General features: G+C 40.8%; 4 protein-coding genes and 1 pseudogene across 4 annotated transcripts; 1 reads left to right on the top strand and 4 right to left on the bottom strand.

Moving 5' to 3' along the window:
* Positions 1–37,342: 37,342 nt before the first annotated feature.
* On the bottom strand, positions 37,343–43,916 carry LOC131242619 (rust resistance kinase Lr10-like). The gene is made up of 3 exons (XM_058241375.1): positions 43,109–43,916; positions 39,067–39,135; positions 37,343–38,819 (listed from the first exon to the last, which is right to left on the bottom strand). The coding sequence occupies exons 1-3, from the start codon at positions 43,881–43,883 to the stop codon at positions 37,669–37,671; spliced, it is 1,995 nt and encodes a 664-aa protein (XP_058097358.1). The 5' UTR covers positions 43,884–43,916; the 3' UTR covers positions 37,343–37,668.
* Positions 43,917–47,989: 4,073 nt separating this feature from the next.
* Positions 47,990–74,251, bottom strand: LOC131244052 (rust resistance kinase Lr10-like). The gene is made up of 4 exons (XM_058243718.1): positions 74,076–74,251; positions 73,429–74,003; positions 48,632–48,695; positions 47,990–48,164 (listed from the first exon to the last, which is right to left on the bottom strand). The coding sequence occupies exons 1-4, from the start codon at positions 74,249–74,251 to the stop codon at positions 47,990–47,992; spliced, it is 990 nt and encodes a 329-aa protein (XP_058099701.1).
* Positions 73,149–77,487, bottom strand: LOC131244051 (uncharacterized). The gene is made up of 3 exons (XM_058243717.1): positions 77,295–77,487; positions 75,987–76,064; positions 73,149–74,564 (listed from the first exon to the last, which is right to left on the bottom strand). The coding sequence occupies exons 1-3, from the start codon at positions 77,485–77,487 to the stop codon at positions 74,335–74,337; spliced, it is 501 nt and encodes a 166-aa protein (XP_058099700.1). The 3' UTR covers positions 73,149–74,334.
* Positions 77,488–97,455: 19,968 nt separating this feature from the next.
* On the top strand, positions 97,456–112,149 carry LOC131244050 (scarecrow-like protein 1; annotated as a pseudogene).
* Positions 112,150–114,008: 1,859 nt separating this feature from the next.
* Positions 114,009–125,195, bottom strand: LOC131242618 (rust resistance kinase Lr10-like). The gene is made up of 3 exons (XM_058241374.1): positions 124,297–125,195; positions 115,432–115,500; positions 114,009–115,185 (listed from the first exon to the last, which is right to left on the bottom strand). The coding sequence occupies exons 1-3, from the start codon at positions 125,066–125,068 to the stop codon at positions 114,029–114,031; spliced, it is 1,998 nt and encodes a 665-aa protein (XP_058097357.1). The 5' UTR covers positions 125,069–125,195; the 3' UTR covers positions 114,009–114,028.
* Positions 125,196–144,179: the final 18,984 nt, after the last annotated feature.

Here is a 144,179-nt window from a genome sequence, read left to right as displayed (position 1 = left end):
AATACCAATGTAAATAACAATTGGCATCTTGAATCAAGCAGGATCAGTTATGGTTTGCAACACCGTCCTGTTCGGGATCCCTTAGAACAAAAAAATCAAAAAATCTCCAAAATCCAAAAACAATAGATATTCCAGAAATACCAAAAAAAATAGATATTTATCAAAATCCCAAAAAAACAAAAACTCTTCAAAAATAAAAAAATAGAAAATCTTTCAAAACTCACTGTGCTAAACACACCACTCACAACATTAGAATTCAAGGTTGACTCGTATGATTTCAATCCAGAGCTAGACTTTGAACTAATGGGTTTGGATGAAGCTCGAGATGAGGGAAATGATGACCAAACTCTTGAATTAGAGGATTCTCTCAAAAAGTTTGAAACAAAGGTCAATATCATTGCAGACGATTTCGAAATTGTAAACTTAGGATCATCGGAACTCTCTAGAGAAGTGCGCATCGGTAGGTCTTTGTCTCTAGAATACAAGTAGAGGATGATGAAATTCTTGAAGCCAAGATTATCCAACTTTGCTTTCTCCTACGAAGACATGCCCAGGCTCAACGAAGAACTGATAGTACATCACCTACCAACAAAGCCTGAAATGAAGTCGGTCAAACAAAAGCTCCGAAGAATGAAGCCAGAATGGGCCCTTAAAAGTCCGTGATGAAGTCATTAAGCAATACAATGCAGGACTCCTGGTAGTCTCCAACTACCCAGAATGGCTCGTAAACATCGTACCAGTTCCAAAGAAAGATGACAAAGTTAGGATGTGCATCAACTTCTGGGATCTAAACAAAGCCAGTCCCAAAGATGATTTTCCTCTGCCTCACATCGACATACTGGTAGATAATATAACAGGGCACAAAATCTTCTCATTCATGGACGGTTTTTCCGGCTATAATCAAATCAAGATGGCTATTAAAGACTATAAGAAGACATCTTTCATCACACTATGGGGAACTTTCTACTACCGGGTTATGCCATTTGGGTTGAAGAACGCAGGAGCTATGTATCAGCGAGCCATGACAGCCTTGGTACATGACATGATAATCAAGGATATGGAAGTCTATGTGGATGACATGATCGTCAAATCTCGCACAATCGAAGGACATTTTAAAGATCTTAAGAAGCTTTCGATAGGCGAGAAAATTCAAGCTTTGCCTCAATCCACAAAAATGCATCTTCGGTGCAACAGGAGGTAAACTGCTAGGCTTCATCGTTAGCGAAGATGGCATTAGGGTGGATGAAACCAAGACAAAAGCAATCATCAAAATGCCATCTCCAAAAATTGAGAAAGATTCGGGGCTTCCTCGGGTGAATACAGTACATCGGTCGATTCATTGCTTAGCTCACACCTAATTGTGAACCCATATTCAAGCTCTTAAGGAAAGACTCGCCAAAAGAGTGGAACAATGATTGCCAAGCGGCCTTCGACAAGATCAAGAGGTACTTGCTGAAACCCCCAGTGCTTATGCCACCTACACCAGGTAGGCCATTGCTACTATACATATCTGTCACAGTAGAAGCGATCGGATGCGTCCTCGGCCAACACGACGTCTCACGAAGAAAGGAACAATCGATCTACTAAAGCTGAAGGTTCATTAGCTACGAATCCAAATATTCTAGTTTAGAGAAAATATGCCTCGCCCTGGTTTGGGCAACACAACGACTCCAACAATACATGATTGCCTATCCAATCCTTCTGCTCGCTCGCATGGACCAGTTAAAATATCTGTTTGAAAAACTGACATTAACAAGAAGGATCGCAAAATGGTAAATGCTGCTCTCTGAGTTTAACATCACCTATGTCACTCGGAAAGCAATTAAGGGGCAAGCACTGACTGACCACCTATCAGCACACTCTCTACTAATTATCAACCATTGAAACCTTCTTTCCTGACAAGAATATCCTCCTCATTGAGGGAGAGGAAGAAGGGAAGGTAGGAGAGTGGACACTCTTTTTTGACGGAGCTGCTAACTTAAAGGGGAGTGGAGTAAGAGCAATACTCTATTCCCCTGACGATGTCCCGATCCCTATCTCCAGGCAATTAATATTTAATTGCACTAACAATGTGGCTGAATATGAAGCATGTATCGTCGGTCTGAGAAAAGCCATCATCCTCAATGTGAGAAGATTGTGTGTCTTTGAAGACTAACAACTCATCATCAACCAAACAAATGGTGAATGAAGAACCAAAGATGAAAAGCTGATCTCCTATCATGTCTAACTGGAAAATCTGACCAAAGAATTTGATAACGTCACATTCTCATACATGCTTCGAGCCAAAAATCAGTTTGCAGACACCCTCGCCACGCTCGCCTCAATACTAGAGATTCCTAAAGGAATCTCTGAATGGGAATTAATCGTAGAACTTCAAGAAGAGCCCACTTTCTGCCTGCAAATCAATGAAGTGGGCCAGCCATGGTATGAAGACACCAGAAAATACCTCGAGCACCAAAAATACCCTGAAGGAGCTACGTCAACTGATCATCGTACTATCCAACGACTAGCAGCTCAATTCACAATCACCAGGGGTACCCTCTACAAGCGATCCTTCAATCAAATCCTCTTCCGCTGCGTGGATGAAACAGAAGCAACCAAAATCATGTCAGAAATCCACGAAGGACTATGCGGCCCACACATGAACGGTCATATGATGGCAAAGACGATCCTATGGCTCGGCTACTATTGGCTAACAATGGAGACAGATTGATATAAACATATCAGGAAATACTTCAAATGCCAGGAGCATGCGAATGAAATCCATGCGCCTGCTTCCAAGCTATACAACATAACAACGCCATGACTTTTCTCTTTTTGGGGTCTTGACATCATAGGGAAGGTCAGTCCAAAAGCTTCAAACGGGCACGAATACATCTTGGTGGCAGTAGACTACTTCACAAAATGGATAGAAGCGGCATCTTACACCACCATCACAACATCTCACGTGATAAAGTTTATAAAAAACAACATCATTAGCCGATACAGGATTCCTCATGCTATCATTACAGACAACAGGTCACCGTTCGTCAATAAAAGGATGGGCGAGTTCATCGAAAAATTTAAAATCTAGTGCCTCTGATGAATAGTGAGGTCAAAGCCGCAAACAAAACAATCATTTGAATACTGCAGAAAATGGTCAAGACATATCGTGACTGGTTGAAAATGCTCCCATACGCACCATGGGCTTATTGGACATCTGTACGGTCTGCTACAACCGCAACTCCTTTCAAATTTACATACGGAATGGATGCAGTACTACCAGTTGAAATTAAAATCCCATCTCTCCAAATATTACTAGAAAGCGAAGTCAAGGAAGACGAGTGACAACAAGCAAGATAAGATCAACTACACCTGGTAGATGAAAAGCGCATGCATGTGCTTAGCAACTCACAATGCTATCAAAGAAGGATCGCACGGGCTTACAACAAAAGGGTTCGAAAGATGAGCTTCAAAGCCAGCGATATGGTTATGAAGTGCATTTTACCACCGCACTTGCCAAACCCCAGAGGGAAGTTCAAACCTTCGTGGGATGGACTGCTGATCATTTGAGAGGTACTCCCAGGAGGCGCCCTTTGGCTTACCAACTTGAGAGGCGAGGATCTTCCAGAGCTCATCAACGCCGACAACGTGAAAATCAATCACGAGTAACCGTACCTAACTTCTTCAATGATTACAATCACAAAGTTGATGTCAATGAAAGATAGACAAAAAAAAAGAACCCATCATTCCCTCCCCAGACAGCTCAAAAAAAAGAGGGAGAGAGAAATGAAATTCAAATAAAAAAAGAAGAAAGCAAAAATCCAACAAAGCCATCTTACTTTCCCTAAATAATCTGACCAAAATAAACAGCTTACGATTGTGATCAAAGACAGAGGTAGGAAGGTAGCCAATGGGCCGGCTATGAAGGAAATCTCCCCATCTCTCCTGGTACCCCTAAGCCAAAAAGAAAAAAAACGTGCCTAAAGCAAGAAGGGTGACCTGAAAACCCAAAAGGGCAGCTTGAGTAAAAATAGCAGGCATGTAGCGGATTTGGTGAAAACCTGAAAAGGCACCATAGGTAAAAAAGCACAGCTGCCAAGGGGCAGTAAGAGCAAAAATTTGAAATGTGGTGAAAATCCAAAAGGGTGCTATGGGCAAAAATGACGAAAGCCGGTCGAAGAGAAAACTTGAAAAGGCGCTACAGACAAAAAATGACAAAAAAATGAAAATAAAAGTGCAGGTACAGTGGAAGCTGAGGCAACGAGCAAAATGAAGAGACACAAGGAAAAGCTAAGTTCCAGATCAGAATTCTGTCAGACTCTACATAGATCCAAGGGACATGATCCTAGTACGCGCTATTCTCAAGGAACCAAGATCCCTAGTACACAACTCAGAATACCGAACTCAATGTGGGCTGAGCCCAATATTCTGATCCCATCATCTAAAGCATAAATCCAAACACAAACAAACACCGGCAAGCTATGACTCAAACAATTTTTTTTTCTTCCATTCTTTTCAAAGTTTTTTTTTATACACATTATCTTTCAATAAAATAAAACATACAAAAAAATAAAAATAATATAAAAATAATATAAATACACATAAAAAAGACGGCCGCCAACAGAATCAGAGACCAACAGGTAAGCCTCCATCCCCTCCCTCATACATCGATAAACGCTGCTTGAGTCTGTCCACCTCCATGTGACCATCCCTCTCCAGATTGCGAGATGCAATTATGCTCTCATCATATTGCCGCCCCACCTCCAGACAACAGGTCATGTCCTCACAAGTATGGGAAAGCACCGAAAGCTCGGATATGAGGTGGTCATGCGTAGATGACAGGAATGAAAGATCAATGAAGAGCCTCTCCTCGAATGCTTCCAAGGAGTCATCAACCCCTAAAGAAGATGAATCAGCATCCCCAAGGATGTCCTGATTAGCCTCATCATCAGCCAAGTGCCAGCTGAGAACCTAACAATAAAGCGACTGCTCTGCCACCCACTGCTGATACGACACTGTCGCCAAAGGAGGAGCCCAGGACTCGAACTCCAATACCGTCACATCCAGGCAGATCTGCCACAAAGACTAGACTCGCTGGCAAAGAGCCGACATGTGCAAAGGAATAAGAGCATGCCTGAATTCCTAGAAAGTAAAATCAGGGATGTCTTGCCAGAAGCTGAACTGTTGGAGGAACCGAACCAGATGTTAAGAGCATTACCCTCGAAAGCCCAATAATAGCAGAGGAGTACAAGCAACGCTACAGATCAACGGCATACGGCAGAGCCATGGGGCATCTCAGCTAACCTCCCATCCTTGGAGTTGAGAGAACATATGACGATAAAGGTACTTCGTAGCCTCGGCACCAAGGGGAAGTCCATCTAGAAGCAAAGACAAGACGTCAATAAAATGAGAGTCAGGCCAGGAAAGGAAGAGAGTCATATACAGGTGTTTCCACAGCCACACCTAAAAAGATGAAGGACCATGCATGAGAAATATACAAAACATGACGGAAGGAGAAGAGGAGATGAAATAGAAGATACCTGAAGGAAAGAGCAGCACCCCCCCAGGATACGAGTCTGCGTGAGCGAACACTCAGACAAACACAGGAAAAGCTCCGCCAGTACCATCGAGACAATGCTCTTGCAAGCAAGGACATGGCGAAAAGCGTCAAACAGAACCATCAGAGATGACCGTCGCCATCTTAAGAAGAGCTTCTTTGCCAGAATACAAAATATCAATGCATTCAAGCACTGAAGCTGGCGATCGGATCCATCATCTCCCCGAGCAGTAGAGCACTGATCATATATGAGCTCAAGGGAGAACTCATCGGCTCTATCATCAACCGTGGGGAGAGTTGCCTAAAACCTGAACCAGGGCTCCATATCTGAGGACCAAACCAAATGAATGGGGGAAGATACGACTCCTGGGAAAAAGGTGAAAAGGCCAAGCTATATGTCCTAGAGGGGGGGTGAATAGGACAATGCCAAATAAAAACTTATAACAGCGGAATAATAAAGAAAATGATAGCCAAATTAAATAATAATGCAGGAAAGAAAAACAACCTCAAAATTCAGATCTTGAGAGGTTGATACAAACGTTATTCTAAGGACAACCTTACACCAAAAACAGAGTTTATGGTAGGACAACCTTATTTCTAGAAAGGTCTTTGTATCAAGTCTCAAATCGAAGAGGAATACAAAAACAAATATGAACTGAATTGAAATAACTTGTAATTAAAGATGTATTGTTCTAGGGACAGCCATACACCATAAAAATGGCAGGGCAACCTTGCTGGAACAACTTTCAAAATGAAATTGAAAAACAAGCTTATAAAGGAATAGCAGAAAGTAAATTCTAAGCTATTACAACATTCTCACAAAGCTTGAAATAATTACAACATTCACCACCATACATACATCCCACAAAAAGAATAAAAACAATTAAAAGAATAAATCAATCAACCACAACTCAAAGGATTTATAGTGGTTCGCCTGTGTGTTCACCAACTGTTATCCAACAGCCACACAAAAAGCTACTCCACTCCTAATATCCTCACACAGGGGATATTAGCGTTCACTAAAGATAGGTTTTCCCAGGTTCACCCAAAACCCTTACAATTGTGTCTTTGTATGTGGGCTTACACAATTAAAAAACCCCCACTTCTGAGTTTTCCTGGCTCTCCTCAGATAACCAATATAACAAGATTTTTCTGGCAAATCTTGAAAGAAACCAAAATAATAGAAAGGAATTTACAATATGTAAAATACCTGAATATCTTCTTCGTTGTAGCAGCCCGGTAGAACCAAATCAAAGTAGATGATTGAATGTCCAAGTTCAATGTCCAATACTCGATTACAATGGTTCTAGATCTAATTGATTTTAAATTAAACCAAACAGGGCTTGCCTTAATTGATTTTGATTCCAAAGAAAGGGAATAACAATTCCACTTTTCAAATCGGATTGGATAAGCAGAAACAAAATCAATTAAAATAAAGCTAAGAGAAAGAAGATATTAAATAAGCACACTTAGCTTAAATGGAGCACAAAATTATCTCTCGAAGTTCGACGAAGATTGGCTTGAATACTATAATTAAATCGATGATTTCTTCGAGATTCGTGCACTATTTATAGGTGAGAAGATCAGTTCTTCGATTGGTCTAGAGTGCTCTACGACTAGTCGAAGCTCTAATAGGATATTTGAAAAATCCGCGGGATATGCTTTGACCGTTCTACGATCGTCGTAGCCCTCCTACGATCGTCGTAGGTCACCTACGATCGTCGTAGGTTTCCTTCGATCAGTCGTAGGTCCCGCAAAGACTGGACTTCGAGTCGAGATTCTACGATCGGTCGAAGATGCGTAAACACTGTTCCTACGATCGGTCGAGCAGTTCCAGGATTAGTCGAAGGCTAACAGATTTTATCCGTAATTTGTAACAAACTTACGATCGATCCAGGAAATGTTTAGATCGGTCAAGCAAGTCTAGGACTAGTCGAAGCAGACCTAAGACTGGTCGAAGAACAGACCAATCACATGTAAAATAACATTCGACTTATGTATCCGAAATGACCTACTTCTAAGGTCATCCTATGGTCAAACAAACCTCAATCATGAAGTATGGACATTGAAACAAGAGACCATGAAGAATGAGCCTTGAAGTCTTGATGTAGACTAAACCTTGAAGTAGCTCAATCATGAAAGTGGCTTGAGTTTCAGCTTGAGTCTTGAGTTCAGCTTGACTTTCAACTTGAGTCTTGAGTTCAGCTTGAGTCTTGTGAGCAGTTCTTGCATTCAAGAGTCTTGTCTTGTGATCAGTTCTTTCATTCAAGATCTTGAGTCTTGTACTTGAGAGCGTTGCTTGATGTGAGCTTAGCTTGTTCATGTATGTTGATCCTTGAGAGAGCTTCACTTAAGCAGGTTATATATAACATAACAGTGATTTTGGCACCACAAATTTGACAACAAACAGGGATATAAACTATAGCACTTACAATCTCCCCCTTTGTCAAATTAGTGACAAAACACATAACCAAACAAAAGTAAAACAACTGGTTAATACATGCAAATCAATAAGCAACATTAAACATTCAACCAGTTTCAACATTCAACAAGATCAAACATATATTCTTCTTGACACCCCACTCCCCCTGAGTAACATAACCAATGCTACTCCTCTCACAATCACATTAACAATAAACCATTCTCCCCCTTTTTGTCACAAGATGACAAAGGAGAACTAAATAAAGGAATGAGAGTAAACATGAGGAGGAAATAGAGTATAGCACAAGAGTCATAGAGATACTCAAGATAGCATCACAGATATCCAGCATAAATATTACATTAAGAACAAATATATATACAGCATAGAATCCAACTCAAACTCAATCAAACAAGAGCAAAGTAATAAAGTTATTACATACCAAAAGTCTCATAGAAACTAGTCAGAATTAGAACTTGAAGATGGAGCAGGAATAGAAGGATCAAGTTGGTGCATGCCTTTGTTCAAGCGCCTAAGATATTTGCGCATATACTTGAATTGCAAAGCATGAGCAACAGACATGTTCTCCAACTTAACATTAATATTCTCAACTTTATCTTCTAATGCACTCAGACGTGCATCAACATCAGATGGTACAAAATCTGGATCATTAGCAGAGTCAGAATCCAGTTCCTCAAAAATATCATCCATATTAATATCAACACCAGCTTCTTCAGGACCACCATCAACACCACCACCTTGTTCAGGAAGCAGATCCAACTTCATCTTATTAATATTTGTATTGTTGAAGATCAGATGATGGATTGGTGCTTCATCAACAGGCATATCGACTAACATATGAGTAGCCAATACAGTCATAAAGTATGCAAATGGAATGTCACTATGACCAGGATGGAGTCGAAACTGAAGAATGAAATGACAGATTAAGGAAGGCAAACAAATCTGAGTACCATTTGAGATAGCATGAATTATCTTGCAATTTAAACAAAAATTGAAATACAATCTAGCAAATATATACAATATTATACAAGAAGGCATAAATTATCAATTTAAAATGCACATGCCAAGATCAAATTTCATCTTTTTGAACCTGCTTTTATCAAGAGGTTTTGTGAAAATATCAGCACGTTGATTTTCAGTAGGAATATATTCTAGAGATATAACTTTTTCTTCTACTAATTCCCTTATATAATGAAATCTAATGTCAATGTGCTTAGTACGAGAATGCTGAATAGGATTTTTTGAAATATTTATCGCACTGGAATTATCACAATGTAATAACATAGAATCCTGTTTAATTCCATAATCACTTAGCATTCGTTGCATCCAAACAAGCTGTGTACATGCATTACCAGCTGCAATATACTCAGCTTCAGCTGTTGAAAGTGATATAGAATTTTGTTTCTTACTAAACCAGGAAACTAAACAATTTCCAATAAAAAAACAACCACCACTGGTTGATTTTCTATCATCTAGATTACCAGCCCAGTCAGCATCCGAGTACCCAGCTAATTGGACATTGGTTTCATGAGGATACCAGAGACCTAGATTTACAGTACTTGCGACATATCTAATAATGAGCAATCAAATGAGATTCTTTTGGATCAGATTGATATCTTGCGCAAATACCAACACTTAGAGAAATATCAGGTCTACTAGCAGTTAGATATAACAAACTACCAATCATACTCCGATAAAGTTTTGAGTCAACATTTTTACCATTAGAGTCTTTTGATAGTTTCAGGGTAGTACTCATAGGAGTATCGAAATTCTTACCATTCTCAAATCCAAATCTCTTGATTAGATTCAAGGCATACTTAGATTGAGAAATGAATATTCCTTCAGATTGTTGCTTTACTTGCAATCCAAGGAAATAAGTCAATTCCCCAACCATGCTCATTTCAAACTGTGATTTCATCAAATCTGCAAACTCAGTAGTCAAGTCAGTACAAGTTGATCCATAAATGATATCATCAACATAAATCTGTACTATTAAGATATGATCATTTTGTTTTTTAACAAACAGAGTTTTATCAAGATCCCATTTGAAAATTATGAGTTAAAAGAAATTTCGTTAGTTTCTCATACCATGCCCTAGGTGCTTGTTTTAATCCATAAAGTGCCTTTTAAGCCGATACACATAATCAGTATTTTTGGAATCTTCAAATCCCATTGGCTGTTCAACATAGACTTCTTCATGTAAATCGCCATTTAGAAAAGCACTTTTTACATCCATCTGATAGATCTTTATCTTTTTAAAACATGCAATGGATATAAATAGTCTGATAGATTCAAGACGTGCTACTGGTGCAAAGGTTTCATCGAAATCAATCCCTTCAATTTGAGTATAACCTTGTACCACCAGTCTAGCCTTGTTTCTAATTATATTTCCACATTCGTCAGACTTATTTTTGAAAATCCATTTTGTTCCAATGATGTGTTTATCTTTAGGTCTTGGTACGAGATACCAAACATCATTTCTTATGAATTGGTTGAGTTCATCTTGCATCGCAACAATCCAGTTCTCATCAGTAAGCGCTTCTTTTACGTTAGATGGTTCAATTTGGGATGTAAAACATACATAATTACATATATCCTCAAGTTGTCTACGGGTGCGAACACCAGTGAGAGGGTTTCCAAGAATTTGTGTGGTTGGATGATCTTTAACAGTCCTCAACTCAGAATCAGTTTGATTTGATGAAGTATCAGGTTTATCAATGATTAGTACTTCATCATTATCTGAATTAGAAGTTGGTGTGTTTAAATGATCATCAATGACAACATTAATGGATTCTTGAATCACACCAGTCCTTTTGTTCAGGACCCTATAAGCTCGACTGTTTAAAGAGTATCCTAGAAAAATACCTTCATCACTCTTCGTATCGAACTTTCCCAAATTTTCACGATCACGTAAAATATAGCACTTGCTGCCAAAAACTCGAAAGTATTTAACAGTAGGCTTTTTATTGAACCACAATTCGTAAGCCGTCTTATTATTATCTTTTTTTGTGTAGACTCGGTTAATAATATAGCAAGTGTGTTGACTCTTTGACCCAAAGATTTTTAGAGAGCTTCATGCTATTCAACATGACATTAGCCATTTCTTGAAGCACCCTATTCTTCCTTTCTACAATTCCATTTTGTTGTGGAGTTTTGGGAGCAGAGAATTCATGTAATATTCCTTGGTCGGTACAGAACTTCTCAAAATTGCTATTCTCAAATTCAGATCCATGATCACTACGAATTTTACTGATTTGAGAAGATTTTTCAGTTTGAATCCTTTTGAGAACTTTTCTTACTTCTTCAAGGGTTTCAGATTTATCCCTTAAGAAGACTACCCAAGTGAATCTGGTAAAGTCATCAACTATTATCAAGATATAGTTTTTACCACCACGACTTTCCGTTCTGGTAGGTCCTATCAAGTCCATGTGGAGAAGTTCGAGTGGTCTTGATGTGGTATTTGAATTCACCTTTTTGTGTGAGTTCTTTGTTTGTTTGCCTATCTGGCACTCACCACATATTTTATCTAATTTCTGAAGTTTGGGTAAACCTCTTACAAGTTCTCGTTTGCTCAATCGATATAAATTTCGATAATGTACATGTCCAAGACGTTTGTGCCATAAATCAGTCTCGTCTGTATGGACCATGTAACATGTTTGATTAGATGAGCTGGATTCACTAATAATATAGCAATTTTCAGACGTTCTACGTCCAGTTAATATTACAGAACCCTTATTGTTTAGTATTTCACTGCTTTGATTAGAAAACCGAACATTATGGTTATTATCACATATTTGTGATATACTAAGCAAGTTGTGCTTTAGGCCTTCAACATATAAAACATTTTTAAACACTGGAAGATTAAAAAGTTGAACCGTACCTTGGCCTAAAATCTTGCAGTTGCTTCTATCACCAAATGTGACTGAACCATCAGTCATATCTTTCAGATCGGTGAATAAGGCTTTGTCACCTGTCATATGCCTGGAGCATCCACTGTCTAGGTACCACTTTGAATGACTTGTTGCTTTGAAAGCAGTGTGAGCAACCAAGCAGGTGACTTTAGGAACCCATTTCATAATTGTTTTGGGTTTAGGAACATAGTAGGTCTTCTTTTGTGTATACTTGTAAGAATGACCTATAGAGTTAGATTTTAATAGCTCCTTGAGTAAATCAACTATCTTTTCAGCTAGTGGATTTCGATTCTGATTAAAGTTGACATGGCTGCTTCTAGGTTTTTGAAAGGTTTTTGAATTTCTAGAAAAATCTTGATAAGTACTTTTCCCTTTTGAGTTTGAGGACTCTCCTTTAACAAACATAGGAGGAGTATACTTTTGTTTAGGAGGTTGATTTTTATCATAGCCCAACCCGGATCGATCGCCACATTTTCTTGATCCGGATAACAATTTTTCTAACTTTGGATCACCTTGGGCATATTTCCATGTGTCCTTTAAACTCAGAAGAGAGGAAACTTCAGTTTTAAGTTTCTCAATTTCAGATTTTAAATCAACAATTTGAGAGTTTTTAAATTCCAAATCGCATTTTGATTTTTCAAAATTATCTGAAATTTGTGATTTTTCTAAGACAAGCGATTCAAAACATTTTTTGAGTTTAGAAAACTTTTCTTTTTGAAGTTTAAGTTTGACAGCAATTTTACAACTTTCCTTATATAGGGCATTGTAAGCATCTTGAAGATCATCTTCATTTTCACATTCACTATTCAGATTTTCTTCACTTGTAGAGTCATTATCTGAAAATGTGAATTTGGCTAGAGTCATAAGAGCTTTGACCTCATTGCCCGACTCGATTTCAGAATCTTCTGATTCAGAAGAACCTTCAGAATGAGATGATTCATCCCATGTAGCCAACATACCCTTCTTCTTGGGTTTGTCCCTTTTAGGACATCTATTTGCTAAGTGCCCATATTCTAGACAGTTGTAACATTGACTATCTTTCAAGGATTTTTGAGATTTGGGTCTAAACTTCTTTTGTCATTTGATTTTTGAAAATCAACTCTTTTCTTGCTTTTGAAAATTTTGTAAAATTTTTAGCTAAAAGAGCCATGTCATCTTCTGAATCAGTTCTTTTGAACTACATTTAGAAGATTTTAGAGCGATAGATTTACCTTTAGGAGCTTTAAAGTTTAACTCGTAGGTTTGTAGAGAACCAACTAGTTCTTCAACCCTCATATTATCCGTATCACGAAGTTCCTGGATTGCGGTTACTTTAGAATTGAACCGTTCAGGAAGTGAGCGTAATATTTTTGCACATACTTTACTTTCTGGGATTTTTTCGCCAAGACCCCACATTGAGTTTACAATGTCATTCAATCTAGTGTAAAAGTCCATAAACATCTCATTTTCCTCCATATGAATTTCTTCAAATCTGGTTGTGAGGAGTTGGACTTTAGATATTTTGACAATTGTAGTACCCTCGTGTGTCATTTCTAATATATCCCAAGCTTGCTTTGCAGTATCACAAGAGATGATTCTTTTGAACTCATCCGGTGATAGTGCGCAAGTAATTGCATTTAGTGCTTTAGCATTTGCACTACTCTCACTTTTCTAAAGGGTGGTCCATTGGTAATATGGTGTGGTTTTCATAGACTTTGAACCATCAACCCCAGTAACTTCCATGATAGGAGGATTCCATTCAGTCACTGTGGCTTGCCAGACTTTAGGAATCCATTTCATAATTGTTTTGGGTTTAAGAACATAGTTGGTCTTCTTTTGTGTATACTTGTAGGAATGACCTATAGAGTTAGATTTTAATAATCATCGAAGAATTAAATCCAAGAATTAAAAGGAGCTATAAGGCTCTGATACAACTTGAAAAGGCCAAGATATAAGTCCTAGAGAGGGGGAGAATAGAACAATTACAAAAAAAAACTTATAAAAGCGGAATAATAAAGAAAATGATAGACAAATTAAATAATAATGCAAGAAAGAAAAACAACCTCAAAATTCAGATCTTGAGAGGTTGATACAAACGTTATTCTAAGGACAACCTTACACCAAAACAGAGTTTATGGTAGGACAACCTTATTTCTAGAAGGTCTTTGTATCAAGTCTCAAATCGAAGAGGAATACAAAAACAAATATGAACTGAATTGAAATAACTTGTAATTAAAGATGTATTATTCTAGGGACAGCCATACACCATAAAAATGGCAGGGCAACCTTGCTGGAACAACTTTCAAAATGAAATTGAAAAACAAGCTTATAAAGGAATAGCAGAAAGTAAATTCTAAGCTATTACAACATTCTCACAAAGCTTGAAATAATTACAACATTCACCACCATACATACATCCCACAAAAAGAATAAAAACAATTAAAAGAATAAATCAATCAACCACAACTCAAAGGATTTATAGTGGTTCGCCTGTGTGTTCACCAACTGTTATCCAACAGCCACACAAAAAGCTACTCCACTCCTAATATCCTCACACAGGGGATATTAGCGTTCACTAAAGATAGGTTTTCCCAGGTTCACCCAAAACCCTTACAATTGTGTCTTTGTATGTGGGCTTACACAATTAAAAAAACCCCCACTTCTGAGTTTTCCTGGCTTTCCTCAGATAACCAATATAACAAGATTTTTCTGGCAAATCTTGAAAGAAACCAAAATAATAGAAAGGAATTTACAATATGTAAAATACCTGAATATCTTCTTCGTTGTAGCTGAGAGTTAGAACCAAATCAAAGTAGATGATTGAATGTCCAAGTTCAATGTCCAGTACTCGATTACAATGGTTCTAGATCTAATTGATTTTAAATTAAACCAAACAGGGCTTGCCTTAATTGATTTTGATTCCAAAGAAAGGGAATAACAATTCCTCTTTTCAAATCAGATTGGAATAGCAGAAACAAAATCAATTAAAATAAAGCTAAGGAAAGAAGATATTAAATAAGCACACTTAGCTTAAATGGAGCACAAAATTATCTCTCAGAAGTTCGACGAAGATTGGCTTGAATACTATAATTAAATCGATGATTTCTTCTGAGATTCGTGCACTATTTATAGGTGAGAAGATCAGGTCTTCGACTGGTCTAGAGTGCTCTACGACTAGTCGAAGCTCTAACAGATATTTGAAAAATCCGGCGGGATATGCTTTGACCGTTCTACGACTGGTCGTAGCCCTCCTACGACTGGTCGTAGGTCACCTACGACCAGACCTACGACTGGTCGTAGGTTTCCTTCGACTGGTCGTAGGTCCTGTAAACCTTCACTGGACTTCGAGTCGAAGGTTGTACGACTGGTCGAAGATCAGTCGACACTGTTCCTACGACTGGTCGACAGATGGACTAGTCGAAGGCTATGATTTTATCCGGAATTTGTAACAAACTTACGATCGATCCAGGAAATTCTTAGATTGGTTGAAGCAAGTCTAGGACTAGTCGAAGCAGACCTAGGACTAGTCGAAACAGACCAATCACATGTAAAATAACATTCGACTTATGTATCCGAAATGACCTACTTCTAAGGTCATCCTATGGTCAAACAAACCTCAATCATGAAGTATGGACATTGAAACAAGAGACCATGAAGAATGAGCCTTGAAGTCTTGATGTAGACTAAACCTTGAAGTAGCTCAATCATGAAAGTGGCTTGAGTTTCAGCTTGAGTCTTGAGTTCAGCTTGACTTTCAACTTGAGTCTTGAGTTCAGCTTGAGTCTTGTGAGCAGTTCTTGCATTCAAGAGTCTTGTCTTGTGATCAGTTCTTTCATTCAAGATCTTGAGTCTTGTACTTGAGAGCGTTGCTTGATGTGAGCTTAGCTTGTTCATGTATGTTGATCCTTGAGAGAGCTTCACTTAAGCAGGTTATATATAACATAACAGTGATTTTGGCACCACAAATTTGACAACAAACAGGGATATAAACTATAGCACTTACAAAAGGGAGTCCAAACAGACGGGAAAACTCCTCCAAAGGACTTAACTCTAGGTCATTGAAGGAGAATAGGTTCAGTGCCAGAACCTAGTCGTAGGACGTAGTGCTCAACAACCTCCAGTCCAGGCGAACCCGATAAAAGTGAAGGACCTCCCCGAAGCGCAAAGAATGCAACTCATAAATCTCGGAGGCAGTCAAACTCCTTATCTAGATGCGCAGTCTCTCTGAACAAGTACTGCACGACTATAAATGATAGGTACCGACTAGCACACCCTCGACAATTTGGAAGCTCAGATCAGGTGGCGAATCGTATAAAATGGGCATACCCTCGTCCAAGAAGTCAATCTCATGGTGACGAAAGAAGCCCGACTCTCCCATGGCTCGCGAAGTGTGTCCTGGAAAGTAGTAACAGATGAACCAGGGTTGCTGATAAGCCTCACATCAGGAGCTGTCCGAAAGGTACCTATCCCAAGTATCGCAATACCCGGGGCACTCCAGTAACCAACAGGGCCATCACCTCGATCCTCGACATCAGCTGCACCTCCCATCATGACCTCGTAATCTGTGCCAAAAATCAGGCCCAAACCATCAACATGGGGCCATCACCTGCCCCATCCAGACCACTCATCATGCTCAAACCATCAAGATGGGACACACCATCCATCATGGCCCCATCCAAACCATCGAACCCGATCAAATCGCCATCTCCACCATTAAAACCCATGCCATCAACCATGGTGAGATTTGGGCCATCCACCACCATCATAGCCCCATCCACACCATCCAATGGCATGCCCATACCCAGGTCTTCGAAAGTTAACCCATCAAACAATGACCCATCAAGTGTAGGCCCATCCAAACCATCTAACCCCCATCCATCCCCCAAACTCTCTCCAAACACACCATCACCACCCATTCCACTATTAATGGTGGTAGAAGCCACATCATAAATGACATTCACATCCTCAAGTGGCCCGACCTACCCTCCATTAACACCCATCAGTCCCTCATCAAAGTCACTCATAAATAGGCTCCCACCCACCATGCCAATATAAAAAGGGGAAGAAGGTGCATCATTTACCTCAAAGGGGCCCATCCTCCCATCATTGTTGGACCCATTAAGATTCTCTCCAACTCCAGCCATGGGATAAAGGACAACAAGAAAAAGATAGAGGGGACAAAAGGGAGAAAAGGGAGATAAAAGGGACAATCCAGAAATCAGAGCAGGGAAGGAATATCGAGGGACAGCAACCTCAGACGAATAGAAGAGAACAGACTTCGCTGAAAGAAAAGATGAGCAGGGGCGGTAATCCGAGTACCGCCCGCATGCTATCTCTGCACCTGTAGACTGACACAGCCAGAGGCGCTCGCAAATGTCAATGAGCAGTAGTCCGACTACCGCTCGGGCCTAGATCTCGCACAAATCATGCACAAGGCCCACCTAGGGAGTTAGAGGGGTCCAAATCGTTAACAGTTAACACAATCAGATCAACATAAGGGCTCAAAAAGTAATGAGAAAGGCAACATCAGATGAACAAACTCTGATATATATGGAAGAATGTACACATATAATATATGAACGAAAATGACAAAAGAACACTACTCATCAGGTACATAGTCATCCATTTCCTTCGAAAGGACTTCAGGTCCCAAAGGGCTTCCTCCACAAAACGCGCACCGCCATACAGAGCATAAACATTTCGAAGAATTGGGCCGATACCGTACTGCTCGCACCAGGAGCTGTACTCCCTCGATGGATCGATAAAAGCAATGGCCTCATAGCCCTTCAAAGCAGTAGCTAACTCTAGCTCGGGTACTGCCCTTCAGTCTACCGATCCGGATGGAGGACTGAATGGTACCAAGGGACTGCCGGTCAACTGCTAGAAGAGTCTTTCCCCTAGGTACCATTTCGTCATCCGAGAATCCTCCAAAATGCGATGTTGACGCAAGGCCTGGAAAGCTTCCTAAGCCTCATGAGTAAGAGCAACGGCCGACCAAAAGTAAGGCTTAGTGCGAAATTGACAAAAACAAAAGAGTCAGGGAAAATGGGCGAATAGGAAAGAGGAGATACTAAAAGGCAATTACTTACATCATTGGGAACGAGGGCATCAACATTAGATCTCCAAGCGAGATCAGAAAACTGACGGGTGCGGGTCTGGTTATCCTTATACCACAGCATCATACGTGGAAAAGGAGGGGTGTGGTCAATCAGAGTAGGCCCCAAGTGGAGAAAATGATAAAAAACAGACTTGCACTAGAGTCGACAATCAAGAGGCGCACCAGAATCGACCATACAAAGGTACGATACGAGATAAAGGGATTCGATACACACCTCGATGACTGGGTAAAAACCAGTCAAAGATCTGCTGCTACAACGGCTGGCCTTGTCCAGCCCTTTATGCAAATGGGCCAGAAGCGCAACATTTCAGTTGTATGGCATGGGAAAAGTAATATCTGCCAAGAGCGACAACAGACGGGAGCTCACCAGCTCATTCCCATGGCAGAAGATCATGGCTCTTAGGGTATACAAAATCAAGGCACGAGCCTTCATAACGGCCTCGGCCTCAGTCTGAGGAATGCGTCAAGAGAAGTTTGCTGATAGCCAAAGCAATTTAAACCACGGCCCTGAAAAGTCTGAGGAATAAGGCATCATCCCTAACAGACTCATCCAACCATCCTCAGTAGGGATAGAGAAGTCCTCCTCAAACGGAATGGATCCCCCCTCATACCGAAGGCCAAGTTGCATATAAATGTCATAAGAGGTGATCCCCCATTCTCCAAAAGGGAGGTGAAATGTATGGGTCTTGGTGCGTCACCTCTCGGTTAGCACGGATAGGAGCGCCATGTTCATCTTGCTCAGACGGACTCTAAACAAGCCAAATAGGGGAGTACGCTCCAACACCTGCAAGAATAGTGGTTGGGGATCCTTGAACTAATCTGGCTAATGAGTGAGGACCCCACGACCTCTCGAGACCACAGGAGCCTCTCCTTCCTGAGTCACATCGAAAAGATGTCGACCCTCTCGAGGACCATAACAAGGATCAACCGACTGACGAGAAGGTCCAGCCTCATTCCTACCATGACGAGGCATGCTGTATGGTCAAACATTCATAGGTAAGTATTCCTCTCACTCTCATAAAATAACTTAAACATTCCAGAAGAGGGATACACATCGTGAATGGGCTTCTAAAGGCCCACACCTTAAGGCCCACATTTCAAAGTTCATTGGTTAAAGCCAATCTCAAGGCCCACATCTCAAAGCCCATTCTAAAGTGCGTTGGTCAAAGCCCATCTTGAAACCCATTTCAAAGCCCACTTCAAGGCTCACATCTCAAGGCCCATTTCAAAACCCATTTCAAAAGCCCATTGATCAGAGCCCATCTCAAGGCCCATATCTCAAGGCCCACATTTCCAAGTCCCATTCTAAAGTCCAATGTTCAAGGTCCATACTTAAAGGCCTAATCCATTGTCCAAATCCTTCTCTCTAGGCCCATGATCCAAGTTCACCTGGAGAATCCAACCCGTACATGGAACCAAAAATCAAGCCAGGAAGTATTGTCCACTCCACAAATGATGACCCACCATCAAGATCTACACGGTTGGAAGATCCAAGTGGGCCACAAATCATCAATCTGGCCCATTAAGGAATCACCATTTCATGATGTGTTGAACTTGGGCCTTCCTCTCCTTCACAAAAAGAAAAAACCAAAAAATAAATAATAAAATCCATGCACAAAATAAGAGTAGGGCACATTTCTTATCACACCCCACTCAATCAAAAAATATACACCATTCCATGGTAAACAAAAATTTTCCAGCAAGCTCAAAGTGTTGGAATTCCAGGTAAAAGTTCCCAAGATCCAGATCCTTAGCTTCCCATGTCCAAAAAGAAAATCCAGGACCACAAATAAGATGTCTCAAAAGCTCCATGAGCATGGATGCTAAAATCCATCAAACAGAAAAATCATTCCACAAAGAGACAACCGCCTGGAAGAAGATCAAGGGGAAAAAGCAGAAAAGAGGTGGGAATGGCAAGGAACCAGCACCAAAGGAAGACAACAGCTTGGATTGAAACAACAATGACGTCCTTAGAAGGAAAAAATGAGAAGAAGAAATAAGGAGGAAAGGAACCTGGCCCGGACCAGCACCAACGTCCTACCAGTGGATAAATGGGTGTCAAGCGGTAATTCGACTATTGCCCGTGGTAGTTGGACTACCGCCCGCCGCCCGCCGCCCAACTTGCACGGATCAACACTTCCGTCCCTTGTGAAGTGATAAGACATCCGGAGAATGCTTCGGACCGATGGATAATGGACGGAAAGGTGAGAAATGGAAGATTCTCATGAGATAAACCCACTATCTCATGAGAAATTGCAAAATCTCATGAGAAACTGGGAATCTTAATAAAATAAAAAATAATTTTAGGAAAATATACAAAAAAAATAGAAAAGGAAAATACACGAAAATAATAGCAAAATAAAAGCCTAGATTAGCCCTATTAACTCACTAGTGGAGGCAATACGACTGTCTGAGACTTATTTAAATAATACAATAAAAATCGAACGACTACTACGTGAAAAAGCGAAAAATAAGACATTTTGAGACGGTTGTGGACCGTCTACAAAATCCTTTGGTTTAAAGACGACTCTTAACCGTCTTTAATACAAAGCAAAATCGTCTTATAAATGTTGAACGTCCACAAATCATTTAAGATGGTTAGAATCAGTCAGTAAGTTCTAAGAAAAGACAACTATCGACCATCTAGAATTAAAGACGGTCCTTAGCTGTCTTATATGCAATTATCTGAGATAGTTAAAGACCGTCTGCATTTGATACAGTCATTAGCGGTCTTATCAGTCATCTGAGATGGTCAGAACTGTCTGCATTAGAGATGGTCATTAGCCATCTTATAGTGATCATCTGAGACGGTCAAAGGCCGTCTACATTAGAGACAGTCATTAGCCATCTTGTAGTGGTGGGGCTCATCACTGCCTTAAATGTTAACCTTAAACAAATACTAACTTTTATTGGCCAATGGGAGTCAATGGTCCTACACTTCATAAATTTTAGGTGCGATGATAACTGCCACTACAAGTGGGAGGATTGGGAGTGGCTCGAGGATAAACGTCAATTTTGTGTGCTGATGCATGCTTTATATGATAAGCGGGGGCCTATTGATTGGTCATCCAGACTGTTGATCTGATGGGCCTACTAGGTGGATGACCAATAAATCAGCTAGATTAAAAGATCTTAACCATTTGCTGAGTAGAAATGGATTAGCTGCTCCCTCGACCATTAGCCAAAGGCTGGTGGTCGATGCTTTGTGGGCCCCACCTTGATGTATGTGCTTCATCCATGTCGTACATCTATTTTTCTAGATACTTTTATGGTAGAGCCAAAAAATGGTATATTCCAATCTCAAGTGGACCACATTACAAGAAACAATGTTGAATGAACGTCGACCATTAAAAACTTTTTGGGGCTATAAAAGTTTTGGATAAAGCTGATTTTTATTTTTTCCCTTCATCTAGGTTTGTATGACCTAATCAACAGATTGGATGTCAAATAAACAGTACAGTGGGCATTAGGAGGATTTTAATGGTGGATATCCAATCACTATTGATTTCATGTGGTGTGGTCCACCTTAGATTTATATTCGTCTCATTTTTGGTAATAAGCATTAAAATGATCTAGAAAATGGATGAACGGCATGGATAAAAGACATACTTCATAGTGTGGCCCACATGACTAGTGGCGGGGGAGTAGCCAATCTGTTTCCCCTCATGTGTGGTATAGCAGGGACGCGGATTAGCTACTGACAGATTGAGTTGTGAGACTCTCGCTGCTGAAGTGACGTAACCAAGTTATGTGGGCCCATCATGATGTATGTTTTGTATCCACACCGTCCATTAATTTGGAGAAATCATATTAGGGGGTGATCCAAAGAATGAGTCAGATCTAAAGCTCGAGAGGACCCCACTAAAGAAAACAGTGGGAGAGTAACGACCACCATTAAAAAGTTATAAGGGCCACAAAAGTTTTTGATCAATCTAATACTTTGTTTTCCCTTCTTTCATGTCTGCATCAACACATGAACAGGTTGGATCTCAAATAAACATCATGGTGGACCTTCGGAAGGTTTCAATGGTGGATGTCACTCCCCACTGTTTTCTATGGTGGGGTCCACTCCAGCCTTGGATCTGCCTTATTCTTTGGACCATGCTCTAAATGATATCTCCAAATGTATGGACAGTGTGGATACAACACATACATCATGGTAGGGCCCACGGAACTTGGCAATGTCACTTCAGAGTCTCGCTACTCAGCCGTCAGTAGAGCTGGGCAACGGTCCGGGTCAGATCGGATTTAGCCTAACCCGGTCAGATCCGAAATTCTAACAGGTGGACCCGAAATCGATCCGATCCGAGACCGAGTCCAGGTCACTGGACTCGGACAGATCCGATGCTTGATTTATTTGACCCGATCCGAGTCTGACTCGGTGAGGGAAACCGAGTCGGATCGGGTTGGACACTATTCGGATCATTTCATATGGTGTGGTCCACTTTAATCTTCAATGTATCATAATTTTTTGTTCAATGCCTAAATTGATATGTCAAAATGGATGAACGGCTTAGATAACATATATACATCAAGGTGGGCCCCACATGACTATAAAAAATTTGTATAAATGCATGCTGCATGTGTTGTCCCATCGGGCAGGCTACTGAAGTAACGTCACCAAGTTCTGTGGGCCCCACTACGCTGCATGTGTTTCATCCACACCGTCGATCAATTTTGAGATATCATTTTAGGGCATGAGCCAAATAATGATGTAGATAAAAATCTGTAGTAGACCACATCACAGAAAAAAGTGGGGAGAATGATTCCCACCGTTGAAACTATCCTAAGGCCCACCGTAATGTTTATTTGAAATCCAACCTATTCAAAAGTTGAAAAATAAAGAAATAAGGGAAAACACAAATACCAGGTTAATCTAAAACTTTTGTAGCCTTTAAAAGTTTTTAATGGTGGGCATCACTGTCCAGAAAACTTTCTATATTGGGGTCCACTGGAGCTTTGGATTTCATTCATTCTTTGGATATTGCCCTAAAATGATCTCTCCAAATGGATGGAAGGTTGGATACATAACATACATCATGGTGGGGCCCAAGTAACTTGGTTAAGCCACTTTAATACATACTCTCACAACCTACCGTATTGACGTGTAAAGCAAGTAAACAGCTGTTGCCCGCCTGTTGATTTGCCGTGCAAGTAACCCATTCACATATCTGAGTGAACTCTGTTGGGGCCCAACGTGAATGCATGTGGTGTATCCATGCCGTCCATTTGTTTTTTCAGATTATTTTAGCTGTTGAACCCAAAATTGATGAATATTCAAACATCAAGTGGACCACACCATAAGAAAAAGTAAAAATATTGTTTTTTACTCCGGATCTGGCCGGATCGGAACGGTCCGAATCTATTCGGATCGGGTTTTCGGATCGGAACGGTCCGGATTAACCACTATCCAATCTCGATCCGAAAACTAGTGGGATCTAAATGATCTTACCCGATCCTACCCGATCCAGGCCGTCGGTTCTGTTCGGAACGGGTCAGATCGGGTCTGATTGGGTCGGATCCACCGAATCGGTTCAAAAATGCCCACCTCTAACCATCAATATCCAATCTGCGTCCGTACGACAGCTAATCTGGAGACGTGGTTTGGCCAGTTACGCTGCCACCTGGTAGGTGGCTACTGGTCGGTGCTATGTGGACCTACCATGATGTATGTGTTTCATCCACGCCGTCCATCCATTTTGAAAGATAATTTTAAGGCTTAATCACAAAATGAGGTAGATTTAAATCTCAGGTGGACCATACCAAGGAGAAACTGTTTTGATTCAACGTCCACCATTAAAAACCTCCTAAGGCCCATTGTAATGGTTATTTGACATCTAACCTATTGTTTAGTTCATACACAGTTAGATAAAGGGATATATATATCGGCTTGATCCAAAACTTTTGTGGCCCCAATAAATTTTTTAATGGTGAGCGTTCAATCAACACTGTGAGGTCCAGTTGAGATTTGGATAAACCTCATTTTTGGGCTCATACAATAAAATCATATGAAAGAATGGGTGGGCAGCATGGATGAAACACACACATCATGGTCGGGCTCACACAGCAGTACCGACCACTAGCCATTCGCTAGAGGGTTAGCAAGCAATCTGTTTCCGAGATTTCCTGCCAAAGCCTTCCGCACGAAGTTCTTATGCTAGAATTTAGGTGGGGTCCACCGTGATGTTTGTGAGAAATCCACCCCATCCATCCATTTTTTGAGATCATGTCAGGACATGGGGCAAAAAATGAGCTGGATTCAACACTCGAGTACGCTTAAAACGTGAGGATTGAATGTCCACAGTTTAAATATTCGTGGGGCTTAAAATGTGAGGATTGAATGTCCACAGTTTAAATATTCGTGGGGCCAGAAGTTTTGAATCAAGATAATATTTGTGGTTTTAGTTCATCTCGGTAGGAATGATGTTATGAATGGTGCAGATGACATGTAAACATTATTGTTGACCCCAGGGAGGTTTCAATGGTAAGAATTTACCTACCCACCCTTTCCCTTAGTGTGGCCCACTTGAGTCTTGAATCCTTTTATTTTGGTCTCAAGTCCCAAAATTAGCTCACAAAATGGATGGAAGGGGAAGATTTCTCCCAAATGTAACGATGGCCCCACCTAGATTTCCGGCACACGAACTTCATGCAAAAGGCTTACATGGTAAATCCGCTTCGAGCTAATCCCCTCCCCTTTTTATGCGGCGGAATTCGAAAGGACTCGGATTATCCTACCAGCCGTATCCAGCTAGTAATGGCACCAATCTTTGAGTGGCCACTGTGAAGTATGGGTCTTATCCACATTTTCCATCCATTTTTGCCTATAATTTTAGGATACAAGACCAAAAATGAGGTAGATCCAAGGATCAAGTGGACCACACCACAAGAAGCAGTGGTGATAACGATTCTCACCGTTGAAATTAACTTTTGTAGGGCCCACCGTCATGTTTGTTTTCCATCCAACATATTCATAAAGTTATGTAGACCTGTACGAAGAGAAAACACAAATATCAGCTCCATCCAAAACTTGTGCGGGCCCCAAGAAGTTTTCAACGGTAAGAGTTTAATCCCAATTGTGTAGTCCACTTGAGTCTTAATCCCGATTGTGTAGTCCACTTGAGGCTTGGATCCACCTCATTTTTAGGCTTATACCCTAAAAGGATAGGAAAAAAATGGATTGACAGTGTAGATATGATCCATACATCTCGATGACCACTCAAAACTCATGTGCGTGCCTAGCCAGAGACCGGCGAGGTGCCAAAGTCTCCCGCCGCTCGAAAATCAAAACTCATGCCCGCTCCCTCCCTCAATTTCCCTTTTCCCTCTGCAGCTCCGATCAAAACCGGTTTGTGTGAGAGAGAGGTGGAGCCTTCACCACAGGATCCAAGCTATCAATAGGTAGATCAACTCAACCAAGCCATCTCCAGGTGAGTACCTTTCCATGTCTCTTTTGAAATTTAGTTTTATCCTTTAGACATGATCATGATGATGTAAAGGGAACCACTGATGGATGGCCCACTTGATGGATGATGTCCTTGATGATCTAACCATCCATCCATAGGGTAAATCCACCTTGATGCTTGTATTGTATATTCATGATGTCCATAGAGTTTGACTACTCCATTTGGTGATTTGGGACCCATTGGTGTAGCTTATCATGATGCACATGTTCTGTCCAAGCCACCATTTTGGTGGGGCCCACAAATAACTTTGATGATGGCCCCAAAGTAGACCTAACATCAGGTATACCAATATCAAAACAATCCAACATGGACAGACATAACCATGTTGGATTGTTTTGAGATTATTTTGGAGATTGAAATTTTAAGAAAAAACCAATTTTAGGTTGTACATTTTTACCTAATTTCTTTTGCAATGTGTGCAAGGATTAAACATGATCCCGTACCTAAAGTTGTGCTTAGTTGAAGGGAAAATATATATCATGAAATTTCATTATATTTCATGATTAATCAATCTAATTTGTGCAAAATACAATGAAATTTCATGATATTAGATGTAACCAAACGCACCCTAAACAACAACCAAAATCACAGGTCTACCAAATTGGGTAGTTTTCACTCTATTCCTTCAATTAGGTTTTTGATTAATGATTGGGTGAGATGTTCTAATAAAATAGTAGAGTGTGGGCTACCCCACTTTCACTTGGCAGGGTGTCATCAGGGCTGTTCATTTATGTGAACACGGCATGTGATATTACCTTAGATCTAAAGAGCCTTAGCAAATTATTTTGATAAGATCGGTGCAATGTGAAATCTAAATGTATTTTTCTTTGTCATACAAGTTGTGGCTATTAGAGATATAATATCACCTCCTCGTAGGAAAACATTTAATGATGTGTACATTTCTTATGAGCTCATGGACACTGATCTTCACCAAATTATTCGTTCCAATCAAGCTTTATCAGAGGAGCATTGTCAGGTTATATTTAAGATTTTCATAGTAAATAGATTAAGAGCCAATGATAATTGTAAGTAGACTTACAAAAATTATAAATAGAATTGAACAAGGCTTAGATGATGATGATAAATCTCTATAATCATGAGATGTTGGGGATTTGTTCTGCGGAATCACATAGATCTAGATCTAGGATAGAAATCCAATAACGTCAAGCAATCACAAGAGAATACAAATATTTAACGTGGAAAACCCTTGCGGGAAAAAACCACGGCACAAAGCGACAGAAATCCACTATAAAAATAAATTACAAGAGAGAGGACTTACCCGATTCGAACAATCTCGAATCTCACCCTTACTACATCCTTTGATAACCTTAAAACCCTTTAGGAACCCTTGGAAAACTTTTATAAAGCTTTAGAATACCTTAGAATAGCCTTAGAGACCCCTATTTATAATTTGGGAAACTCTACTTATGCACCTAATTTGAAAAAATTTGAAAATCGCCTCAAATTTACGCAGTTTGCGCAGGATCTATGTAGCCTCGACTAGTCGAAGGAGGGCCTCGACTGGTCGAGCAACCCGCTCGACCGGTCGAGCCATCCCCTCGACTGGTCAAGCAGCCCGGTCACTAAAACATAGGTCGCTGGACTTTGAGTCGAGCAGGTCTCGCCTGGTCGAGTGGACCCTCGACCGCTCGAGACATGCTCTCGACCGGTCGAGCAAACCCGAAAAAAAATTAGATTGAATACATCTGTTTTGACAACAATCTCCACCATATCTTTAATCTTCAACTGTGTAGCTTCTTGACCTCTTCTTTTATCTCTCTATCGCATCATAACTTCAACCGTGTACACACTCCGTCCTTCTTTTACGCCATCGCCAAGCCCAGAGAAGTTGCATAGAACTTGAACTTCTCTGTAGGAACGACCTTGGTGAGCATGTCTGCTGGATTCATGCTGGTGTGAATCTTTTCTAGTGTGACGCCTCCTTCCTCAAGCACCTGTAGGATAAAGTGGTGACGAACATCAATGTGTTTAGTACATGAGTGATAAACAGAATTTTAAGCCAAATTGATAGCGCTCTCGCTATCACAGTTAATCGGCACGGTCTCCTGCTGAAGTCTCAACTGCTTTATCATACCTCTGATCCAAACACCTTTAAACGCTTCCGTCACTGCCATATATTCTGCTTCGGTCATGGAAAGAGCCACCACAGATTGAAGCTTTGACATCCAACTAATTGCTCCACCCGCTAGTACGAACAAGTATCCTGAAGTAGACCTCCTGTAATCTATACTGCCTGCATAGTCAGAATCCAAATATCATACAAACTTTGTTCCTGTCTTTTCAAAAGTTAAGACGTAGTCTTTCGTACCTTGAATGTATCGAAGTAGTCATTTCACTACTTCCCAATGTTGCTTGCCGGGGTTTGACATGTATCTGCTCACAACACCGACTGCCTGTGAAATATCTGGTCTCGTACAGACCATGACATATATTAAATTGCCAACCAAATTCGAATAGGTCACATGAGACATAACCTACTTTTTCTCATTAGATTTAGGACATTGTTCTGAGGAAAGTTTGAAGTGAGCCGCATAGGGAACGCTCACCGACTTTGCCTGATCCATCCCATACTTGATCAATACCTTTTCAAGGTATTCTACCTGTGATAACCAAAGCCTGCTCCTCTTCTTGTCTCTATGAATATCTATGCCGAGAATCCTCTTTGCAGCCCCCAGATCTTTCATCTCTAATGTCCCTGATAACTGAGTCTTCAATACGTTGATTTCAGACATATCTTGACAGGTGATCAACATATCATCAATATACAGTACTAGGATGATGAATTTTCCATCACTCAGTGTCTTGTAATAGACACAGTGATCGTATTCACTCCGAGTAAATTTCTGACTCACCATGAAAGAATTAAATTTTTTATACCACTGCTTAGGCGACTGTTTCAAGCCGTACGATGACCTCATTAACCTGCAAACCTTTTTCTCTACCCTTTTAACTTTGTAGCCCTTTGGTTGCTTCATGTAGATATGCTCTTTCAATTCTCCATGCAGGAATGCAGTCTTAACATCCATCTGTTTCAGTTCGAGATCATACTGGGTAACAAGCACGAACACGAATCTGATAGATATCTGCTTTACCACCGGCGTGAATATCTCTGTGAAGTCGATTCCTTCTCTCTGAGCATAACCCTTTGCTACCAACCTTGCTTTGTATCTATCCTGTTTCCTTTTGAATAACCACTTGCATCCGATTGCTTTTCGGCCCACGAAAAGCTTCACCAGCTCCTATGTGTGATTTTTATGCAATAACTCCATCTCATTGTCCATAGCCGCCTTTCCCTTTTCTGCATCAGGCTCATCACGAGTCTCCTGAATAGTAGATGGGTCCCCCTCATCTATAATGAGGGCATATGCAATATTAGAGTCGTTCCTTTATCTTGCCGGTAACCTGCGATTGCGGTGAGTTTCTTCTCACAAGTGGTTGCTCCACCTGATCATGTACCTCTGTCTCTACCTGAGTATCATCTGTGTTAATTTGGACATCTATGATCACCCTTTCTGGTTCTTCTTGTTCCTCTTGATCATTCTTGTGAAATAGGGAGCTTTCATTGAATCTGACGTCAGTGATGAACTTGCATGTGACCTTGTTGAATAACCTGTAACCTTTCACACCATTACCATAACCAACAAAGATATACTTTTTGACTCTATAGTCTAGCTTTTCTCTCTCAACTGACAGTACATGAGAGTAAGCCTCACAACCAAATATGCGTAGATCTGAGTAGTTGATTTTCTGACCACTCCATACTTCCTTTGGAATTTTACATTCAATTGTTGTTGAAGGAGACCGGTTCACCAAATAACAAGCCATGTTAACGGCCTCAGTTCATAGGTCCTTGTCCAACGCAGCATTACTTAACATGCATCTGGCCTTCTCCAAGAGAGTCTGATTCATTCGCTCAGCCACACCATTTTGCTCGGGCATGTGGTGCACTGTGTTATGCCTAATGATCCTTTCATCCTTGTAATAATCATTAAACTCAGTGGAAGTAAATTCTCCACCATTGTCAGTCCTTACAACATTTATTTTTCGCCCTTACTGTTTTTCCACCATTGCCTTCCATTGCTTGAATATGGTGAAAACTTCGAATTTACGTTTCATGAAGTAAATCCAAACTTTCTTGGAGAAGTCATCAATAAATAAAACAAACCATGACGACCCCCTAATAAAAACTTCTGGCGATGGCCCCCATATGTCAAAGTGCACATAATCAAGCACTCTCTTACAAACATATTTTCCAGATTTAAAAGACAGTCTAGATTGTTTACCATATATACAATGCTCGCATATATTTAAATCAGAATTTTTAAAAACTGGAATCAAACATTTATCAGAAAGTACCTTCATGCCTCGCTCGCTCATGTGGCCCAGGCGTGCATGCCACATACGTAGAAATATGGAGTCTACAATAGCTGTTGCCGCTCCACCTGCCGAAGTGCTCCTAATCAACTTGTAAAGTTTTTCGTGTCTCTGCGCTCTCATAACCACGAGTGCCCCTTTTGAAACTTTAAGGACACCATCAATACCGGTGAACTTGTAACCTATAGCCTCGAGTGTACCGAGAGGAATCAGACTTTTCTTCATATCAGGAACGTGCTTGACGTCAGTTAAGGTACGCTCCATCCCATCAAATATCTTGATGCTCACCATACCAATAGTCACAACATTATAAGCATTGTCATTACCCATAAAAATCTGCCCACCATCGTATTCCTTGTAACTGGCAAACCAACTCCGATGAGGAGTTATGTGATATGACGCTCTTGTGTCTAGGATCAACTCATTTGCAAGATTGTCGTGAACATGTCCGATCATGGACACAAACAGAACTTCACCACCACTTGTCTCTTCATCAGATGTGACAACATTGGCTTCGTTAGAAGAATCCGCTCAATTTTCTTTCTGCGCTTTAGGATTTCTACAATCTTTCTTCATGTGTCAAGACAACCCACAATTCCAACACTTTAATTTTCTTTTGCCCTTGCCCTTGGATTTGGATCTAGGCCTTGAGGATCCTGTACCTCGCTCAGAATCTCTGGCCCTCGTAATCAGTGCCTCGGAAGATGCCCCCATGTCGCTATTTAGCTTTCTCATAGCCTTTCCTTGAAGGACTTAGATAACGGTGTCAACACTTAAGGTTTTATTTATGGTACACATCGTGTCCCTGAAAGACTCATATGATGCAGGAAGAAAATTCAACAATATATATGCCTGTTCCTCATCTTTGATCACTTTCTCCATATCCATCAATTTGCACATCAATTTATTAAAGTTGCTGATATTGGCTTCAAGATCTCCACCCTCTGCCATCTTGAAAGTATAATACTTAGCTTCAAGTGTAGGTGATGTTCAGAGGACTTCTTTGCATAGATGATCTCTAACTTTGCTCACAAACTAGCTGTAGTTTTCTCCCTCAAAACATTATAGAGAACCTCATCCGTAAGATATAAACGGATAGAGGCTAAAGCATTACTATTAAGGTTTTTCCATTCATCATCTTTCATGGTAGATTTTCGCTCCTCAAGAGCCTTAATCTCATATTTCTTGGTTAATAGGCTAATCATCTTAACCTTCTATAACTCAAAATTATTTTTGCTCGAGTACTTCTCAATATCAAACTTGTCGTTTCCCATTATTACTAATCCTGCAGATTCAGATCTGTGCCCCAACGATTGCTCTGATACCACTTGTTGGAGATTTGTGCTGCGGAATCACACAAATCTATATCCAGGATAGCAATCCAATAACATCAAGCAATCACAAGAGAACACAAAGATTTAACGTAGAAAACCCTTGCGGGAAAAACCATGGCACAAAGCGACAGAAATTCACTATGAAAAGAAATTACAAGAGAGAGGACTTACCCGATTCGAACAATCTCGAATCTCACCCTTGCTACACCCTTTGATAACCCTACAACCCTTGAAAAACTTTTAGAAAGCTTTAGAATACCTTATAATAGTCTTAGAGACCCCTATTTATAGTTTAGGAAACTCTATTTACGCACCTAGTCTGGAAAAGTCCGGAAACTGCCTCAAATTAATATGCAGTCTACATAGGATTTGCGTAGCGTTGACTAGTCGAAGGAGGGCCTCGACTGGTTGAGCAACCCGCTCGACTGGTCGAGCCATCCCCTCGACTGGTCGAGTAGCCTGGACACCAAAACATAGGTCGCTAGACTTTGAGTCGAGCGGGTCTCGACTGGTCGAGTGAACCCTCGACCGGTCGAGCCATGCTCTCGACCGGTCGAGCAAACCCCCCAAAAAAAAATCAGATTGAATACATCTATTCTGACAACATGAGAAAAGTTTTCGATTTTCAGATTTCGGTGGGGAAATATTGGAATTGCTCATATGACTTTCAGTTTGTGGTAAAAATCTAAACATGCATATCTGGCCTTGTTAATGCATCTTTATTGGCATTAAACAAAGGTGAGTTGACTTGCACCAAGTTGAGAAGCTTGTATATGCATTTTATTCTTGCACCAAATGCAGCATTATAAATAGGAGATTATTTTGTGGAATGTTGTTAAGCAGCCAGCTTTGTTGGGGAACCTTGGTTGTATAACACATCTTGTACATGTACATTAAGTGTATTTACATTTGACTGTTGCTTTCCTTGCATGACCTGGTACAAGGCTACCTTGTTAAGATAGCTCTACTTTTGTGTGATGCATGAGTTGGGCACATGCATTTCATTTGATTAGTTGTTTATTATAATTTTTCTTTACTTTTTAGCTAAGGTGTATTTTCTGAATTACCTTTCTAGCTCTTTCGTTGAAATTGATGAACTTACCTAGATTGGATCAGCAGGCTATGGATGAATCAATGGTGTGTAAATCTACTTATCATTATTTACATTCAAGTGTTAGGTGAACATGAAGCATTCATTTTGGTGTCTTCACTGAATTTCTTTCTTCTGGCTTAGTTTTTGGCCGAGGCAAAAGAAAGTATGTTGTGCACATTGATAATAGTGCTAATTTTGATAAATGGTTTGCTCTCATTTTCTTATTTATTTATTTATTATTTTAAAGCAAATGAAGTTTCTTTTTAAGCTTAGCCATTATACTTATTATGATTTATATCTATGTTCTGTTAGTTGAATAATTTTTTTGCTATTAATGAAGAAACACAAAAAGAAAATTTATGTTGTTTTTTATAATGTAAGAAAATTTCCAACGATGATGATAAATCTCTATAATCATGAAAAAGGTTTTTGATTTTCAGGTTTTGGTGGGGAAATATTGGATTTGCTCCTATGACTTTCATGGTGAAAATCTGAACATGCATATTTGGCCTTGTTAATGCATCTTTATTGGCATTAAACAAAGGTGAGTTGACTTGCACCAGGTTGAGAAGCTTGTATATGCATTTTATTCTTACACTAAATGCATCATTATAAATAGGAGATTATTTAGTGGAAGGTTGTTAAGAAGCTAGCTTTGTTGGAGAACCTTACTCATACCAAAGGCGTTGTGTGATAGTCTTGATACATGAGGTTGGAAATACGACAGATGTGGCTAGTGATTTAGAGGTCTATAATGGATTATGGAAGCTGCTATGGATTTGACTTTTGGCTATGGAAATGCTAAAAGTTGATTTGGCTATGGAAATGCTAAAAGTTGATTTGGCTAAACACTTGCTAGTAAAAATAGTTTGCCAATATCGTGAAAATAAATTTCCAAAACTTTATAAATGCTTCATGGTTGCAAATTCACGTGGACCATAAAACACATGAATTTAATAGCCTTTTGTTTTATGATAGTAGATTTTATAATGTCATTATATTAGAAGTTTGTAGACCATGAAGGCCATCTCATTAAATGAATACTGTTGTTTCTATTTTTTTCAAACCCTCTTTTAATTCATTGATTAGTTTTCGTAATATTGTACATATTCTGTTGCAAAGGGAAAGAAAATGCTTGATTAGTTTTTGAGCTCTTTTAAGCTTCTTTATCATTCATATATGGCAGTGCAAACCTTTGCTAAACTGTAGCTCTAATCCAAAGTTTGTGTGCAATATGATCAAGTACATTAATGGTTCAATTTGATTAAGTGCATTAACATCTAATCTTACAGTTAACATCTAATACTATCTTATTTCTTTGCAGGATAAGATTGTCATATTTATGGACCCTTATGCTTCAATTCTTGTTCTCATCATCATTGGACTCTTATACATGAGAATCAATGAGGTATCCCTTTAACACATGCCTCTTTTTAGAAAGCTTTAATTTTTGTTATTGTTTCTAGTAACTTGAATTGGAATACTTTTCTTTATTATTTCCTTGTCCACGTAAATGAAGCTTCTATTTAAGTTTAACAATTCTTCTTAATTCTAAATTATAACCATGTTTTGTTGGTTGAATTTTTTTTTATTAGATTAAAGAAACACAGAATTGCTTCTGATTTTTTTTTTTTTTAATGCAAGAAAATTTCTGATGGCTTTAGGCTGTTCATATTTTTCTAAAATATTGAAATCCCAGACAGTCCATAACCATCCTTTTAATGTTCATCTTAATGACGGCCCATGATCGTCCTTCCTTACAGACAGTCTATAACCGTCCTTTTTTAAAGACGTTAAATGCATGTTAACGATGGCCAGAGACCGTCAGTGTTTTAGAGATGGTCCATAATAGTCTTTTTATTATCTATCTTTACAGACGGTCCATGACCATCCTTTTAATGTCCTTCTTGAATGACGGTTTATGATCGTCCTTTAACAAATACGACACAGCAAAATAGGACGGCCCATGCGACGGTTCAAAACTGTCATTTATTGAGATTTGAGACAGTTTTCAGCTGTCCTTTCTTCACTGTTTTGGTATAGTGGACGACGCCCTCCCACGAGATCGAACGGATCTTTTAAAAAATCTCAAAAATATTTACAATAAAATTCCCAAGGAGTATAGCTCCGAAGAGGATAATTTTTAGCAAACAAAAATTTTCAAAAAAAAATTGCATTTGGCACGAAGTATACTGAGGAATCTCCCATATTCCCTAGTTGCGTCTAGTGCAAACAACAAAATAAGATTCGATCTTTTTCGGTTTTCCTGGACGATGATCAAATCCGTATATGATACAAGTATGATTGACCCGATCTTAATATCTGGACAGTCGTACGACTCGAATGTAAGTGACGATTTGATCTATCTCTAGTAAGAATAACCAAATTCAAAGTGGAGAAGATTCGTTATAGCTAAAGTATCAAAATAAAAAAACTGTATGGAAAAAATTACCCGCACATACCTAGTCCAGGATATTTGGAAAGTCTGATCGAGTCCAAGTTTACGTAGTGAGTTCCCCGTAAGACCGTAGAATGCACATGGCAGCTAACCACTTTGACAATCAAACGGAATAAGTACTCTTATGGTGATTACGTAGCAAAGGAAACACATAATCTAAATAGTACGGGAATCCCCATAAAGCCACAGAACACGCAGGGGCCCTACTTTTTAGACTTACCCTCCAATGCTACCAACAATCTGACGTGAAATGGTTGTGATCCGTGGCTCGTAATGTCGCAGAACGCGCAAGGACAATCACTATGTTTTCCTCAAACCCACATGATATGTGCGAGTTATCTCGTTTCCAAACAGTAAACTGACTACAATACGATGATAGGCAATAGATTTGAACCACAATATTTTCTGACTAGAAGGGTGGGGTGTCCACTTGCTTTGGCATTCGGTTGCTCGCAACCTCAGCCAAAGAGGGACATCTGTAGACACCCCACCTAGGCTAGCAACTTAATAAGGCAAGGATGACCCTTAGGAAGAGAGTCAGAAACCACAACCATTCCCTAAACCCTAATCTTAACCAAAACCCTAACTCAAACCATTATCTGAACCAAAGCCTACCCAAAAATCGATCCAATTCTCAAAAACATACCCAGCCATTTTGATCCAAAACATCCGAAAACAGGTTTTAGGCCGACTAGAGGCCCCAAAACAGGCCCACCAGCCAAATCCCAGGAAAACCCAGCTTGGGTGATAGTCTGACTATCGCTCGTTATCCAACAGGTCTCTCCTCTGAGTACACAGCTATCCCCCTTCCAAAGTCAACTTTCATATAGAATTACCTCCGAAGTTTACCCTATTAATTTATCATTTTACCAAACCCAAAGAGCTTATAAGAACATCCTACATGACACTTCTCTCCCTTCAACCAATCATAAGCAGCCATGTCAACATTTATCCTTCATAAACCCTAGAATTACCAAAGTGTCACCCCAAAAGGATATAAATAGCCTTCACCTCTCTTCGTTTCATACGGCACTTCTACCCAAGAGATAAAATTCTCAAATTTTCTAAGGGAGAGTGAGAGAGAGAGAGAGAGAGAGAGAGAGAGCAAGTGAGTGAGAGTGAAGGGGAGCTCTTGAGTCTTCAAGCCCCACCTTTTAGCCTTCCCTAACCTCCTTCAAGCCGTCCTCAACTTTTACAATCCCATCCAGGTTGGTCATGGTGCACTCCATGTCCTAGCTATTTTAAGTGCAAGCTAAAGATCATACTATTTTTCCTAAAACATTCATCATATCATTATTTCCTTTCTCAACCACCCTGCTCCTTTAGATCACCATTGAATGTATGCTCGGTGACTTGTTGAATATAGGATTCTGTCACATCAAAAACTCATGGTAGTCTAGTCATCTTTAAAAAAAAAAAAAAATTTATATTAGTATCATCGCATCTGCTTTTCTAGACATTCATTAGACGTATACTCTATAGTTTGCCGGAATCCCGGATTTTGCTACATCAGAAATCTGAGTTTGCCTAGTCCCACTTCGATCATATCATCTTATCCCTTAAGATTACTTTATCACATGGAGTAGAAACCGTACACTTGTATGGGCAAAGAGGGTACCTAACACCTTCCCTCTTTATAACCGAGGTCCCTTACTCAGAATCCCGGATTGCAGATCAGGAGTCAATTTAAAGCAAGAGAGTTTTTGGATTCTCTAGCTTTGCATATTCTGCAGGTTCTAGCCAACTACGAGATTTTAGATTAAGTGGTTAGTGGCGACTCCAAGACAATATATTCAATCAACTCCTTTGTCAAACAAACAAAAGCTCAACAAAAATCTCCGAAACCAGCATGGGCGCCAATTTCCCAGCGTTCACATATACTGTGTGGGCCTAACTGAGTTTACTCAGTATAGTAAGAGCCTACTGTACTCCATGTGCTGGCAATCCAATTTCCAAACGAAACTGTCTAATGTTTTTGTTAAGACTTTTCCTGAAATGTAATTTTTTTAATATATTTAAAAAACTGATGATGTGGCACTTATAGTGACGTGGACCAATAATAAAATTGAAATAAGCTGCTAATTGTTTCCACGAAACAGAGGATCCGCACTCATTTTCCTAATGCCGTGTGAGAATGACGATGTCAAAATATATATAAGAATCCACGGAAGATATTCACTGCATTTCTCTGTATGGATCAGACAACGGTTTTGACGCTTTCCACTCCTATCATAACCCAGCCCCAGTGGCGCCTACCTCAATTCTCTAGATTTGAGATGACCTGACAATGGTTTCAGCACCCATGCTATAACCCAACTTCAACATCACCTGCTTCATTCTCTCAGCCTTCTCATCCTCACAACCTTCATCTCCTCCACCATTCATGAACCCCGACGATGGCATTCTTTACCAAGATGTTTGATTAATACAACATTGTTCATCAGTGAGTCATTCATCTGTATGCAGAAGTCCTCCAAAAGGCCAGCACTTAAAGCTTCTAGCTCTCTCATATTGGCAGGATCATCTCTAAGTGAGCATGGAATTTTCAATTAAAAACAGGGTCATCACTATGTTAGTTTGTTGCCATCCTCCATAATTGCATATATTCACTGCATGCTACTTCTTCCCAAGAAAAATTTACTCGCGAAGAGATTTTCCCACTTTGCAATACATTCTATGCTACATCTTCGTATTACTACAGCATATACATCCAGATCATGCATACCATTTCTCTACATGTAATGTATAGTAACTTTATTGTTATTTGGGAAATACCCTAATTCTGAATATCTCAATTACCTACATCTCATGTAAGTAGTCTCTCTCTCTCTCTCTCTCTCTCTCTCTCTCTCTCTCTCTCTCTCTCTCTCTCTCTCTCTCTATATATATATATATATATATATATATAAGGATTTGCAATCATTGCGATTTTCAATTACATTTCTTGAGATTCTACCAATCCAAATAGGCCCTCAGCATCATTCCGTGGAAATGGATGAGGAGGCATCTCGATGCCATCAACGTCTCCTTCTAGCATTTGGATCACTCTTCCCATAGTGGGCCTATTCGAATGGACATGCTGGATGCACCACAGCCCCACCTTACATAACTTCTCTACCACTTGCATGTCCTCCTTATCGTCTCCTACCTTTTTTCTCACTTCCCTCAGTAAAGGAACTTCCCCTCTTTCGATTCTGTTAAACGCCCACTCGGGGAAATACTCCCGGCTGGATGCACTCGCTGCTTGATCATAGTTCCTCCGCCCACCCACCATCTCCAAAACAAGCATCCCATAGCTGTAAACATCTGACTTCTCCGTTACTGGCCCATAGAGTTGCGACCACATCTCTGGAGCTGCATACCCCGGTGTTCCCTGACCTCCTGTCAGTGAAACATGGCTGTGGTCCTTGTCGATCATCTTTGCAAGCCCAAAATCCGCCACTTTCGCCGAGAAATTTGAGTCTAGAAGAATGTTGTGGGGCTTGATATCACAATGCAGAATCCTACTCCTACAACCTTGGTGCAAATACCATATTCCTCTAGCGGTTTCCAAGGTGATGTTGTACATCTGCTTAGTACTTAGCTGTTTGAAATCGCTGTGTTCTTCTTCATTGTTGGTGCATTCTTCATCGTTGTTGGTGCGGCGAATGTATTTATCAAGCGATCCCATTTCCATGTACTCATAAACCAATGCTCGTCTCGTTCTGTCAACGCAGTAACCGAGCATCCGGACCAGGTTGTTGTGGTGGACCCTCCCGACTGTTGCGACTTCGGTCATGAACTGTTTTTCACTTTGTTTCGACACCTTCAAGAGCTTGATTGCTACATCAACACCACCGGGCCCATGATCAATGGTCCCTTTGTAGACACTTCCAAACGCTCCTTCCCCAAGCTTCGTTGAGAAGTTTTTGGTGAACTTCTTGAGTTGGGAATAGGAATACCTGGTTGGGGATATTCCAGCGACAGCTTCGGAGCTTATGCCAGTTTCATCTTTGGATTCCTGCTTCATCTTTCTTCTTCGGATGACTAAGAGAGTCGCTAGCAGTGCAAGAACAAGTATGAATATGGCAGACGAAGCGGATACAGCTGCATCAAATGAATAAGAGAAGAAAGCTGAGTTGAGGTTTCTTCTCAAACAATGGCCGAGATGGAATGGTTGCCACCGGATCAATGGCCCGGTGCTGATCAGATGGTGGGGCCCACCCCATCCCTGGTGGTAGTGCCCAGTGCCTCAATCAGTGGGTGGGGCCCACTGCCTGATCATCATTGTATCAATTTTATGTGATAAATATATTTTCTTGCAGAAATGAGGCAGCGTGAAATATAAAATTACCTGCAATGAGTACTTTGGATGGTCCAGATCCTCCGCCAGTGACCCATGTTTGAAGGTCCTCAGTCGTTCCTAATTGAACGAGATCATGGTGTCAGTGAGAAGAAATGATGGATTGAATTTTCTCTATTACAGGTTACTAAAAGCCGTCTGATATCCTATCAAACATTATACGTGGACCGCTACCTGCACCCGCTCACCAATATACCAAGGGATTTTTACCGCAAAATTCCTCTAGTAATTAGATCTTACTAAATAATACCTCCAGTAACCGATATTTCCAGGCAATCCTTTTTAAAAGGAAAAAAGCACATTATTGTTCTCTTTTCCTTCTTCTCCACCCACGTGGCATGTGAGACCTTTATTATTAGGCAGAAAAGAATGGCAGATCTCCGAAGGAAGAGTCAAGGATGAGAAAAAGAAGGAAACATAATGCAAACTATTTGCAAAGGATTCATCAGTTTCAAATACAGGCTTATATAGTGGACAGAACCGTGCCGGTAGTGAAATGAAAATCATGACTTCTCGTATAACACAAATAAAACCCTCCATAAAACATTAAAATCACCATTTGGTTTTAGTCTCAACCGAGGGGCATCAATAAGGGACTGACATGTGGAAAAGTAGTTGATCGCATTAATTACATTGGGCAACAGACTAGCCTTACTTTTACCTTTTACCCAAAGGTGAAGAGACATCTGGGCAATGTTGTATCCTCCCCATTCGTGAATTAATCAATTAGGGAATGACACATGTTGTTTTCTCAGAGAACAATATAGCATGTAAAAGATCTGTGGAAATATTTGGAAAACTTTTTACAGAAGTACAACTACTGCTAAGTTGGTAGTACACATTATCTAATGACAGGTCGGGATTGAGAAGTCCAAAAGGCAGAAATAAAGAGAGTCAGAAGGATTTGAAAAACCAACGTGACAACGATTGAACTACCATAACGGTTGAAATAAAGAGGATAAATAGATACAAAGTATCTATGATCCATGTAGCAGAGAAGTCTATAAATAATAGAGAAAATTTGCATAACAAATTATTTAAAACCAATCCAACAAATCAAGTCAAATTTATCTTATCTTATCTTAGCATAATCTTTTCCTCCTTAGCTCTATTTTAGGTATGACGGTAATTTCTTAGATATAATCCAAGTCTACGCCCATATGTTGGACATTATCCATTCTCAATACAAGCATTTCTTCATTTAGAAATGTTTATTGCTGCTCCGCCTCGATTGATTGTGAGTATTTCCTTATAATTTAACAACCAAGTATAAAAAATACTTTTGTAAGGAAGTCAAGCCGAACCCATCTTCAGAGGAAGAACTCCACCCCTCTCATGATCATTCTCCAAACAATTTACAAGGTTAAATAGGTGTTGGATATGCTCAAATCACGGTCATGTACGATCATACTGATCGTATTTGCCTATATTAATACATAGGGTCAAGTTGTTTAGATTGGGAGTCATTCATTGCTTCAACTGATCCCTCAACCTTTCTTTCAGACATATTCTCCGTGAGGGTAATTCTGTGGCAGACGCGCTCGCCCGGATGGCAAGTGAAGGTTGCGGCAATTTGGTTTATTGTTCTCGGTCGGACTTGTCGAGGAAGGTCAGGGGCCTATTGGTTCTTGATAGGGCGGGCTTGGGTTACTTGAGAACCTGAGTCCATCGGCTTTTGCCCCTTCTTTCTCGTTGGGCCCCTTCTTTTTCTTGTTTGTTTTGCTGTCTCGGTTTTGTTAGGGTGGTATATGATAGGCCTGGCTCCTTTTCTTTTTGTTGGGGTCAGCTCGATAAGCTGTACATTTGTTTCTCTATTTTCAATAAATTCGGTGGCGTGAGCCCATCTTTAAAAAAAAAAAAAAGAAAAAAAAAAAAGAATATTTCAGTAAATTTTTTTTTTAAAAAAAGTTGTTTAGTTGGAATTGAACGTAAAATTGAATCTAGTACGCTAGCACACACCACCCGTGACCACAAAAACCCAAACCAGAAAAAGTGCTAAACACATTCAACTTCACAAATTAATGTTCAACTACCATGCTTCCATCGAGATTATTGGATCATGGCCCCATCAAGCAGTGTCCGATGTGATGTTTATGTGACACCCATTCTTTACATTAGTTGAGCTAACTTATTTTCACCACACATGAAGAAAATCAGCTTGATTCAAAACTTAGGTGGGCCATACCTCGGGAGTAGTAATGTAAAATTACGCCTGAATACTCTAAATTCACTCGGTGGGAACCCATCTGAGTTCTGTTTCTGGCTGATTCTTTGTATGCAATTTGATCCTAATTGGGTCCATCTGATGAACGGGTTGGATGGCATATAAACAACACGGTGGTCAAAGGAAGCTTTTCATGCGGGTCCTCGGTCCCACTGTTTCATGTTGTATGTTATGACCCGTCGGATCTCTGGAACGACTTGTTTTTTTAGCTCAGGCTCTAACACGAGGTGTATCAATTGATAGACAGAGCCGATGTGTGACACAGGCCACGGTGGGCCCATAGATCTCGACTGTTGTATGATCTTTCTACAACAGGTGTCGTAGAGGCCCGGTCCATAGCTACCTCCTTAAATCTGCTATTGGCCTATTTGAGTTGACCCCATGAGGCGTAGTCAAATAGTCCGCGGACTACTGAATTGAAATCCTCGTCAGACTGTTGGACCATGTCTAAATGATCGGAACGCTCCAGTAGCGAGTCCAACCATGGATAGGCCATGGCCAAATTATCAGGTGCTACGAATGACTATTCGATCCACGCAAAATGGTCCACCACTTGAGCCCCTTTGAATGGACAGGATTAGAAAAGAGGAACCCCTGTGTGATACTGGAGCTTCTCATTGGCTGATCCCCACTTAATCAATACACGTGTCAAAATCATGCTGGCCTGATCATCTGATGGGCCACACTTGTACAAAATAAACGGACGGTTACGAGAAATTGAATCACCGTAACAAAAAAAGTTTGGTATACGTGTGAGAGCAGATTAGGTGAGACCCCGGCCTCACCCAAGCCAGTGGGGCCCACCTTGATGTATGTATTATGTATCCACACCGTCCATCCGTTTTTCTTGATCATTTTAGGAAATTATGCCAAAAATGAAGTAGATCCAAATATAAGGTGAATCATAGCATAAGAAAGGTAGTGATTAACCGTCCTACCATTAAAAACGTCTTAGGGTGCACCTTAATGTTCCATAGTGTTTATTTACCATCCAATCTGTTGAAAAGGTCACAAAAGCATGGAGGAAGATAAAAAATGAATATCAGTTTGATCCAAAACTTTCGTAGCCCATTAATGGTCAATCAACACTGTTACATATGGTATGGTCCACTTGATAATTGAATCTGTTTCATTTTTCGAATAATGTTATGAAATAATCTGGAAAAACGGATGGAAGGCGTGGATACATAATACATACATCAAGGTGGACCCCACGCTAACCCCACGGTAATGACCACACTGTCTTGGGTGAGGCCGAGGTCCCACCTAAACCGACCTGTGGCCCACCTGATGGTCAGATGGTCTGGGGATCAGGTGATGAGTGGCTCTAATCTCTCTCAGGTGTTCCTCGTTTCCACGTGCGGAGGCGAGTGCACTTAGAATGTTCTATAGGCCCAATAGGGGTTTGCTAATTCACACGAGGGCACGTGTGCAAATATGAAACACGTGTGTGATCTTAGCTTTCAATGAGGTTGGAAAGAAATAGATCTTCTGCTTAAAAAATCAGACAATTTCAATCTTCAGGAGTGCCACAATAAAGAAAGTAAATTAGTTGTTTAAGTTTTTTTCCTAACCGTTGATTTGTTTTGATATACTATGGCCTACATGAGATTTGAAATGGCATGAATTTCACGATAGAAGATCTAAAAGTTGTAGCTCACCTGGTGAACAGCTCAGATCTCACACATCTCACAATATAATACATGCACCGGCGTGTAGAACTAGCAAACCTCGGCCGGATATTGTGGGGGTGTCTTAAACACTGAATTACGGTGTATAATTCCACATGGAATTAAAACGCGCACGTACCGTCAGAGCAGTTAAAGGGATCGACGCTGGATGGGCAATAGCACACGAACGCCGTAGATAGCGGGTGGGACCCACAACGGCCCCCGGAGGCCTCGCAGCCCTGGCAATCCAACGGCTTAGCATACCGCAACCTGTACCCCTTCTGCAGAAAAGCCCTCAGGTCCCTCTCCGCACTCACGTTGAACCCCAACGGCGTTATCAGTAAGAACTCCTCGCACCCGGGGCGCGTCACGAACCCCGGCTCATAGTAGCAGAAGCTGGACTTATCCTGGCCCGGACACCCGAGACAGGAGGCGGGCAGGAGGCCCGAGCCCGATTCGGCGCGACTGGTGCAGTTGAAGTGCGTCGCCCAGGTGAAACCGAAAGCGAGGGAGAAGATGCTAACGCGGTCGGTGTAGGATGGAAAGGATACCTTGCCGCAGCTAAAGAGCGTCTGGCTAGCAACGGTGAAAGACGCGCTCTTGGAGTCGGAGGTGAAGTTTCGGACGACTCGGAATTTGCGTTCCGGGGCATGTGGGTTGGAGAGGACGAGGTATTGGTTGTTGGGGCATGAGGATTGGAGGATAGGCGGTTGGCAGAAACGATGGAAGGAGAAAGGGTAGCTGAGGTTGAGGCCGTTACACTTGGACGGTGCGCATAGGTTGTAGTAGTAGAAAGGGTCTGTGCTAAGCGTTGGATTGTCTTGGGATGTGGTTGTTGAGAAGAAGAGAGTGAGGGAGAGTAACGATAGAAAGATTAGGAGAAGGTTTTCTATGGGGGTTTCAGGAGATGCCATTTTGGAGAGAGAGAGGGTGGAAGAGAGTCTGGATGGTGTGAAATGGAGAGGGAAGAGGGCGTTTTATCCTAGTTCACAAGGAATTAGGGGAGTTATCCAGAGATATCCTGCGAGAGTAATACTATGATACTCCAGCACACTGTACTGTATGATACGGGAGCACTTATTATTTACTTGAAATTGCATACATGTAATATTAATTATTCAAATTTAAACTGTCTAAATTATATTGGGGTACATCCAGTATGGTCAAATTCTCCAAATAGGTTTAACCTTCCAAATATTTCGAGGCTAGCCTTTTGACATGTCTCGAGAAGTTTTCTAGATTAAATTGCCCTTGTTCTTGGTTTAATAGTGGTATGGTTTTTTGAGTTAATAATAACGTATGTCATATTTAATGCCGTAGATGGAAGCCTTTTTGGGCCGACTCTTGGGGCTCACATTGATGTATGTGTATAATCCATGCCGCCATCCTTTTTGCTGTGTCATTTTAGGGCTAGGGCCTAAATATCAACCTGGTCTAGAGTTTGTGTGGGCCACATAATAGAAAATAATTATGACAATGGCACTCACTATTGAAACTTTTCAGGCCACTGTGATGTTTGTTAGAAGTGGACATTGTCTAAGTCAGGACTTTTTGAGCTCGCAGCGAGCTAGTCGACAAGGTGGATGGAACGGATCACCCCATTGTGGCCTTCGACTCCTATTATTTAAAAATAATCAAATTATTAATTACATCAACCTGACAACCACGACCGTTACCATGTTATAACCACAAACCTTACCATATTATACGGGTATGGGTCGTGGTTGTCATGTTAAATGGGTTGTGGTTTTCATGTTATATGGGTTGTAGTTATCATATTATATAAGTCGAGGTTGTCACGTGACTTGTGGAGTTCGTGGTTGTAATGTAATAAAGGTTGAGATTGTCATGTTATAAGGGTTGTGAGTCCTGTCGTGATTTATGTGTCGAATTTAATCTATTCATTAGATTTAGAATTTAATTTAATGTCACGGCATAAAAAATGAGTTACATCTAATGTGCTAGGACACACGCAGAATCTGATCCACAACTGACTGGCACGCAGGAACGTCTTTGCTGCCTCTGTGAAGGTAATGAGCCAACGACTTCAATGCTAACCCATGGGCTACCATGCAATGTTCCATTGATCTGACAGTCTTAACGATCTATTTACTAGCATCTAATACAGACGGTTGGTATCGTTTACATGAGATAGGTCCAGTCTAATCAACAATTTAATCTTCGTTAGGGCCAATCGTGATTGTTTGTGATTGTGAAAGGAACACATCAGTTTGGCAATCCTAACCATCCATCTACGGCTAAGAAAAAGGACGACCACCAAAAAATAAGGCCAAACTAAGGATGGATTGGACTATCTGGGTCATTGTGATTTTGACACTGTTGTCCATGAAATGTGCTCTGGACTTAATGGACAGTTTAGATCCATCAAATGAACTGTCCATATGATCCAACGTAACTCCTAACACTGTAACTTACATTGGCATTGTCTCTCCAAGTAGCTTGTATACATCCAACGTATTGCAATAAGATACGTTGGGACTTAAGCTTTTGAATCGGGGTAATCTTTGAATGATCCAACCGTCTATATGACAAGTATAGCCTGTTAGAGTGGAATATAAATAGATAAAAGCTCTCAAATCGATTATTTCAAGCCTTTGATAATTTTCTTCATTTTCCCTGAATTTAAACAATCAAAACAATATTCTTATAATAAAAGGGTTAAAATATTCAATCTAAGATATTTTTAGGACATCACCCATCCAAAGGAAACCCTAACAAATAAACAGTTTGGATCACTAAAAAAACCAAAAGCCTGCATATGAATGTGCAAGGCTCTACATGAGTGTGGAATTAGCAAACCTGAAGAGGTGGTCGCGAGTCAACGGTTGCAACGTCAAGTTACGGTCCACCCGGCGTATGTGAGATGGATGGTTTTATTGGGCCCACCATGTTGTATATATTTTATCCACATCGTCCATTCATTGTGAAAGATCATTTTAAGGAATGAGCACAAAAATGAGGCATATCAAAGGCTCATGTGGACCACACCATAGAAAGCAATGAAATTGAAAACCTACCATTAAAAACTTTTTGAAGGCCATAAAATATGTGGATGTAACTTATTTTTTTGGCCTATGATGTTAAATTAAATTCTAAATCTAATGGACGGATTGGATTCAACACATAAATCACGACAGGACCTACTAACCTTATAATATGACAACCTCGACCCTTATTACATTACAACCCTAAACTCCACATGTCACATGATAGCCACGACCCATGACAACCATGACCCAAGATGACCACGACCCATATAACATGACAATCATGACCCATATAACATGATGACCATGACCCATGTAACACAATGACCTTGACTCTTATCACATTACAATCACAACCCATATAACACAATAACCTCGACCCTTAGCACATTACAACCACGACCCATATAGCATGATAACTACAACCCATACCCATATAACATGGTAATGGTCATGGTAAGGGTCGTGGTTGTAATGTGGTTGTGGTTGTCAGGTTGATGTAATTAATAACTTGATTGTTTTTAAATAATAGGAGTTGAAGACCATAATGGGGTGATCCGTTCCGTCCACCTTGTTGGCCAGCTTGTCGTGGGCCCAAAAAATCCTTACTTGGGCAGTGTCCGCTTCTAACAAACATCACAATGAGCGTATAAAGTTTCAAAAGTGGGTTCCATTGTCACTATTATTTTCTATTATGCATCCCACACAAGCTCATTTTCTATTATGTGGCCCACACGAGCTCTGGATCAGGCTGATATTTGAGCCTTAACCCTTAAATGACACAACAAAAAGGATAAGCAGCATGGATTATAAACACACATTAATGTGGGCCCTAAGAGTTGAGCCTTGTACATGTTAAAAAAGGCTTCTGTCCACATCACTTTCTTAACATTAAATACGACGTAACTTCTTATTTACTCAAAAACCATACAACCAAGGAGAATAGCATTTTGGTCCAAAAAGTTTTCCAAAGCTTGTCAGGCCATCCTTGGAATAGTTGGTAGGTGGAACCTCTTTCGAGAATTTGACCATACAACAAAGTTAGTATGGTCAAAATCCCTAGAAATTACCCTTTTTTTTTTCTTTTTTGGAGAAACTGTATATATTCCATCTTCAGGTGGGCAACACAAAAGGGTAGCCACACAGGATCCCCTAACAAAAAAAAAAAAAAAACGAGGAGCCTATCGTAACGTCTAACTTATCAACAAGAATCAAACAAAAGAAAAACCCCCCAGCAGGAGGGCCACCCAAGCTGGAGATCTAAGCCTTAACCGAGCCTAATCTCAGTTTGTTAAGAAAAAGCTGACCCCTGACCTCCCGAGGAAGGCCCGGGCTAGCGTTGAAAAGAGCTGAGGATTGAGAGGAGCGACCCAGCCTAGCCAAAGCGTCCACAGGCCCATTCCCTTCCCTGAGGATATGCTGAAATTTAACATGGCCCTTGGCCGTCAGGCCCTTGATCCTGCTACACCAATACTTCCATTTCCAACCAGGATTGGACTTCCCTGTGAACATGTTCACCACTAAGAGGGAGTCCGATTCTATGATAATGTTAGTCAAGCCCTTGCTTTGACAATGAAACAACCCGTCATGAACCACTCTGATTTCAGCCCTAGTGTTGGACGACACCCCATATCCCGCTAAGAACCTAAAAATAAAATCCCCTAGCTCCCCTCTACAAATTCCTCCTCCCCCCGCATTGCCTGGATTTCCCATAGAAGACCCATCTACATTCATCTTAACCCAGTTAGCAGGAGACTTATGCCACTTCACTACCCGGGCCCTTCTAGCTGGGAAGGCACAAGCCACGATCCCCAAATCAGCTAGGATATGACTGTTTGCCCATAGGTTAGACTGCGCAGGATTCCGGGACTTGATGATCACTTGCGCCCACCTGTTGACATGCAAGATTTGCATCTGACATGAGGGATGCCTCCCCTCAAACTTTGCTTCATTCATGCCCTTCCCAATCTCCATTGAATGATACAGGGGATCAGCTTATTCAGGACCCCACCCTAGTCCCCAAGAGCAGGCACATTCCACCACTGAAGCATCCTGTCTTCAATTGAATTGGCTGTCAGATTGTTCTTGCTGAAAATAGCTGCGAAGTGTGACCAAATAGCTACAGCCCAATCACTGAGGAGGAAGAGATGAATGGCTGTATCACACGTTAGGACCTGACCAGCTGCCCTGTCATAGCAGACGCACTACAACGCTAAAGATATCCCTCTAGCTTACATTGAGCACTCTACCGGGATTGCGCCTTTGATGGTTTTCCACGCTAGGAGCAAGATCTTGGGAGGCAACAGGGCGTGCCACACTTTCCTCGCCCAACCGATGCGGGGCCTAGACATTCTGCTAGAGTCCTAGGCCGTTTTCACTGTGAACTCGCCATTAAGGGATAAAGGCCAGACTGGCATTGCTGGCTCGTTTGATGTGCTAAAGCCTTTGTGAAAGACGAAGTTGATGGTCTCTTGAGAGAGGAAAGAGGACACTACCGATAGCGGAAGGGGCCTGACTTGGCCCAGGAAGTCGCGGATCTCCAAGCCCCTCAGCGCCGTAGGAATAGGGGATGCCACTTTGCTCTCCAAAGAGCCCAGGCCTAATCAGTTGGTTCTCCAAAGATTAAGATCACCCTTCCAGATCTGCCATAGTACCTTAGCTGCCATGAGCGGAAAAAGCTTGCGAATTTTCTTCCACAGGGGAGGCTGCTGACGTCCCCTGCACAAGACCATCATTAGCCAAGTCCTGGTTGTATTTAGTTGCCATGAAAGTCCTCCAAAGGTTGCGAGTTCCCTGGTATTTGATGGCCCATACCATTTTAAGACGCAGCGCTTTCATCACCTCTGCCAATTTTCTGATACACAAACCCCCTTCCGATTTGGGGGTCATAATATCTAACTTGTCTCTCTAGTGAAGCTTTTTCATGCCTTCATTCCAGCCCCAAAAGAAGTCTGCAAACCTTCTTTCCAAAGCCTTTAACACTGCAGAAGGAACCAGGGCTGCTGCTAACGTGTGCACCGGTATACTACTCAACACATTTTGTAAAAGCGTAGCCTATCCTATTAGTGAAAGACATCTGGACTGCCACCCTCTAATCCAATTGTCTACCTTATCGATCAACTATTAGAAATTTGTTGTTTTCCTTCTCTCTACTGCAACTGAAACACCTAAGTATAGCAGATTAGAAGAGGCTCTCGACATCCCAAGAACCTGCTAAATAGAGGAGGCCTTGGAGGCAGGGAGGCGGCCCGAATAGAGAAAACTGCTTTTAAGCAGATTAATTTTCTCGCCTGAAGCCCTTTAATAGGAATCAAGGAATCGCTTCACAACCCGTATCGATTTTAGACCCCTATTAAGGAATAAAAGAGTATTATCATCATACAAAAGATGAAAAACCCGGGGACATCCCCTACCTAGCTGAAAGGGGTTGCAGCTGCCCTATCCATCAGATTTGTGACTCTCTTGCTCAAAGCTTCTGCAGCTAAAATGAACAAACTAGGAGATAACGGATCTCCTTGCCTGGGACCCCTGGTAGACTTGAAGAAACCCGCAGATTCTCCATTGATCAGCACCGAAAACCAACAGTTAGACTAGCAACGCTCCACTAGCTTCACCCACGGGCCCGAGAAGCCAAACCTCCCTAGAATTTTCTTTAGGAAGGCCCACTCGACTCTATTGTACGCCTTCTCCATGTCCAGCTTAACCACTATATTCCTGCCATGCACTTTTTTGTTCAAGTCTCACAAAACTTCCCGGGAGAGCGCAATATTTTCTGTCATCGATCACCCTTGGACGAAAGCTCCTTGCTCAGGAGAAATCAACTTTGGGAGCACCTTGGTCAACCTTGTAAAGATGATTTTAACAAATATTTTATTTACATTGTTGTAGAGACTAATAGGTCTGTAGTTTGAAACTTTCTTTGGCACGGTCCCTTTGGGAATAAGACATATTAGCGAAGTCGTGAAAGCTCTCGGGAAAGACCACCTTTGAAGATGGAAGAGGCTACCTTCAGGAGGTCTAGCCCTATTATGTCCCAACAACCAGCGAAAAAGGCTCTTGAAAAGCTATTGGGGCCTAGCGCACCGTCCTTTGGGAGGGCCATGACTGCCTGCTTAACTTCCAGAAGGGACAGGATAGCCATGAGATGGGAATTGTCCTCCACCATTACCTTATCTAGGATAGCTGAGAAGAGGCCCTCCTCCAGATCTATCACCCCTGCTGACAAGAGCATGTGGAAGAATCTCACGGCCTCCACTTTGATTTGTTCTTGAGATTCTACAATCCTCCCTTAGTCTAGCTCTATGGACCTGATCATCGATCTCCTATTTTTTTTCGTGACCGAGGCATGAAAAAATTTAGTATTACCTAGACATTACCTTTGTTTGAGCATTTGACTATTCAATGGTCTCCTTTTCACCCCTCGGTAAATAAGTCAATATTTAAAGTAGAGTCGTTTATGAAAATTGGCCTGTCTTTTGGTCCATTTTTTGATGTATATGGAAGAGGCTGCTTTAAAGTAGAGTTGTTTATGAAAATCGGTCTTTTGGTCCATTTTTTGAAACTATGCGTACTTTGGATGTATGTGGAGGAGGCTGCTAGCCTTTTGGTGGCTGTTATTGTATTACGGCCTAACATTATGCCGAGAAGATTATATACGATTTTACATCCTTATTTTTAAATAGACAAAAATGCCCCTTCGTAGAGAGGAACTTTTCCATTGGTGATTCGAATTAGGTGGGGCCTACTACGGTTTTGGTGTGAAATCTATCCGATCCATATGTTTTACCCCCTCATTTTATGGCATGACCTAAAAAATGAGTCTGATTCAAAAACTCAAGCGGGCCACACAATAAAAAATAGTGGAGATTGTAAGTCCATTGTTGAAACATTTGTGGGGCTACGGAAGCTTTGGATCCAGCTAATATTTTTATTCTTTCAGTTCTTCTCAATGGTAATGACCTTATCAATGGTTGGACTGCTTTATGAACAGCTTGAGATGCATATAAACATCAGGTGGAGACCAAGAAGGTTTGAACGGTAACCAGCTCCTTTTCATTGTTTCTCATTGTGTGGTTCAATATGAACGTCGCCCGCCATGTAAGCAGTCACATTCATTTCTGCTTATCAATTGGATAGATGGGGTGTAGAATTGACTTAGATGTAAAAATACGTTTAATTTTTAGAGTCGCTACTAGTAAAATGAAGATTGGAATTTATGACTGGCTACAAATCGTAGAATCGTTTAACAGTTAAGGAATGGTAAGATTCTCCAATTCAAGTAATTGCTGCTGGTCTACGACTGTGATTCTAAGGGCCTTGGTTAGCAGAAAGGAAGGGGTTAGGCACCCTTTTCCGTCCGTGTAGTGCATAGTCTCTACTTTATGGGGTTTTATGACTTTTTAGAGCATTCAACAGAATTTCAGCGTTATATACGTAGTCATGCTTCCCATAACTCACGAGGGGCTGAGCAGGCGAAAAAAGAAGAAAAAATAAAAATAAAAATATTCTAGCCTTACTTCGAAGAGTCAAATGACCAAGGGTAGGTAAATAAAATATAAAAAACACGTAAATAAGAGAGATCATCACAGAATTTTATTTTATTTTATTTTATTTTATTTTTAAAGTAAGCATGTGTATTGTTGATGTGTTTGGAATGTGTGAATTGCTATACAAATGGATTTGAGATGTGAGAAGGAAAAGGGGAGACCCAACACCATTTTCTTTATAAAAAAAAAAAGGAATGATTGGATGTCCCCGATTCTAATCCTACTCTTTAACTTTTCTAGCTTCTTTGGTAGTCTGTTTTTCCTGGAGCTGATCTCCTAAGTTGGCTAGGGCCTCGACGTCGATTAGGCAATCTCCAAAGTCTTCGGAGAGCAGGGCCCCACCTTAACATTTCTCTCACCGATTCTCTCTATCTCTCTGTAACTGCTTCCTCCGTCTGTTACTATTCCCGAATGGCATCGTTGTGTTGAATATCGACTCATCGAGTTTGTACCTGATTGAGACGTCAAGCTAGCCCTATTCTTGCCAAGTTCAGATCAATTTCAAGCTTTGTCTAATCCTCAGATCATCACTTAGTAAGCCCTCTTCCTTTAACTTAGATTGTCCATCTACACCTTGCAACCTTTGCACCATAATTCCTTATTTTCTATTTTATTTATATCAGAGTTAGTAGGCCAACCTAATCACCTTGCCATTTTTTGGAAAATTTCATAATCTAGTTGGTCCCCCTATCAAGTACTGGTAAGCCATTTTTCTCTATCTGAATCATTCTTGAACACTTCATGTAGATACATCTTTGTTTTCCTCCTTTACGCCATCACTCACTGAGTGACTCAGTCAATCAACATGTAGTGAGTTCAAAATAGAGTTTAAGGATTATAAGACCCCATTAACTCAAATAGATAACATATTTTCATTCTAGGAAAGTTGGTCTAATTAAATAGGGTTTGGTTAAACAAAACGGAATAGAATTTGTGTTTCAAATCACAAGTTGGATCGGATGAACGGTGATTTTCGAATCAACGCATGTTGTGGATAAATATTCACCAAAATCTTATCAAATATCTTAGGTAGGTGATCTTCCCGATTGAAAAGCCTACATTAGTATGTACTTTGATTCCATTAATTATTTATTTCATATTATTGATTTAAGTTATTTGATTTTGGTTGTACGTAATATAAAATGCATTTATTTGATTTTTAATATGTGAAATTAATTTATTTGATTATTGTTACGTACTTTTGAATATAATTAAGTTATGGGTGCTCTGTCTTAAGAAGGATTATTATGTTATTCTGTTATAATTAGTGTTTTGCCTAAGGTTATTTTTTAAAATGATGTTTATTTTATGCCGTATTTTAAATTTAAGCAATTGTGGATATTCAACCCCTGCTCTATATTACAGGATGCGTCATATCTAAATATTCAATCATTGGCCCGTGTTTCAGGATAAAATTTATATTTTCCTTTATTTAAGATTAAGTAAATGTACACATGGGTACTTTGATCGGACTCCCTAAAATATTAGATGCATGATGCTCTACCTTGGGAGGTCCAAAATGGTCACGATGCTCTGCTTTTGGTTAATCCGTAAAATGGGTGCATCAGCGCTCTGCCTTGGCAAAGTCCAAAAGCAAATCAGAAACTATCTTGTTTTATTTTTTATTTATTATCAGAATTTTATTTGTTACTAGTGGAATGTTAACGTTCTCTTATATTCAAGTTGTGGATGCGTAAATATAGTTTTGGTGCATACATTCATGGGCCATGATCCCCAATAGGTACGAAACTATTCAGGATTAGGAGTTTATCACCTTGGAATCACTTTGCATGTTAGGAATGAGACTAATGTGAGTTGTGGCACTTGGTACGAGGCCCCTACTAGCCTGCGATACTATGCATTATGACTAAATCTTTCATTATGTATTCTTCATTACATACTGATGTAAAATTTTTAATTTTGGGAATGACGTAACCCTACGAGTCATTGCGCTCACATTCGTATAAATTGTTTTGTAGGGTTTGTATATTAAAAACCAATTGAAAAAAATTGAAGACATTTTCATTTATTTATTTGAAGATTAATTAAACTTCAATACATTTTATTATTATTTATTTTAATTTAATACATTTTATTATTATTTAATTTTTAATATTACTTAGGTAGGGCGTTTATGCTCATATCCCCTGGTGTTGTCTCATGCCTGTTAAAATTACATGTCAAAATGAACGGACGGAACCGATTTCTCACAAACAGCACGGTGTGCCCCCACCTGCCCTAGGGCAATCCATCATTATAAGTCCCTCCCGTTACGTCACCCAACATGTAATAAAGGCTGACAACCGGCGCAGCTTCGGTGGATCCAGCATCCACAAAAATGGGGAATCCCTGACCAAGGACCTACTTTACTGTATTTGACAATATCCAGGTCATCCATCCATTTTGAAAATCCATTATAGAGTGATTTTTTAAAAAAAAGGAGCAGATCCAAATTTCCGGTGACCCATAATATATATAGAAAATAGTGGTAATCGTTAAAAACTTTTTAAGGGCCACCAAATTTTTGAATCAAGCTGATATTTCTATGGTCTCTTCATCTAGGTTTTAGGTTTTGGTGACTTTACCAACAGGTTGGATGGAAATAAACATTCTGGCAGCCCCTGTGAAGTTTTTGACGGTGGGATTCAATCACTACTGTTTCATGTGGTATGGTTCATGAAAAATTTTAATCCGCTTCGTTCCTGGGATCATGTCTTAAAATAATCTGTTAAAATAGATGGACAGTGTGGATGTAAGGAACATTCATAGGAGTACTCGGCCCTATAGGGATCCACCCAAACGGCACCGGGCACCAGTGCGAGAGAGAGAGAGAGAGAGAGAGAGAGAGGGGCGGTTTAAGTGAGAACCTTGACTCACACAAGACAGTGTGGCCCTTACCGTGGGGCCCACCTTGATGTATTAATTCTGTATCCACACCGTCCATCTTTTTTCTTTTTTCTTTTTTTTTTTTTGTATCCACACCGTCCATCCAAACGGCACTGGGCACCAGTGCGAGAGTGTGGCCCTTACCATGGGGCCCACCTTGATGTATTAAATCTGTATCCACACCGTCCATCTTTTCATTTTAGGGCATTATCTAAAAATTGAAGCTAATCCAATTACCAGGTGGACCGTACCATAAGAAACAATAGTTATTGACTATTAAAAACTATTTATGGGCGACAAAATTTTTGGATCAAGCTGATATTTGTTACATCCTTTCATTCAGGTCTGTATCACTTTATCAACAAGCTGGACGGTCAAAAACCATTACGGTGGACCTGAGGAAGTTTTTAATGGTAGGCGTTCAGCAATCACTGTTTCCTGTGGTATGGCCCATCTGAAAATTATATCTTTTTAATTTTGGGACCATGCGATAAAATAATCTGCCAAAGTAGATGGATCACGTGGATATTGGTTTCATATTCATATATCGATGCGGTCCCTACCGTCAGGATGGCACCCACATTGCTGGTTGTTGGCCGCAAGTCATGCTCAAGAGGGGAGGAGTGGATTAGGTACGACCCTGTCTCACCGAACACAGAGCTACCCTGAGTGTGGGGCCCACCTTGATGTATATATTGTATATCCACACTGTCCATTCATTTTTCAAAATTATTTTAGGGCATGACCCCAACATTAAGCAATTAAAATCTTAAATGGAGCAAAACATAAGAAACAGTAGTGTTTGACCATCAAAAACTCCTTGAGAACTAAAAAAAATTTGGATGAATATGATATTTGGTTTTCCCTCCATCCAGGTCTCCGTAACCTTATCAAAAGGCTGAACGGGGTGGATATACAATACATGTATGAAGGTGGGCCCCACTATCAGGGATGCACCATATTTAGTGAGGCCAAGGTCTCACCTACTTTGCCGCCGAGACTTGGGAAGAAAGCGAGGTGGGGCTCACCACGGTGTTTGTGCAGAATGTAGGTATAACCCAGAAAATGAGATAGATGTAATGCTCAAGTGGACCACATTAAACAAATCCATTTCACGGTACAAGGATTGACCTTGTTGAAACTTTCTTAGACCCCACTTGCCATCAGATCTACGTCATCTTTTGAGCTCATGGCCTAAAATGAGTTTATGAAACAGATGGACGGCGTAGATCACTTGTATATGTAAAGGTAAGCCTAGTAAACTCTTTCTTTCACACACTTGTCTAAGACAAAAGGGTAACTTTTTGAGGTATTAACAGCGCATTTCTTTTGAATGTCTTTTTAAAAGGTAAGTTAGTTTTTATAAGTATTTTCAAATCAGCCCTTTATTCAAATATGCCATAAAGGCAAGCGGATTTTCATAAATAACTTTTTAAAGTATCATATGATACCAAGAAAAAACTCATTTTAACTAATGGATCACAACACAAAAACTTCATCATGCCTAAGGTCATAGGTTCAATTACCCATTTTGGTGTTTTTGGGTGTGATCAATTACCCATTTTAATCAACACAGTTCATCTATTTTACTAACTAATTTTAGGCCATGACCTAAGAATAAGGCGGATCAAAATCACAGGTGTACCGCACTGCAGGAAACGATGGTGATTGAACGCCTACCATTGAAACTTGTTGAGGCCACAAAAGTTTCCATGAACTCAAAATATCTTGGTGGAGGAAGGTTTCAATGGTCGGCGACATTGACCCCATTGCTTCATATGGGGTGCTCCACTTTTCTTGATTTTTTGGTTAGCTTGTTAGTACACACTCCACTGTGTGTATACACTCCTGTTAGCCACCCCCACTGGAGAATCGATACGAAGACTTCAGTGTTGAAACGGGGTACACCAGGTGCTTCCCTTGAGTATCATTGGATCTACCTTATTTTCAGGCTCACACAATAAAATAATTTGAAATAATGGATGAATGGGGTATATAAAACATATGCATCATGGTCGGACCTACATTACTTCGCTAGTACCGACATGCACGGGTGCTGTGCTCTACAGTCCGCAATCCAACACCCAGAGGGATGTAACACTGAGGTGTTAATGGTTATCTTGATCGGTTGGATCTGGATGGGTCTTACTTTTGTAATGTTTGTTGCAAATTTAAACCGTCCACCAATTTGTCCATCACATTTTAGTGGATGGGCCCAAAATCCAAGCAGATCCAATGCACAGGTGGGTCCCACGACAAGAAAAGTGGTCGGCAGCTTATCACTCTTGAAATTATTAATGGTCCATGGTTTATGTGTTTAGGCCATTCAAATCCAACCGTTTAGAAGGTCATTTCCAATCAGCTAAACGTAACCACTGGATTTTGTCCCTAATTTAAAATTTTTGTGGCTCCATGCAGTTTGAAGGGCCTCCATTCAATATACACTTTTAACTTTAGTATGGTCCACTTGGGGCTTTGGATCTGGATCATTTTCGGAGCTAAGACCTAAAATCATGCGAGGGAAATGGTGGACTGACTCAGATTTTTCTCAAACAATATGGTCCATTTTTTTTAGGCCATCCAAACCATTGAAACGGCATTTCCAACCATTTAACCATTTAGAAGATCATTCCTAGCGGGTTAAACATAACCACCGAATTTTTACGCCTGATCTTAAGTTTCTTTGGCCCCAAGTGGGTTTGAAGAGCATGCATTTAATATGCACTTGTACTTTCCGTGTGGCCCACCTAAGCTTCAAATCTGCATTATGTTTAGGCCCAAGCTCTAAAATCATATCAAGGAAATGGTGGATGGCTCGGATTTTTCAAAAAGAATATGGTGAAGCCAATGATCACTGCGACCATCTCTTGCAAACATGTTCATAACTAAGGTAAAAGCATTGTTGGTTTAATTACAGGGTATTTTCGCCTTAAAAATCATATATTAAATTGTAAATAATAAAAAATGGCTTACGACACCATGTGCTTTAATGTCTAATGTTGTAAAACTTACGAGGTATACTTTAAATATTTTAAATCGAAACGGCATATGACACCCAATGCTTTGATGCCTAACAACGCAAAACTAAAGCGGTTTACTCCAAAGGCAGGTAATTTTATGGAAAAAGAATTATTATTATTATTATTATTTTTTTTATTTTTAAAAGGGCATATGACTAGCTTGCTTGAGACGGATGTAGTAGCTTCCCAGTCTGAATACCATTTCAGCTCACATGTCTGGGATCTGGGCCATCCATCCGATAAAAGATGCCCCGAATACTCATAACATAGGGTATATAGATATCGTATATTTTTGCAGATCGAATATAGAAATTTGGCTTTTTCCCAACAGTTCGTTTTTTGAGTGGACCCAGCTGATGTTTCGATAAGCCATGCGCACCGTTCACTCTATATGGTGAATAAACCCGATATTTCATCAGTTTAAACGTTAGCACGTGTACTGCGGATCTCTAATTTGGTGTCGCACGGCTAAGAAAGAAATAAGGCGGGTCGAGAAAGAAAGGAAGGAAGAGAAAAGAGGTGGGTCAGTAGGTTTACAATAAGCCAAGAAATATTTCCACGGAAGGAACAGGAGTATGGAGACCGAACTGTGGAGAAGGATGTTTTGTTGGACTGGTCAAGATGGTCTCCGTCCAAACACTTCTGTCATCACACATCAACCATGTGATGATAAGATGCACTGAGACTCAGTCAAAGCAGTTACGTAGTCTATACACTGAGTCTCGTGCACCGACTTCCACAAGTTTTTCGTCGTCTTCTGTCACTATCATAAAAAGTTTTCTTACCGTAATCTTTTCTAGATTTCTCAATCGTACGATGATGCGCCTCCTGGTTCTATAACTGCCCACGTAGCCCAACAAGCAACTCATTCAATTCACCATTTGTCTGATCATGGCATAAGTCAAATTTATCCCGCTGGTTGCTATAATGGTAGGGTCATGACCATCCTTAGCTTATCTTCTGATCCGGTTTCTTCCGATGTTAGAAAACCACATAAATATTATAAATGAATTAAGAAAAGTACTCGCAACTGCATAACTAATTTCAAATATGAATAATTCAAAATTTACATAGAAAAACCCTGCAGGAAAAAATCATGGCACAATAGATAGAGTCTTATTAATTTGAACAAGTAACGAATTAACTTCACAAGCCTTAGCTATGCCCTTGAAATCTTAAGAATGATTTAGAAAGCCCGAGAACACCTCTTCTATTATCATAATTCTAATTACACTTAATATATATACTATCACAACTGGAATAGGAAACAAATTCCGCATTTACGCAATTCTTAGGACTTCGATAGCATTGACAACCCATCGAGGATTTGTCAATGGTATCGATCTTATTTCAATGACACCGAGTAGCAACATTAAAACATTTCAGCAACCAACATGAAAATTTTTAAATTTTTTAGATGACATCGAGCACCTGTCAATGACATCGACATCTGCTCGATGTTATTGACAAATTTAAAATATCAACATCTCCACTATGTCTTCAATCTTCATTTATCATAACTCTTTATCTATCACTATCTATAATTCTGTTTTCCATCGTAGCTTCACCATCCCTTCTTGTGCATGCTTTGTCTTCCATTTATGCCTTCGTCAAGCTTAGAAAAGTTACATAGAACTTGAACTTCTCTGTGGGAACCACCTTTGTAAGCATGTCAGCCAGATTCATGCTTGTGTGAATCTTTTCTAGAGTCACGCCTCATTTCTCAAGCACCTGTCGGATAAAATGATGACGCACATTAATATGTTTAGTATGTGAGTGATTAACTTAATTTTTGGCCAAATTGATCACGCTTTCGTTGTGACAATTGACTGGCACGACCTCCTACTAAAGCCTAAAATTGATTTATCATCCCCCTCAACCAAACATCGTCCTTAAATGCTTCTGTCACTGACATATATTCATCTTTGGTTGTGGAAAGATCAACCACAGACTGAAACTTCGACATCTAACTAATTGCTCCACCCGCTAGCACAAACGAGTAATCAAAAGTCGACCTTCTAATATCTCTGCCTGTGTAATCTGAATTCACATAGCCTACTAACTTGTCCCATAATTTTTCAGATGATAAGATATAGTCCTGTGTACGTCGAATATATCGAAATAGTCATTTCACTGCCTCTTAGTGTTGTTTGCCATGATTTGACATGTATCTGCTAACAACACCAACTGCATGTAAAATATAAGGTCTTGTACAGACCATGGCATACATCAAGCTACCAAGTGCGCTCGAATAAAGCAAATAAAATATATCCTACTTTTCTTCATTTATTTTAGGATACCTTTCAGAAGATAACTGAAAATGATCCGCATAGGGAACACTAATTGACTTTGCCTTGTCCATCCCATACTTCTTCAATACCTTCTTAAGGTATTTTCCTGAGATAACCATAGCCTGCTCCTCTTCATATCATTGTGTATGTTAATGTCAAAAATCTCTTTATGGCCTCCAGATATTTCATCTTGAATATCCCTGATAACTGAGTCTTCAATATATCAGTCTCAGACATACTTTGACTGACAATAAGCATGTCATCAGTATACAATACCAAGATAATGAACTTTCTATCATCTAATGTCTTGTAATGGACACAATGATTATACTTACTCTTGGCAAACTTCTGACTCACCATGAAAGAATCAATTTTTTATATAACTGCTTGGGTAACTGTTTTATGCCTTACAATGACCTCTTTAACCTGCAAACCTTGTTCTTGCTCCTTGTATTTCGAAATCTTCTGTTTGGTTCATGTAAATTTGCTCTTTCAATTCCCCATGCAGGAAAGTAGTCTTCACATCCATCTGTTTCATCTCGAGATTGTATTGAGCAACCAACGCCAATACGAATATGATAGATATTTATGTTACTATTGGCGCAAATATCTCAGTGAAGTCCACACCTTCTCTCTAAGCATATCCCTTTGCTACCAACTTTATCTTATACCTATTAAATTTCTTCTTGAAGATCCATTTGTACCCGATCACTTTTCGACCGATGGAAAGCTCCATCAGCTCGCACATCTCGTTCTTGTACAAGAAGTCTATTTCATCATTCATCACAATTTTATACTTTTCGACATGTGACTCATTGAGAACCTTCTAGAAAGTAGATGGATCCCCCTCATCTGCAATGAAGGCAAATGTAACATTTTAGTCATCCCTGTATCTAGCCACTAATCTGTGATCTCACGGCGGATTCCATCTCATAGGTGGATACTCCACCTACTCACGTACCTCTGTCTGTGTCTCTATCTCAGCATGTGTCTCATTTATGCCTAATTAAATGTCCACCACTAACTTTTTAGGTTCCTTGTGCTCATCCGTATGTAACAATGATCATTCATCGAATTTGACGTCAAAGCTAATGATGATTTTTCATATGACCCGGTCATACAACCTGTATCCCTTCACACGACTACTATAGCTAACAAAAATGTATTTCTTAGCCCTTTGGTCTAGCTTATCTCTCTCAATTGATGATACATAAGAGTAAGCATCGCAACCAAATACAAGCAATCCCGGCTAATCTACCTGCTAACTTCTCCACACTTCCTCTGAAATCTTACATTTAATGGTCGTAGAAGGGGACTGATTCACCAAGTAATAAACCGTGTTAACGGTCTTAGTCCACAGGTCTTTGCCCAACCCAGCATTACTGATCATGCATCGAGGCCTTTCTAAGAGAGTCAGATTTATCCGCTCAGCGACATCATTCTGCTTTAGTGTATAGCACATTGTGTTATACCTCACGATCCCTTCATCCTTACAACATTGAATGAATTTCCCAAAAGTTAATTCTCCACTATTATCTGTCTTTAATACCTTTACTTTTCGCCATAACTATTTTTCCACTACTGCCTTCATTGCTTGAAGTTGGTGAAGATATTGAATTTATTTTTCATAAAATAATTAAACTCATACCTTCCTATAATAGTCATCAATGAATGTGACGAATCATGACAACCCTCTACCAAAAACCATAGGCGACGACCCTCATACATTAGAATGTACATAATCAAGAACACCCTTACATACATGTTTACCAAATTTAAAAGATAACATTGAATGTTTATCATATATACAATGCTCGCATATATTAAAATCAAAACTTTTAAAGGCTGATATTAAATAATGATCAAAAAGTACCTTCATGCCTCGCTCACTCATGTGGCCCAAGCGTGCATGTCACATATGTGTAGACATGGATCTGCTACAGACTTTTTAGTTCCACTAGATGAAGTGATCTCGATCAACCTGTAAAGGTTCCCGCTCCTCTATACCTTCATGACAACGAGTACCTTCTTTGAAAATTTAAGAACACGATCAAAACCGGTGAATTTGCACCCAAGCGCCTCGAGTGCTCCAAGAGATATCAAGCTCTTCCTCATATCAGGAACACCTCTCACGTCGGTTAAGGTATGATATATGCCATCAAATATCTTAATGCACACTAATGCAACACCCACCACATTACAGGCATTATCATTGCCCATAAATGCTTGGTCACCATCACATACTTTGTAAATGGTGAACCAACTCGAATGATGAGTCATGTGATATGATGCCCCAGTATCTAAAATCCACTCATCATGTGATACGATCCCTTAACGAATTCCTTCTCATAAGTGTCTACTCCACTTGCTCTTGTACCTATATTTGCGTCTTGTATCAGCATTTGTTTCATCTTTATCAATCTAAACGTCTACAACCAACTTTTTCACTTCCTTGTGTTTATCGTTACGGAACAAGGATCCTTTATTGAATTTGATGTCACGACTAATGATGATTTTCTGTGTGACCTGGTCATGTAGCTTGTACCCCTTCACACCATCACTATACTGTTCACAACCCCAATTATAGGGTCGCGATGTAGTAATAACTTGGTAAGACCGAGGTCGAATCCATAGGGATTAAACTTGTGCGTATTTTAAAAAGAACTAGAATTAAAACTAAAAAAAGATCTAAATACAAAATCTAGAATAATTGAAAGTGATTGTGAATAAGGTTGATTAAAACTTATAAATTTAAAGGTGAGAACTAGGGTACTAAGAATCCACTTGTAGCTATCAAGATGATACCTTATTTGATTCAAGAGATACAACTAGAATCAAAATCCTATCTTATCCAGTTAGGAGAGGAGATGATCAAATCTCTAAACTTTTCATTAAACTAGCCTCAATAGATAAGGATTTTGAAGATTTGGAGGAGATTCCATCACCCTACCATGCCCGGGAGATGATGGTGAACAACGGGATTTACCAATATCACAATTTCAAATAGGAAAAGAAGATATTCAAAGCTATCGCAGTGTTTATTGTAATTTAAGTCACAACAAACCATAGAAAATTGAAAATATTCCTTAAAATCAACTAGAAATCAATGAAGTTCAATATAAATAAGAATCAAAGCAAAATAAACATTCCAATCACGCTACAAGCTTCACCTCTTAGCCCTAACTAAGAGGTTTAGTTAACCATAGACATGATTAAACCCAAATCTCTTAAATAAAACATGAAAACAAGATACCTAGGAACGTCCCTATTTATAGTTGTGAAGTTCCACCTTATGCACCAACTTGAAATTTCTGCAATTCGATCGCAAAACCGCCTCAATATACGCAGCCATGTTACGCATCGGTCAGACCAAAGTCGAGTCCGAAGCATGGTAGGATTCTGCTTCATCAATTGCCCAATTTTGGTCAGACCGAGCATGGGTTTAGTCGGATTGAACTTAAGTTGTCGGTCGAACCGAATTAATCTTTGGTCGAATCAAATTAACTCCAAAATTTATCGTTCTTCACTGGAGCTTTTTGTGCACTTTTAATCGCACTGAGTCTTCCCTTTGGTCGAACCGAACTGGGTTTCGGTTGGACCGAATTGTCTATCAGTTGAACGAAATTAGCTTTCGAATTTCATCTTTGGTTGTTGGACTGTTTTGTGCGAATTCAGTCGGAACGAACCTGTCTATTTTCTGCTGAAGGTTCTGCATTCTTTCAAGTTATTTCTTCATCCTTTGTACTTGGTTTCCTTAGATCTTCGTCATGTGAATTCTTCGTCCTTTGTCTTCTAAGATCCATCATTTGCCTTGGTGATTCTTGAGCATCAAATCCATGTTTTTAGCATTATTTTCAATCCAAGCTCTCGGATTCACCTTGCAACACAAACATATATAAAATATATCATTAAGCATTATCATGTTCTTAAAACCAAGATATAATTAGAGGAAAATATGCAATATTTGACACTCAACGTATAGCCAAAAAAGTTATATTTTTTAGCCATTCGCACCGTGTTATGCCTTATAATCCCCCCATTCTTATAAAATTGATTAAACTCCTTAGAAGTAAACTTTATACCGTTATTAGTTCTCAGAAATTTCAATTTTTGCCATGTCTACTTTTCGACCATTACTTTCCACGCTTTGAAAGTATTAAAAACATTAAATTTATGTTTCATGAAATACACCCAAACCTTTCTAGAGAAGTCGTCAATGAATGTGACAAAGAATGATGACCCTCATCTATAAACAAGGGGAGACAACCTCCACACATCCGAATGCATATAATCAAGTTGTTCTTTACTAACATGTTTTCCAGTTTTAAAAGAGAACCTTGACTATTTCCCATATATGCAGTGCTCACATATATATAAATCAAAACTTTTAAAGCTATGAATTAAACAACAATCGAGAAATACCTTCATTCCACCCCCGCTCATGTGTCCTAGGCACGCATGCCACACATGTGCAAACGTGGATTCTGTTATAGATGTTTCAGCTCCATCTTATATTGTGCTCCCTATCAACTTGTAAAAGTTTTTACTCTATCGTGCCTTCGTAATAATGGGTGCCCATTTAGAAACTTTTAGGACATTCATAACTGACCAATTTACATTCGAGTACATTAAGAGCTCTCTGAGATATCATATTCTTCTTTAAGTTAGAAACATGCCTCACTTCTATCAGAGTATGTTCCACCGCATCAAACATTCTGATATAAATCGAACTAATTCCAATTATCTTACAAGCATGATCGTTACTTATAAGAACCACACCACCATCATACTCATTGAACGTGATGAACCAACTCCGATAAGGACACGTGGTACGATGTCCCCATATCTAAAATCCACTCATTACACAAGTGTTTGACTTTGAACACAGACAATACGTACAACCACTCATCTCCTTACTGGACTTCACTGAATTGTCCTTCTTTGGTCATGTTGACTTCTCATCATTCTGGGTTTTAGAATTTGTACAGTCATTCTTCATATATCTTGTCATGTCATAATTATAACACTTCAACTTTCCTTTGTTGTTCGACTTGGACCTAGATCACGACTTCCCCTTCTCTCGCTCAGATGATATTTCCTTGGCAACCAGTACACCTGTATAAGTACATTCCCCATCATTATTAATTTTCAACTGCTTTGACTGAAGGGATGAAATAATGGTATCTAGGTTCAAGGTATCTCTACATGGCACAGAGTATCCACCAGATACTCATATGAATCCAGAAGAGACATCAACAAAATTAGGGCTTTTTCTTCTTCGTTAATCTTCACGTCCAGACTTGTCAGTTTGCAAATCGATTTGTTGAATGTGTTAATGTGCTTAGAGAGATCCGACCCTTCCGCCGTCTTCAAATTATACATTTGTCTCTTCATATATAGGCGATTGGAGAGAGATATGCTCTCCAAATTCACCCATAGGCTCGTGATAGTCGTCTCATTGATGACATTATAAAGGACTTCGTCGGCCAAGAATAATTGAATTGCGCTAATTGCCCTCTGATTAAGTTCATCTCAATTATCTTATTTCATCGATTTAAGACGTTTTGCTTTGTTCATGAGTGTTTGCTGCAATCCTTCCCAAATTAGGAGAGATTTCATTTTCAACCTCCATAATTCAAATTTGTTTTTACTCGTGAATTTCTCTGCCTCGAACTTAGCATTCGATCCATTCGATGTCATATCTCATATTCAATTTGAAAACTCAACATTCGCTCTGATACCACTTGTTGGGGATACGACAAGCTCTTACACAACTTATCTGGCGCGGAAGCAACCTTAAAAAGAATTAAACAATATAATATGGAAATAAAAATTCAAGTAACTACAGAAAACATATGAATTTTATGAAGAAAAACTCTTGCAGGAAAAAACTACGGCACCAAGTGACAAACAATCCACTATGATTTAAAAAGAAAAAAAAAAGATACAAGAGATGGAGCAACTTATAAATTTTAAAAACTTAGCTTTCTCCCTCTCAAAACATTTGGCTCTCAAACTCTTACAGTTTGCAATCTTACATTAATCGTGTAAGACCCGTGTCCTAATCCGTACGGTTCCGTTAGCTTCCGCGGTCCTTCCGGTCAAATTCCGGCAACCTTCGCACCGTATTCGGTGTTTGCGCACGATCCTAAGCCAGTTCCCGCGCACCGACGTCGGCTTGGTCCGAAAGTTATATCATAGCGACCGCGTCGTCGCCGCGGTTCCAACGCCGTGACTTGCGCACCGAACCGATACCCAGGCAAGAAGATGCCGATCAGCGTTTATTCCGAAGAAACACCGCGCGTTACGGATTTCGAGGGAATCTCTACAATTAGTCCCATCAATCAACCATTAAAGCATCCCATACCTCAAGTACAACAACCCATCTCCACCTTTTTCAAAAGTCTACCCTCTTTCCACCTCACCACTCCTCTTTTTCCATTTTCAACATCAACCATCCCCCATCACTCCATCACCCATCTCTCTCTCTCTCTCTCTCTCTCTCTCTCTCTCTCTCTCTCCCCCTTACAAGTCTCTCTCTCATTTCAAACTCTCCTATAGCAAGTCCCATACGTATGAGTCTCCTATGGTGAGAAAATGGCATTTGTGAGGCCCCCTTTCCCACCCCTTCATCTCTCATCTCAATCATCCATTTCCCATCTTCCTCCATCAAAGAGAAGCACAAGGAGCTAAGGAAGCCAAGGGAGCAAGAAGATCAAGCGGTGGGTGTTTGGATAGGATAGTTTTTGATGTTTTTAAGATGGGCCAAGTGAGGCCAACCGATCAATGGTTCGGATCTCACTTTGGACCCTATGATGTGGCCAATGGCCCACTTGGATCATCATGATCATTCCATGATGAGGCCATTTTCCATGGACCCCATCATGATGTTTACTTTCTTGCATATTTAGGGTCATCTAGACCGTCTGATTTAGTGGAGAAGGGATCTCTACCGTTGAATTTTAATTTAATAGGCCCACATGTAATGGGACCCACTTGATGTATGATTTAGTGCAAGGGAGGGCCCATAGTGCCGGGGTCCCTCCATCACACGGTCTCACTCTCTATCTCTCGCTCCTTTGTTTTATTTTATTTTATTTTTGTGATGTTAATGAGATTGTGTGGCCCACTTGAATGGACCCCACCATGAAGTTAGTAGGTTATCCAAACCATTTACCTGTGGGGCCCACTTTGCGTGTATTGTACCCACGCCATCCATCAGTGGTGACCCTCATGAGTAGGCCCACCTTGCTCGGCCAGAGAGTCCAGCGTCCAGGGACGCTGGACGATTGGTGAAAAACACAAATAAAAGCTTGGTTCAAGCTAATGGAGGAGGCCCATTCATGTAGGCCCCACCTTGATGCATGTCTCCAATCCACACCATCCATTCCCTTCCCAAGCCATTTTTAGGCGTTGAGCCCAAAGATGGGACCGATCAGATTTTCAGGTGGGCCATAACATGGCAAACAGTGAGTTTACCATTGAAATGTCCCATATTGCTCCTATACACCGAAACAGGCCCAATATTGGGCTTGTTTTGCTTGTGGGGGGCCATGGAGGGCCATTGGACGGAGTGGATTGTCCAAATATGGACCCCACCTGCGAAAACCATGGAAAATCAGAAAATCAAAAAAAAAAATACCTTGGGCAGCAGCAACGCTGCTGCCGTTGTCAGAGAGCAGGCAGCGCCTGCTGCTACCTGCGCACCAGCTCCAGCGGGCGGACGGTTTGGCCGACGTACAGCCCAGCACGGCTGTAGCCGTGGGCCCCACATTGATGTTTATTTGTCATCTAATCCATTCGCACGGTGGGCCCTAACGTCAGTGGATCACCCTCTGAAAATCACCTTGATCTAAGGCTCAGGTGGCCCACACCGTATGAAACAGCGGGATTTAACCTCTACCTTTGAAACCCTTTTGGGGCCCACAGAAGTTTAGGATCAAAATGAAATTTGTTTCTACCCTTCATCTAAGGCCCACTGGCCTTATCAAGGGGTTGGATGACATATAAACATTATGGTGGGCCCCACATGGAGCCCACAGTGATGTAAGTATTTTATCTCCACCGTCCGCCTGGACGGTGGAGCCCACTGTGTGTGTGCGCGTGCGTCTGTGGGTGGGTGCATGCGTGTGTGTGCGTGCGTGTGGTGTATGCGTGTGTGTGTATATATATATATATATATATATCTATATATATATAATATTATATTATATATAATATCATATGTATTATATATATATATATTATATTATATCATGTTTAATATAATATTGGTGGGAGGCCCACCTTGATATAGATGTAAGGCCCATGGGTTGAGGCCCATAGATGTATTAGGGGCCCATGGGTTATGGCCCACAAAAAAAAAATGTGTTGGGGCCAATGGGTTTAGGCCCATTTGATGTACATATGGGGCCCAATTGGCGAGGCCCATGTGATACACAAACGGCCCATAAGATTAGGCCCATTTGATGCATTCTAAGGCCCATAGGTTATAGTCCATTGCAATGCACATAAGGCCCATTGGTGCGGCCCAATGATGTGGCCCACTTGATGAATACAAGGCCCATATGATATGGCCCATTTGACGTATTTAAGGCCCAATGGGACGTGCCTAAGGTCCATTGCAACATACGATCCCAACATGGGTTATGTAATGATGTCTACATCGGGCTGTACCTTGGGAGCAATGGTGGTTTGACGTCCCCATTGCAAGTATAGTGTTGGTTAAATGTCCGCATTATGACTTTCCCTAGGGCCTATGGTTAGGCTCGTGCGTGTTATGTGTAGGCCATCTAGGCCCACCTTCGTTATGCACATCATCCATCCTATATAGCATGTTTAATTCCATGATTCATGATCATATGCATCATACGTATGCTTGATATGAGAAATGACTGATCATAGCATATGTCTTTGGGCAGATTGTTTAAGGGCTCCCGTACAGGGGGTGTTGCCCTGCATGAGCGCATGATACGCGCAGGATTGCTGTATGACTGGATAGTGTGATTCATGCATTCGCATTATGTGATATGGTTACTATACGCCTTAGCGACATCAGGGTCGTAGCTTCCACAGACGTATCGTGGTTGGCAGGATTGGATACCGGAAATACTGCTCTATATGGGGTGCGATAGATATCCCTGGGTGAAAGTCCCTAAACCCTTATGGTACCAGGAGGTTGCTCCAACGTCTAGACCGAGTGGATGCATGAGCGCTGAGTGCCGATTACCAGACGGTTGCGCTTTCCACTGTGTCGTGGTCGGTTGGAAGGGGGTGCGGCCTTACCCGCCCGAGAGTAGGGGGCAATGCTATGCTGAGTCTGACCAGCTTGAGGAATGGGTCCGCTATTGACGAGCCGAGCCCGATATTGGCAGGCGGATAGTGAGGTCTTTTCCACTCACCTTATTGCGCGCGATGGGGCGGCAACCTGGCTTGGAGTGTACTAGACCCCGGTGATATTCCAGATTTGAGCCGTATTGACATGTGGACTTAGATGAGGATTTGTATGCTTGAGTTGCATTTCGCATTGCATGGCCTTGGTATGGCCGACATCATTCTTTGCACCGCATGGCCTTGGTACGGCTAATGGTATTCTTGGCATTCATTAGCATGTTCCGCATTACTCTGATACTGCATAACTACATTACCACCTTGAGCATACACTTTCACCACCCTCTAAGCTTTCTATAAGCTTATGCACGACCGTTGCGTGCAGGTGACGTTGGATCGCAGCAGCGCGGAGGCTTGGGCGCGTAGCTGATCTTTTTGGAGCTTTTGGTCGATCATCATTGTATTTCCCTTATGCTCATTGTATTTGTAAAGTTTTTTATTATAGTGGAAATGTGATGGAGTTTTTGGTTGTTGTTTGTGGGTTATGCCTTTGGTTATGCTTATTACGAATCAAACTGATGTTAAAAATCCTCCTTGTAGCATCCCAGGATCGGAACCTGGCGAATGGGCGCTGGGAGCCGAGAATGGGGTTCTACGGAGGCTGTCGGCACCGGATTCGGCGATCGGGAATTTTGTGAGCCCGGTTTCCGAGTTTGGGGCGTGACAGAAGTTGGTATCAGAGCATAACTCGGGAATAACCAAAAACAACATTACATGTCTGCTATGAATGATTTAAGTCCTAAGTTCGGATAGCCTAGCGATCTTTTATTACCGACCCTTAACGAGCGTGCCTCCGAGAGTTTTCAAAGTTAATTAGGCACCTTTGCTCTTTCCTATAGGACATGGCGCGCCGGAGAGTGACCCGATCGACTCCTGCACTACCACCTACGATCCCTGCTCCACCACCCGAGATCCCTACTGCCCCGCCTGAGGATGCCACCCATCTACCAGGGATTCATGCTGCCCAGTCTATGGGTGCAGCTCCTCCACCAGAGACCAGTGCGGAGCCGACCGTATCTGTGAGTGCTTCCCAGTTACAGCAGATGCTGCAAGCTGTGACGGCCGCACTTCAGGGGCAGGGTAGACCCCCAGTCGTTTCACCAGCACAGGCAGAGCAGGAGAGCTCGAGTGCCCTCCTTCGAGAGTTCCGACGCCTCGATCCCCCGCATTTCCAGGGTGAGCCAGACCCGACCGTGGCTGAGAGATGGCGCGCTGACGTAGAGAAGATATTTGAGACGATGGGATGCGCGACTGAGCGGCAAGTCCGATTAGCCGTATTTCTCCTTCATGGTGAGGCTGAGCACTGGTGGGCGTCAGTCTCCCGAGCAGCGGGCGCTGATTTTGTATGGACTTGGGAAGATTTTGTGGATCGGTTTGACCGACAGTATTTTTCCAATCACATCCGACGTCAGCGAGCGTTGGAGTTTGAGGCCTTAGTGCAGGGCGATATGACAGTGGCTCAGTATGCCGCTCGTTTTGTAGCACTGTCCCGATTTGCACCTTACTTAGTGGATGATGAGGAGCGGAGAGCCCGTCGATTTGAGGGCGGCTTGCGTTACGGTCTTCGAGGCCGTGTTATTGGGCATGAGCTCCCTACCTTCGAGGAAGTGGTGCGGAAGGCCCAGATTTTTGAGGCTGAGTGGGACGGTTCTCAGTCTGATCGCGGTCAGAGGAGAGACCGGAAGAGGCAGGCTTCTTCCAGTGATACCCAGCAGGGTCGACCTCAGCAGAGGCGCACAGGTCGCCCAGCCTTCCGAGCGCCCCCAGCACCTCCAGCACCATCTCCGAGACAGTTCACTGGCACTTGTTTTAGGTGCGGTGCGACAGGACACCGTATGTGGGAGTGTCCTCGTCCCCAGCAGCAGCAGCAGAGAGGTCCACAGCAGCCTCCACCACCGCAGCAGCAGCAGAGACCCCCACAGCAGCAGCAGAGGCCCCCACAGCAGCAGCGACAGCAGCCTCCACCACCGAGGCCACCTCAGCAGCAGCATCAGCACCAGCCTCCGAGGCCGCAGCAGAGGCAGCAGTTTCGACCGCCTCAGCGACAGCAGCAGCAGCAGCACGCTCAGAGGGGACAGGCACCTCCCCAGCCGGCTCAGGCTCGATTCTATGCAGCCCAGCAGGATCCTCAGTCATCTGGAGGAGTCGTTGAGGGTATACTTCCAGTATCTGCATGCATTGCACGTGTGTTGTTTGATTCTGGTGCATCGCAAAACATCAGTAGAGAATTTATTTGATCCGCCACCCAAGCAAATTGCCAGTAGAGTCACCCCCGTCAATGCTCCTAAAGTGCTATGAAATGTCTGTTATATATGCATTCTGTCCATCTGTTGCTGCAGATATGAGCTAAAAAAAAATTTCATTTCAAAACTCAAGTGATCCTTGCCACAAGAAACGATGGGATTGAATAAGATATAAATATCATGGTGGGCCATAGGAACGTTTTATTGGTGGGCATTTACTCTCCGGCCCGTTAGTTGAGCACGCAAAGACTTTTGATGTACCTTATTTATGAGCTCATGTCCTTGCTCTCATTTTTTAATTTGATCCGCCACCCAAGCAAATTGCCAGTAGAGTCATGGCAATTTGCTCTCATTTTTTAATTTGATCAGTCATTGTTTAATTTCACCGCAGCCTAGCATGCTCTCATCCAAGTGCCTCATGGGATTAACTAGGACGCAGTCTGGCTGGTGTCAAAGCACTGTGGGCCCACCATGATGTATGTGTTTTATCTCGTTCATTTTGCCAGCTTATGTCAAGGCATGAGCCCAAAAATAAAGTAGATCCAAAACTCAAGTGGATTACACCAAAGGAAACAGCGAAGATTTAAAGCTAACCGTTGAAAACTTTTTGGGAGGCCATAGCAGTTCTGGATAAGTTGATATTTGTGTTTTTCCCTCGTCCAGGGTTACGTGATTTTATGGACAGCTGGATGGCAAATAAACATTTCGGTGGGCCCAAGAAGATTTCAATCATTTGAGCAATGAAGCCGCCTCAATTTTGAGCTTATCATGCCTAGCTAGTAGCTGGAAAAATTCGATTGGCGTGGAGAAAAACTACACACACATCGTGGTGGAACTCAGAGAGCTTTCACATCAGCTAGCTGGTTGGTTCTCGGATCACCAGCCAAAAGCCCGTCGATTAACCAGGCATCACAACCAGTGGGACCTACTGTGTGTGACCTGGCCTCAAAATAAGGATGGCCCACTAATCACATGGGTCCAATCTCAAAAGAAATAATAATAATAACGGATGGCAAAAGAGTTGGCTGACAGTGTATACCCAACACGTGTATTGCCCACCTGATGAGTGGACTGGCCTAATTTTCTAGCTAGATCATCTGGACGCTTGGTCCCACCCGGCTGCATGCTTGGATATTCCCCAACCGGGAGCGGTTGATCGACCAAGGTGCGCGGGACCCCTGACTGTGGGGCCCACCTTGATGTATGTGACTACATCCACGCCGTCCATCTGTATTGAAAACTCATTTTAGGGCACGATAAAAAAATGGAGCAGATCCAAATCTCAGATCCATAGTACAGGAAACAGTAGTACTTTGACCATTAAAAGCTTCTCGTGGGTCACTAAAGCTTTGGATCAAGATGATATCTGTGTGGTCTCTTCATTCATATAGGTCTTTGTGACCTTATCAACAGGTTGGATGCCAAATAAACATCCCCGTGGACTCGATGAAGTTTTTAATGGTGGGGATTCAATCACAACTGTTTCTTGTGGTGTGGTCCAACTACGATTTGGGCATGCTTCATTTTTGGAATCATGCCATAAAATGATCTTTGAAAAATGGTTGGACGGTGTGGATGAATACATCACTGTGAGCCCCACAGTCAGGGGTCTCACCTAATCCGCTCCCTCCCCAAACATGCTACATTAGCAGTTAACACATATGGGGTATCTCCTTGCTTGATGAGAAATCCAGCTTTTCATCCCGGGTACAAATGGCAAGCAACATGTACAAGATCCGAACCGTTCATTTGATTGGCCCTGCCATGCATGGCGCAGAATGGCACAAGCCCCAAATTTCCCGCTGGTCTGACGATCTTAAAGGCCAATAAGATGTTAAAGATTACAAATAAATAGTTACGGAGAATTCCAAGTAATGATGAATATTCAGTGGACCAGAGCCCTCTAATTGTCAGTTACAATTATCCAATCCATGTGATTTTGTCCGCGTACCCAGCAGCCAATCCACCATAGAGCCAACCAGATGAATGGTCTCCAGATCTCATCCAACCCAACTTACACTTTGATTGAGGAAACAAATAGTCGGGTATTTAAAGCGTGATCATGTGGGTCTCACCAGTAACAACCCTGGACACGCTTGTATCGAATGGCGCTGGAGGAGCGTCGATCACCACATTCCCCTCCAACATCTCTATAACCCTGCGCATCGTCGGTCTCAGAGCGGGTTCGAATTGTATGCACCAAAGGCCCACCAGTGCCATCGTCCTCACGATCTCATCTTCTCTTCTTTGGTCTGAATTGTGTTTAGACCACTCACCACCAACCTCCACCACATAGTGCAAGTAAGCCCACTCAGGAAAGTAGGCCTCACTCACCCTGCTAGCTTCTTCTTTGAAATTCCTCCTCTTCCCAACCATTTCCAAAACCAACATCCCATAACTATAAACATCCGACTTGCTGGTCACCGGACCATGGTTCATCAACCACATTTCTGGTGGTGCGTATCCCGGAGTCCCTCTACCACGGGTGAGCGACGCATGACTAATCTCCCTATTCAGTGCTTGTGCTAGGCCGAAGTCAGACACCTTGGGCGTGAACCTCTGGTCGAGAAGGATATTGTGAGGCTTGATGTCACAGTGCAATATCCTGACCCGGCATTCGTCATGGAGAAAGGCGATCCCCCTCGCGGTGCTGACAGCAATCTCATGGAGCTGAGCCTAGCCCAGCTTATCGGGCAAACCGTGGTCACTTTGGTAGATGTACCTATCTAAGGACCCATTTGCCATGAATTCATACACTAGAGCTCTTCTCGACTTATCGAAACAAAAACCCAAAAGCCGGACTAGATGGTTGTGGTGGATTAGGCCAATGGTCTGGACCTCATTGACAAACTGGGCCTCGCTTTGTTCAGTTTCATCGAGAAGCTTGACGGCCACCATTAGGCCTCTAGGGAGGTTAGCCTTGTAAACGGATCCGAAGCCGCCTTGGCCAAGCTTGTGAGGGAAGTTTTGGTTGTATTTCTTCAGCTGTTTGTAGGAGAATCTAGGAGAATCTCGATCGTCGGCATTCCGGAGTAGTAGTTGTGTAGGAATGCTTCAATGGAAGCTGGGGTACTATTGTCGTTGTTTGGATAGTGTCGAAGCAATAGCTCGTCTTGACCACGTTGTTGTGATCTTCGCTTCATCCGACGCCTCTGAAGGTAGTAAATGTAGATTGCACATGCTATGACAGTTTCCAATACGAGCCAAAATCCTTCAACAAGAAGAAGAAGACAATGATCAGACATGGACACCTATGCTCCCTCCAGCTGCAGTTGCAAACTTGGAGTTAATCGTTCAATGACATTTTCGGAATGAAAAGTACCAACAACGTTTGGAAGACTGGTGGGGGCAATATGGGAATAAATGGTACATAAGTATAGTTTTGAGGTGATGGATGGAGGCATTTCGGGAATAAGCTGCAAACTTTTCACCATGGCATTTCGAACTGAGTCATGACTCAAGACTCCATCAAACAACCTACTTTTTACCATGGCATTTCGAGCTGAGTCATGACTCAAGACTCCATCAAACAACCTACAAGCTTTAGGTGTTAGAGTACGGTGAATCAATATATATATAAAGGGACTTTATCACTCTCTTATGGGTGCGGGATGGAATTCCACACGGAAACATATTGGACAAAGGTGGAAAAACGCTCACACCACAAGCAGGCTGGGTGGAGGCACACTCACATTTCACATCATAAACATGCGGGCTTGGCACCCATGGGAGGATATATTAACAGAGGCATTTTTGCTACTCCGCTTTAATACCATATGTTAAGGTCAAAATCTGGACCACCCTCCACTCAATACTGTGAGCCTCGAACGGACCCTGGTCCTGCACAGAAAGGTGAGCAAAGGAGACCCCGGCTTAAACAGTGGACCCTCCGATGCCTAAGTTAGGCTAGAGAATTTGAGTCTAAGTTGCGTAATGTAGAGAGAGGGTGTAAGATATTGTATACCTGTTGCAATGGGGTCCCCTGGTATTTATACCTGTGGGTAAAGATGATCGCGTTCGTTAATCTCGGCACGATTTACTCAATCATGCAGATATTGTAATCGTGGAGATATTATCCACAATATTTGGGGCGTGTAGTGTATCGTGTCTTAAGGGCGCTCATCCCTAGGTGAAATCTTGGGTCACGTACGTATTTAGGTTAGTCTTCCAGCTCAGCACTCGGAGTATCCTTACTCGAGCTCGGCCTCATCCTGTCCAGACCCGAGACCAAGTACTAGTATTCGGAGTCAGTCGAATAATACGCTTCGGACTCAGATGTACGCATAGTTTGGCTGTTTCGCCAATGTGAATTATTATAACTCGGAGTCGTGATTCGTTGGTAGCGAACTTGGCCACACTAAACCTTCATAGCCCTCTTGAGGTCTTTCCTTTGAGCTCCGAGCTCTGTAATCAGCTTGACTTGTCGGATCAGATTTTCCTGTAGCACCATGTAAACATATAATTACTTTGTTGAAATTGTATTTTTGATTACACATTGATATAATTAAGTGGTTGTTTGAAATGATATTAGAGTCGAAGGTTAAGTGTTTGAATATCGAGAGCAGCCAATATGAATCTTTTATACTAAGCAGGCAAGTTTCCATTAACATATACATAAGACAGCTACTCTTACCAATAATCAGCATCACTCGCTGCTTTGGGCGCTGCTGCTTTGGCCCACCGCCGGCAGCAACAGGCTCAGTTATAAGCCCTTCAAAAGACAACAACACATATTAGATCTAACCAGCATAGGGAAACAAACACACATGAGAATATTTAGACGGCTTTTGAAGTTTGTAGTTAGATCTAGTTCATAAGTTTTAGGAACTGTTTCATGCACCCATAAATCCAATGGTTCAGATTGCCCAGCTCCAGTTAAGCTGTAGAGCTTTAGGATGCACGTTCTAGTTATGGGAAATCGGATTACGTACTAAGTTACTCAGTACCCGGCCATAAGCTCTTATCGTACTGAGTAAACTCAGTTGGGCCCACTGTGAATTTATGTGGTTTATCCACACCTTTCATCCGTTTTTCCATCTCATTTTAGGCGTTGAGCCCAAAATTGAAGCTTATAAAAATCTCAAGTGGACCATACCACAGGAAACAGTGGAAATAATGATTTCCACCGTTGAAAACTTTCTATGCCCCACAGTGATGTTTATTTGTCATCCAAACTGTTCATAAGATCAAACAAACATGGATGAAAGGAAAAAACAAACATAATCTTGATCCAAAACTTTTGTGGCCCCCAAGAATTTTTCAACGGTATAACTTCAATTCACATTGTTTCCTGTGGTGTGGTCCATTTTAGCCTTCTATATCCTTCAGTTTTGATCTAAGGCCCTAAAATTATCTTGTAAAATGGATGGACAGACAAGATAAAATACATAAATCACGGTGGACCCCACAGAGTTTACTCAGTACGCTAAGCGTACTGAGTTACTCAGCACGCAATCCGCTTCCTACTTTTGGCTCAGTGTAAAAGCAAATTAAAGAAAAACTAACATTTGAAAGATCTAACCAAAAAATAAAAAGTAACAGTGGAATGATAGTGTCAATTGAAAATTTTACACGGAAAACGTGGTGTATAAACCATGTAAACATTCTAGCACACCCCTCTTGACCTGGACCATCCAAACAGTAATTCACCTCTTGGATTGATCACATCCGGAAAATTACACTAGTCGAAAGATCCCAACCATCCTTTCAACAACCGACAAAAGCCAAACAGGCGATTGAATGATCAGGCCCATCCATGAAATAACACATGCGTTAGCAGTCAACAGGCAAGTGCCCAACAGAGAGAGTTTATACACCAAGTTTCAGTGTATATAAATACCCAACAAAGAATCAATCATCCAAAAGCCATGATCTAAAAAGTAACATACCATCAGAGCCGTTGTGTCTATGGACCCCAGAATTGCAAAACAAACCTCGCTACCAGTTCGCCTCTTCTCATCAAGATGCCCGCATCTCCCACCATCCCTTTCCATGCGTGACCCACAAACCCCATCCCAGTCACTTCTAAAACCTTCTTGAAGAACCTTCCTAAGGTTCCCAACCCCACTGAAGTTGTTAAACACTTTCACTGGGATGACAGTCCTAAAAGGTCTACAGTTGGGTATATCAGACATGGACCCATCGTAGAAATAACACAAGTTGCTGGTCTCACCACACTCCAAACATGGTCTTTCTGCTAGCTTAGAGACTATCTTCTTCAGGCTTATTCGTGCAGTTGAAGAAGGTTCCCATCCAGTAGTCAGACTTTGGAAGACCGCTTCCACGAGCCATTTCTGGAATTCAAACCCGGCGTAGGCCGTCGATCCCTTGAAGGGAGGGATCGGGCCGCACCCGAAGAGAGAGACACATCGACGAACGTGACCATCCGATTCGAGTAGACTTCATTTGTCAGGTCCTCGACGATCGTATATTTTATGTATGGGTTTTCATTGTCAGTGATGAAGAGGTGCCGTTCTGATGTAGAACATGTCACAGATACGTTCCTAGCATGGTTGGGCCGAAAGAAGGTGGACCGTAAATTGACCGTAACTTTTGATCTGGGTATCGTTATGGGGTGCACAACCTATCAATCTTTACTAAAATGGGCCATCCGAGGTGAACCGACCCACTAAGTGGGTCGCGTCTGTCTATTTCATCAGAAAATGCGCGCTTTCAGCTCAAAAACAATTTTTTAGGAAAAATTTACCATTTTTAGTAATTCCGAATTTTTAAATATTTTTTCTATTTTGAGACTTTTAGATTTTATTCCCTTTTAGAAATAAATTGTAATTATGCCAGGACCCTTCTAGCAAAAGTTTTTTTGAAATTTTTATTTTTAGAAATTAGGCTTTAGAAGAGTTTTATTAGAATTAAGATTTTTATTAGAGTTAGAATTTTGTTAATTTTGGTAATTATGAATTTTGATTTATTTTTTTCTTTATTAATGGTGTAAGGAGACACATTAGTGAATAATCATCAATTAATTTTGAATTTTATAGAATTTATTTTCTATTTTGCTTGCTTTCTTTCTCGTGGATTCGATACTGTGAGGAGTCCAGAGAAGTTCCGTGGATTCGGAACAGTTATCCCCCTGAGGAATACGGTGCTCGACCTCATGTTCTTGGATGAGGTTGTTATGTAGGTAGGGGTGTACACAAACCGAGCTAGCTTGGTTAGCTCGCTCGACTCGACTCGAAAAAGCTAGATTCGACTCGGTTAGAAGCTTAGTTCAAGCTGAGTTGAGCTGATTTTTTGAACTCAAAAATGAGTTCGAGGCAAGTTCGAGCTGGCCCCAGCTCGACTCGACTCAGATCGAACCTAGCTCGAATCGAACTCAGATTGAACTAGTTCAGTGATTCGGTTACTTTGATATTGATGTTGCTCACCAAGTGTTTGATGAAATGACTCAACGAAGTGTGGCTAGTTGCAAGGAAGGTATGTATATGAAATAAATACCCTTTTTTTCTTGATTTTTATGTTTCTTAGAAAGTGTTTGATAAAATACCAATAAGACCATTGCAGTTGTTTTACATACAGTGAGATTTTGAAGGTGCAATCCAGGTGTTTATGAAAATACTACATGGGTGAACTCGACTCGATCTTGGCTCGAACTCGGCTTTTAATGGCCCGAGCTGCTGACCGAACTGAGTTGAGCTAGCCAGTCAAGCTTGAGGACCGAGCTGAGCCAAGTTTGAGCGGAGGTCATCTAGTGGTCGAGCCGAGTCGAGCTGAGGCCAGCTCAACTCGATTCGACGCAATGTACACCCCTATATGTAGGCGCTACAACACAGCGCATTCCTTCTGAATGGGAATTTGAGGATGGATTTGCTGCATGTGGATGGAGAACATTGGTTGTAGTAGAAGGAAGAGATGTTGGATGTGTGGCCCACCTAGAGAAAGGTAGAGATGAGGTGGAAGAAGAAGATGAGGTCAGAGAGGTGGTGAGAAGGTTTCATGGTGGGAAATTTGTGTGGGAAAGCTAGACGAGGGATTTTAGGGATTTTGACCAAAATGATGGATTTTGATGAAAGTAGCCTCGTGAATGCCAAATGCCCCCAAAGGGATTTTTAAAGCTAAAACATTTCGGCAATGGTCTTTTAACAATTTAAAAAAAAAAAATCATACAAAATTACCCCTGCTTTGGATAGAACAAGCTACATAGCACTCATCTCAAGGCACAGGACTTGTCATTGGGCCCACTGGGAGATGATTCTAATCCATTTGGTTTTTTCATGGCCCTCCATATATATAGAAAGATGATAACATTACCCTTATACAATTTATGTGTGGCCCATAAACCCAATAATCTATAATAGTGTCAATTCACTAACAATTGTTTTCTTATGATGTGGTCCATATGACATACGAATGTTAGTCATTCTTCCAACCATGGCCTTTCATGAAATTATGAGAATAATGAATGGAGTGGATTATACACATAGGCAATGGTGGGCCCCATAGAAGGTATTTAAATCTCTTAGATAAGTTAACCATTGCCTTTTTAGAGGGTCATTCTTCTTTCTTGGAAAAACTATGGTCGTGGGACCCACTGCCACTGTCTGTCGGGCGTTTCTCTTTGATGTCTATCCGATTTTTCTCTTTAGCATTCGATTATCTTGTCTTCTACGACGTTTGATTATCCAGCATTCTTCGACGTTCATCTGGAAACTCGTTTGCTTTAAAGCTTCGTCCACCACTTCCATTATCATGATCATACATTATATTTTCCAGCGTAGTGGTCCTCTTTGTTCCATTTTTCAATGTCCCTATCATCCTAAGGAAGTACGATTTTAGTCATTATTGAAGGTAAAACATTAAATGTCTGGTCAAGGTTATCATGCGTTAAGGTTTATGTCGTGATATGTTTAGTGTCCATGTTAGCATGTATTAAGGGTCTAAGTTATCATGCAATATAAACAATAATATGTGCAAAGGTCAAGGTTATCATCCATTTGGGTCGAGATGGTCAACCTGTTTAGTAAGGGTCAAGGTTATCATCCATTAAGGGTCGAGGTTGGCATCTTTTAAGGGTCAAGGTTGGCATGTGTTAAGGGGATAGGTTGTTAAATGTGAAGGGTTGAGGTCGGCATGTGGTATGGGTTAGGGGTGCACACAGTTTGGTTCGATCCGGTTCTGGTTTCGTCAAATGTGAAGGGTCGAGTTCGGCATGTGGTTTGGTTAGGGGTGCACATGGTTTGGTTCGGTCTAATTCTGGGGTGAAACCAGAACCGGACCGTTCCCAACGTTTCCAGGAAAAACAAAACCAGAGCGGGACTGTTTGCACTAGAACTAAATCGGAACTTGACCGTAAAAAATCGGTTCGGTTCCGTCTCAGTTCTATGGTTCTAGGCTTTTTATAATCCAATCTGATTACATGGTTTGTTTTTATAATTCAACCCACTTGCATGGGTTGTTTTTTATAATCTGATACAATTGCATGGTTCTTGAGAGAGAGAGAGAGAGAGAGAGAGAGAGAGAGAGAGAGAGAGAGAGAGAGAGAGAGAGAGAGAGAGAATAAAGAAAGATTAGTGTTTTTTTTTACTTTTTATGTTAAAAAAATTAAATATTAAATATTTATTGACCGAGGGGTCCAATTCAGTTCTACATGCCAAAATAGCAAATTTGCAACAAATTTTGCGACGGATTTGGTACATCGCAAAAATGGCTTGGTATAACGATGGATTTAATCCGTCGCTAACGGAAAATGTTCGTCGCCCAATCTGTTTTTCACAAAACCGTAGTGAGAAGTCATGGAATTTAGAGACGGACCGAACTCCGTCGCTAAAATCATATTTACGACGGATTTTGGTCCGTCACAAATCTGTGACGAATTTAATCCGTCGTAGATTTTGATATTGCGATGGATTTTGGTCCGTCGCTAATTACCACCCAAAATAATGCGTAGCGACGGATTTTTAGTGGCTTTTGCGACGGTCATGGTCCGTCGTAAAATGACTTTGCCTGCACATTTATATTTTTTTCATTTTTTTTAAAGAATATGGTTGAAAATTATGTTTTTATTTTTATTTTTATTTTTTTGTATTGTAAGAATTGTATTTTTAATAGATTTTCAATGGTTTAATTGTACATATTTAAATCTAAGATTATTTTTTAACAATTGATTGAATGCAAAGAATTTATATTTTGTTTTTATGTCAAATGAGAGGAAGTTATTATTAATTTTTATTATTTAAAACTAATATTTAAATGATTTGTAATATCACATGAAAAAGAATATTGAGAAGTTTAAAAAATTTAACCATGTTTGGGAAAAATTGAGATTTTGAAAAAGAAAATAAGAGTTTGTATTTTGAAAAATAAAATAAAATTGAAAAGTTCTATAAAAATTGACAAGTATGAAAAAATACTTTTTTTTTTTTTAATGGAGAAGTTCGAAAAAATTGAAAATTTCAAGATGAAACGATATTAAAAAATTTATACTCTAACAAAAATAAGACATTTTGAAAAGGATTCTTTTTTTTTTTAAAATTGTGATATTGAAAAATAATTGAAAATGTATGAAAATTGAAATTGAAAGAAAAAGCTATTTATAAAAACATTGAGATTTAATATATATATATATATATATATATATATATATATATATTATATATATATATATATATATATATATATATCATTTTGAAAAAGAAAATTGAAAAGTTGAAAACAAAATGGTGCTTTTGAAGAAAAAAAAAATCAGCATTTTTAAATTTTTTTGAGAAAAAAAAAAGATTTTGGGAATAATTTTGAGATTTTGGAAATAAAAATTAAGAATTTTTATTAAATTTTTTTTTTTTTGAAATGTTTGATAATAAAAATGATATTTTGTTAAAAGTTTTGAAAGAAAAATTAAGATTAAAAAAATGTGATGTATAAAAGGAAATTGAGATTATTTGTGAAAAAAAAGAAGAAGAGATTTTTTACTAAATTACTCTACACATCCACTAATTAAACCTTTAACAGCTTACGCGCACAAAGATTCACTTGTGAAAAAAATGATAGCCCAAGTTTAATGAAGTGTAACCGAGATGTGCTAAGGTTGCTCTGAATGGTCAAGTATATTCGAAACGTAGTGCTAATTAGGATAGAAAACAAAACTCGACTCAATATGACTTGAAACAAATCGGATTCATCCAAAATAGTCTTTAAATGGGCATGATCAGTTTGTCTAGGTCTAGATTGATTTTGGACAATTTGAACTGACCTTAAACTCAAATTTGACCATTGGATCGCAAGATATGGCCCATCATATTGTTGATCAATCTTTTCCATCCAATATCTTTCTCATCCGAAACCCGATCATAACGATTGACTAGTTAAATCGAAGTTTGAATATATAAAAAATTGACTTTTCATAAAAGTTAAGAAGTTTCAATAAATTGAGATTTGAAAAGGAAAAAGAGATTTAAAATTGATAATAATTGAGAAAGATTCAGATTTTGGAAAAAGAAAATGAGATTTGAAAAAAAAATGAGATTTAAAATTGATAATGATTGAGAAAGATTCAGATTTTGGAAAAAGAAAATGAGATTTAAAAAAGACAGATTTTTGGCAAAAAATTAACATTTTTTAAATGAAAATTGGGAAGTTTTAATAATAAAATTGTGATTATTGAAAAAAAGTTCAAAAATTTGAAGAAAATTTGACAATGTTTGAGAAAATATGAGATTTTGAAAAAAAAAAAAAAAATGAAGTGATTTTGAAAAAAAAAAAAATGATTTTTATTTTGAAGATAATCGAAATGTTTGTTAAAAAATTGAGATTTTACGAGAATTACTTATAATGAATTGTAATAGCAAGAATAACTTAAAATGACAAGATTGGTCTAATTCTATGATAGAGCCATTCTAAAGTTGATTTAAATGGAATGGTCAAATGTATTCATAACATGCTAATTAGGATATACTAGAAAATTCAACCTTTTACGACTTCGAACGAATCAGATTAGTCCAAAACACTTTTTAAATGGGAAATGAACTATTTGTCAAGATCTCGATCAGTCCAGATTGAAGGGTAAAAACTTCAGATGTTTAAATTAAATTTTACTCAAATCTGACCATTAGATCGGAAGATATATATGGCTCATCATATTATTGATCAATATTGTATGCCCAATATCTTTATGATATGTAGCCTGATCAGGGCAAGTAACTAATCGAATTAAAGGTATTGATTAATAAAATAGAGTGAATGGATCAGATATCTAAAATGGGCCAAATATTCAGGTCAAAATTGTGACCTAACTTACTGACCTCGTGAAAACCTAAGAATTGATGTTAGTAAGGTTTTTGGGCACATCATGATGTGTGTCAAACATCAACACCATGCATTTGATGTGTCCCCTTTAGGTTATCAGATATCTCAAAAATCATTCATATACGAAACTCAGGTGAGCCGTATCATCTAAAACTATGTGAAGACATCTTAAAATATATAAAAGCAGTTGGTGGGGCCCACATGAGTTTTGGATGCGGCTGAAACTTGGTCTGACCCCTTATCCAAGTGGGACACATATAATGAATGGGTTGGATAAAATAAACACATCACGATGCCCCACATAGCCCTGCCCACATGAATTACCATCCAAGCAATTCTAATGGAAGCGGATTGCTTACCAAGTAACTCAGTTACCTTAGCATACTAAGTAAACTCTGTGGGGTCCACCGTTATTTATTTATTGTATCCACTCCGTTCATCTATGTTAATAGATAATTTTAAGTCTAGAGAACAAAAAAGAAGCATATCCAAAGCTCAAGTGGACCACACCACAAGAAATAGTGTGATTGAATGGGCCACATAAGCTTGGGAACAAGCTGATATTTATGTTTTCTTTTCATTCATATCTTTTTATATTATAAACAGGTTGGATGGCAAATAAACATTACCGTGGGCCCAAGGACCATATCAACCGTGGAAATCATTCTTCCACACTGTTTCATGTAGCATGGCAAATAACATTACTGTCAATCCATTCATCCATTTTTTGAGATCATTTTAGAGAATTATTTTAAAACAAATAAAATGAATCATATCCAAACATTAAATGGGGCACACCACAAATATCAGCAGAGGTAATGATTTTCAGGGTGAAAAGATTGTAGGGCCCACCACAACATTTATTTTCCATCCAATCTGTTCACAAGGTCACAAAGACCTGATTGAAGAGGAAAAACAAATTTCATATTATGTGACCCCAAAAGGGTTTCAATGGTAGACGTTCAATCCCCGTTGCTTTTGATCGTGTGGTCCACTTGATACTTAGATCTGTCTTATTTTTCGTCTCAAGCCTTAAAACGAACTCGCCATATGGATGGACGGTTTGGATATAACACATACCTCATGATAGCACCCACGGAACTTGCTGACGTCAACCAGCCCCGCTCTCATACGGTTTCAGGTTGAGGACTGGTTTGGCCGCCGCCCTAACCAGTCTCTGTTTCAACCCCTCTCATACGCTCTCCTCTCTCCTCTCTCCTTTCCTATAGATCTCTCCTTGCTCGACTCTCTTCCCACTGTCTCTCTCTCTATCCCCACCCAAGATCCTGCTGCCGACCGCCCTACCCGCGCACGCCCTCTCGCTCTCTTTGAATCTGTGGTTGAAGGCTTAAATCTCCAGTAACATTGAGGTATCTCTCTCTCTCTCTCTCTCTCTCTCTCTCTCTCTCTCTCTCTCTCTCAATGCCGATTTAGGGTTTTTCGGATTTTAGGGTGGATTCCACGGGAATGTTTATTTGCCATACAACCTGTTGATATGCTAGGTGGGACCCACGGTGATGTTAGTTGCAATGGGTTCTCGATCAAGCGGTTTTCGGTCGGAAGCAGTACGGATTTAGAGCTCAAGGAGTTTCCTAGGTTGCATCCATGACGGCGCTCTTCAACTACAGAAATAGGATTCGGGATCTTTACTGCTTGAGGTAGGATTCAACATCCAATCCTTTCATTTTGTAGTTTCTATTTTTTTTAAACCATAAGTTAAAATCATTTAACGGAACTGATTCTAGGGCTATACCACCATCTAGAGTAGGTCCATCATTTAACAGATCTTTACTACATACTTTTAAGGCCCGAAGTCAGACCCGTTCGCCTAGATGTTCATGAAAAGCCGCTTGTTCAACAGCAGGCAGAGCAGAGGGAAGTCCTGAGTCCGGGAGTCGCTCATCCAATTCTGGCATACAACCATTCATCTAATTATGTACCGTATAGCATGCAAACTATTTGAGGTGCTTAGCTACAGCCATTTTATGTATACAATCCTGATTTGGGTGGCTGTATTTTGCTGAAATCTGCGTGTTTAAGTTACTTGATTTCCATGACAAATGACCTGTTACTCAAGGACCCAATCTGGCCTATGCACACATGACACGTGTCATCTGTAACCAACATCTTTCCAAGATTGTCATGGATCAAATGATAGAGAAACACATGGCCCAACCATTTTATCCAAAAAAGAAAAAACAACGTAGCTGGCTAATCATTCAAGGGAATTAAAGTGGGCCTAAACCTAACAACCTTTCCATGTGTGTGGTTGGGTCTTTGTTACATTTCCTTGTATTGGGCTTTCACTTGCACAATCTTACATCTTTTCGTGCCTTCTAATTTTGTTCTACACGTGGGATATCTGCATATGCATCAGGTGGGCCCCAAGATGGGCTAGCCCAAAACAGGAACCGTGCGGCCCAACTGATCTCAGGCCGGATGTTCTGCACGTGCCAGCTTGGAAAACCTTATCACATGTAGAGGTACGTGTGGATAAACTGTATTTTTCTCTGATGTGTGCTCTGTAGTTTGTAGACCTTTATCTCCTTACGTGAGCCATTGGGGCTGGGACCCATATTTGTAGTTTGCTTATCAATGCATTTGTTTGTCTATCCAAAAGAACTGAAAGCAATGATAGAGGCTAGCTAGACATACACTTTCACTGTCCACGTGATCATACATGTAAATCAATCATTTGGTTCTTTTCACCATACAAGGAACGGTGGATATTATCCTCCATTTGGATGAAAGTGGGATTATTTATTCCTCTTTGATTATATCTTTTGCTCCAATATTTAGAGAAGATAATGGGACTAAGGTAGGGCTGTCAATGGGCTGGACTTGGGCCAGGCAAATCAAAATCTTGAACAAGCTAAGCCTGAACAGTTCAAAATCCACATGGTTTCACAACGGTAGGTGTGGATTGAAAACTCTCAACCTGACAAAGGCATTCCATAATGGTAATGCCATAATGGTCACTGCCATTACTGTTATGGTATCGGCCGTTATAGCGTCTCTATCTCTCTGTTTTTCTTTTTTTGAAAAATCTGTTTTGGGACCATTACAGGGCTGTTATGGACCGGGTTGGGTCATTCCTTCTGTGATGGCCGTTATGTCCATTTCACACCTGTAATGCGTAATGGTAAAACCGTTACCGTTATGTACTCGTTTTGGCATAACATGAACCTGATCCCAACCGACCCAGGTAGGTTGCACTCTGGTTTAGGCCAAGGGAATTCTCACTGAACCCGATCTTATATTATCTACATTTGATGCTATTTTTATGTCAAGCATACATGCTATAAACTTTAAATCATGGCCTGCATGAAAATAGGGTTCATGAGAACTGTGCATGCTGTGTTTATGCTGTATAATGTTCATGCTTGGAACTGTCTATTCATGGAAGATAGGGTTCATGATTGGAATTGCCCTGGGGCCTGCATTCTGAGTAGTGAGTAGTCCGGTTTATCTTGAATAGACACTCTAAACATTAGGAGTTTTATTATCCATTTGTATGATTTTATTTGTTTATGATTAGTGATTAAAGATATTTTGCTAATGTTATTTTCACAGTTATTGGTGTTACTCTAATGATGCTATTTGATGGTTAGATTTATTTATTTATTTATTAAATAATTGTTTTAATACACTAGTTGCAGGTGTCAACCCAACCAACCTGAGTTTTGTAAGAGTTGATTATTCAATACCTTGTTTGGGTCTGGGTTGGGTTAGGCCTTGGGATGACTCTTGAGCTTGGGTTGGGCTTGATTTGGGTCCCAACCCAACCTGCCTAAGTTGCACCTCCACCTAATACAAAACTTAGCTAGGGCACATATCCTTAACAGGTAGTGGTAGTTACAAGTCAGATGATAGAGTGTGGCATGAGACTCCACACCTTTTTTGTGCCACAAGGTTTCACTTGAGTGTATGTGAGAAAGGCATGATGCACGCTTGCATTCTCTTAAGAAGGGGTTAAAGACCCCACGGGAGAAAGATTGCTTATAAAGGTGCAGCCAGCTCTTTTAAATGTCGAATTCAAAAGGTTCATGATTGCTAGGGGGCTGTCCGTGTAGTAAGTGTCATGCTCTGCTGTATTTTCTACTGCAAAAATTCACTTGAGAGGTGAGGGATTAAAAAGATTATTTTGTAGTAGCTGCTCATATTGTAAGTGTCATGCAGTGCATTTTCAGCTAGGAAAAATTACCGAGGAAGTTATTTTTTTTATTTTTTATTTTATTTTATTTTTTTTCAGGATGTTTATGGCAAAAAATGCGTTGCATGGCAGTTGTCGTGCAAACAACCTACAGGTAAACTCTTCCCTATTTGAATTTGATCCAATTAAAACTACCAATGTTCTGCAACAAAGACGGTTAGCTTTCTGCCAGGAGTAAACATGAGAAGAACAATATCTGTCTTATAGAATCGACAGTTAACATTGTTCAGGACTCCATTTGTCGTTTAGAGAACGTGTTCTGCCTATCACGTGCAGTCTCCAACATCACAAATGCAAAATCAACGACAATGAAGGAAATAAATTCTACCAGACTAGGTCTGCAAAAACAAAAATCACATTTCACAATTCTAGAATTATGAAAATCCAACTGCCTACAAAAGAAAGTAAAAAAACCAAATGAATGTTCTTTTAAACAATCATTCTTTCCTAAAAGAATGAAAAAACAAGACCGTGATTTCAATTGAATCAGGTCACAAGCTCACGATACACAATATCATCAGTTATGGACCTGCCCAATATTATTCTTTTTCAAATGCCAAGTCAGGCTTAGAAATTTTATAAAAAATGTAGGATGGGTTTCTGAATTTTTTATTGAATTGGTGTTTGGCTGCCTTGATAATTTTTCCTACAAAATTCTACTTGTCGTGCTTTACTGCAACAATTTATGCACCCAAATGTTATCTTGTGTACTTCTTGTCCTTATGAGTTTTCTCTGATAAGCATGGTTATTCACATTGATTGTGTTTCTTTCACTGCTCATATCTTCTCTTTCAATGAAAGCCCTCTTATGATTTGGTTGCCAATTTCTATGGAAACTGGATTTGGATGTACTATATGCTTATCAATATGCTATTGTTTTTCGTACAGGTTTATCTTACAATTAATTTTTTTATGCTTGATTGAATTGCGGGCATGGATAGCACTGAAGGTCCAAGTCTCTTTCCATTGCACCGTTGCAGAACTCTGCATCTGGTTTGTGTTGTTTTCGTGTCCTCTTTTTCTTTAATTTCTTCTCTTTTTTTTGGCTTGGATCTGTTTCATTTTTTGGCTCATATTCTAAACTGATTTGGAAAAAAATAAATGATCGTGATGGATAAAATAGATACATCATGATGGCCTTTTGTTTGTAATATGTAGGATTATTTCTCAAGAAGACGGAAGATGGTGATAAATCTCAAATATATAGGTCTGTAGCAAAAAAAATTAGTTTCTTCTGGGATATTTAACAAAAATTATGATAAGTGAGCTTATTTAATTATTTGATGTTTCACAGATCCGACATATATGATCCGGGCTATTCCAAGCAATGCATTAGATAACGTATGTTGCACACTCCTTGCTCAGAGTGCTCTTCATGGTGCTATGGCTGGACACACAGGCTTCACCGTGGGACTTGTTAATGACAGACATACTTATATACCTTTCCATGTAAGTTCCATTAACACAGTTGTTTCCATTTCAGGTTTTGATTAGTGAACAACATGGATTGAAATATCCATAGTGAACAACATGGATTAACACAGTTGTTTCCATTTCGTATAGGTCCCAGTGAAAAACTAGGCTGTATCAGGCTATATTGGCTGTACGAGCATATTCGCGTTGTTATAGGCCGATACAGCCATAAAGGCCCAAATTCGAATTTTCTTTTCCAAATTCTTTCATTTTTCTTCTTTTTTCATTTCAACCATAGAGGAAGCTTAGAAAGTTATTGTATATTTAGGCTTATTTTGAGGGTCAAAACAAAAGATTTGAGTGGGATTCAAAGAATCCAAGCAAAATGAACCATTTTGGAAAAAGGAGAGCTTGAAGTGTTAACTGGAACTTATCATCTATCTAGACCCTCTAATGATGGGCCATTGCCCAAAATGAGGACATCTAGTGCAATTGCTACCCGACAGGGTTTTGTAGCTCATCCAAGATGCACATGGCATAAATGTGTCAAATCCTTCTAGACCAAATGGGTGAACATGAATGTTTATTGTATCGATGTTGGGTGAACATGAATGTTTATTTCTCTTGCTGAATTTGGTCATGTTCAATTTATTGTATCGGTGTTGGGAGAACGTGAATGTTTCAGGGGAGTGAAACTGCTGTGGTGAATTGTGGTTTCTACAGTGAAAATTGAGGTTTTAAGATATCTGATGAAGACAAAGCTTGCAATCGTGCAAAGCTGTCATGTCTACTCGTGCATTTGGTGGCGGAGATGATCTGTATCAACCTATTGGAATGATAGAGGCATCGCTTAGAAAGGTGACGTTATACCTTGAATATCTTCTGTTACTAGTTTTTTGTCATGCTTTGTTACCTCATGTATTTAAGATTGTTTTTGGGATACAGGTTTGCCATGTGGCATTTTGGGATGAAATAACTCATGAAGCAGCGGGGAAGAGAATTTGTGAAGATAATGTGATTGGTTTAAATGGTTTAGGAATGGTTGAAACCGTTCCTAAAGAGGGATTTTGGTGTTGTGTGTATGATAATGATGGATGGTTTAAAAGATTACCCGTCCACAATCAAAGTACCTGACGAATTGGCTATTTACTTTTCAGCAAGATCAAGTGATCAACTGATGTATGGCTTGGATGTCCCACATGTTTGCCAGGCTGGCAAATGTGATAGCGGTAGTAGGTATATGTGAGCTTAGCAGATCTTTTTTGTGACAATGATACAACATAATGAAACGCTTTTGCTTTAGATTTCAATCTTGCATCATACTGCATGTTCAGGTCCTGATTCTTCAGGACTTTAAAGTTGCATGACTTTGCTCTTAAGTTGCACAAGTACAAAGGTACACCTCAGAATAGAATGTATGTTCAATAAGGTGTTTTCTCTTTCTTTAGACGTCCTATAGCATATTCTGTTTGTAATTATCATTTTCCTTGCTACAGTGGATGGCGGAACAAGATTCATGTAGCCAACCCCAATTGGAAGATCATCTCCATCCAATTAGGATGCTGTTAAATGAGGATCACTAGTTGCGGTACCTCATCATATCATGGCTACACTTCTGATAGGAGAGATTTAAAGGAAATGTACCATGTTCTAACAACCATTTGTGTGTTGACCATAATGGAGGTGAGACATAGTGACTAGCAAACTCTCTTTGCAATTCCGTGTTTCACGTCCAACTTGAAACTATGGGAATTGCTGCTTGGGTTAGCCCCACTTGGGCCATTTCCTCTTTACTGAATTGAGTTAGCAATTTTGTGAATAGGCTTCTTATTAAACAGTCATGTGAATTATTTTTTGAATGACCATCAGGTGTGAGATTCAAAATAATAATAAATCTAACAATATATATATTTTTTATTCACAAATATTTTAGCAACAGACCAAATCCGTTGCTAATTTCTGAACAGCGACGGATTTGAAGTTCGTCGCTCTCCTCATATTAGCGACGGACCTTACCATCGCCAATATTTTTAATGAATAATCTGGTGGGTTTTTTTTTTTCGAATTTTAGCAACAGACTTTTTATTTTTGTGACGGACGGGCCTTATCCGTCGTAAACGAAATTGCGACCCAATAAATAGCCGTGGACCAAATCCGTCGTTTATTTAGTTTTACGACGGATTTGGTCCATCGCAAATTCGCAATTTTAGCATAGTGAACCCGAAGCCAAGAACCAAACCGAACTAACCAGTTCTTTGATTTTCGGAACTGGAACTGGTGCACTTTAGAACTAGACTAAACCATGCGGTCTGGTTGGTTCTGGTCCAATTTACCGGTTCCATGTGCACCCCTAGTAAGGGTTGAGGTTGTCACTGAAACGTACCCCAAGTCCAGCCCGTTGACAGCCCTACAACTCACGTCTTAGATTTGGATCATCAACGCGATGATAGTATCCTGAACACTCACAAAATAGAATAGGGTATATGTAAGACCCGTATCCTAGTTCGTACCGTTCCGTAGGCCTCCACGATCCTCCCGGTCGAATTCTGGCGACCCGCAATCTGTTATCGGCATTTACACACGACCCTAAGTCGTGTGCCGTATTCCAGAATTAGCTCGACCCGAGACTTGTGCCCTTGCGACCGCGCCGTCGCTGTAGTTCCAACGCTGCGTCTCGTACGTTGAGGCGATACTCGGGCTAGGAGATGTGGGCCCGCGTTCAATTCGAGAAAACACCGCGCATTGCAATCCCAAGAGAATGTCTCATCAATCACATCAATCAAGTACACATCACTCCCATCACTCACACCCATCCCCAAGTATAACCACCCATACCCGAAGTCAACTCTCTTACACAAGTACCATCACTCACATCTCCCATCTTTCTCATCTCTCTTATCTCTCTCATCTCTCCTATTCTCCCAAACAACTCTAACATCCTAACCTCCATGAGAGAAGCTTTGTGCGACCCACTCCCTACCACTCAATCCAACCCTTCAAAGCCGATCTCAACCGTTAAAATCCACCCCTTGGAGCTCTAGATCACATTGGTGGAAGGAGTCCGAGAAGATTAAAAGTGGGTGAGTTTTGTATGATTTTGATGATTAGAGGGCCCACTTGTTGTGGGACCCACTTGATGTATGCATTGTATAAGAGAGGGGCCCATAGTGGCAGGGTCCCTTCATCATCCGATCTCTCTCTCTCTCCCTCTCTATCTCCCTTTTTCCTATATTCGTGGCCCACCTGATGATGTGCGAGAAATCCAGGCTGTCTAGTAGCAAGGTTGCCCTTGCTGTCCATTGTTGCTGGACATCCAGCGGCCACTCAGGCCTATTTGGATGGGAAAAACCAAATTTCAGCCGGGTCCCAGGGCTGTGTGGTCCACCCTGGTGGACCCTACCGTGGTGTATGCATGTTATATCCTCGCCGTCCATCAGTTGCTCGCCTAGAGCATGGCCAGATGGGCCATGATCTACTGGACCGTCCGCTGTCCAAGCAACAGGTGTTGTAGAAGGAAAATACAAATATCAGATTTATTAAAAGTTGGTGGAACCCACCTTAATGTAATTGTTTCATTGCACCGTCCAAGGTGTTGGACGGTGCTGCGGACCCCACCATGACGCATGTGTTTTATCCTCTACGTCCGTCCGTTTGCCAGCATGGACCCACCTCAATTTTTGTATTTCGTCCCAGCCGTTCATTCATCTGGACGGTGGGCCCGCAGCAGTGGATTGGCTAGAGCACCGCACCCAACAGCATTAACTGCTGCGGAACGTCAACAAGCTTCGTGGGTCTGATCACATCCTAGCCATTCATCTATGCGGACCCCACGCAGCTGATTAGCTTCTGTTGTACGTCAGCAAGGGTTATGGAGCCCACGTGATATATGTATTTCATCCTATGCCTTCTGTCCCGATTAGTGGGACTCACACATGATATATGTGTTTCATCTTGTTGCATCAGCAGCAGTGGGACCCACGTGTGTGTGGCCCCCATGTGATGCATGCGTTTTATCAACGCTGCCCATCTGTTTTAACCCACGCTGTCCATCTGTTTTGCAATCCCCACCGTCCAGATGGTTGGACGGTGGGCCAAACGGTGATGTATGTTGCAATCCTCACCGTCCAGTACTCTAGACGGTGGGACCTCCTGCCACATGTGTGGGGGACCATCATGATATATGTGAATATCCACACCGTCCAATATTGTTGGACGGTGGATGTGCTTTGGCTGGTATACCTCACACCAGTTATATAGCTACTGTATGTCGTCATCAGCCTATGTGGGCCCTGTACATGATGTTTGTGTCAGATCCAAACCGTCCATCCATTGGTGGACCACCCTGATGTATCCATTCATTTCATACCGTCTAAACGGTGCTAGACAGCATTTGGACGGTGCTGTCCAATGTTTGGACGGTGCTGATTTACATGGACAATGGTTGGACGGTGCTGATTTGCACGTTCAATGTTTGGACAGTGGTGATCATCATTAGTGGACCATGTGCCCCCATAGAATGATAGTGTACAGCGATACACATGTTACACCTACAATTATTGAAATGATTTTTGGTGTGGTCCAAGCCCACTTAAGGCCCATTGATGTGGCCCACTTGTTGTATTTAAGGCCCATATGATGGAGCCCGCCTGCTTGAATCTGAGTCCCATGGGCAAGGCCCATTGTGTGTATTCGAGGCCTATAGGCAAGGCCCATATGATGTATTCGAGGCCGATTCCGATTCCGATTGTCGAGGCCGATTATTGAGGCCGATTCCGATTTCGATTGTCGAGGTCGATTGTTGAGGCCGATTCTGATTGTCGATACCGATTCCGATTCCGATTGTCAAGGCCGATTATCGAGGCCGATTCCGATTGTTGAGGTCGATTGTTGATGCTGATTCGGATTCCGATTGTTGAAGCCGATTCCGATTGTCGATACCGATTCCGATTGTTGAGGCCGATTTCGACTCCGATTATCGAGGCCGATTCCAATTGTTGAGGTTGATTCCGATTCCGATTGTTGAGGATGATTTTGATTGTCGATACCGATTCCGATTGTCGAGGCCGATTATCAAGGTCGATTCCGATTGTCGAGGCCGATTCTGATTCCGATTGTCGAGGCCGATTCCGATTCCGATTGTTGAGGCCGATTGTATAGGCCGATTGTCGAGGTCAATTATCGAAGCTGATTTCGCTTGTCGAGGCCAGATATCGAGGCTGATTGTCGAGGCCCAATGTTATGTATATGCGACCTGTATTTGAGGCCCATTGTGATGTGCATTCGGCCCATATTTGAGGCCCAATGTGATGTATATGCAGCCCGTATTTGAGGTCCGTTGTGATGTGTATTCAGCCCGTGTTTAACGCCTGATGTGATGTATATGAGGCTTATGTGATGAGGCTCATTGTGATGCATTTGAGGGCCAGGCGATGGAGCTCATTGTGATGTATGTTAGGCCCATGTGAAAGGCCAATCGTGATGTGTATTAAGCTCTTAAGTGAGGCTCATGGTGTTGTATATTTGACCCTTGTGTGAGACCATGGGTCCACTATATGTTAGGTTCTATGTGGGTCATTCCTTTGGGGGCAATGTTATTAAATGTCCACATTGTCGAGGTTGAATGTTGATGCCGGTTATTGATACCGATTATGAGTATGTGACACATAGCATCATGATACATACCCATACGCATCATCTATATGTTTGTTATGAGATATGGTTGACCATTACATATGTCATTGGGCAAGTTGTTATGAGACTCCCTGATAGGCGGAAGTTATCTCACATGAGTGCACGGTATGCGTAGGATTGATGCATGACTGGATTGTATGACTCATCATGCATCTTGCATTGTGTGTTGTGATTACTGTATGTCCTAGCGACATCAGGGTCGTAGCCTCCACAGGCATATTGTGGATTGCCAAATGGGACACCGAAAATCCGTTATTAGCATCGAACTGCCATAGATGGCCCTATGTGAAAATCTCTAAATCTCCGAGGTCAGAAAACGCCCCAACGTCGAGACCGAGTGGATATATGAGCACATGAGGGTCGTATACCAGTAGGCCACGTCTCCCACTATGTCGTGGTCGATTGGGAGGGGGCGTGGCCTTACCTGCCTGAGGGTAGGGGGCATAGCTAGGCTGGGTTTAACCAGCTCGTGATTCGGTCCGCTATCGACGTGTCAGGTAGATATTGGCTGACTACTGACCAGGCGGATAGTGAGGTCTCTTCCACTTGCATGGTTGCACGTCCAGTCAGCGGTGATTGCATGTAGAATGTACTAGACTCCGGTGATGATCTCAGAGATATATAGTACTGATTTGTGGAGTAGGAGTTGTATACTCATTTATTCATTCATTCACTACTCACTCGGGCTGGTGGTGCGCAACTATTTGTTACGTGTACTTTTGCAATGGCTAGGATTTTGGTTGGGGCACACGACTAACCTGAGATCAGGAGTTTACCACAGTGAGTCCGACTATCCAAATTATGTATGAGACTGGTTTGGATAGAAGTCCCTTGTGATGGACCCAATAGCCTGTGATTCTATGTACTATTATCCCGACTTCACACCCCCGCTTGGTCATTCGCACCGCATATTGCATTGCACCTTCGATATCTGATACCTGACTCTTTATAATTACTCATCTGCATAGCTGATTTGTATTGCGTACTTTGATATTGTATGACTAATGGACTTGTCAGTATTTCTGCTTACTCTGATATCGTATGATTCATGATCGCGCAAGTATTTCTGACATTGTATGATTATGACGTTGTATTTGTGTGCTTGACACTTATCTTGTGCACATACTTTCACCACTCTCTAAGCTTTCTATAAGCTTATGCACGATAGATTGGTGCATGTAGGGGTGCACATTGAACCGGTAGAATCGTGGAACCGGACCGGAACCGACCAAACGGTCCGGTTTTGTCTGGTTCTAGAGTGCACCAGTTCCGGTTCCGGTTCCAAAAATCAAAGAACCGGTTACATCGGTTCGATTTGGGGGTATGTAGAACCGAACCAAACTGTGAACCGATCCGTAGAACCAAACCGTGGATCCGATCCGTAGAACCGAACTGTGGAATCGAACCTGGAACCAAACTTGGAACCAAACCAAGAACCCTTTGATTGTTTCCATATTTGACTCATGATTTATAGTTTATAATGCACCGTTTAATTATTTTCATAAATGTATTTTTGCACACCTTATACAATATTTAAACCATTCGTCAAATGGACCACAACATGGATGGGCATGGGCTAAATAATAAAATTAAACATGCAATTGGGCTGGATTATAAAAAGCCCAGAACCGATCCGGAACCGAACCGGTTTTAACGGTTCAGTTCTAGGGTGCCAACGGTCCGGTTCCGATTCCGGTTCCGAATATCCTAGAACGGTTAGGAACGGTTCGGTTTCGGTTTCACCCGAGAACCGGACCAAACTGACCCGTGTGCACCCCTAGCTGCAGGTAGCGTTGGTCGTAGCGACGTTAAGCTTGGAGAGTGCAGCTGTCGTGTGGAGCTTTGATTTTTTTTTTTGACATATGTATTTCCCTTTCAGCATTATATTCAAAGTTTATATTAATGGATATATGAAGATGATGTTGCTTTTGTGATTTGGGTAAACTTTTGGTTATGCTTCTTACAAGATAAATCTACGTTGGAAAATCCTCCTTGTAGGATCCCAGAATCAGAACCTGGCATATGAGCACTGGGAGCTGAGAATGGGGTACTACGGAGGCTGTCGGCACCGGATTCGGCGATCGAGATTCTTATGAGTTCGATTTCTGAGTTTGGGGCGTGACAGTAGATATCTACATATGTGCGCGGATCGAATATAGAATTTTGGCTTTTTTCCAGTGTTGATTTTCTCGTTTCAAGTGTGAGTGACTTGCCTGATGAGTACTGGACCTATACGAAATTTGGATAGCCATGCTCTTCGTTCACCCTAGATCTGATACTTCATCAGTTTATACATTGGCACGTTTACCATTGATCTCCTACTTTCGTGTCACACAAGCAAGTATATAAGTGTGGACCTGTATGTGAGCTGTGACTTGCCTGATGAGTGGACCTATACGTGAACACTCATTGCTGCAACAACAAGATAACCTTTGTTGATAGAAAACTCGAACCAGCACTGCCTGTCATTGATTGATATATACTGCTATTTTTTGGCAACATTCCTGAGTAGTTTGATAAGGGTGGTATGTCTTTTGTCAGGTCTGTAGATTCATCCACCTCCTCACACGGTGAGTCCAACCTGTATGTGCTCAAAAGCAACAGCAACGGGACCGATTTATCTAGTCAAATATTTAGCTCAGATAAGCGGAATTCCAAGTCCGGACATGAATATGACCGCCATAATCTTCAGAGTTCTTTCTTAGAAGAGTTTCCTACTAAACAGGCTGTATTTCTTCACCCATCTAACTCCATGACTCCAAGGTCTAGTTTTCGACCTTAAGGTCTCACTTCCTATCCGATGATGGCTACTTCTGGATGATGTCACTCATCATGCCTGTTCTGTATCGGAATACATGAATATAGGAAGCCCGGAGCATGGGATGGACTGTGATGAAGACGGCATCAGATTAAGCTTCAAGAACTAGAGAGAGTGCTGCTGAATGATAATGATGATGAAGATGTGGTGAATGGGCTGATCCCATCAACAATAATCTTCTCCCCAACTCACCAAGGGAAACATCCTCCTCAGACTCGAACCTCAGCTGCGTCAGTAGCGACAAAGAAACACCTGTGCTACATGCCTCTAGTGCACGATTGTTAAATAATCTAACTCCCAGGCAGTTACTCTTTGAGTGTGCTGCAGTAGTATCAGAAGGAAAGATCGTTACAAGAAAAGGCACTTTTATCGGCGGTCAAAACTGCAGGTAAAAGCCCCCAAAAACACCGGCATTACCTTACCGGCGCTAGACAAGCTCCAGAAAAGGGGTATGTCGGCAAATCTTTTGCCGGTGCTAAGTCGCTTTTATCGGTGATTGTTTGAGCGCCGCTAATTATGGAGTCTTTGTTGGCGCGCTCTCTGACTTCACCGACGCTTTTGTTGGCCGTTGATATTTTTGACAGAAGCGCCGGTAAAAGTGAAAAAAGCGCCAGCAAAAGTTTGTCCAAGCGCCAGTAAAAGGACAGTTTCTGGACACTTTTAATCACGGAAAAACACCGGTGAAAGTCTTTGTACGTATTTGAAAGGCCCCGGTGTAGGCCAGTAATTTTTATTATTATATATAATTCAATTGAAACCTGTATTTTTTTAATATTTGAAACATAAAAAATGTTGCAATACAAATTAAACTGAATATTAAACAAAATTTATATTACTTCACAATAAAAAAATATAATATTTAAAACAATAAATTGAAAATGGTCTTGAATATATATATATATATATTGTAACGTCCTGGAAAAATCCGTACAAAGATCGAGTACAACCTCAGGCAGAACAACCCAAGTACTGCGTCCGGTTATATAACTTAGACGGAATTTAGTTAAGTAATTGGTGGATTAAGCTTGGGCCACCATTTTCACAAATGAGAAGGCCAAAAATCATGGGTACCATTGGACTAATACTATTTGAAAATGTAGGAGAAATTCCAAGGGCCCGTCGCTCTCGGGAGTACGTTGAAACTCTGTAACGGACCTAGACCGCACGTCTGAGGTCCGATGACCCTGAAATTATTAGACGATGTCCGTCTTGCTGGGCTTGATAACCATCGCGGAAACCAAGCCCAAATAGTGTCCAGAAATGCCCAACTTGAGCTGTGGGTTAAGTGCATAGGAAATGCAAATACCTTAAGAAAACGAACTAAAGCTTAGGTGAATTGGGTCGTTCGCTCTCACATAAAGTTGAAGAATTCAGACCGTTAGTTTGTGACCAAACTTCACCCATGGGGAAAGGAAATTCCCTGCACCTGCCCATATAACCGTGGCCCTGATTGGACACGTATGACCGTTGATCTGACACAGGCTCTCCACGGTCGATCGGCTTATTCGATCACACTGAAATCGTGTCCTAGTATGGATCTATTGTCAATGAGTGTACCCTATGACGTAGATGAGCCGTGGGCCTCCCTAGGAGCCTTGTTTGTTAGAAACGGCCACCCACGGGGTAGAAATTACATAGTATAAAGTAGCCCTGAGGCCATTTGCACCACATCTGGGGCTATAAATAGCTCTCATTTCATCCTCTCTCTCTCTCTCTCTCTCTCTCTCTCTCTCCCATATACGAATTTCATAAACCCTAGAGGGAGAGAGAGAGGAGAAAAGAGAAAAGAGAGAAGGGGAACTTTGGGAGATCGCTGTAGAAAGTCTTCTCCCATAAATCCACATGCAGAAACCGTCCCTTTGCACTACCAAACCTCTTTCGGCTACGATTTCGGGTAAGAAATACCAACCCTAATATCGATGTAAAGCTCCCGGATATTTTTTCGTCAACATAGCTAACCAGTTTTATCATTTAGGTTCCCGACGTTCCATTTTTGGAAACGTAATTTGGATCAAGTTCGAGTTGAGCGTACTAACGAAAGGTGCGGACTATAAACGCTTAGGTTACGGTTTATCAGTGCTTTCATGTCAACTAATGATTTATGCTTGTCTTGATTTGATTGCTACCGTATTGTCTTAAATATGTTGATTTCTGTATGAGATACACCTATGAACTGTGATAAATATACGATGCAACCTATGTGTTTGTTAAAATGTTTAAATGAGCAATAAAAAATGATTAGTGCTTACCATGATTACTAATCTAGGATTCATCATTGTCATATGCATATAGATCTCTCTGTATCAAGAATTGATAAAACATATGTTGTAACTAACGTAGTATATGTGTTTGATAAATTGTCTAAATGAGAAAATTGTTGATGATTTGTATTTATTATGAGTATTAAGATATGATTTTTATTGTCTTATACATATGTATGATTTCCTCTCTGTAATCAATCGATAAAATGCAAGTTGTAGTTAACATGGTCTATGTGTATGATGAAATGCCCAAATGAGAAATCCACATGGATTGTTTGTTGAATGCTGGGATAAATATTACAATTAGTTGTTAACAGCATTTGGGTAGGATTGAGGCTACAAACATAGTCTAGGCAATTGGTAAAAGTCCATGTTTGGGTGGCCGAATTAGTCTTGCCACCTTGGGTAAGCCTGAAAGATACGGGTCGTATGACGACTGCCGATAGTGGCTAGGCTACGAGAGGCGCTTATGTGCTCCATGTCGATTAGGTCAGCGTGCACCCGTACCAATTAAGTTTACCTAACAAACCGATTGACCTATTGTGTGTTTACCATGTATGGACGCGACTGTTTGAATCTAAGGTACCCCTCACCAATGCAGAGACCCATCTTTAACCATGGTACCATGATCCTCAAGACTCATGAGCTGGGCATGGTGGTATGGGACACTGTGTTTGTGCTGTAGACTTACGCTGGGGTGATGAGCCTCCCCATAGTGACCGCGAGCACCACTCCTTGCAACTTGCCTATCGTATGTGTTTGCTTAGGAGTGACGAACCTAAATGGATCTAGAGCACAGGAAGAGGACCGCTGCGGTTGTCTGATGCCTAATATTTGATTTGGATCGATATTAAAAAGTGAGGTACTCTAGCTTTCCAAACTTACTGTATGAATGAGCATAATTAATCACTTGACTAACACGACCATACATCACATTGCATTAGTTAAGATGTGCCAAAAAGGCGTTGGAGTTGCACATTGAGGAAGTGTTATCATGCGAAATAGGCGGTCGGAATCGCGTGTTGAGGGAGCATTGATGGGTGAGGGCATCCATCATTACTTACACTTCATTTCTGCATTAAAAAAATAGTTAGAAAGTGGTTGTTATGATTGCCTTATCATTACTGCTTTGATTGACTTGATAACATGTGTAACTTTTGCCTTATAGAACTACTGAGTTGATCACTCACTCCCACTCTGGAACGGTATTTTAAAACACCAACCAGACACTGATGTAGATGCAGGTACTGACGACGTCTATGTATTGGAGCAGGACTTCTTGGATGAGGAGGAGGAATTCTCCTACTTCCAACTCTTGAGCGGGCCAATGTAGGCCACGTACCGTTACGCAAAGATCACTGGGCATCTGGGCTTAGTTGGACACATTTACATTTTCACATTTTGTTCATTTTGAAATGATACATGTATATATTAAACCCGGTTACGTACTTATACTTTGGAAGAAACCTTGTGAAACATCTGCATACTTATACAAACATGTTTTAGAATTCCACACTTGTTTAACTTAATTAAATCTGTAGTATGATACGTCGTTTAGTAAAATTTCATGCATGCTCAATCAATCAATATGGAAGAAATTAGAAAACTATTTTTCACAGGACATCAGTGATATTCGGAATCTTGGGAGTCGAGCCTTGCTTGACCTTCGAAATTTAGGGCGTTACACACACACACACACACACACACACACACACACACATATATATAAGCAAAAAGCAAATCCTCTATGCAGTCTACTCCTAGCACGAGTGGCGTCAAAAGGCTGAAGTGCTTATAGGCCTAAATTTAGGCACGATTGATTAAAATCCTGCACACAAGGAAAAAAAAAAGGTCAAAAAATAGCATTCGACAAATTTTATTTTTTTACACACACACCCGACACTACACCAACGCACGCCGTAGTGGGATTTCACCACCTATGGGTATTGAACCCAAGACCTCGCGTTGAAATTCCTCAAAGTCTACCACTGAGTTAAGGACTTGAAAACAATCAATCCTTTGATCCTCCATCTTTAAAAAGTCAAAAACTATCAAGGTAACAAATGATGTAACTTGAATTCCATTACATCTATTGGCCATATCAGCTTTGTACATGAAGACTTTAGTATACATATAATTACGATCTATAAATCATGTTGAAAGCATAAAGAAGAGCACTTCAGTAAGATGCTCTGTTGTAAGCAATTTTGTAGGAAGAACTCCAATTGAATAACACTCGGAACAAATTGAGATTCTTACAAATATCAAACTCAAAAAGTAATTCACAGATCAGCAGCTATCTTTAAGAATGTAGGATAACTTTCTATTGCCTTTTGTTTTTTATAATTGAAGGACTACCATTCAAATGGTAGTGTAGATACAATATGCAAAGACTTTGATCCCAAAGAATCTGAACTGCCCTAAATGACACATCTGAACTTCTCTAATGCTTCAATCGAGTCATCCAACCAGCCAAAAATTCATTAAAGAATGACTTCACCAGAAGCAGTTCTGTTACCAGCTACTGATCATTTACAAACCCTTGGCTGCCATGGTCATGTTTCAGTCATATATGCTGGCAAAATAAAAGACAGTCCCCACCCAATCCTGTCCCAAAATAATAATGAACTAACAGCAACAAAATAGAAGTTCTGCACAAACATAAGCATCACACAACAAAAGGTCGCAAACTTTGGAGCTAGCAAGGACTTCCACAATTAGTTGCTGACAACCATGTATTACTGAAATGCTCCCAAGTTACCAACTCAATCTATTGACATACAGATGCACACCAAGTAAACATGTTCTTCTTTATGGTTTTCCTACTAAATACCAATGTAGAAGAAACATGGAATTTTACAGTATAATCATCAGAGGAAGAGCTATCCGAGTGAAACTTACAATGAGTCCAGCATATACAAAAAGTTCTCTGAATAAGAAAGGTTGCTCGAAGGAAGAACTGGCGGCCTTCCAGCCATGCTCAAATATGCTGCTGCCGTAGTAAAATTGCCCTTTAGATTGTTTAATCGATTGCTAGGGGGCTGTCTATGTAGTAAGTGTCATGCTCTGCTGCATTTTCAACTGCAAAAATTCACTAGAGGTGAGGGATTAAAAAGATTATTTTGTAGAAGCTGCTCATATTGTAAGTGTCATGCAGTGCATTTTCAGCTAGGAAAAATTACTTAAGAAGTTAAAATTTTATTTTTTCAGGATGTTTATGGCAAAAAATGCGTTGCATGGCAGTTGTCATGCAAGCAACCTGCAGGTGAACTCTTCCCTATTTGAATTTGATCCAATTAAAACTACCAATGTTCTACAACAAAGACGGTCAGCTTTCTGCCAGGAGTAGACATGAGAAGAACAATATCTATGTCGCATAGAATCGACAGTTAACATTGTTCAAGACTTCATTTGTCGTTTAGAGAACGTGTTCTGCCTATCACATGCAGTCTCCAACATCACTATCTTAATCATGTTCTTTCCCATCTCAACACTTTCTAGAAATAGAATTACCCTCTATTACTCAGCTTCAAATGAGCACAAATTACCTAATTTCCACTTGATTAAAGCAGGATAATTGAAGAGATGCTCTTTAAATTAAGGGTTCTAGTTTATTGAAAATGTAAAAGAATGAGAACAAAGGAAATGCTCCGTACAAAATCAAGTTGTGAGAAACAAAATCCAATTCTAGATTTGAGAAGAGAATTTGTGAATGGTTTCTGTTGTTTTTGATATTTCATGTCGAACATCAATTGATAGGGATACCAAATGAAGAATAAATTGGCTTTACCGAGAACATAATAAGATTGAAATGGGCTTTATCAGAAATGCAAAAACAACGACAACAAAGGCAAAACAAAAATCACATTTCACAATTCTAGAATTATGAAAATCCAAATGCCTACCAAAGAGTGTAAAAAAAAAAAAAAAAACCAAATGAATGTTCTTTTAAACAATCATTCTTTCCTAAAAGAATGAAAAAACCAAGACCATGATTTCATTTGAATCAAGTCGCAAGCTCATGATACACAAGAAGTATGAAAAAAATAAGACAATGAATTCAATTGAATCAGGTCACAATGTTACAGTAAACTACCCATTCAAACAAATTTTTTCTACCCATCCATTCATCTTGTATGTTGGCAGCCTGATTTGTAGAGCAGAAGTTCTAACAGTGGGACATGCGCCTACATGTGGATGGCAGGGCTGCCATGTGAATTTAGCAAACCTCAACTTTTTCCTTTCCAATAGAGTCAGCAACACAATTAAAAGAAATGCTAGGAATCTACACATGACAAAGCTCCCTAGGAGTGATAAACTAGAATGGATATAAGAGAAATTTAAGGAAGAGTACTAAAGAGACAAATTATAATGAAACGAGCACCATTATTGCTCACCCCACATGCGACGATGATTTAGACATATAATAGAATCCCTAATGGCATCTCTAACTGACTAACTAAACCAGTCACCCATCCAAGACTGGATAGATTATAATGCTTTCACGTTCCAATTTAAATGCCCACACCGAAATTCTGATAACATCTTCTTATGTCTCTCTAGATACGTTGATCTTGCATTTGATTCCCATGTCAAGTATCCACATAATGTGAGGATATTTGACATTAGAAATAAATATAAAAAACGTAACGAAAGAGAAAAGGATAGATACAATGCATAACTAGCATGTGCGTTTAAATCAGGGAATCGAAAGTATTTTAATATATCCAACATTCAACTATCCAAACTTGGGATAATTTGAGGATTTTTATGCTTCCAAAAGCACACTATATCTATGCTTGGCCACATAAAAATTCTCAAATGGACAACTGATTGTCCTATACTAAAACAATTACATAATCAATCACAATTGGCATTCATCATTTAGCTAACTAATAACAAAATGCATTTTAAACTAAATAAACAAATTTTGTTTTGATAAATTAACCTAGTAATATCTACTACATACTAGTAACATATAAGCAATATTGGAGCACCATACCATAGGCTGTAAGAATATCATGTCCCCTTAAAAAATAAATCCTATAAGGATAATATATATGTCATTCTCAATCACAAGTATCATTCATCATCCAATTAACTATTAACAGCATTTACAAAAATAGAAGATATCTAACCAACTCTATATAATAACTTGCAACTTAACCTGCTGGGAACCGTCATACACCGTAATGTCTTATGGTAAAGCAGGTTCTGAGGAGTTACAAGTTGGGCCTCTAGGAAAGCATATAAATGAAGTGACAAAAATATAAATTAAGCAAGATCAATTATTTATGAAAGAGATTGATGATTAATACCTGAAAATTTTCTTAATTTTCTTAATGGAACAAACTTTGCACCAATCACTAACATAATTGGAGGGCCGAATATAAAGCCCTAGCCTCTACTCTTATAAGCATACCAAATTTAATATCAAATTCAAATTAAGTACCTTCATAGGTATAAACATAAAATAAGACTACCAAACAAAAACAAACAACACTACGTCTCTCTTTTAGACCTAATGGGCAGATTTGGTAGTTCCATGCTAGGACCCTTAGGTCGATGTGAAAGCGGGCTCCGAAGGAGCTACTGCTTAGAGAGCACGACTAGAGATGTTACCTCTTCTACCAAACGGGTTATTTTTCTAAAGAAATTTACTGAATATTATTTAAACTTATGTTAATTAGTTCTATTTTATAAATGCATAGTGAAGACAAAACATGGACCATACACTTCAACCAAATCATTAATTGGCCATAAAAGCTATGTAGACAGTCAATGTGTCCATGCATGCATAAAAAACCAAACACTTCAACCAAAAATATCAATGCATAAAATATTTATAATTCAGAGAAACAAAAATTAAGAATGGCATTGTACCCGGGAAAGTCCATAACCATCTTCATAAGCATTTTTTTCTTGGATGTGATCTAACATGTGATCCTGAAACACTAATTAGCCTTAAGGTGACCATTTGATACTTCTAAATGTACACGTGGCATACATTAGCTCAGTTAATTGACTAAACCCATACATCATAGTGCATTTTATGACTGAATGGTTTTAATGTTTGGCACATGAGCTATGCCCCCAAGCTTAATGTTGGCCTTTTGTAGAACTCAGGATGTTTAAATGGTCATTGTGCAAGTTTGAAACTGATTGGCCGGTCCACTCGTTGAGTGGGCCACCTGTATGAACAGGCAGTTTAACCAAATTGCCAATGATCCTTGTTTAATATCCTCAGAGGAAAAAAAAAAGGTCCTTGCTTAACATTTGCTGCTTCACTGCGTCCTACCAGAAGAGCTCAAGATGGGGGCCACCTAACATGCACTGGTTAGACGTATTGCAGACATGCTAGGTTGGTGCCTGTGCCATTTGGGGCAAGCAAGCCTCATGCAATCCTAGTACAATGACTGATTTTATTTAAGATGGAACAGTTTTTCTTCAAGCAATATGTTGTATAAAGCAGAGTTCACAGTTCTACTTATAAAGTCCTAATAATGCCTAGTGATCACAGAGAAAACAATTCCCATCTGCCCACAGAATTGCCATTCAACTCAACTCAAACTTGCAATAAAAAAACACATCTGCATATATCAATATATTGAACCTACATTGTGAATGGGGTCTTCAATAAATGAGAATTCTTAAGTCTGATTTTATTATAAAAATCAGCCCTATCTACTTACCAGGTGGCACACATTGTAGAAAACAATATCAAACCACTGATAAATATCAAAACAAAATGAGTGGATGAGAGAGAGAGAGAGAGAGAGAGAGAGAGAGAGAGAGAGAGAGTACTATTGTGTATTCAGACAACCAACTTTGAGTATCCAACATGTGATGACAGAGAGTTTGTTTTAGAAAGAGTTGCAGATCCTATCATTCTATTTGAGGAACCTGAAGATGCTAAAGCGCATATAATGCTTATAGTTTTAAAACCCCATTTTTTGGCATTGTAGTTTTTGAAACTATAATCCCAAACGAAAGGAGCTGCTGGAGCCTGTAATAGGTTTTCTACTGCCTAATAATCCTTCCTTATACTGAGAAAAAAAAAGCTCTCTATCCAGGAACAGAACATCACAGACAACAGCTTAGCTTTCTATTTTAAAGATACTCCTAAGTAGTAAAAACAACAACAACAACAATAACAATCAGAGGGGATTGAACTGTAAACCCCAGCTTTTGATGTATCCATCTTTTATATTTTTGGTTAGATTAGTCTCAGAGAGTAGAATGTCCTATACAGAAAAAGATGGGGTGTACAAGATATTAATTAGACATGGGTGTACAGCCCAGCCAACATACATGCCAACCAGCACATGTGTGAGATCCGGCCCTTCCATCAGGTGGGGGCCACTATATTGATGTACAGGCCCAAAAGTAAATCCATCCACTCATCAGGTCGGGTTTCTGTGTGTACTAGGAAAGAGATGGAAAAGCAAGTTTTGTAGACGTTCAAATGGTTTGTACTCTGTCAATAACTTGATGAGTGGACCTGCCTGATTATTGGGTCAGGGCATCTAGAAGATGGGCCCCATATGATGAAAGGCTTGGAATGTACACCATATTGAGTGTTGTAGTGTATAGATCGGTTAGCTTCATTAAAATTAACAATGTTCTATTCTCTTAAAATCCCCAACACCAAATCAATTTACAGCATTTCAGAGAAAAACATGAAGAACTATCCAAAAGATGAAATGAAAAAAAGAATTCTATTTTTAAAATTATTTTTTTTTTTGTTTGTGTTTGTTTGTTTGTTTCTAGTCTCAAAACGACATGAAATATCACAGACTGTGAAATTAGAGATAACAAGATTCAGAAATAATCATATCTTCTTACTTTGCATTTCATTTCAAGATCAAACAAACAAGAAATTAATGATAAAAATGTAATAAACAACCAATACATTTCTAAAAACAAAAGCATATAAGTAAGAAATATAAATGCTCATCATCCCAAATCCAAGATGGATTGCACAAAATTCAGTTTATTCTACATCTCTCACAAGAAATTCAAAACTACCAAACACAGATGCAAGAGAGAAGAAACCTGCCAAAACAATCTCTTCAAAATAATCCAGTACTTTATTGTGGCGAGTTAATAAAATATTCTCTTTGATTTCCTACATTTCCCTTCTTACTGAATCCGCTAAGTTTGAACACCCTGTAACTGATCCAGATGTAAGTAATGACTGTCTGCAATTAATCTTTTAGGCAGGGTACTGCACTAGTGTATACAAGCTCTAAAAGAACTAGCAGCCAAAATTTGGGTTCTTTTGACTCTACTTTCTTGAGATACCTTGAAGAAATACATACAAATGCTTTAAAGAAAGAAATACTCATGGCAGAAGATGGTGAAGGCCAACAGTGCAATGCAGCACCCACATGTACGGCATCAACAGAACTTGAAACAAAGGGAAGTCTTGAGATATCAGCCCTCACCAAGATTAAGTTCCTGGAAGATAACAAATTCAGTGTATCATTTTCCAACTCATTAAAAAAATAATAATAAATAAAATAAAATAAAATAAAAAGGAAAAAAGAAAGAAGAAGAAGAAGAAGAAGAAGAAGAAGAAGAAGTCATGGCCACCCATAAGTAAAATTAAGTAGAAGGTGATTTTAATTGAGATGATTAATTATATAAAGATTACTTAAAAGGAAGGATTTGAAATAGGCAATAAACTCCATTCCACTATTTAATTAAAATTTCTTATTTCAATTTATACAGAATATGTTAGTGCCTTATGGTCCCATGGACTATTCATGTATGATGAGCTGATGAGCAGGGCCAACAGAATTGCAGAGTTCAAGCACTCACATCATGATCCTGCTGACCCTCAAGTAGTTGAATTCTACTACGGTGCTGACCTTTGGTATCCTTAATGTTATATGAGAGTAGGCTTAATTGCAGTTAAGATACTTTCAAGTTTGTTGGACACAAAAGGATGTAAATTCAATAGCAGCAGCAATTTGGTCACAACTAGACCCATTTCCTTCCAACAAGCTTAAGGAACCAAATGAGTGAGGTTATCCAAACGTACTATCGACTCCCACATTCTCCAAGACTCGAGTAGGCAACACCAACGTCCAAATAGATTAACCTACAATGCCAAACCAATCTAGCCCTTGCACCTGATAACGGGAAGAGAACCAACCAATGGGCCAAGGACCATTTCGATAGTGGGATCCATCTTAAACAACGTCCAGATGTCCAAGAGCTCTTTAAAATTTTAAATAAATAAATAATAAAAAATCTAGTTACAAGTTCCAATTGAAATGGTGCCATTAGATTTATTTATTTATTTTTTAATCTGGATCATCTGAAGTGCACAATTTGTTGGGAATTTCCCATCCACAACCGGATCCAACACATGAACAATTACGTTAGTTAAAAGCCAGACTCAAATGTACAGTTTGTTGGGCAATGCTTGATGGTCGGTTGAACGTAGAGATCAGAAGAAAAGATAATCCATCAGGAAACATTTCCATTATCCTTTTTTTCTCTCTCCTTCACAATATGAGAAATGATCTAGTGCTTGGAATGCATCAGTGCAGTTGGGCTTACATTCAATTTGATCCTAACGAGCTCAGGCTAAAAAACATAGAATGACCGATTGATCCACCCCTTAAATGCAGACCATCCATTTGCTACCAACACAATAGCCATGATCATCTGGTTCTGTAAAGATATAGAGGCATGGCCCATCATATATTTGGAGCTCAACAAATGAATGGCCTAGAATACCAAAAGACATGAATAAAATAACCCTATTGAAAACTAATTAACCACACCATCCAACCACCAAACAAGGGAGCATGGGAACAATTAGAGTGCAGAGTCGTATGAGAAATTCTATGGACAAATAGATTTGATGACAAACCCATGTATAAATCCAAGCGAACTAGTAAAACAGGAAAAACAAAAATACAAATCATCATTAGGTCCTACGGTACTTTTACATAGTAAATCCAAATGATGAATCTTATCCACCCATTAGGGATTCAACATAGTCAATCCTTAATTAGGGTTTCAACATTGTAAATCGCTAATTAGGAATTCACCATCGTAAAATCCTAATTAGGGTTTCAACATTAAAGATACTCGATCTTAAGAGAGAGATTGAGCTTGAGATCGACACATGGGGGGGGGGGGGGAGTCCGAGAGTGATTGTACCACATACGGAGGTTGCTTCGCCGCTCGATTGAGAGAGCTCTTGCTTGGCAGAAGGAGAGAGAGAGAGAGAGAGAGAGAGAGAGAGAGAGAGAGAGAGCTTTGGTAGCTGTTGGGATTGCAGCAAAATATGGGTTGTGGAGTTGCACAGAGAGAGAGAGAGAGAGAGAGAGAGAGAGAGAGAGAGAGCTTTGGTAGCTGTTGGAGTTGCAGCAGAATATGGGTCGTGGAGTTGCACAGAGAGAGAGAGAGAGAGAGAGAGAGAGAGAGAGAGAGTCGGGGTCGTGGAGTTGCACCGAGAGAGAGAGAGAGAGAGAGTTGGGGTCGTGGAGTTGCACAGAGAGAGAGAGAGAGAGAGAGAGAGAGAGAGTTGGGGTCGTGGAGTTGCACAGAGAGAGAGAGAGAGAGAGAGAGAGAGAGAGTTGGGGTCGTGGAGTTGCACACAGAGAGAGAGAGAGGGAGAGTCGGGGTCGTGGAGTCGCAGAGAGAGAGAGTCGGCGTCCGTACTTACCTTTTGCCAGCGCCCTGTTTTACCGAGCACCGGAAAATGATCCCACCAAAGGGTCGGCGATACACATTTTTTTTTTTTTTGTCGTGGATGCAAGAAGCGTCGGCCCTTATATCTGAGCTCCGACAGAGGGTCTCGATTCAAGGTGACCCACCCCAAAGGATTGCAGCCTACATGGTTGAAGGCCTTGTGGCCCGCATGGCTGCCTCAGGTCAGGGCCTCTACAAAGCTCTCAAATGCAAGGAACCTCCCACTTCAGACCGCCCCTCCGCCATGCAGATCCTCTTTGAGATCTGTCCATGTTTCAAATTCGGGTTCATGGCTGCCAACGGTGCAATAGCTGAGGCATTCAAAGATTAAGAGAGAGTCCACATCATAGACTTTGACATAAATCAAGGAAGCCAGTACATAACGCTCTTACAAGAGCTCTCAACTCGGCAAAAAAAACCAACCCATGCGAGGATAACTGGTGTGGATGATCGTGAGTCTGTGCAACGCTCAGTTGGTGGCCTGAAGATCATTGGACAGCGGCTTGAGAAGCTTGAGGAGGTATTGAGGTTGCCGTTTGAGTTCCGAGCAATAGCTTCCAGGACAGGAGATGTCACCCAATCGATGCTTTTTTTTTTTTTGAAACACACGCACCCGCCACACACCCACGCACGCCGCAGTGGGATTTCACCACCTATGCGTTTCGAACCCAAGACCTCGTGTTGAAACTCCTAGAGTCTACCACTTGCGCAAGGACTGGAACCCACCCCCATCGATGCTTGAATGTCGGTCTGACGAGGCGCTCGTAGTCAACTTTGCATTCCAGCTTCATCACATGCCAGATGAGAGCGTCTCAACAGTCAACCAGCGGGACCGACTTCTGCGCATGGTGAAGATTTTGGAGCCAAATCTGGTGACGGTCATCGAGCAAAACGTGAACACCAACACAGCCCCATTCTTGCCGAGGTTTGTGGAGGCCTACAACTACTACTCGGCCGTGTTCGAGTCTCTGGATGCAACGCTGCCGAGTTAGAGCCCAGACAGGATGAACGTTGAGAGGCAGTACCTGGCACGGGACATAGTCAACATTGTGGCTTGCGAAGGGGAAGACAGGATGGAGAGATATGAGCTGGCTGGGAAATGGAGGGCAAGGATGACAATGGCTGGTTTTGTTGCGTGCCCACTCAGTGCTTATGTAAATGGGGCGATACAGACGCTGCTGCAAAAAACGTACTGCGACAAGTACAAGGTGAAGGAAGAAGGTGGGGCCCTCTACTTTGGTTGGGAGGACAGGATCTTGATTGTTGCTTCAGCATGGAGATGATTTTCGGGGACATGTACTGCTGTACTTGGTGTTCTTCTATCAGTTCTTTTATGCGTTTGTATATATGCATGGGATTGATTTAGTACTCCTAATATCTATAATCTAAGTATATCGGGAGGAAATAAAGGATTTGTTTTTTGGTGAGCTATCTTTACGAGGAACTCATGCCTCCTCCTCCTTCTTCTTTTTTCTTAATTTATCCTGCAGCTCCATGTAATCTGCTTGTATGTTTTACTTCTGTTTTCCCCTTTTGCTACATGGTTTTTAAAACTTAAATGAAATCCCTTGATAAGCCTAAATAGTTCATTAAAGTTTAAACCAAAATACTTTTTGCGATGTTACAAAAACCCAACTTGCAGACTATCGAAACGTCGTTGCAACTTGGGGCCTATTTGATATGCAGGAATCCAAGGGAAAACAAACGATTTTTCAAAATCATTTTTTTGCCAAGGTACTATTGAGAAATGGATGCCAAGGGATTCCATTTTTAATGATATGTTTGATTGTGTGCGGCTGTTTTGGGGCAGCATATGGACCATCTAGGCCAACAAGGAATCAGCCACCTTCGCTGAGCATAGAGTCTAGCAAAACACTGTTGAGGCTTAATATACTCCCAGGTTGGTACGATGGCCTAAGGTCTCACCACTCCGACCAACCCAACCCAAGGTATTGAACACTCACCCTAATCCAATTGGGTTGGGTATATTTTCCCACACCCTAACCAACATTCAATTGATTTTTATTTTTTTTTCAAGTTCAACAATATATAATCCATTACAATGCTTGTGTTTCCCACATATGATTATACCTAGTAAATTAAGCATGTTGGTTCAGGTTCTTGGGTTGGATTGCTCAAGGCCTCAACCCAAGTCCAAGCCCAACCTAACCTGATGTCGCATCTGAGTATTTCCCGCCCAATCCCAACTCAACCTCAAACCAACCCAACCTAAAGTTCAGGTTGGGCCAGTTGGTTGCAGTTGAACCCGGCCCAAATTGCAGCATTCAGGTTGGGCCAGTTGGGTGTGGTTGAGCCCAGCCCTAGTTGCACACCTAGCTACAATTGCTAGGCGAATAAAGTGGAAATCAGAATATCTATATATATATATGTATATATATATCTATATATATATATATATATATATATATATATATACACATACATACATACAAATTTGTTCTTAACTTGCAATCACAATCTCTTTTAAGTGTGATTTAAGAGCTACTTCTCATTGAGTCGTGATTAATAATAGGAAGCATATTATAATGTCTGCGGTCCAATTCATTGGTGCATCCAACACGGCCTAGTTCTTTCATTGATCAACCACTCTGCACTCAAATGCCCATGAAAACAGCTTCATGACGCTTAGCATGTAACAGAAAGCAACCAAGAGAATGTGAGAAGCTGTGATTTCCTACGAGGATTGCATCCACAATAGATATTTTATAATACATAGGAAATCTAATCATGTACACGTACAAACATGAGTTTTTTGTTTTCACCCGTTGATGAACCAGTATGGTCGAAGCATGGCCCGGCTGAAAGCTTCTAGTTCTCTCATATTGGCAGGATCATCTCCAAGTGAGCATGGAATTTTCAATTAAAAACAGGGTCATATCTATGTAAGTCTGTTGCTATCCTCCAGAATTGCATATATTCACTGCATGCTGCTACTTCCCAAGAAAAATTTCCTCGCAAAGAGATTTTCCCACTTTGCAATACATTCCATGCTACATCTTCGTGTTACTATAGCATATCCAGATCATGCATACGATTTCTCTACATGTAGTGTATAATAACTTTATCTAGATGCTAGTAGCATGTCTATGATTTGATGAAGATTTGACAAACCTATTCATGGCAAATAGGTGACTGATCTTCAAATAATAACTTGGGAAATTCCCTAATTCTGAATATCTCTACTACCTACATCTCATGTAAGTAGTCTTTCTCTCCCTTATATATATATATATATATATATATATATATATATATATAAAAGGATTTACGATCATTGCGATTTTCAATTACATTACTTGAGATTCTACTAACCCAAATAGGCCCTCAGCATCATTCCGTGGAAATGGATGAGGGGGCATCTCGATGCCATCAGCATCTCCTTCTAGCATTTGGATCACTCTCCCCATAGTGGGCCTATTTGAATGGACATGCTGGATGCACCACAGCCCTACCTTACATAACTTCTCTACCACTTGCATGTCCTCCTTATCGTCTCCTACCCTTTTCCTCGCTTCCCTCAGTAAAGGAACTTCCCCTCTTTCGATTCTGTTAAACGCCCACTCGGGGAAGTACTCCCGGCTGGATGCACTCGCTGCTTGATCGTAGTTCCTCCGCCCACCCACCATCTCCAAAACAAGCATCCCATAGCTGTAAACATCCGACTTCTCCGTTACTGGCCCATAGAGTTGCGACCACATCTCTGGAGCTGCATACCCCGGTGTTCCCTGACCTCCTGTCAGTGAAACATGGCTGTGGTCCTTGTCAATCATCTTTGCAAGCCCAAAATCCGCCACTTTCGCTGAGAAATTCGGGTCTAGAAGAATGTTGTGGGGCTTGATATCACAATGCAGAATCCTACTCCTACAACCTTGGTGCAAATACCATATTCCTCTAGCGGTTTCCAAGGTGATGTTGTACATCTGCTTAGTACTTAGCTGTTCGAAATGGATGTGTTCTTCTTCATTGTTGGTGCATTCTTCTTCGTTGTTGGTGCGGCGAATGTATTTATCAAGTGATCCCATTTCCATGTACTCATAAACCAATGCTTGTCTCGTTCTGTTGACGCAGTAACCAAGCATCCGGACCAGGTTGTTGTGGTGGACCCTCCCAACTGTTGCGACTTCAGTCATGAACTGTTTTTCACTTTGCTTCGATACCTTCAAGAGCTTGATTGCTACATCAACACCAACACCACCGGGCCCATGATCAATGGTCCCTTTGTAGACAGTTCCAAACGCTCCTTCCCCGAGCTTTGTTGAGAAGTTGTTGGTGAACTTCTTGAGTTGGGAATAGGAATACCTGGTTGGGGATATTCCGGCGACAGCGTCGGAGCTTATGCCAGTTTCACCTTTGGATTCCTGCTTCCTTTTTCTTCTTCGGATGAATAAGAGAGTCGCTACCAGTGCAAGAACAAGTATGAAAATGGCGGATGAAGCGGAGACAGCTGCATCAAATGAGTAAAAGAAGAGAGCTGAGTTGAGGTTTCTTCTCAAACAATGGCCGAGATGGAATGGTTGCCACCGGATCACTGACCCGGTGCTGATCAGATGGTGGGCCCACTCCATCCCTATTCGCAGTGCCCAGTGCCTCAATCAGTGGGTGGGGCTAACTACCTGATCATCATTGTATCAATTTTATGTGGTAAATATATTTTCTTGCAGAAATGAGGCAGCATGACATATAAAGTTACCTGCAATGAGTACTTTGGACGGTCCAGATCCTCCGCCTGTGACCCATGTTTGAAGGTCCTCCGTCGTTCCTAATTGAAAGACATCATGGTGTCAGTGAGAAGAAAAGATGAATTGAATTTTCTCTATTACAGATTACTAAAAGCCGTCTGATCTCTGATCAAACATTATACGTGGACCGCTTCCTGCACCCGCTCACCAATATAATAGGGGATTTTTACAGCAAAATTCCTCGAGTAACTAGATTTTACTAAATAATACCTCCAGTAACCGATATTTCCAGGCAACCTTTTTTAGAGGAAAAATCACATTACCGTTCTCTTTTCCCTTTTCTGTACAATAATTAGTAAACAATCGAATGTTGTGAGACCCACTTGGCATGTCTCACATCCAAACCGTCCCATAAATGCACACCAACTTTATTATTAGACAGGAAAAAAAAAATGGCAGATCTGGATCAAGGTAGTCTTGGATGAGAAAAATAAGGAAGCATAATAATAACGATTTGCAAAGGATAAACCGATTTCAGATACAGGGGTAATTTCTTAGCTGTAATCCAAGTTTATACCCGTATGGTGGACTTTATCTGTTCTCAAATATAAGCATTTCTTCGTTTAGAAAGGTTTCTTGGAATTACGCCTCGAGTATTTCCTTATACTTTGATGACAACCAAGTATAAAAATTACTTTTCTACTATAGGCAAATCCAAACCCATCTACGGGAGAAGAACCCTACCCCTCATAATTCTCTAAGCTCAAATCACTGTCACGTAGGATCTGCCAAGCCATATTGGCACCTGGGTTAAGTTGTTCGGTTGGAATTGATCTGCACAGTTGAATCTAGCACACTAGCATACTGCCATATTGGCACACGTGTGATCACAAAAACCCAAACCTAAAAAAGTGCCCAACGCATTACTTCACATATTAATGTTCAAAGGCCATGCTTCCATCGAGATTATTGGATCATGGCCCCATCAAGCAGTATCCAATGTGATGTTTATGTGACTTCCACTCCGTACATTAGTTGAGCAACTTATTTTAACCACACGTAAAGAAAATCAGGTGGGCCATACCTCGGGAGTAGTAATGTAAAAATCACGCCTGAATACTCTAAATTCACTCGGTGGGACCCACCTGAGTTCTGTTTCTGGCTGATTCTTTGTATGCAATTTGATCCTAGTTGGGTTGACGCAGGGATGAACGTGATGAGGATTACTACTCCGAATCCACGGAGCTTCTCTGGACTCCTCACAGAGACTTCTCGAATCCACGAGGAAAGAAAGCAGAAAATAGAAATAAATTTTAATAAATTCGAAATTGATTAATTGATGAATAAAAACGAGTTCACAACCCTTTAAATAGGGGTACCAAGCAATGGGAAAGAAATCAGAATCAAACTACAACTCAAACTCTTAGAATCCGCGACTTACTATAAATAGTAAACTTACTATTTATAGACGGTCGTGATGTTTACTAGTGCGAAGGTTTTCGGCCAAAAATAGTAAGTGTCCTATTTGGCTTCACCAAACCGTTCTCCTAATTATTCTAAGCTCTTTTCACGTTGGGCGCAACTCCTAAAGCCCGACGGATGAAGAGTTATAATCAAACTAAAACTTACTATTTATAGTAAAAGCGAAATTAAAACGGGGAAACGACCATCGATCCAGGGGTTTTTCGCAATTCCAGGCTGCGCAACCCGGCGTAGCAGGGTTGGTTGGCTTCAGTAGCTCGTTCATGATACTCATTCCAGATTGCAAGATATGCCCGATTTAAGGTTCGATGGTCCGGATCACTTCTGTCGTCGACCGGGCCTTTTCTGATCCATCTTGGCCATGTAACTGTCCGCGACCTGCTTTACATCAGTCTCCTCCACTTCAAAAGAACTCGTCCTCGAGTTCTCGTTATGTTCTGGTTCATGATACTCGGTTAGGTCCGTGACATTGAAAGTCCGTGAGATGGCCATGTCATCTGGGAGATCAACAACATAAGCGTTGTCATTGATCTTTCGGATGATTGTTACCGGTCCAATCTTCTTATTTTTCAACTTGTTGTACGTCCCGGTCGGAAATCTCTTTTTGCGCAAATGGACCATAACGCGGTCGCCTACCTCGAATACTTTTTGTCGTCGATGCTTGTCCGCTTGTTCCTTGTACTTCTCGTTCGAGGCATGTAGCTTGGTCTGCACTTCTGCATGGATGCCCATGATCTTGTCTGCCATATGTTCTGCTGCAATGCTCGTGCCTGAGTGCTTGGGCAGAGGGACCAAGTCAAGTGTGTGGCGAGGCACTCGTCCGTAAATAATCTGGAACGGTGATCTCCCTATCGAGCGGTTCACCATATTGTTGAATGCAAACTCTACTTGAGACAAGGTCAAATCCCACTGCTTCGGTTTTTCTCCTGAAATACAGCGAAGGAGGTTTCCCAACGTGCGATTCACAACTTCGGTCTGCCTATCAGTCTGTGGGTGGTAAGCACTACTAAATTGAAGTCGTGTATCAAATCGATTCCATAAAGTCCGCCAAAAGTGGTTAATGAACTTCGTGTCACGATCAGAAGTAATGGTCTTGGGGACCCCATGTAGCGAACGACCTCCCTGAAAAATAAATTCGCCACGTGTGTTGCATCAAGGGTCTTCTTGCATGGGATAAAGTGCGTCATCTTTGAGAAACGATCTACCACCACAAACACCGAATCCATGCCGCGTTGTGTTCGTGGGAGACCAAGTACGAAGTCCATTGATAAATCCTCCCAAGGGCCGTTAGGCACAGGTAACGGGGTGTAGAGGCCCATATTCTAAGATTGCCCCTTGGAGGTCTGACAAACATGACAACGTTGTACGGCTTTTCCCACATCGCATACTAACTGCGGCCAGTAATACCGCTCTTCCACAAGAGCTCGCTTCTTGTCTCGCCCCAAGTGTCCACCAAGGCCACCTCCATGTAGTTCCTGAATAATCTGCTCCCTTAGAGAACTTTGGGGGATGCACAATCGATTCCCTTTGAAAAGAAAATCGTCCTGTATATGAAGGTCACTGGGGTGACTTTCTTGACACTTCATCCAAGAATCTTTGAAGTCCTCATCCTCGGCATACCGCTCCTTGAGACAGTCGAAGCCGACTACCTCGTTGCTCATTATTACTAGTAGTGATGCACGACGGCTAAGTGCATCAGCCACCTTATTCTACTGCCCTGACTTGTGCTTCAGAACGAACGTGAATTCCTGTAAAAACGCAACCTATCTAGCATGCACATGATTCACGTTAGTCTGACTATTAATAAACTTTAATGCTTGATGGTCAGTGTACAAAACAAACTCTCTTTGAATCAGATAATGCCGCCAATGTCGCAGCGCCTGAACAACTGCGTACAACTCAAGCTCATAAGTCGACCACTTCTTTCGGGCTTCGCTGAGCTTCTCGCTGTAGAAGGCTACCGGCTTGCCTTCCTGTGATAATACTCCTCCAATTCCGACATATGAAGCGTCACACTCAACTTCAAACAATTTGTCGAAATTAGGAAGCACCAAGACCGGTGTTGCAGACAAACGATGCTTGATCTCATGAAAGCTCTTATCAGCTTTATCGGTCCACTGGAACGGTCCTTTTTTCATGCAATCTGTTATAGGCGCGACTATGGTACTAAAATCTCACACAAATCGACGATAGAAAGTCGCCAACCCGTGAAAACTCCTCACCTCATGAATGTTTGTCGGGATCGGCCATTCCCTAATAGCTCGCACCTTTTCATCGTCTACACGAATGCCTGTGGACGTTACAACAAATCCTAGAAACAATAGGCTGTCAGTTAAAAAACTACACTTCTTCAAGTTGAGGTACAACTTGTTAATTTGTAGGACCTGTAGCACCTGCCTGAGATGTTTCTTGTGTTCCGCCTCATCCTGGCTATATATCAATATGTCATCAAAATATACTACCACAAATCAGCCAGTGAACGGTTTTAAAACTTGATTCATCAAACGCATAAAAGTACTTGGTGCGTTCGATAGGCCGAAGGGCATGACCAGCCACTCATACAACCCTTCCTTGGTCTTGAATGCCGTTTTCCACTCATCACCAGGTCGAATACGAATCTGATGGTACCCGCTCCTTAGATCTAGTTTAGAGAACACCTTGGCCCCTTCTAACATATCGAGCATGTCGTCCAACCGTGGTATTGGGAACCGATATTTGATGGTAATTTTGTTGATTGCTCGGCTGTCAACACACATGCGCCAGCTTCCATCTTTTTTTGGCGTTAATAATGCTGGTACGGCACATGGGCTCATGCTCTCTCTCAAGAGACCCTTACGGATCAATTCCTCCACTTGCCTCTGAAGTATCTCACACTCCTTCGAACTCATTCGATAATGAGGGCGATTAGGCAGGCTAGCCCCAGGGACGAGGTCTACGTGATGTTGGAGGTCCCTCATGGAGGGCAATCCATCAGGTAAATCCTCAGGCCAGACTTCTTTGAATTCATTTAGCAACAGTCTTAAACTTGGAGGGATGTTTGAGGGTTCCACTTCCTCGTCCTTCAGCACTATAGCGTATACCTCGCCGGTTTCCTTGGATTCTTTCATAAAATCCCGAATGGTCAAGAGGGAACTCCCCTCCACTTTAAATGCTTCAGGGTGGTTCTCTGGTGCCATAGGGGTAAGGATTATTTTTCGACTATCTTTGACAAATACGTAAACATTATCTCATCCCCGATGGGTCGCATCACGGTCCGACTGCCAGGGTCGACCGAGTAATATATGACAAGCTTCCATATCGACCACGTCACAAAGTATTTGATCTTTATAATTTTTGCCAATTGAAAACAAGATAGTGCATTGTTCAGTTACCTTGGTCTCATTCACCTTTTTTATCCAGCCAATTGAGTACGGGAAAGGATGTTTCATCGTTGGTAGCCGCAACTTGTCCACCATCACTCTTGAAACGATGTTCTCGCTACTACCACTGTCTATGATCACATCACAAACCTTTCCATTGACGGTGCACCGAGTACGAAATATATTGTGTCGTTGTGTATGTAATTCCTTTCGTGGGGCATACAGCAATCGCCTCACAACTAGAAATTCGCCACGATCCTCGCCCGTCATTTCATCGCCACCTGCTATTTCTTCAGTGATTTGTTCATGTTCATCAAAGCCATGGTCTTCCTCTACGGCCTCATCTTCAGTGCCCCCTTCGTTTATAGTCAAGTGTGTTGCGGGACGTTGAGGACAAGTGTTTGATAAGTGGCCTGGTTGGCTACAGCGGTAACAATTGTTCGACCTTGGCCGAGCATAAGGATTTAGAATCCTACTCGGACTCGCTATTGTAGGTGCTGCACGTTGAGGCCTGGATGAGCCGCTCCCCGTATCACGGTTTGCGGTTGTAGGAAGTTGAGGTACTAGGTCTTTTCCTCGTGGCAGCACTGGATACTGCGTAGGACCCGTCATGGGGGGTCGAGTTGAAGGATATGAACGAGCAGGAGCTCTTGCAAGTTGTGTTTTTGCCCTACCCGCCAATTGAACTGCTTCATCCACAGTCCCGACTGAGTACATCTGAACTCGGTCCTGAATTGTCGGTCGCAACCCACCTATAAATCGCGCCACCTTCTGTGACTCAGATTCTGACAGATCGTTTCGTGTAGCCAGCCGTTGGAATTCTTCAGTATAATCTATGACTGTTCGATTTCCTTGCCTGCAATTTTGATATTGCTGGAATAATATCTGCTCATAATCACTGGAGAAATCGAGATCGAAGAAGACGTCTCATCCGTGGCCATGATGAGATGGGCGCCTTGTTCTGGCGAGCTTGTGAGAGTTGTAATTGTTCCCACCATGCAAAAGCATCAGATTTTAATTTAAACGCTACCAATTTTACCCTTTTATGATCTGGCACGTCCATGTAATCAAAATATCTCTCTACTTCGGCTAGCCAATCGAGAAAATCTTCTATACGTAATAAACTGTTAAAACTAGGAAGTTCAGCCTTACCTCGATAGTTTCTTTCAGCACGATCTAGACGATCACCTCCATGGATTGGTCGTCGTGCAGAACCCTCATTAAGGTCCTCGTCGCTAGAACTTGAATCATTTGGTGTAGCCCTACGGTTTGCCACTGGTAGTGCTCTACGAAAATCGGGGTTGTGTCGTACAGCAACCATGGGTGGTGGAGCCACCACGGGTGGTGGAGCACCACCTAGGACTCGGGGCGGAAGTAGCGCATCCGCAAGACGATCGAGAGTTGCCTGCAGCCCTTACATGGTCAACTGACTCTCCCGGTGGAAAGCTTCCATTCTTTCCAAAAGATAACGAATCCCTGGATCACCGTCCACAGGATTTTGATTCATACCTTCGTTGTTTGCCATTGGCCCGAGGGAAATCCTCGCTCTGATACCAATTGACGCAGGGATGAACGTGATGAGGATAACTACTCCGAATCCACGAAACTTCTCTGGACTCCTCACAGAGACTTCTCGAATCCACGAGAAAAGAAAGCAGAAAATAGAAATAAATTTTAATAAATTCGAAATTGATTAATTGATGAATAAAAACGAGTTCACAACCCTTTAAATAGGGGTACCAAGCAATGGGAAAGAAATCAGAATCAAACTACAACTCAAACTCTTAGAATCCGCAACTTACTATAAATAGTAAACTTACTATTTATAGACGATCGTAATGTCTACTAGTGCGAAGGTTTTCGGCCAAAAATAGTAAGTGTCCTATTTGACTTCACCAAACCGTTCTCCTAATTATTCTAAGCTCTTTTCACGCTGGGCGCAACTCCTAAAGCCTGACGGATGAAGAGTTATAATCAAACTAAAACTTACTATTTATAGTAAAAGCGAAATTAAAACGGGAAAACGACCATCAATCTAGGAGTTTTTCGCAATTCCGGGCTGCGCAACCCGGCATAGCTGGGTTGGTTGGCTTCAGTAGCTCTTTCTACCTCAAAATCATATATTTTACGTCAGATAACTCATTCCGGATTGCAAGATACGCCCGATTTAAAGTTCAATGGTCCGGATCACTTTTGTCGTCGACCGGGCCTTTTCTGATCCATCTTGGCCATGTAACTGTCCGCGACCTGCTCTACATCATGGGTCCACCTGATGAACGGGTTGGATGGCATACAAACAACAGTGGTCTAAGGAAGCTTTTCATGCGGGTCCTCGGTCCCACTGTTTCACGTGGTATAACCCATCTGGATCGACGTGATTTTTGAGCTCAGGCTCTAACATGAGGTGTATCAATTGATAGACAGAGCGGATGTGTGACACAAGCCACGGTGGGCCCACAGAGCTCGACTGTTGCACGGTCTTTCTACAACAGGTGTTCTAGAGGCCCCGTCGCCACTCAAAAAATCTGCTACTTGCCTATTTAAGTTGACCCCAATAGGCATAGTCAAATAGTCCGCGGATTACTGAATTGAATTCCTTGTCAGCCTGTTGGGCTATGTCTAGATGATCGGAACGCTCCAGTGGCGAGTCCAACCATGGATAGGCCATGGCCAAATTACCAGGTGCTATGAATGACTATCGATCCACGCACAATTAAAATCATAGAATGGTCAACCACTTGCGCCCCTTTGGATTGACATGATTAGAAAAGAAGAACCCCTGTGTGAGACTGGAGCTTCTCATTGGCTGATCCCCACTTAAACGTTGCACGTGTCAAAAATCATGTTGGCCTGATCTTGTGATGGGCCATACGTTGCAAAATAAACAAACGGTTATGAGAAATTGATGCACCATAAAAAAAAAAAAAAGAAAAAAAAAAAAGAAAAAAAAAAAGAAGAAGTTTGGTACACGTGTGAGAGCGGATTAGGTGAGGCCCGGCCTCACCAAAGCCGCACCAGCCCTACCGCAGGGTTACCGTGGGGCCCACCTTGATTCATGTATTATTTATCCACACCGTCCATCTGTTTTTCCAGATCATTTTACGGCACTGTCCCAAAAATGATGCATATCCAATTATCAGGTGGATCGTACCATAAAAAACAGTGGTGATTGACCGTCCTACCATTAAAAACGTCTTAGGGCACACCTTAATGTTTCCATAGTGTTTATTTACCATCCAATCCGTTGATACGGTCACATATGCTTGGATGAAGGGAAAAATCGAATATCGGCTTGATCCAAAACTTTCGTGGCCCATTAATGGTCAATCAACACTGTTACATATGGTATGGTCCACCTGATAATTGGATCTTTTTCGTTTTTCGGTTAATGTCATAAAATGATCTGAAAAAAAGGATGGACAGCGTGGATACATAATACATTCATCAAGGTGAGCCCCACGGTAAGGGCCACACCGTCTTGGGTGAGGCGGGGTCTCACCTAATCCGACTTGTGGCCCACCTGATGGTCAGATGGTGTGGGGATCAGGTAATGAGTATCTCGCTCAGGTGTTCCTCGTTTCCACGTGCGGAGGCGAGTGCACTTAGAATATTCTACAGGCCCAATAGTAGTTTGCCAATTCCACACGCGGGCACGTATGCAAATATGAAACACGTGTGTGTGATCTGAGCTTTCCATGAGGTTGGAAAGAAATAGATTCTTTGCCTAAAAAATCAGACAATTTCAATCTTCAGCGTGCCCAAATAAAGAATGTAAATTAGTGGTTTAATTTTTTCCTAACCGTTGATTTGTTTTGATATCCTGTGGCCCACGTTAGATTTAAAATCCCCTGAATTTTATGATCGAAGATCTAAAAGGTGTAGCTCAACTGATGAACAGCTCAGATCTCACACATCTCACAATATAATACATGCACCGGCGTGTAGAACTAGCATACCTCGGCCAAAATTTGTGGGGGTGTATTAAACACTGAATTACGGTGTATAATTCCACATGGAATTAAAACGCGCACGTACCGTCAGAGCAGTTAAAGGGATGGACGCTGGAAGGGCAATAGCACACGAACGCCGTAGATAGGGGGTGGGACCCACAACGGCCCCCGGAGGCCTCGCAGCCCTGGCAATCCAACGGCTTAGCATACCGCAACCTGTACCCCTTCTGCAAAAAAGCCCTCAGGTCCTTCTCCGCGCTCACGTTGAACCCCAACGGCGTTATCAGTAAGAACTCCTCGCACCCGGGGCGCGTCACGTAACCCGGCGCATAGTAGCAGAAGCTGGAGTTATCCTGGCCCGGACACCCGAGACAGGAGGCGGGCAGGAGGCCCGAGCCGGAGTCGACGCGACTGGTGCAGTTGAAGTGCGTCGCCCAGGTGAAACCGAAAGCGAGGGAGAAGATGCTAACGTGGTCGGCGTAGGATGGAAAGGACACCTTGCCGCAGCTAAAGAGCGTCTGGCTAGCAACTGTCAAAGACGCGCTCTTGGAGTCGGAGGTGAAGTTTCCGACGACTCGGAATCTGCGTTCGGCACGTGGGTTGTAGAGGAGGAGGTATTGGTTGTTGGGGCATGAGGATTGGAGGATAGGCGGTTGGCAGAAACGATGGAAGGAGAAAGGGTAGCTGAGATTGAGGCCGTTACATTTGGACGGTGCGCATAGGTTGTAGTAGTAGAAAGGGTCTGTGCTAAGCGTTGAATTGTCTTGGGATGTGGTTGTTGAAAAGAAGAGAGTGAGGGAGAGTAAAGATAGAAAGATTAGGAGAAGGCATTCTATGAGGGTTTGAGGAGATGCCATGTTAGAGAGAGAGAGAGAGAGTCTGGATGGTGTGAAATGGAGAGGGAAGAGAGCGTTTTATCTTACTTTACAAGAAATCGTGGGAGTCATCAAGAGAAATCTTGCAGAAGTAATACTTTTGACACTTATAATTTACTCAGAAATTGCATACATCTACTATTAATTATTCAAATTGCAACTGCTTAAATTATATTGGGGTACGTCATAGAGTAGAAATTATCTTTATTAGAGCATTTGACTATTCAACGGCTCCTTTTCCACCCCGAAATCAGATTGCGTACTGAGTACCTCAGTACGCTATTATCGTACTGAGTAAACTCAGTTGGGCCCACCTTGAATGTATGTGGTCTATCCACGCCGTCCATCCGTTTTTCCATCTAATTTAAGGGGTTGAGCCCAAAATTGATGCATATCCAAAGATCAAGTAGATCATACCACTGGAAAAAATGGGGATAATGATCTCCACCGTTGAAAGCTTTGTAGGCCTCACAGTGATGTTTATTTGTCATCCAACCTGTTCATAAGATCATAAATACATGGATGAAGGGAAAAAAAACAAATATAAGCTTGATCCAAAACTTCTGTGTCCCCCGAGATTTTTTCAATGGTAGACGTTCAATTCAATTATTTTCTGCCGTGTGGTCTTTGAACATTTGATATGCATGGTTTTTGGGCTCAAGCCCTAAAATTATCTGCTAAAATGGGTGGACGGAGTGGATAAAAAACAATTTCATGGTGGACCTCACATAGTTTACTCGGTACGCAAAGCGTGGTGAGTTACTCACTACGCAATCCGCTTCCTTTCACCCGTAGGGCGTGTTTGGGCGGTGGGATTAGGAGGGATGGTATGGATATTAAGGTAATGATGGTGATGTCAGTGGATTGGTTTAAAGTAAAGTCGTTCACGAAAATCGGCCTGTCATTTAGTCCATATTTTGAAAATGCAGTACTTAGGATCTACGTGGAAGAGGCTGCTTTAGAGTTGTTTATGAAAATCGATTGGTCTTTTGGTCCATTTTAAAAAAAATATATGTTGGTGGCTTTTATTGTATCACCGACTGATATCATGTGCCGTCAAGTTTATATACGACTTTATGTCCTTATTTTTTTAAAAAACAAAAAGGCCTCTTGATGGAGATGAAATTTTCCATCGGTGGTTTGAACTAGGGAGGGCCTACCATAGTTTTCGTGTGAAATCCATCCAGATCATATGCTTTGCCCGCTCATTTATGGCATGACCTAAAAAATTGAGGCAGATGCCGGGACAAAAAATAGTGGAGATTAAAAGTTCGTTGTCGAAACATTCGTGGGGCCGCAAAAGCTTTATATCAAGCTAATATTCTCTTTTCCTTTTGGTTCATCCCAATGATAATGACCTCATCAGCTGTTGGAGTGCTTTATGAATGGATTAAGATGCATATAAACATTAGGTGGAGCCCAATAAGTTTTGAGCGGAAGCCAACTCCTTTTCATTGTTTCCCATCATGTGGCCCACTATGAATGTTGCCCGCCGCGTAAGCGGTCATCTTCACTTCTGCTCATCAATTGCATAAATGGACTGTAGAATTAATATACGTGTAAAAATATATTTAATTTTTAAAGTCGCTACTAGCTAAATGAAGTTTGAAATTTACGATTAAAAATCGTGGAATCACTTAGTAGTCAAGGAATGGTAAGATTCTCCAACTCAAGTGACTTCTGCTAGTATACGACCGTGATTTCAAGTAAGAGTCTCATTTACAAGAATGGAAGGGCTTAGGCACTCTTTTCCGCATGTGCAGTGTACGGTCTCTACGTTACGGGATTTTATAGCTTTTTAGAGGATTCAACAGAATTTTGGCATTATATATGTAGCCACATTTCATATAATCCATGAGGTGTTGGGCAGGCAAAAAACAAAGAAAAAATAAAAATAAAAAGATTTTAGCTTTATTTCGCAAAGTTAATTAACCTTAGGTAGCCAAAAAAAATAAAAATGCAAGTTGCTTGTGAGATTATATATATATATATATATATATATATATATATATATATATATATATATAAAAGTAAGTGTGTGTATTATTGATGTGTTTGGAGTGTGTAGACTGAAATGCAAATAGATTTGAGATGTAAGAAGGAAAATGGAAAACTAGAGACCCTTTTCTATAAAAATAAAAAATAAAAAATATTTAGATGCTTCCGATTCTAACCATATTCTTTTACTTTGTCAGCTTTTTTAGTAGTATCTTTTTTATGGAGCTGATTTTGCAAATTGGACAGGGCCTCTGCGTCGATTAGGAAATCTCTGAAGTCTTTGGAGGGCATGCTCCATCTCAACGTTCCTCTCACTAACACTCTTTGACCCTTTGTCACTGCGCCCCCCTTTACTGGTTCCGAATGGTAACACTATGCTGAATATACAGAGAAAGAGATCATTGTTCAGTTGGACAATGTTGGACACCATGCAAAAATATTAAAACATTTGAAAGGTACTGTAAGGGAAACAAGTGTCTGTCAACCAATGGTCAGCCAATAGTTAGCCAACTTAGGAACGATGTCCATACCCACTTAACCTTCGGATCCCCAAGTCTTATCTCATGTTAATTAAGATGACCTAACGAAATGGATGGAAGGAGCAAATTTCTCACAAACATCGTGGTAAGCCCCACTTGTCATAGGGCAATCACATCATTAAAAGCCCCTCTTGTTACGTTGGCCAACCTGTAATATAGGCTGACAATCCGAAGAGCTTCCGCATCCACCGAAATGGGTGGGATCTCTGACCATGGGACCTACCTTGATGTATTTGCCTATATCCATGTCGTCCATCTGTTTTGAAACCCCTATTAGGGTAACTTTTTAAAAATGGAGCAAATCAAAATCTCTAGTTTATCATAATATAGGAAATAATAGTAATTGACCATTAAAAACTTTTCTTAAGCTATAAACATTTTGGATGTTGAGGATCCTTTGCCTTAATTTAAGGTCTTCCATACGTGCATCCATTGACCCTCAATTACAGGAGTTTATTTAGCTAATTCTCTCCATTGATTTTGTAATCGACATTTACGTGTACTTACTACAGTATACAATCTGTAAATGTATATATATGAAAAGCTCTCACCACTCAAACATGTGATGGTTTTCAAACATTCTTATGGTACCAGAGCAAGCAACTAAAGCACCAGGAGCAACAGATGGATGAAAAGTGAGGCCAAAATACAATGTGCCCTTAACATAGCGAAGAATGCACTTTATAGTAAGAAAAGTAGTCTTCAATCGGAGAGTGTAGAAATTGACTGATAGAGTGTACAACATGAGCAATATCGGGACGCGTGATAGTTAAATATTGGAGAGCACCAACAAGAGATCTATAAAGAGTGGGATCCGAAAACAGAGGACCGTCAGAAGATAGATGCTGGGAAACAACCATAGGGGTGTGAATAGGCTTGTTGTCAAGTAACTGAGCTCACGTGAGAATGTCCCGCGTATATTTCAGCTAACTGATAAAAAGACCATCAATGGTGGGTGTAGCTTTATGACCAAGAAAGTAACTAAGAGAACCCAAATCCTTAGTAGTGAACTCAAAATTGAGCTTACAAGTAAAGTTGTCAAGAAGAGAGGAGTTGTTGCCTATAATAATAATGTCGTCAACGTAAAGAAGCAAATAAATAATGTTCGACTATGTGTGAAAGAAAAAAAGTGATGTGTCTTCACGATTGCAATAAAAACCAAGGTGAGTGGGGAAAGAGCTGAATCGTTGAGGTCATAAAGAGCTTTCTTCAACTGACAAACATGAATAGGGAAGCGATGGTCAATGTACCTAGGAGGTTGTTCCATATAGACATGTTTAGTAAGATGACCATTGAGAAATGCATTCTTGACATTAAGTTGGCGGAGAGGCCATTTGTTGGTCACAGCAAGAGAGTACAACACGGATAGTGGTAGCCTTGATGACCCTTAATTACAGGAGTTAGACTACCAATTTCTTTGCGAACTTGTTGTCGCTGGCAAACTTCGCACACAGTATGTGCCCTCTCACTTACAGGTTGTCGATATCTTCACCAAAAGTGTGCCTAGGCCTCTCTTTCAAATTTTCCAATCCAAGCTCCGCGTCTGTTCAAATCCGATGCTCAGCTTGTGGGGAGGGGCGTTGAGGATCCTCTGCCTTAATCTAAGGCCTTCCATATGTGCATCCATTGACCCTCAATTATAGGAGTTTTTTTAGCTAATTCTCTCCATTGATTTTGTAATCAACATTTATGTGTACTTACTACATTATACAATCTGTAAATGTATATATATGAAAAGCTCTCACCACTCAAACGTGTGGTGGTTTTCAAACATTCTCATTGGATGTAGCTAATATTTGTATGGTCTCTTCATCCATGTCTTTGTGACCTTACAAATAGGTTGAATGGCAATAAACATTCAGTCAACCCCTGTGAAGTTTTAAATGGTGGGATTCAATCACTACTGTTTCATGGGTATGGTTCAACTAAGATTTTGATCTGCTTCATTTCTTAGATCATGTCCAAAAATAATCTGTCAAAATAGACAGACAGTGTGGATGTAAAGAACATACATCACAGTCGGCCCCATAGTTAGGGATCCACAGTCCTTGGTGGATCGGGACACGGATTTCCTGCCAAAGCCTTTTGCAGGAAGTTCCTGCGCTCGAAACTTAGGTGGGGCCTACCGTGATGTTTTTGAGAAATCCACCCCTTCCATCCATTTTTGGAGATCATTTTAGAACTTGAGACCAAAATCGAGTAGGATCCAAGTCTCAAGTGGGCCGCACTAATGAAAAATGTGTGTAGGGAAATTCCTGCCGTTGAAGCATTCCTAGCGTCAAAAGTGATGTTTATCCATCTATACCGTTTATAACGTCATTCATATTGCGATGAAATGAAAAAACAAATGTTATCAGGATTCAAAGCTTCTATGGCCACACGAATATTTCAACTGTTGACATTCAATACTTACTTTTTTAGCCCACATGAGTATTGGAAATGGGTCATTTTTTACCTTATGTCCTAAAATGAGATCATAAAACAGATCAATGGAGTGGATTTCTGAAAAATATCACTTCGGACCCCACCTAAGTTCCCAGCGCAGGGACTTCCTGCGATAGGTTTTCGCAGGGAATCCCCGTCCGGTGGATCGGATCCACCCAAACGGCACCTGGCAGCATTGAGAGAGGGAAACGGATTGGCTACTCCCCCTGCCAGCCAATGGCTGATGGTCAGTGCTCTTGGGCCCACCTTGATATGTGTTTCATCCATGCTGTCCATTTATTTTTCTAGATAATTTTATGTTATGATATTAAAAATGAGGTATATCCCAATCTCGAGTGGACCACATTACAGAAAACAGTGTTGAATGAACGTGGACCATTAAAAACTTTTTAGGAGCCATACAAGTTTTTGATCAAGCTGATCTTTGTTTTTTCCCTTCATCTGGGTCTGTATGACCTAATCAACAGATTGGATGTCAAATAAACAGTACAGTGGGCCTTTGGAGGATTTTAATGGTGAATATACAATCACTATTGTTTTCCTGTGGTGTGGTCCACCTGAGATTTACATCCTTCTCATTTTTAGCATCAAGCCCTAAAATGATCTGTAAAAATGGATGAGCGGAATGAATGAAACACATACATAATGGTGGGGCCCACAGAGCGCCGATGTGGTATGGTCCATCTGAAAATTATATCTTTTTATTTTTGGGAGCATGCGATAAAATAATCTGGCAAAGTAGATGGATCGCCTGGATATGGATTTCATATATCGAGGTGGTCCCTACAGTCAGGATCGCACCAACATCGCTGGTTGGGGGCCGGACGTCACGGTCAAGATAGCAGGAGTGGATTAAGTCCGACCCGGTCTCACGGATCATAGTGCTGCCCTTACTGTGGGGCCACCTTGATATATGTGTTGTATATCCACACCCTCCATCCATTTTTTTTCAAATTATTTTGGGGCATGGACTCAAACATTTAGCAGATCCAAATCCAAATCTCAGATGGACTAAAACACAAGAAACAGTGGTGTTTGACCATGAAAAACGTCTTGAGAGCCAAAAAAAAATTAGATCAAGATGATATTTGTTTTTCCCTCCATACCGGTCTCCTTGAGCTTATCAAAAGGCTAGAGGGCGTGGATATAAAATACATGTATCAAGGTGGGCCCCACTGTCAGGGATGCACCATATTTGGTGAGGCCAAGGTCTCACCTACTTTGCTCCCTAGACTGGGTGGAAAGCTAAGATTATTTTAAGGTATGACCCAAAAAAGTGAGATAAATGCAATGCTCAAGTGGACCACATTACATAGATCTATTTTATGTTACAAAGATTGACCTTGTCAAAACTTTCCTAGACCCCAACTGCCATTTAGATGTACGTCATCCTTTAAGCTCATGGCCTAAAATGAGTTTAGGAAACAGATGGATGGCGTGAATTAATCATATATGTAAAGGTAAGCCTCGCAGACTCTTTCACGCACTTCAGACAAAGGGTACTATAGCGAAAACGAATGGCCTCGGGCGTAAGATAGACTTTTTGATATATTAACAGCACATTTCTTTTAAAAGGCGTGTATTCAAAGATGCCATAAAAGCAAGTGTGTTTTCATGAATAACTTTTTGGAAAGTATCATATGATGTGAGAAAAAACTCCTTTTTAACTAATGGACCACAACACAAAGGGGACGTCATGCCTAAGGTCATGGGTTTGATTACCCATTGTGGTGTGTGTAGGTGTGAGCTGTAAAAAACAGAAATAAAAAGTCCATTATTTTGTGGACCTCCTGCTTTCTTGGTTTTACCTCATTTAAGGGTGGGTGTGTGTAGACCGTTATGATGGGCTCACCTTTATGTATGCATGTGATTGATGCAGTTCATTTATTTTGCTCACTAATTTTAGGCCATGATATAAGAATAAGGTAGATCTAAATCACAGGTGGACCGCACTGCAGGAAATAATGGCGATTGAGCCCCTACCATTGAAACTTGTTGAGACCACAATTTTTGTGTGAAGCTACATTTATGTTTTACCTTTGTTCAGGTCCGTGTGACCTTAACAACAAGCTAGAAGGCAAATAAACATCATGGTGCAGGAAGTTTTCAATGGTGGGTGTCATTGACAGTATTGCTTCATATGGGGTGAACAACTTGACCATCATTGGATCTGCCTCATTTTCTGGTTCACACGTTAAAATGATTTGGAAAAATGGATGGATGGTATATATAAAACACATGCATTATGGTGGGACCTACATTGCTTTGCTATAGTACTGGCATGGGTATTGTGCTCCTAATCCGATCTCCGGTAAGATGTAACTCAAAGTGGTAGACTGAGTGAAAATACCCTCGTTTCAACACTGAGGCCTTTGTATCGATTCTCAGGTGGGGGCAGCTATAACTGGAGTGTGTACTGATAGTGGGGCCTATACTAACAGGCTAACCCCCAAAATAAAAAAAATAAAAAAATAAGTGGTTATCATGACCAGTTAAATCTCGGTGCTTCTCACTTTTGTAATGTTTGTTGCAAATTTAAACTGTCCACCAATTTTGCCATCACATTTTAGTGCATGGGCCTAAAATCCAAGCAGATGCAATGCACAGGTGGGTCCCACAACAAGAAAAGTGGCCAATAGCTTATCACTCTTGAAATGATTAATGGTCCATGTTTTATGTAGGCCATTCAAATCCAACCGTTTAGAGGGTCATTTCCAATCAGCTGAACGTAACCACTGGATTTTGTCTCTAATTTAAAATTTTTGTGGCTCCATGACAATTTTAAGGGTCTCCATTCAATATACACTTTTAATTTTAGCATGGCCCACTTGGGGCTTTGGATCTGGATCATTTTCTGGGCTAAGACCTAAAATCATGTGAGCGAAATGGTGGACTGACATGACTCAGAATTTTCCCCAACAAGATGGTGGGCCTCATAATCACGATGACCATCTCTCCATGAAATCTAACCCAGAATCAGAGATGTGATAAGGCGTCTGTCTTTATCAAATCTCAGTGGGGCCCACCTTGATCATGATACTTGTGAAAAATCCGACCTGTCCATCAATTTGGCCTTCTAATTTTAGGGTGTGGGAAAAAAATCAAGGATGATCCAATCTATTAATGGTTCCAAAAATAGAAAACATGGATTGATGGCCTTTAACGATTCACAATTTGTTAGTTTATAGTCTACTTCAGCGCTTGATAAGGTGTTAATCGTATCACAATCTGTTAAATCTCGGTGGAACCTACTTTTTTGAAACTTATCACAAATCCAAGCCATCCACCATTTTTGCCATCTCATTTTTGGGGCGTGGCCCCAAAATTCAGTGGATCTAATGCACGAATGGATTCCACGACAAGAAAAAGAGGAGCGGTGGCTGACCACCATTGAAATTATCAATGGTCCATTTTTTTAAGGCCATCCAAGCCATTGAAACGGCATTTCCTAGTGGGCTATAAACATAACCACCAATATTTTACACCTGATCTAAAAATTATTTGGCCCCAAGTGGGTTTGAAGAGCATGCATTTAATATGAACTTGAACTGGCCGTGTGGCCCACCTAAGCTTCGAATCTGCATTATGTTTAGGCCCAAGCTCTAAAATCATATCAGGGAAATGGTGGATGGCTCAGATTTTTCGCGAAGAATATGGCGAGCCCAATGATCACTGCGATCTCTTGCAAACATGTTCATAACTAAGGAAAAAGCATGGTCGTTTAATTACAGGCCATTTTAGCCTTAAAAATCGTATATTAAATTGTATATAATGAAAATGGCTTACGACGCCATGTGCTTTAATGTCTAATGCTGTAAAACTTAAGAGGTTTACTTTAAATGTTTTAAAAGGAGGACTTTTTCAGTAAATAAACTTATGGCAGGTAATTTTATGGAAAAATAATTATTTATTATTATTATTATTTGCGGTATGAACCGATGTATTAACTAATCGATTAGGATAACTTAAATTGAATTTTGCTGTTTTTTTTTTCTTCCACAAATCGCGAATTTGTCAATTTGCCTGAGGTAGGATAACGGGACTAGCTTGCTTGAGATGGATGTAATAGCTTCCCGGTCTGAATACCATCTCAACTCACATGTCGGGGATCTGGGCCATCCATCCGATAAAAGATGGCCTGAACACTCATAAAATTGGGTATATAGCTACGTATGTGTCCACGTCGAATATAGAATTTTGGATTTTTTCGAACCGTTCATTTTCTCGTTTCAAGTGTGAGCTGTGACTTGCCTGATGAGTGGACCCATCTATGTTTGAATAAGCCATGCTCACCGTTCACCCTATATGTGAATAAACCCGAACCCGATATTTCATTAGTTTATACGTTAGCACGTGTACCGCGGATCTCCGACTTTGGTGTCGCACAGCCGATAAAGAAATTAGAGGTGGGTCAAGAAAGAAAGAAAGAAAAAAGAGGAGGGTTAGTACGTTTACAATAATCTAAGAGATAATTCCGCGGCAGGAACAGAAGTCTGATACCGGACCATGGACAAGGATGTTTTGTCGCACTGGACAAGGGGTCTCAGGTGGGATTAGCGTAAAGACGCGTGTAATGCATATTTCTCAGTCCAAACACATCTATCATCACACGTGTCTAATCATGTGATGATAAGATGCACTGAGACTCAATCAAAGCAGTTGCGTACGTAGTCTACCCACGGAGTCTCCTGCAGCGACTTTTACAAGTTTTTCGTCTTCTTCTGTCACAATCATAAAGGATTCGTTATCATAATCTTTTCTAGATGTATCCCTTTTACAGTCGTACGATGATGCGCCTCCTGGTTCTCTCACTTCCTAAATAGCCCAACAAGCAACTCACCATTTATTTGTTCGTGGCAGAAGTCAAATTTATCCGGGTGGTTGCTATAACAGCGGGGTCTGGTCGTGGCAATTCTTCTTATGTTGGAAAACCACATAAATATTAGAAATGAATTAAAAAAAAAAAAAAAAAATACTTGCAACTGCACAATTAAGTCTAAATAAAAATAATTAAAATTTTACATAGAAAAACCCTAATAGGAAAAATTCATGGCACAAGATATGGAGTCTTACTGGATTGAACAAGCTTCAAATCAACTTCACAAGCCCAAGCTATGCTCGTGAAATCTGATGTATTATTTAGAAATCTCTAGAACACATCCTCTATTATTCTAATCCTGATTACACCCGATATGTATACTATCACAATTGGAATAGGAAACTAATTCTGCATTTATACAATTCTGTGCGCATTTTTTATGAGACCTTTGATGGCATTGACAACCCATCAAGGATCCGTTGATGGTATTGAACTTACTTCAATGACATAGAGTAGCAATATTAAAACATTTTAGCAACCAACATGGAATTTTCTAGATTTTTTCCGATGGCATCGACATCTGCTCGATGTTATTGACAAATTTAAAACATCAACAATAATCTCTACTATATCTTCAATCTTCATTTTTCACAGCTCATAATCCATCACTATATCTAATTCATCCTTCCATCATAGCTCCACCATCCCTTCTTGTGCATACCTCGTCTTCCATTTATGTCTTCGCCAAGCCTAGAAAAGTTACACATAACTTGAACTTTTCTATGTGAACCACCTTTATAAGCATGTCTGCCATTTACACTTATGTGAATCTTCTCTAGAGTCACACCTCATTCCTTAACTTGTCAGATAAAATGATGTCGACACACATTAATATGTTTAGCACATGAGTGATCAACAGAATTTTTGGCCGAATTGATTGCGCTTTCGCTGTGATAATTGATTGACACGACCTCCTACTGAAGCCCTAACTGATTTATCATCCCCCTCAACTAAACATCTTACTTAAATGCTTCTGTCACTGACATATATTCAGCTTTAGTTGTGGAAAGATCTACCATAGACTGAAGCTTTGACATCCAACGGATCACTCCACCCACTAGCACAAACAAGTAATCAAAAATCGACTTTCTATTATCCACATTGCTCGCATAATCTGAACCCACATAGCTTACCAACTTATCCCATAATTTTTTAAATAATAAGACGTAATCATATGTACCTCGAATATATCGAAATAGTCATTTCACTGCCTCCTAGTGTTGTTTGTCGTGGTTTGACATGTATATGCTAACACCACCCACTGCATGTAAAATTTCTGATCTTGTATAGACCATGACATACATCAACATACCAAGTATGCTTGAATAAAGCGCATGAGACATATCCTACTTTTCTTCAACTGTTTTAGGATACTGTTCACAAAATAACTTAAAATGAGCCGCATGAGGAACACTGATCAATTTTACTTTGTCTATCCCATACTTCTTTAATATATTCTCAAGGTATTATTCATGAGATAACCATAGCCTACTCCTCTTCATGTCTTTATGTCTGTTAATGCTGAGAACTTCTTTATGACTTCTAAATCTTTCACCTCAAATGTCCCCGATAACTGAGTCTTTAATATGTCGATCTCATATATGCTATGACTGGCAATAAGCATGTCATCAATATATAATACCAAGATAATAAACTTTTCAACACTCAATGTCTTGTAATAGACATAATGATTATATTCACTCTTGGTAAACTTCTGACTCACTATGGAAGAATCAAATTTTTTACACAATTACTTAGACGACTATTTTAGATTGTACAATGACCTCTTTAACATACAAACCTTGTTATTTGCTTATTATATTTCAAAACTTTCTGGTTGTTTCATATAAATCTATTCCTTTAATTCCTCATTCAGGAAAGCAGTCTTCATATCCATCTGTTACAGCTCGAGATTATATTAGATAACCAACACCAATATAAATCTGATAGATACTTGCATTACTATCAACGCGAATATCTAAGTGAAGTACATACCTTCTCTCTGCGCATATCCTTTCGCTACCAACCTTATCTTATAAATATTATATTTATTCTTGAAGATTCACTTGCACCTGATCACTTTTTGACCGATGAAAATCTCCACTAGCTCTCATATCTCGTTCTTGTATAAGGAGTTTATCTTATCATTCACTGCAGCTTTCTATTTTTGGGCATCTGCTCATGAAGAGCCTCCTAAAAAGTATATGGATCCCCCTCATCTGTAATGAGGGCAAATGTGACATTTAAGTCATCCCTATATCTCACTAGTAACCTGCGATCTCGCAACGGATTCCTTCTCATAAGTGACTACTCCACATACTCCTGTATCTTTATCTCCGTCTATGTTTCAGTCTGTGTCTATTTTTGTCTAATTGAATGTCCACCACCAACTTTTTTGGTTCCTCGTACTCATCCATACGGAACAATGATCCTTCGACAAATTTGACGTCAAGGCTAAAGATGATTTTTCGGATGACCCGATTTGCAGCCTGTACCCCTTCACACTACCACTATAACCAATAAAGATATATTTCTTAGCCCTTTGGTCTAGCTTATTTATTTCAATTGATGGTACATAAGAGGAAGCATCGCAACCAAATACACGTAATCCCGAGTAATCTACTTGTTGACCACTCCACAGTTCCTCTGGAATCTTACATTCAATAGTCGTAGAAGGGAACCGATTCACCAAGTAATAAGTCATGTTAACGACATTAATCCACAGGTCCTTGCCCAACTCAGCATTACTAATTATGCATCGGGCCCTCTCCAAGAGAGTCCGATTCATCCACTCAGCCACATCATTCTGCTCTGGCGTATGGCACACTGTGTTATGCCTTACGATCCCTTCATCCTTATTGTATTGATTGAATTCCCCAAAAGTAAATTCTCCACCATTATTTGTCCTTAGTACCTTTACTTTTTACCCTGACTATTTTTCAACTACTGCCTTCCACTGCCTGAAGTTAGTGAAAATATTGGATTTATTTTTTATAAAATAAACTCACACTTTCCTGGAATAGTCGTAATGAACGTGATGAACCATGATGCCCTCCACCAGAAACCACGAGCGACGACCCCCATACATTAGAATGTACATAATCAAGAACATCCTTACATACATGTTTAACAGACTTAAAAGGTAACCTTGAATGTTTATTATATATACAATGCTCGCATATATTAAAATCAAAACTTTTAAAGGCTAGAATTAAATAATGATAATGAAATACCTTCATGCCCCGCTCACTCATGTACCATAAGCGTGCATGTCACGTAAATGCAAACATGGAATTTGCTATAGACTTTGCATCTCCACTCGATGAAGTGTTCCCGATCAACCTGTAAAAGTTTTCGCTCCTTTATGCTTTCATAACAACGAGTACCTCCTTTGAAAATTTAAGGACATGATCAAAACTGGTGAATTTGCACTTATGCGCCTTGAGTGCTCCAAGAGATATAATGTTTTTTCTTCATATCAGGAACGTGTCTCACCTTGGTAAAGGTACGCTCCATGCCATCAAATATTTTGATGCGCAACAATCCAACACCCACCACATTACAGGCATTATGTTTGCCTATAAATATCCGGCCACCATCACACTATCTGTAACTAGTGAACCAACTCTGATGAGGAGCCATGTGATATGATGTCCCAGCATCTAAAATCCACTCGTCATGTGATACGATCCCTTGGCAGATTCCTTCTCACTGGTGTTTGCTTCACCTACTCTTGTATATTTATCTGCGTCTAGTATTAGCTTATGTTTCATCTCTGACTATCTAAACGTTTACAACCAACTTTTCCGCTTTCTTGTATTCATCCTTACGAAATAAGGATCCTTTGTCGAATTTGATGTCACTTTTAATTTTTTGTGTGACCCGATCATATAGCTTGTACCCCTTCACACCATCACTATAGCCAACAAAGATATATTTTTTAGTCCTTTGCATTGTATTATACCTCACAATTCCCTCGTTCTTATAAAATTGATTAAATTCCTTAAAAGTAAATTTTATGTCGTTATCGATTCTTAGAATTTTCAATTTTTGCCATGTCTGTTTTTCGACTATTACCTTTCATGCTTTGAAAGTAGCTAAAACATCATATTTATGTTTCATGAAATAAACACAAACCTTTTTAGAGAAATCTTCAATGCATTTGACAAAGAATGACGACCCTACTCTAGAAACGACGGGCGAAAACCTTTACACATCCGAATGCACATAATCAAGTTGTTCTTTTGCCGGACAGGCCATGGCAAGACCAAGTGCGGGCCGCCAAGCCGGATGACCATTTACACTGAGCTACAGTCCGTCCGGGCTGTACCGCGACGCCGAAAGGTCAGAAAAATCTATAAGTTTAGGGGATCATAGGTCTCACTGGGCTTGTAGACTATCGCGGACCGCGGACCCGGCAGACGCTCAGAAATGGGATCTGGCACTGACTTAATGCACCGCGACTATGCCAGGACCAATCTGGCGCTGGCAAATGGAACCAAGATTCCAGGTTATCCGACCATTGGATCTCTTCCATATTCACCGTGGAGGCCTAATGGATTTTCCTGCGCCTGCCCACCAACTCTGGGACCCGATCGTGGGCCGGTCACCGTTGATCGCAAATCGGACCCGTGCGGTCAAACCCCTGGTCCGATCGTCTCCAAATTTTGCGTGGCCCTTCATCAGGCCATGAAGCACCCATCCTAGAAATCTCATAGCCTGAGGACCACCAGAATTACTTAAGTCACTAAAATGGACCCCACAGGGCCGTTTAAAGATCAAAGCCTTTAACTCAAACCCCACTTTCGTCTATCCGTTCATTCCCAAATTTTACACGGTTCCTAGGCGGGCCATGAGGCACTTACCCACCGAATTTGGTGGCCAAGGGAGCATTAGGACCACGCCAACCCCGAAAATGTCCCTTGTAGGCTATTTTGGGAATATGAGGGAACTTAAGGCCATGAGGCCCAAGTCTAGGGAATAAACCCTATCCCTCATTAATCTCTCTCCCATTTGCTACAACTACCAAGAGAGAAAGAGAGTGAGGGAGAGTAAAGAGGAGAAGAGAGAGAGAAGGAGTAGATCAAGGTGGACCCTAGATCGAGGTGGGCCCCAAGAAAGCCAACCCCTCCACTCTTTGCCACTCTTGCAAGGAGAAAACCTTTCTTCTTAACCCCAACAACTATCCGTGGGTTGCTTAGGTGAGTTTTTCACCATCCTTCTTGAAATTCGGGTAGTATGGTGGATTTGGGTTGGGATTCTAACATGCAATAACTTGATTTAGGGATCCCGATCGTTCTTCCCAAAGGCCCTCATTCCTAGGGCGTTTTTCGAGTCTCCAACGAGCCTTAGGTGCGGACTATTACTCCTAGGTGGCCTAGCGCCAATTTCAACATGAATTTAATGATTATGATTGTTTGTCTGATGCGTCTAGAGAGTGTAGAGAAAACTTAGGAAATCATGTCTATTTCAAATGGTATGGAATTATATGCTCTACATGATTTTACTCACATGATGCAAACCTTGTTCTCGTATATTTGTTGAAATTCTTGATTATTGCCTATGGATGACTTGTTGGATTGTTCATATCATTATGCCCTATAGCATGCTTGCCTCATTAACCTTTATGTAATGGATTCCATGAGTTGTAGGAAGTGAGCAACTTCCTCACCAACACACACACCACACACATGCAACATTGCTCATTAATTGTGATAGCTCGCATGTAGACGAATTTGAAATGTATGATTGAGGGGTGAGAATATGACTATGATTGTTGTTAATTGATAGCTCTGTTTCCGTCGACGTGTTGTGAATCACCATCCAATGCTAGGGTTGGACCAAAAAATGAGAAGAGTTAAGGCGGTCTCGTTGGTAGGATCGCCTTGAGGCTAGACCCACGGACTTGGGCAAGTGTGTGTGGGCGACTGTAGTTAGACTACGTGGGTCGCTCGCACCCGATGTCGTTCCGCCACACGCTTGCCCGGACTCGTGCGGTCCAGCCTACCGTCTGGCCAACCACGATTGTTAACCCTGTCTGCTCACATTTGTATGGAACCTGGGACTCCCCACAACCATCGCAGCCTAACGACAAACCACTTGAATTCGGCCCACAGCCTCGTGAGCCGGGCATGGTGGAATGGGACACTGTGTTCGAGCTGTCGGCCTACGCTGGGGTACCGCGCCTCCCCGTAGTGACCGCGAGCGATCCCTTTTCTCATGGCACTCCTCATGTGCTTGAAGTCGGGGATGAGGAACCCGATGGGATCACGGACCGCGGGGCCTCGGCCTCACGCATTGGGGGGTCTGGGCCTCGCAACCAGAATAGGGCATTAATTAGATGGGGTGTACCAGTCTCCCCAAATCTGCTGGATGAATGAACCTAACTAAGAACCCGGTTAACACGACCGCATCGCATCGCATTAGTTAGGTTGGCGACTCGGCAGTCGAGGTCGCACTGAGGGAGTGTTGGCATTGGCGATCGTCAGATGTTGTCGCACAAGGGAGCGTCGTGGTGAGGGCATGCATCATGTCATGTTGCATACATGCGCATTAACAAGAGTACTTAGGCTTATGTGATTGTCTGCTTTTCATTAAAATCATGTAAAAATTGTTGCTTGTGACAACTTGAGATTAATAGCACCACTGAGTTGATCACTCACTCCCACTCTGGGACGGTGTTTTAAAACACCAACCAGACCCTTTGATAGATGCAGGTGACTCAAGACTGGAGGAGCCTAGCGAGGTGAGCCTGGACGAGGAGCTGGAGCTGTCCTACTTCCAGCTGATGGAGGGGTCGCCGCCTGCATGAGAGGCGGGATTGGAAGGCTGGGTTTCAGGCTCTGTCCCATTCTTTTGGACATCATATTTTTTGTTATTTTGTCTGGGCAACGCCATGCGCGACCCATTTGCTTTTATCTTTGGACTTGTATATTTATAGGTGAGGCCTCTTTATTTCAGCAGACATGTGCGTTCATGTTTTCATGATCAGGGAACTTCAGACTGCGCAACTCAAATAGATTAAAGGCACATTTATGATCATCTGGTAATGGTGACTCTCGGGAACGCTAAAACATCATATTTATGTTTCATGAAATAAACACAAACCTTTTTAGAGAAATCTTCAATGCATTTGACAAAGAATGACGACCCTACTCTAGAAACGACGGGCGAAAACCTTTACACATCCGAATGCACATAATCAAGTTGTTCTTTACTAACATGTTTTCTAGTTTTAAAAGATAGCCTTGATTGTTTCCAATATATGCAATGCTCACATATATTTAAATTAAAACTTTCAAAGCTATGAATCAAACAACGATCGAGAAATACCTTCATACCGCCCTCATGTATCCTAGGCGCGCATGCCACACATGTGCAAACGTGGATTCTGTTATACATGTTTCAGCTCCATTTGATATCGTGCTCCCGATCAACCTGTAAAGGTTTTCGCTCTGTCATGCCTTCATAATAATGGGTGCCCATTTATAAACTTTCAGGACACATTCATAACTGACCAATTTGCATTCAAGAGCCTCAAGAGCTCCTTAAGAAATCATATTCTTTTTAAAGTCAGGAGCTTGCCTCACTTCTATCAAAGTATGTTACACCCCATCAAACATTCTGATACAAATCGAACTAATTCTGATTATCTTACTGGCATGATCATTGCCCATACGAACCACACCAACATTATACTCATTGTACGTGATGAACCAACTCTAATGAGGACACGTGATATGATGCCTCAATATCTAAAATTCACTCGTTACTCAAGTGTATGACTTTGGATACAGACAATATGTCACAACCACTCATCCCCTTGCTTAATTACATTGAATTGGCCTCTTTCGGTCAATATATGACTTCTCATCCTTTTGGGTTTTAAATTTACACAATTCTTCTACATATATCTTATCCTGTCATAATTCTAACACTTCAACTTTCCTTTACTCTTTGACTTGGACCTGGATCGTGACTTCCTCTTCTCTCACTCAGATGATCTTTTCCTAGCAACCAGTGCACCTATATAAGTATCTTTTCCATCACTATTAATTATCAATTACTTCGATTGAAGGAATGAAATAACGGTATCTAAGTTCAAGGTATCCCTGCGATGGTACAGAGTATCCACCAAATACTCATATGAATCCGGAAGAGACATTAATAAAATTATGTTGTTTCTTCTTCATCAATCATCACGTCCAGATTTGTCAGTTTGCAAATCAGTTTGTTGAATGTGTTAATGTGCTGAGAAGATCTGACCCTTCTGTCCTCTTCAAATTATACAATTGTCTCTTCATATATAGGTGATTGGAGAGCGATATGCTCTCCAACTTCGCCTATAGGCTTGTGGTAGTCATCTCATTAATGTCATTATAAAGGACTTCGTCGGCCAAGCGCAATTGAATTGCACTAATTGCCCTTTGATCAAGTTTATCTCAGTTCTCTTATTTCATCAATTTAGGACATTTCATTTTTTCAATGAGTGTTGCTGCAGTCATTTCTGAACTAAGAGGGATTTTATCTTCAACCTCCATAATTCAAAGTTGTTTTTACTCGTAAATTTATTTGTCTTGAACGTAACATTCGATCCATTTGATGCCATATCTCATATTCAACCTAAAAACTCAACATTCGCTCTGATACTACTTGTTGGGAATACAACAAGTTCTTACATGATTTGTCCAATGCGGAAGCAACCTCAAACAAAATTAAACAACATAATAGGGAAAGAAAAATTCAAGCAACCAAAGAAAACATATAATTTTTACGAGAAAAAACTTTTGCAGGAAAAAAAAACTATGACACCAAGCAACAAACAATCCACTATGATTTAAAAAAAAAAATTAAAAAAAAAATTACAAGAGATGGAGCAACTTACAAATTTAAAAAACTTAGCTTTCTCCCACTCAGAACCTTTTGACTCCCAAACTCTCACATTTTATAATCTGACATTAATCCTAATTTCATATTAACAAGGCTATTTATATAACCCATGTAAAGAATTAGAAATAAATTTGCTCACTTACTAAAAAAATAAAAATTTGTGCGAACCATCATTGAATCATCGATTGAAACGACTCCAATTTTTTCAATCAAATTGATAAGACTGTAGATTGATTCAAAAATATTATTTCAGCAACACATTAAAGACATTCAATCAACATCCTAGGCCAGTAAGCCTACGTCAATATGGTTGAGTGGGGCCGATGTGCCTCTCTCCTTCTAA

The sequence above is a fragment of the Magnolia sinica genome, chromosome 4, assembly GCF_029962835.1.
Source record: "Magnolia sinica isolate HGM2019 chromosome 4, MsV1, whole genome shotgun sequence".
Classification (NCBI taxonomy): Eukaryota; Viridiplantae; Streptophyta; class Magnoliopsida; order Magnoliales; family Magnoliaceae; genus Magnolia; species Magnolia sinica.
Note: the sequence above shows the minus strand (reverse complement) of the source record. Positions and strands in the feature narration are given on the sequence as shown.

Coding starts and splice junctions, on each gene's coding strand:
- LOC131242619 (XM_058241375.1), bottom strand. CDS start 43,883: ATGGCATCTCCTGAAACCCCCATAGAAAACCTTCTCCTAATCTTTCTA. Junction 39,136..43,108: donor TCCCTTTAACTGCTCTGACG/GTACGTGCGCGT, acceptor TCGTTCAATTAG/GAACGACTGAGGACCTTCAA. Junction 38,820..39,066: donor ATCCAAAGTACTCATTGCAG/GTAATTTTATAT, acceptor CATTTGATGCAG/CTGTATCCGCTTCGTCTGCC.
- LOC131244052 (XM_058243718.1), bottom strand. CDS start 74,251: ATGGTGGCCGTCAAGCTTCTCGATGAAACTGAACAAAGCGAGGCCCAG. Junction 74,004..74,075: donor GCAAATGGGTCCTTAGATAG/GTACATCTACCA, acceptor GATTGCTGTCAG/CACCGCGAGGGGGATCGCCT. Junction 48,696..73,428: donor CGTGTCCAGGGTTGTTACTG/GTGAGACCCACA, acceptor GGTCTTGTGCAG/GGGACGTCAGCAGCCTCCCC.
- LOC131244051 (XM_058243717.1), bottom strand. CDS start 77,487: ATGTCTGATATACCCAACTGTAGACCTTTTAGGACTGTCATCCCAGTG. Junction 76,065..77,294: donor TGATGAGAAGAGGCGAACTG/GTAGCGAGGTTT, acceptor TGTCTTTTGAAG/GGCTTATAACTGAGCCTGTT. Junction 74,565..75,986: donor GCGAGTGATGCTGATTATTG/GTAAGAGTAGCT, acceptor TTCTTGTTGAAG/GATTTTGGCTCGTATTGGAA.
- LOC131242618 (XM_058241374.1), bottom strand. CDS start 125,068: ATGGCATCTCCTCAAACCCTCATAGAATGCCTTCTCCTAATCTTTCTA. Junction 115,501..124,296: donor TCCCTTTAACTGCTCTGACG/GTACGTGCGCGT, acceptor TCTTTCAATTAG/GAACGACGGAGGACCTTCAA. Junction 115,186..115,431: donor GTCCAAAGTACTCATTGCAG/GTAACTTTATAT, acceptor CATTTGATGCAG/CTGTCTCCGCTTCATCCGCC.